At 36.3% G+C, this 107,654-nt stretch overlaps 14 protein-coding genes, 2 long non-coding RNA genes and 1 pseudogene across 34 annotated transcripts; 9 read left to right on the top strand and 8 right to left on the bottom strand.

Annotated features, from left to right (window-relative positions):
- Positions 1-4,736: 4,736 nt before the first annotated feature.
- On the top strand, positions 4,737-5,846 carry LOC147919775 (uncharacterized). Its single transcript, XM_087503361.1, has 3 exons — positions 4,737-5,029; positions 5,110-5,327; positions 5,425-5,846. Exons 1-3 carry the CDS (start codon positions 4,804-4,806, stop codon positions 5,755-5,757), a joined length of 777 nt encoding a protein of 258 aa, XP_087359487.1. The 5' UTR covers positions 4,737-4,803; the 3' UTR covers positions 5,758-5,846.
- Positions 5,847-15,652: 9,806 nt separating this feature from the next.
- Positions 15,653-16,045, bottom strand: LOC147919774 (uncharacterized). Its single transcript, XM_087504102.1, has one exon. The coding sequence runs from the start codon at positions 16,043-16,045 to the stop codon at positions 15,653-15,655; it is 393 nt and encodes a 130-aa protein (XP_087360228.1).
- A 2,906-nt stretch (positions 16,046-18,951) lies between these two features.
- Positions 18,952-21,222, bottom strand: LOC147919773 (uncharacterized). Its single transcript, XM_087504101.1, has one exon. The coding sequence runs from the start codon at positions 21,220-21,222 to the stop codon at positions 18,952-18,954; it is 2,271 nt and encodes a 756-aa protein (XP_087360227.1).
- A 6,613-nt stretch (positions 21,223-27,835) lies between these two features.
- On the top strand, positions 27,836-33,149 carry LOC104771798 (subtilisin-like protease SBT5.6). Its single transcript, XM_010496380.3, is given in 11 exon segments — positions 27,836-27,956; positions 28,059-28,186; positions 28,390-28,582; positions 28,686-28,807; positions 28,810-28,903; positions 29,455-29,566; positions 30,852-31,419; positions 31,511-31,605; positions 31,697-32,054; positions 32,152-32,365; positions 32,476-33,149. Coding segments are annotated over 10 exon segments (2,376 nt in total). The 5' UTR covers positions 27,836-27,956; positions 28,059-28,111; the 3' UTR covers positions 33,021-33,149.
- Positions 33,150-34,800: 1,651 nt separating this feature from the next.
- LOC104771797 (subtilisin-like protease SBT5.5) lies at positions 34,801-39,686 on the top strand. Of its 2 annotated transcripts, XM_010496379.3 has the most exons (9): positions 34,801-35,102; positions 35,306-35,498; positions 35,592-35,822; positions 36,516-36,627; positions 37,077-37,644; positions 37,964-38,058; positions 38,150-38,540; positions 38,616-38,829; positions 38,984-39,686. In XM_010496379.3, exons 1-9 carry the CDS (start codon positions 35,016-35,018, stop codon positions 39,529-39,531), a joined length of 2,439 nt encoding a protein of 812 aa, XP_010494681.1. In that variant the 5' UTR covers positions 34,801-35,015; the 3' UTR covers positions 39,532-39,686. The 2 variants fall into 2 exon arrangements, with proteins under 2 accessions (XP_010494681.1, XP_087360467.1); XM_087504341.1 differs by having other exon boundaries at positions 34,929-35,102; positions 38,150-38,829.
- A 1,097-nt stretch (positions 39,687-40,783) lies between these two features.
- On the top strand, positions 40,784-41,510 carry LOC104771796 (protein S40-2). The gene has a single exon (XM_010496377.3). It carries the CDS (start codon positions 40,957-40,959, stop codon positions 41,299-41,301), a length of 345 nt encoding a protein of 114 aa, XP_010494679.1. The 5' UTR covers positions 40,784-40,956; the 3' UTR covers positions 41,302-41,510.
- Positions 41,511-43,432: 1,922 nt separating this feature from the next.
- LOC104771795 (F-box/kelch-repeat protein At4g38940 pseudogene) lies at positions 43,433-45,011 on the bottom strand (annotated as a pseudogene). Its single transcript, XR_015593336.1, has one exon. The product of XR_015593336.1 is annotated as an F-box/kelch-repeat protein At4g38940 pseudogene (transcript).
- A 70-nt stretch (positions 45,012-45,081) lies between these two features.
- LOC104771793 (26S proteasome non-ATPase regulatory subunit 13 homolog A) lies at positions 45,082-47,573 on the bottom strand. Of its 4 annotated transcripts, none has more exons than XM_087505725.1 (6): positions 47,272-47,573; positions 46,543-46,989; positions 46,283-46,363; positions 45,874-46,070; positions 45,712-45,743; positions 45,082-45,432 (listed from the first exon to the last, which is right to left on the bottom strand). In XM_087505725.1, the coding sequence occupies exons 1-5, from the start codon at positions 47,419-47,421 to the stop codon at positions 45,737-45,739; spliced, it is 882 nt and encodes a 293-aa protein (XP_087361851.1). In that variant the 5' UTR covers positions 47,422-47,573; the 3' UTR covers positions 45,082-45,432; positions 45,712-45,736. The 4 variants fall into 4 exon arrangements, with proteins under 4 accessions (XP_087361851.1, XP_087361849.1, XP_010494676.1 ...); XM_087505723.1 differs by having other exon boundaries at positions 45,712-45,787; positions 47,272-47,551; XM_010496374.3 differs by having other exon boundaries at positions 45,712-45,778; positions 47,272-47,551.
- Positions 47,574-47,832: 259 nt separating this feature from the next.
- LOC104771792 (protein SENSITIVE TO UV 2-like) lies at positions 47,833-51,342 on the top strand. 5 transcript variants are annotated; one of them, XR_015593695.1, is made up of 12 exons: positions 47,833-48,309; positions 48,418-48,456; positions 48,539-48,663; positions 48,922-48,995; positions 49,121-49,407; positions 49,485-49,553; positions 49,639-49,721; positions 49,898-50,068; positions 50,161-50,250; positions 50,377-50,534; positions 50,622-50,818; positions 50,904-51,342. XR_015593695.1 is itself a non-coding variant. In XM_010496373.3 (12 exons), exons 1-12 carry the CDS (start codon positions 47,905-47,907, stop codon positions 51,175-51,177), a joined length of 1,989 nt encoding a protein of 662 aa, XP_010494675.1. In that variant the 5' UTR covers positions 47,833-47,904; the 3' UTR covers positions 51,178-51,342. The 5 variants fall into 5 exon arrangements, 1 of the variants encoding a protein (XP_010494675.1); XR_015593697.1 differs by having other exon boundaries at positions 49,898-50,072; XR_015593698.1 differs by having other exon boundaries at positions 49,898-50,072; positions 50,157-50,250.
- A 5,632-nt stretch (positions 51,343-56,974) lies between these two features.
- Positions 56,975-59,206, bottom strand: LOC104771791 (transcription initiation factor TFIID subunit 14b). Of its 2 annotated transcripts, none has more exons than XM_010496371.3 (6): positions 58,672-59,206; positions 58,414-58,496; positions 57,865-58,086; positions 57,578-57,765; positions 57,366-57,487; positions 56,975-57,254 (listed from the first exon to the last, which is right to left on the bottom strand). In XM_010496371.3, the coding sequence occupies exons 1-6, from the start codon at positions 58,774-58,776 to the stop codon at positions 57,168-57,170; spliced, it is 807 nt and encodes a 268-aa protein (XP_010494673.2). In that variant the 5' UTR covers positions 58,777-59,206; the 3' UTR covers positions 56,975-57,167. The 2 variants fall into 2 exon arrangements, with proteins under 2 accessions (XP_010494673.2, XP_010494674.2); XM_010496372.3 differs by having other exon boundaries at positions 58,414-58,493; positions 58,672-59,011.
- Positions 59,207-59,908: 702 nt separating this feature from the next.
- On the top strand, positions 59,909-61,165 carry LOC147919772 (uncharacterized). The gene is made up of 3 exons (XR_015592102.1): positions 59,909-60,268; positions 60,568-60,640; positions 60,791-61,165. It is a non-coding gene; the product is annotated as an uncharacterized LOC147919772 (long non-coding RNA).
- Positions 61,166-61,596: 431 nt separating this feature from the next.
- On the bottom strand, positions 61,597-62,495 carry LOC104771790 (uncharacterized). The gene is made up of 2 exons (XR_764924.2): positions 62,219-62,495; positions 61,597-62,098 (listed from the first exon to the last, which is right to left on the bottom strand). It is a non-coding gene; the product is annotated as an uncharacterized LOC104771790 (long non-coding RNA).
- Positions 62,496-62,627: 132 nt separating this feature from the next.
- Positions 62,628-64,785, top strand: LOC104771789 (uncharacterized). Its single transcript, XM_010496370.3, has 4 exons — positions 62,628-62,955; positions 63,805-63,920; positions 64,018-64,102; positions 64,442-64,785. Exons 1-4 carry the CDS (start codon positions 62,725-62,727, stop codon positions 64,529-64,531), a joined length of 522 nt encoding a protein of 173 aa, XP_010494672.1. The 5' UTR covers positions 62,628-62,724; the 3' UTR covers positions 64,532-64,785.
- Positions 64,786-66,484: 1,699 nt separating this feature from the next.
- Positions 66,485-68,507, top strand: LOC104771788 (myb family transcription factor PHL11-like). The gene is made up of 6 exons (XM_010496369.3): positions 66,485-67,052; positions 67,207-67,283; positions 67,404-67,470; positions 67,626-67,704; positions 67,787-67,865; positions 67,950-68,507. Exons 1-6 carry the CDS (start codon positions 66,908-66,910, stop codon positions 68,343-68,345), a joined length of 843 nt encoding a protein of 280 aa, XP_010494671.1. The 5' UTR covers positions 66,485-66,907; the 3' UTR covers positions 68,346-68,507.
- Positions 68,508-68,804: 297 nt separating this feature from the next.
- LOC104771787 (protein ENHANCED DISEASE RESISTANCE 2-like) lies at positions 68,805-77,415 on the bottom strand. Of its 9 annotated transcripts, XR_015593693.1 has the most exons (24): positions 76,870-77,415; positions 76,645-76,719; positions 76,182-76,235; positions 76,013-76,078; positions 75,783-75,886; positions 75,276-75,343; positions 75,075-75,191; positions 74,985-75,025; positions 74,778-74,878; positions 74,383-74,478; positions 74,038-74,102; positions 73,842-73,913; positions 73,599-73,754; positions 73,256-73,482; positions 73,134-73,179; positions 72,889-73,037; positions 72,684-72,785; positions 72,508-72,552; positions 72,280-72,420; positions 72,090-72,185; positions 71,906-72,007; positions 71,654-71,809; positions 71,019-71,291; positions 68,805-68,935 (listed from the first exon to the last, which is right to left on the bottom strand). XR_015593693.1 is itself a non-coding variant. In XM_010496365.3 (22 exons), exons 1-22 carry the CDS (start codon positions 77,005-77,007, stop codon positions 71,699-71,701), a joined length of 2,172 nt encoding a protein of 723 aa, XP_010494667.1. In that variant the 5' UTR covers positions 77,008-77,415; the 3' UTR covers positions 71,493-71,698. The 9 variants fall into 9 exon arrangements, 7 of the variants coding, with proteins under 7 accessions (XP_010494667.1, XP_010494670.1, XP_087362221.1 ...); XR_015593694.1 differs by lacking the exons at positions 68,805-68,935; positions 71,019-71,291 and having other exon boundaries at positions 71,493-71,809; positions 73,256-73,325; positions 73,447-73,482; XM_010496365.3 differs by lacking the exons at positions 68,805-68,935; positions 71,019-71,291 and having other exon boundaries at positions 71,493-71,809.
- A 128-nt stretch (positions 77,416-77,543) lies between these two features.
- On the bottom strand, positions 77,544-80,474 carry LOC104771786 (MOB kinase activator-like 1A). The gene is made up of 7 exons (XM_010496364.3): positions 80,230-80,474; positions 79,268-79,316; positions 79,016-79,124; positions 78,773-78,866; positions 78,159-78,292; positions 77,911-78,074; positions 77,544-77,821 (listed from the first exon to the last, which is right to left on the bottom strand). The coding sequence occupies exons 1-7, from the start codon at positions 80,250-80,252 to the stop codon at positions 77,747-77,749; spliced, it is 648 nt and encodes a 215-aa protein (XP_010494666.1). The 5' UTR covers positions 80,253-80,474; the 3' UTR covers positions 77,544-77,746.
- A 12,528-nt stretch (positions 80,475-93,002) lies between these two features.
- On the top strand, positions 93,003-95,683 carry LOC104771784 (uncharacterized). The gene has a single exon (XM_010496363.3). The coding sequence runs from the start codon at positions 93,164-93,166 to the stop codon at positions 95,540-95,542; it is 2,379 nt and encodes a 792-aa protein (XP_010494665.2). The 5' UTR covers positions 93,003-93,163; the 3' UTR covers positions 95,543-95,683.
- The last annotated feature ends 11,971 nt before the right edge of the window (positions 95,684-107,654 follow it).

Raw genomic sequence — 107,654 nt, 5'->3', positions numbered from 1 at the left:
ACCAATTTGCAACGCTCATATAGCCACAATAGAAAATGTGTCTCAATTTTATTGCATTTTCAAATTTGCAACAAAATATGGAGTTATTGCAACAAATTTTAGTGTAGCTATGACTCTATTTTCTTGTAGTGATAGAATCTATTGAAGACATCTTCACCCTTCTCATTCGGATACGTATCAATGAAGGCAACAAAATCTGGATTTCGAGCATGAATCTCCTCAACATATCCTTGGAGATGCGCAAACTGTTCAGCATACCCTTCCTTCAACTTTTTAAGACCAAGAAGTCTACCTCTTTGGCATTGCGGTTGCGTCGAGACCAACTTCCAATGGTCTTTGATATACCGCTGAATAGCCATAGGCATAAACTTCTCATTTAACCTCAGCTTGTCCATAAATAACTTAGCAATTACCATACTCTTCAAGATCTTACTTTTCCATTAGGTTTGCAACTATACCACATACATGAAGTCTTTGTCACAAACAGTTGCTTGTCTGGATCACAGGAACAGTACACCCTCCACTTATATTTGCCACCCATGCCGCACTTGAACCCAATCTTCTCCTTCTTCCACCTATTTTAAACCACATTATGACCATGCTTTATAATGCCAACTCCAAAACAGTTTCTTTGAACTCAACACTTGTGAAGAAAGTACTTCCAACCACAAATATGTCACCCAACTCGTCTGATTCTTCTATCCTCAACACAATGGGATCCTCATCCTCATCTGAACTATCTGATATTACATTTCGCTCAATTTCCAGCTCATAAGAAGAAAAAAGAGGTTGTTGAAGAATCTGAAAATGAAGAGGAGCTGGAGAAATCTAAGAAGGAAAAAGATGATGAAGATCGACTTAAGCTCTTTGCCTTTGAAGTAGATGATGGAGTAGCCAATTTTGGCAAAGACTAATTGCTATATTGTCGTATAAATATTATATCTTTTTTTAATATTAAAAAAATAAGAAATAGCAAATTTTTTTTCTTTTATATTAAATCTTCATCATCTTTGGTCGGATGTAATATTTAATATAAAAGAAAAAAAATTTGCCATTTCTTATTTTTTTTCTTCTCTCTCTCGCAACGAAGAGTTGCGAAATTGATTGAGATTTCTCTCAATGAAGGAAGTGGAGTAGATCGATTCGATATTTGGTGACTTTCATCTGTTCTTGGCCGTTAAGCTCATCCTCTCCACCGATGGCAGATCTCAGCAGCAATTCTCGGTGAGTTAAATGACAAGTTGGTTGGATGAAATTGGAGCCTTTTCTTCACCAAATCGGAGCACCAATCCCTTTATCATGGTACATTTGTCTTTTTTTTGTATCAATTTTTGTTTAGTAAGATTTAGAATTCAGGGTTCTTTAATTTTCGAAAATTAGGATTCTATGATTTTCAGACTTTGGGTATTTTTATTCGGGTTTATATGTTTATGTTTTTGGCTCTGGTCTTGCAGGTTGTGTGAATGGATACCTCCGCTGTGTTGAATACGAGAGAATCCCATCCAAAATTCTCACATACCAAGCCTCAGAGGCTCCAATTTACAAGGGTTGCTATCATTTGAATCAACAAACCAAGAAGATAGTCCAGAAGATTGATTTGACACTTGCGACAGACTTAGTTAAGGGTGTGAAGAGATAGTCCAGAAGATAAGTTTAACAAAGCTCTAAACAAGTTGTTTGTTTTCAATAATTTGGTAAACCCAATTGATGGTGCGGTTGATAAATTAGGTGTTGCGAGTTTGAGAGCTGTTGTGAAGTGCATTGGGACTTTGCTTATTGGTCTATGTGATTTGGATGATTGGGAATCTCTTCAAATTGGGTTTGGTTTACTTCTCAAGTTCGCCATTGATAAACGTCCAAAGGTATTCACTTTTGGGTTTCCCACTTCCTAGAATTGCTGAATGAATCACTATTGTCTATAGATTGACCATTTTCATGATCAATTCTGTTAAAGTGTGCATCTTTGCAGTTGTATTGCTATCTTGTATCATATTTTTGATGACAATCTTGGTTTGTGTGTTTGCTATGTTAGGTTAGAAGATTCGCACAAGAGTGTTTGGAGAAGTTTTTTGGTTCTCTACAATCATCTACTGTTATAAAGGAAGCAAGTAATACAATTTATGCTTTACTTAAAGAAGTGCTTTGGAGAAAGCCAACTCAGTCGAACCGACATTATGTTTAAGGAAACTTCTGATAGTTTGTGAGTCATTAGCAGGTTTTTTCCCTCCCTAGCTTTCAGCATATATCTCTTTTATTCTTCATTGTGGGCTTTGATTTCTTTATATATGTTATGATGAATTCCAACGTTCAATTCCTCTGCTTTGATTTCTATATATATGTTATGATGAATTCGTGGGCTTGGCACAAATCAAGATTACAACTAATCTTTTTTCGATTTGTAATTTATACTTCTATTTTAATATGCTTTTGTGTTTTGTATGTTTAAAAGATAATTGAAATGCAATAATAAAATTCTTCATTGTTTAAACATTAATTTTTTTTTCAAAACTAAGAACCTCACTTTTAAGAGTTTACCATTGGAGAAGTACAATTTTAATTAACAAACAAAAGGTTCTTATTTGGGAATTTAATGGATTCTACCACATTCTCTTTAAAACTTTTCTATTTTACCACATTAGAAATCATTTTTTCCATTCTACCACAAAATGTATTTAAAAAGACAAAAATATCCTCACATTTATGAACGAGAATTTGAAAGTAACTGTGTCCTTTTATGACACAACTAAAACTAACTCTGTGGAACAGTAGAGAGAGAAAAGAAAAAAAATTATGCCAAATGATGTGACGTTGAAGGGTTTTGAGAGAAGTGGTGCATTAATGATGAACTATCATAAAATAGTTTTTTAAAATAAATTAAATTGAATTTATCAAAAAGATACGTAACTCTGTAAATTAAACTTATAAGGACATCTCCAACCTCACTATATTTTAGAGTCAAAACTCTATTATAGAACAATATTTGCTTCAGATTGCTCTATATATAGAGCAACTCTATTCTCACCTCTATTTTTTTACACTAACTCTTGCTCTATTATAGAGTTACTCTATTTTAGAGGAAAAAATAGAGATATACATTGGAGATGGTCTAAGGTGGATAAAATTGGACTTGTGGACAAGATGTGTACACTACAAGAAAACATGGAATTAATTACTGCAATTTGCGACTAAAAACACAGTCGCTAAATTTAGCGACTGAATTGCGATTGTTTAGCTACTGAATGACTACTAAAATAATTCAGTCGCTTAGTAGACGCTAATTGGAGACTGATGCATATTGTCGTAGTGTAGTCGCTAATTTGCGACTAATTTGGAGACCAGTTTGATAGTCGCTAAAAGATTGTGACTAAAGAGCTACTATTTAGCGACTGCTTTAATAAATTTGGGCCTTAACAAAATTTGGACCGTAACAAAACACGAAAACCCATTATTTTCGTTTTCTTCCCCGAACAAACCCTAATCTAACATTTCTTTTCTCATTTCTTCTTCTTTTTCTTCTTCGAGACGAAACGGCGAAACCTCAAAACCCTAGATCTAAATTCCTCTCACTCGACAAAACCGTAAACCCTTGATGGCTGGACTAAAGAAAAGAGGCGGTGGAAGAAGAAACCCCTCTAATCGAACCTCTGGAACCTCACAAACGGCGAATCACAGACCTGCCAATCTTCCTCCCCAGTATACCTTCATGCCGACGAACCATCGAGTTCCAGAGACTGATTCTTAGGGAACTCCTGTCCCAAACCTCCAGCCTCCAGCGAGACCTACACCTTCTTACCGAGACTATTCACCTCCAACAAATCTGTTCCAGCACTCGAGGACCTTTCCCGGAACATCCCCTTCCGGCGAAGATCCAACCAGGCGTCCTTTTCCTCAACCTCTGGCCTCCGCGACGAATCCACCAGAATTCTCGAGTCAACTTCGAGAGTCTCCTCAACCGTCAGTCACGAATCATCGTCGACAGTCTCCTTAAGTCTCGAATCTACCACGAGAGTCTCCTCTACCTCAACAGTCTCATCGACCACCCTCTTCTCAACCTGTTCAACCTCGAGCAGCTTCTGCATCGCTTCACAGTTCTCAAGCGCAAAACTCACATGAGGAATAAGCTGATTCGGAGGATGACGGTGCAAGGGAATCAAATCTCCCAGCTGATGTACTCGCTTCTTTACATGACATGCTTGTCCAACCAGGCCGTGAGAAGTATACCTCTGTCCTCTCTCCCTCATTAGAGCGTGGAACCACTTGGTAAAAATTTGGATTAGAATTTTGTATTTTGGATTAGAATTTGATTGTGAATGTTTGTTTGGATTAGAATTTGATTGTGTTTGTTTGTTTGTGACTAGAATTTGGATTAGAATTTTATATTTTGGATTGTTTGTGATTAGAATTATTAGAATTTTGGATTGTTTGTGTTTGTTTGTGATTAGAATTTTACTTGGATTGATCGATTTGTTTGTGTTTGATTAGAATTTGACTACTGATTTGTTTGTGTTTGAAGGTTTGGTAAAGACAAGTCATCACTTACCCGACAGATTACAAAAGTGTTTACAAACAAGTTTGATGGTCCATTTTACAGTTGGGGTTGTGTTCCGAATGCAAGAAGAGAAGGTTACTTCTTGGAATTCGCGGTGAACTTCTACTCCTTTCAATTTGATTTATGTATTTATAGCTTTTTTCTTGGTTTTTTTTATCACTAACACTAGTCTTCTTTTATAGAAAACACACACCTGGGATCCCTCTCTAACCGGTGTGGTTCAAGCAAAGTTCTATAGCATTTGTCAAAACCGTATGAAAGACATGGTTTCCAAGGCAGCAGCTCAGCGAGAGGAAGTGAAACCGAGGTGGATTGAGAGAACTCTTTGGAAAGAAATGTGTGACTATTGGGACACCGAAGAAGCCATGGCAAAGAGTGCAACCACTTCAGCAGCTCGAATGTCTGACCGTAATGGTCTTGGCCCTCACAAACATGTATCAGGGCCGAAGTCTTACTTACAAATCGAACAAGAGATGATGAGTTACATCATAACTTTTTCATTGTTTAATTACTTGACATCAAATGGTTCCTAACCTTTCATTGTCTAACATTTCAGGAAGTAGAATTGGGAAGACCGCCAACTATTCCTGAAGTTTTTGTCAGGACTCATACCAAAAAAGATGGTACTTTTGTGGATAAGAAAGCGCAAGCAGTTCATGAGGCATATAAGAAAAGAAGGGAAGCTAAGTTGGCTGCTGAGGATAATGATGAGTCTTTAGATGGTACTTCACGTCGATCAGAGCTATCTCACGAGGAGGATGATGAGCTCTTTCTTCAGGTAATTTGCTTCTTTCTAATAAGCTATTAAGTTTTTCATTGTTAAGTAATTATAATACTTTCTTTCTAATAAGCTTCTTTCTGTTTTGTGTATGGAGTCTACTTACATAAATGATAAAGGAACATACTTTGGAGTTGGAAGCCTAGGAAGTTACATCAACGAGAAGCGGAAGTACCCTGGAAGCTCTTCTACTTTCACAACCCTGCAACAACAGCTTGAAGACGCTAACCGCAAGATAGAGGAACAAGCAGCTCTACAAGCAGAGCATGACGCAGAGGCTTCACGGGTTGCAGCTGAGGCTTTGCGGGTTGCATCTGAGCAACAAGCAGAGATCTCACGCTTGGTGAGCTTCCTCAAGACTAACCCAAACTATGTCGCCTTCCTTGAGTCTCAAACCAATGACCCAAACCCTGCTGATTTTCAAAGTTAGGTTCCCTCATGTAATATTTGCAACACTCTTGGATATTTGGATGTTTTTTGGAACTTTTGCAACTTTTGTAAAAACATGGTACTTATGTCGTTGTTTAATTTCATGTTTGTTATGTTTTAGTACATGTTTTCTTAATCAGTTTTGGTATTACAAAATCAAATAATGCATTTTTACCATAATTTTTTAAAAAACATGATAATTAAACAGTCGCAAAACAGTCACCAAAACGTAAACAAAACAGTACCCCAACAGTCGCAAATGAGTAACCATATCAGTCGCTAAAGCGTTGCAATTCAGTCGCAGCTTTAGCGACTGTTTGGCGAGGGAAGAGCGACCCCAATTATCAGTCGCCAATTAGTAGCTCCATAGCGACTTTTTAGCGACTGATTTTTTTAGCGACGCACTGTTTAGCGACTACGTATGTCAGTCGCCAAGCAGTCGTGACTAAGTAGTTAGCAACTGTATAGTTACTGTTTTTGCAGTCGGTAAATCCATGTTTTCTTGTAGTGGTATCAACATGTCCACTAGTAAAACTTTTTCATTTGTCAAGTATGTTGATTAGTGGACAAATTATAAACGAAACTTGTCCATTAATTGGAGTATTAATTCGATATTGGGGACAACTTTTGGTATATATTACGGACAAGTTATGCATGAAGGGATCATTTATAATGGACAATTAAGTTGGTCTACTGATTTGATACTGAATCTAGTTCATCGAAGAATATGGACAACTTCTGTAAAGGAGTGGAAGAGTAGATGAACATAATATGTTTACAAGGTAACGGAAGAGAAGGCAAACATAATAAGTTTCCTACCGTAAAAGATTTGTGGACAATAATATATATGTGGACAAGTTGACAAATTTAGAAATGGAGTCTTTTGATATTGGGCCACAATATATATGTGGACTACAGATGTAACATGGAAAAAAAATTTATGTGTTTCGTTTTTCTGACTTTAAGAAGAAGTTTAGACAATTATTAGAAGAAGAAAGAGTGAATATTCTTTGTTGTCTACTTTTTGTTGATTTGACAATCAAAAGTTAGAAAAGACAAGATATAGAAAACAATGTAATAGAGAAATCAGTTAAAATAAAAGATTTGAGAAAGAAAATAAAGAAGAATGATATAGTCTTTTTAGTTATGCATGTGGTATTTCTCAAAAACATTATTGGAATGTGGTAGATCCAATAAGAAAAGTTTTTGAATGTGGTAGAATTGTTAAAAAAAAACTCTTCTAATTTTATAAAAGTACATTTTTAATACTAAAAAATGTAAGAGCCCCAAGATACAAACCTACCAATAAAGATGTTCTTACTCTTCACATTATTAATCTTTTTGATAGATGCATCTCCACTGGATTATGATTCAAACCGATTGAATTCTCATGGAAACCATGAATCTTCTAAATATGTTGTCGTCTTCGATTTGACATTTGTCAAATGTTCTAACCTTACCTCTGATTTTTTTTTTGGCAAACACCTTTCCTCTGATTATTCATTATTTTGCTTTGATTCTTCTTCTTTTCTGTTTTAATCACTCGTTTTAGAGGTTTATCAATGGCGTAACTAATAAATAACAATGATAAGAGTAGGGTTGTACGACGGTGAATAGATGAAGAAGATGTAGTGTTTTTGTTTTTGTTTTGTTATTTTTAATCGTTAATAAATAATAATATTAAACTAATTAAAATTTTAATTAAACAAATATTCAAATCAAATTAACCAACATAATTTAACTATTTCACATTGATGGATATTACTGTTCTCTCATCTTTTAATAGCAGTGCAAACAAGAAAGTTAATTTTTTTTTGAACAAAACAAGAAAGTTAGTTTTAAAGTTTAAAGTGTTAGTGAAATCATTTTAAAGGTTTATAGTGTTAGTGAAATTATCTCAAAGTTTAAAGTGCTACTCGGTGACACTTTAAAGGTTAAAAATATGATTTTCCCTTTATAAAAATAATGTCTAAAAAAAGTATGTAAACATTATTTTATATTTATAATATTGTATCAAAGTCAACATTATATTCTTATTGTGAGGTAATTATATTATTAAGATGGGTAATATCAATAAATTGGACCAATATAAAGATTTGCAATTTGCAACCTTTTGGGAAGTCATAACCTAAATTGGGCTATCCCTATATTTTGTCATTATTAAACAACTTGGCCCAAAAAAAACGTTGTTATCGTTTACTTATATCCAATCCAATTTTAAGCCTCGTTTTCACATTGTTACTAACTTTAGACAAGTGTTGAATGAAATTTTTGATCAAACAAAGAAAATATCGTTGCGTAAGATGTATCTAAATGAACGAAATATCGTTTACTCTATAAGTCTTTTGGTTACTGGTTTGTGTTAATGTTATCACTAAATAATCACCCATATGTATATTTGGTTTGTTGTTGATAAAACCAATATAAGTTCTAATCCCCTTAAACACAAAAGATAATATCGATGTTATTCAAATACCGTTTTCAATTTTAATGGTGATTCCGCTGTTAAAATGTTTTCAGTTTGCTATCTAATATTTTACGCTTTTGTATATATATTATCAAGTAGAAAGTCTATCTAAATTGTTATTTTCTGAAATTGCATTTGTAAGCTTTTTTCCTTTAAATTGGTTTCTTATGATATATAGTCATGCAAAAATTTCATATAGCTCAAATGTCTGTGTTGTTCAAAATTTTTATAATCTATGTGAGTGTTGCAAGTAATTTATTAGATATCCAACCTTTATAACAAAGTAAAAAAGAGGTGATCAGATTTTGTATTTTTGGTTAGAAACAAAAGGTTGATGTAATTAAAAAAGAGGTGATCAGATTTTGTATTTTTGGTTAGAAACAAAAGGTTGATGTATAACAAAGTAAATAGTTGCAAAACTAGATCAGCCATACAAAGTGGCTGTTCTTATCATGAGGGCATCCAAAAATCTCTTCAAACGTAACATGCATGCCCAAGTCTTAACGAAAAAGGAACTATATTATTTACATATCGCATTATTAGTTTCTGAAATAGAAGAAACTTCAAATTATGCTTTAAAGATATAAAGGTTTTCTCTTACTAATTATTTTGAAAAACCATCCAACGCAGACCACATAACTTTTCTTCTTGTGCAAGATGATCTCTTGTCTCTTGACTTCACCTTCTCTCGGTCGGTAAATCCTATATTCGTTTGATGACCGCTTACTATTTTCGAAAACTAAAAAAACTTGACGATTGATTTTGTAAATTACCACAAAACAATATTCATTTTTTTCTTTTTTTTTTGGGTTCTAAAAATCACTTCTAGCTACACATTTTTTAACAGCTCTAGTTCTATCACTCATGACAAAGTATTTTATGATGTTTTTAAAAAGATAAATAATGCATTAGGTTGATATATAATCTAATCCATTCCTTTAAGCATATATACGTGCATACCATTTTATTTAAAAATCGAGAGATCACAATAATTTAAATGATTTAGAAACTTCAATAGAAAATCATATTGTAACAAAAACAAAATTACTATTCAAAAACTTAATTTAGTAATTTTATTGTTTTCAAAAATAGATATTATATTTGTTTGTAAACTAAGTTCCATGTAATAAGGAATGACATGCTCGAGCATGGGGCGTAGGCTTTGGTTGGGACCTTGGCGTATAGCAGTATAGGTTTCGGCAAGTCCTATTACAATACAAACATCTATATAAACACAAAATATGTCAATTATATTCTATTGGTGTAATTTAACGAAAATTCCTTTTTTTCACATCACTAAGATTACAATCAAGTTCATATAAAGTCTTCCACCTCTCAAATTTTTATTGGTTATTACTTAATTATTATTAGCATCGGGTTAAAACATTCAAGGTCACATAAAAGAAAAGACTTCACTTAATTTCCGTAACATAAAATTAAGTTAGTGACTTAGTGTGTCTTCACAACCATCACTCAACAAATATAAGATTGCCGACTCTTATTTTGACAACTTATTGCAGTGGAATCATTCAGACATGGTTTACAAAGCCACGCATGTGAAAATCTCTTAATTACTGGACGTCAATAATATAAACTATTAAATTTCGAATTCCACCCAAATTAACTAATATTTGTTATAAGATCTAACATATTTGGATATATACATCAAGTTACACACCAACACAGAACGTAAAGATGTATCCATATATATTAATGGTAATAATCTTATATATCAGGCAAGAACTAAGAAATTATTTTTCCAATCTGTTGAAGGGTTGCTAGCTAGCTCAACCCAAGAAAAAAAAATAAAAGATAATAAATTAGAGAGATACAAATATGATAGGATAAGGACAATTGAGTATGGTCGAATGAAATCTCTTGTACTCCAAGAATAACGTGCAAACTAATATTAAAAAGAGAAAACTCTTTACCCATAGTTTTTTCGAAGTTCAAAAAACCTTATTTGCACATTATCTTTTTTCTTAAGTTTACAAATTTAAGCAGATTAATCAACTATAGCAGCACCAAAACATATAGGTGATGAATATAAATATCATTTGTTCACGTTTATATATTTTTAAAAGATGATTTTAGTTTTTTATACCAATATATTAGTTATGAAGTTCTCACTTTTGCATGTCTTTACAATTAAAAAGTAATTGAAAAAAACTTTAAAAAAAAAACTTGATTAATAGTAATGCAATGAAAACTTAATTTAATTTAGTTTTTTTATATAACAATTATTCGGTTATTTTGCTAGTTCAACATGCAATCTAGTTTTAGTTAGTGGTTTATTCTAGTATATATGGTAGATGTGTTATTATCCAACAAAATCCATACATCCTACATGCATGCATGCTGACATTTGAAAAATTAATATATACAAAACATTCATTATTAAGTGTTGATGTCCTTTTCGGTCACAATTAGTATGTTTAGTTCGGTCAAAGATGGTCGAACTTCTCTTCTATTATATTGATGTCGAAACACAAAAGACGGGCTACAACGCGACTTAAACGGGTTACAAAAATAGACGAGGATGGTAGACGAGCTGATATCTCGTCGATTCTCCGAGCTATGAGCTTAGAACCGTTGTCTTTTGCTTGGACGAGCTAGGCTCTTGTACTTGCTGTACGAATTCTCCTGCTTTTTCTCTGATCCCTTTTCTAAAGGCCGTACGCCCGTATTTATAGGGAATCGTGTCGGTTCGTCTAGAAAAAATACCATAATACCCTTTTCTCTCGAAAGGGATATTTATGGGCTTTTTCCTGGGCCGGGCCCTTTTGTTGGAGTTGGATCTACCCCTAACAATAGTCCCCCCCCCCCTCGCCTCTAGTTCGTAGTCTTTAGGCGAAGGACTGCGCGTGGGATGATACAGGGTTACTTTTCTGATTGGGCAAACGAAAAGTAGCGCGTGAAGGTGCGGTTTCCAACGTTGAGGGTCGAATCGTCGCGTTCGGTGCTTGAAGCGCGTGAAATCCGGAAGTTGTATCTTCATTGAGCGCGTGCTGCAATGATGACGTTTCTGGATTCTTCTTTCCTCCCCTATAAATATCACTTCCTCTCTAATCTTGTTATCTTCTTCTCGTGTTTTTGGTGCTCCCGTCGTTCAGGTATTTTCCCTTTCTTCTATCTCGTCGTTATATTGCTTTTAGTGTGTCGTCGCTTTTTCATTATGAATTCTCCTCGACCTGCGTCATCCAATCCCTCTGCCGGAAGTCACCTTCGACGAGCGACGACTTCTGAATCTAGCGGCTCTACCAGATCTGTTCGCCGTCGAACTCGTTCTCTAAGATCCTCTGACTCGTCTTCGACGGATTCGGATGCGGCTCGATTCGAAGAGATAAAGCGTCGTCTTGCTCCTGGATCTGCAGTCCCTAGCTCCTCAGGGCTTACTTTCAAGACTCCCTCCTTGATAGACGAGCCATTGAACGATGGCCCGTCTTCTCCTAATTTGGACGACGTTCCTTTGCCAACCGTGAATCTCTTCAATCATATGCCGGCGACGTCGATAAAAATTGATGCGGCAGTTGACGCAGTTCGTATCGGGAAATTAAGAGTTGACGTGACAGTTGTTGCGGATTGTCTCAGGAAACTGAACACGAAGCCGAAGATTTTGATTCCGAACGCCTTTCAACGTCCCTGGGATGCACCTTCCGGCTTTATTTGTCTTTCAGAGAAATACTTCACCGAGTGCGGACTCACCTTTCCTCTTCCGTCTTTTTTGATGACGTATTTTGCTCGTCGAAAGGCGGCTGTTTCCCAATTTGCCCCGGCGACCTTTCGAAATGCTGTCGGTCTTTCGATCATGGCCGAGGCTGCAAGGGTCAAGCTTACTTGTGATCACTTTGAAGAGTTGACGTGTCTGAATCCGTCGAGTCGGGAGAAGACTCCCGGGCTTTATTACATAGCCTCGGGAAAGAAGACGACGCTCGTCGAGGGTGCCAAGGGTAAAACGTACAACTGGAAAGGCTCGTATTTCTTTTTGGAAGTTGCCGCGGGGGTTATGGAGGATCCGTCGATCCCTTGGTTTTCTGGGTGGAACCCTTCACCCGGTAGCCGACCCTTCTTGCTTAGTTATCTTCACTTGCTTCCTTTGGTTTTTCTTAACCCCCCCCCCCTCCTTTTTTTTTTAAATTTGCAGTTGTTATTCCGAGGTGTTTGCTTCCATACCCTTCTTCTTTCCGAGCCGAAATAGACGCGATTAAGCTCCGTTGCCCCTTCGTTTGGCCGGGAACCGAGGGTAGAAAAGATCGTCCACGGAAGTTAGCATCCAACCGAAGACCAAGAGGTACTATTTCTATTTTTTTTGGTAGTCCGTGTTGATAGCGAGCTTTGTTTTGATATTGTCCCCATCTTATTATTTTTTTTTTCTTTTTTTTTTTTTAGCTGAGACTATGGGGAAACTGAACTTGAACGTCCCTAATGCATCCGCTCGCTATCGCCAAGCTCCAGAGCCGCCGTCTCGGTCGGCTCCCCGTCAGGATGTTCGTCGAGGTTCCGATCCCCCTGCTGCAGGGTCGTCCAAAAAGGTCCCCCCTTCCCCTCGTCGAGCTGTGGATGATCCTTCACGGATGCATCAAAGGTCTCCCCCGCCTAACCGCCACACCGGCCCTAAAGAGACGCTTCCAAGGAGGAAGGTGGACGGAACTCCTGGTCGCATTGCCGACCCTCCAAAAAGGTCGCAGAAAAGGAAGGATGGCCCTGAACAAGAGCCGCCTGTCCCACTGAAGAAGTCAAAACCGGTCGACTTCAGCTGGGATTTTGCTCATTCATCTGGAGCTCGTCCTTTTCCATCTGACTCGCAGTCTTGTGCCGAGTTGTTTCGGAAGATCCATTATGGCGAAGGTCGTCTCCCTTCTGTTGAAAGGATGAAAGAGGCCGACGCTGTCACCGAAGTTGCTCAAGCGTCTTTTGAGGTTCGTCGGTTAAATTAATTCGCTTCGCAGATCTTCCTTGAATGTATTTTAATCTTTCTTTTTTTAACAGTTTATTGCGTGTATTAATCGTATGGCCACCCGCTATGAACGTCGTGTTCGAGACATGGAACGTTCGGGGGCGTCAAATGAGAGGATTGAGCGCCTTGAGGCTCAATTGGGGGAGGCAGTTCGGTCCAACCAGAGGCTTAGCGACCTTGTGGCCAAACTCGAACATCACCGGAGTGGGCTTATCAAAGAGCGGGATTCTCTCTCGACGAAGCTTAAGGAGTCCGAAGCTTCCTGCAATGGTATGAAGCTCACCCTTAGCTCGGAGACGAGAAGGCTCAGGGATTGGCGTGATGAATATGGGCACCATGAGCGAATCAATGCCTTTCACGAGGTGGCCGGTCGCGTGCAGAGGCTCCTATCGAAGCACAAAAGCCACGCCGAAGCGGTTGAAGCGTCGCGGGAGAAATTCCTCGAATACAACCAAGCTGTTGGGAACGTTCAAATGCTTGAAACGCTCGTCGCCGAGGGTCGAATTTCTTTGCTTGATGAGGAGCTTAAGGGCCAGGTTGTGGCCGTGATGAATCAGCTGAAGGGCGAGGTTGGAGAGTTTGATCTGCCAGATATCTCCGAGGCTGATTTTGACTTGTCTCAGATTTTCGCCGGGCCTCTCCCCCCAATTCCGACTTGGATCGCTTCCCCAATCAGCGGGAATACGGAGGGTCATACTGATGAGGGTGGGGATGAAGGGTCGGAGAGTGGGGAGATCGAGGGTGAAGAACTGGACGAGCAGGAGCAGGTTGACGATCGTCCTTCAGACGGAGTTGAGGCGCAAGTCACAGACCAACCTTCTAATGGAGTCGAGGAGCAGGTTCCGGACTGTTCTGCCAAAGGGTTACCTCGTCCTTCCACTCCTGGGCGCGAGTCTCCGGTTGCTGGCCTAGTCTCGTGAGCAGTGTTGTCGCCGTGTTGAGGGGTTGGCTCCGTCGTACTATCTTTCTTTTGCCGTGTTTTGGGGTCGGCTCCCTCGTACTTTATGCGCCGTGTATAGGGGTCGGCTCCCTTGAAAACTTTATTCGTCCTTTTGGGGGCATTAATTGAGGGTCTCATTTAATGCCTTAATTTTCGAAGCGTTGCTTATTGGATTCATTGAATGCCTTTTCCGTTTGGGAACTTGCGCCTGTTAGGACTTGTGCTCCCCGTCCTATAAATAACCTTTGTGTTTCCCTTCAATCCTGTCTTGGTGAGTTTGTTGTTTTTGTAGGAAGAAGAGAGTTGCTCTGATGCTGGTGACGACAAGATCGGCGTGGTTGCGCAGGGCGCGGGAACAGCTTGGCGTTAGATCCGACGAGGTGATTCAATCAGAACTTAACTACTATAACGCTCGCATTCAACGATTAAGGGCTTACATCATTGCCACCCGTCGTTCGTTCGAACGTTACTACGACTTCTGTCGTGTTGACGGGGTTGTGGAATGTCTTGAACCGCTGATCGACGAAGGGTTTTTCTTCCCGAAGTGGCGATGGAATCGTTTGGTGGAAGAACGCACCCGGCGCGAAGATTTATGTGCGGAAGTGGTAATTCCCGCACTGGAGCAGGGCGACCTTGATACCCTTGGTCGGAGGCCGTTTGAGGAACGAGAGGAGATCGAAGCCTGTCGTGATCGTATCGACGTGCTTCGCCGCTACGTGACGCAGTTGGAGAGCACAAACCACTATTTTAGCGAAAGTAGTCGCGTCGAAAGAATTTGTGCGTACCTCGAGGACATGGTTGGGCGAGGCATGGCTGTTCCGATGGATCTGCTGAAGGATGTGAAAGAATCATGCCGCTATTGGCAGACAGCAATTGGCGGGTTGGAATTTAACGAGCCTTCCAATGCTGATCTAGGAATTGAATGACTTGTTTTCCGTTGTTGTAGTTCTTTCCTCTCCTTTTATTTTTCGTTTGTGCCGTAATGGGGTCGGCGCCCACATCAGACTTGCATCCTCCCCTTTAAATAAATCAAATTTCGTACTCCTGAGAGTTCTAATTTTTACTTGACCCCAATATTTTTTAAATGTCGCTTTTTTTTTTTTTTTTTAAAAGTGCGACTCGTGATGGTCGGCTTATCTCTTTTATGCGAGTTAGACTCGGCTTAATATAACCGGGGGCGACCGTTAATAGTCGGCTTATCCTTTAGTGCGAGTTGCGACTCGGCTTAATATACCCAGGGGCGACCGTTAACAGTCGGCTTACCCTTTTGTGCGAGTTGCGACTCGGCTTAGAATAATACGTCGGAACGTCGGGTCATTACCGGGCCAGGGTAATGACTAAAATAATTCGCAAACGATGATTCATTCTTTTGAAAAAGAAATTTTATATTATTGGCGGCTGTGTCCCGTAGAATGGGACTGCCTACGTACCCTCCGATCAGGAGGGATCAAGCCGTTCGTAGTGCACATTTACATGTTTATTTAAACTATAGAAAGGACGAGCTGGATATAGCCGAGCTCGCCTGGTGATTTTCAGTAGTAGTAGCGCTTGAGATGCATCGAATTCCAAGATCTCGGCACTGGTTTGCCGCCCATTGTTAAGAGTTCGTACACGCCGGGATGGACGACCTTAGACACTATATACGGTCCTTCCCAATTAGCCCCCATTTTTCCGGCGTCCGGTTCGGCGGTATTTTCAAAGACCTTACGAAGGACGAGATCGCCTTCGTCGAAATGCCGATTGTGGACTTTCTTGTTGTAGTACTTGGCTGCGGCGAGCTGATAGTTCTGGATTCGTAGGAGTGCTTTGTCTCGTTCTTCTTCTAACTCATCGAGTCTATCCAAGAGCATCTGACTGTTGAGCGCGGTATTTTGAACGAGCATTGTTCGCCGGAGGCTCGAACTGCCGACCTCAGCTGGTGCCATCGCTTCCATCCCGTAGGCTAAGGAAAATGGGGTTTGGTTAGTGGACGTCTTGGGGGTTGTTCGGTAGGACCAAAGTACTCCATCAAGTTCGTCGGCCCAGGCACCCTTCTTGGCGTCTAGTCTTTTCTTAAGTCCATCGAGTATGGTTTTGTTGGTAGCTTCGGCCTGGCCGTTGCCTTGTGGGTATCGCGGCGTCGACTTGCTTAGTTTGATCCGCCATTTTGCACAAAAATTTTCGAATTACAGGGAGATGAACTGTGATCCGTTGTCAGTGACTATTTCATATGGGAGACCGTGGCGACAGATTACGTATTTCCAGACGAAGAGTTGGACGTCCCTAGCTTTGATATTTGCGTAAGACTCGGCCTCGACCCATTTGGTGAAATAATCGGTTAGGACGAGTATATATCGCTTTTGTCTGGAAGTTGGTAGTGGGCCAATGATGTCCATCGCCCAGCGCATGAAAGGGTAAGGAGCTATTCCGGCTCGTAGGAGTTCAGTCGGCTGATGAATAATGGGGGCGTGTCGCTGGCATTTTTCACACTTGGCGACGAACTTTTCGCAGTCAGATATCATAGTTGGCCAGTAATGGCCGTGCTTCTTGATTCGTAGTGCTAAGGCTCGGCCACCTGAGTGATTTCCCCCAGCTCCTTCATGTGTCTCCATCATCACGCGTTCAGTGTCGTCGCCGTGTATATAAAGCAAAAGGGCTCCTGACACCGTCCATCGGCACGTCGCCGTCAGCTAGGTATGCTCGGATTTCAACTCGCCAATCTGTCGCGTCGCTGCCGGACGCAGGTTCGCACCCTCGGTGCATCCTCATCGTTCGATAGGTGGTTCTGATTTCATTGGCCTGATGGAGTGCGAGACAAGTCTCGGCATGCGTTTCACCTATGCTCGGCGTATCAATGCTTTCTACCGGGATGATTCGTCGCAGATCAGGGTCCGATGTCGAAGCGAGTGCTGCCAAAGCATCGGCCGGAGCGTTGTCCCCTCTGGGAATTTTGACGAGCTCGAATTCGTCAAAACGTTTTGACAGAATCTTGACGACACCGAGGTAGGCTGCCATGGGCTCGCTTTTAGTGTCGTACTCGCTGCTGAACTGGTTGGTGACAAGCTGAGAATCGCAAAAAGCTCGTATCCGTTTGATCTGCATTCCGTTAGCGAGCTTAAGCCCGGCGATGAGTGCTTCGTACTCGGCGACGTTGTTGGTTGCTTGGAACCGGAGACGGAAGGATTGCTCCAAAATTTCTCCGGTCGGCGAAGTTAGTCGAATCCCTATCCCTGACCCAAGATGAGAGGATGCCCCGTCCACATGTAGGGTCCACCGGTCATCTGACGGGTCAATGGGTGTTGGTTTGGCTTCCCCGAACGGTAGTTCAATCAGAAAGTCAGCGAGTACTTGGGACTTTGCAGCTGGACGAGTTCGATACTCAATGTCGTACTCGCAAAGTTTGATTGCCCATTTTGTTAGTCGGCCCGATTGACTCGGGCTGTGCAGTATAGATCGTAAAGGTTGGTTGGATAGGACAGCGACAGTGTGCGACTGGAAATACGGTCGGAGCTTTCTTGCGGACGTGACGACCGTCAGGGCAACCTTCTCGACTGTCGGGTAACGAGTTTCCGCGTCGTCGAGTGATTTGCTTATATAAAAGATGGGTCGTTGCTCTCCTCAATCGTCTTTAACGAGTACACCGCTGACGGCCGACTCTGAGACCGCAGATATAAAGAAATAAGATTTCGCCGAGCTCCGGTTTTGCTAAGATCGGTGGGGTCGATAAATAGTTCTTTAGCTCGTTGAACGCGCTGTGACAGGCCTCGGTCCATTCGAACTTGCCCTTTGTTTTGAGAAGCTGGTAAAATGGTAGACACTTGTCGGTTAATCTGGATATAAAACGATTTAGAGCAGCGATCCGTCCAGTTAATCGTTGTACTTCTCTGGCGTTCTTTGGTTGTGGTAGATCAATGATCGCCTTAATTTGCTTCGGGTTCACCTCGATGCCTCGTCTGGTTACCAAGTACCCAAGGAATTCGCCGGATTTGACTGCAAATGTGCATTTGGCCGGGTTAAGCTTCATCCCATACTTATTAAGGGTATCGAAGCATTGTCGCAGATGAGTGATATGATCCTTTGCGTGCTGCGACTTGACGAGCATATCGTCGATGTAGACCTCCATAGTCCGGCCGAGTTGCTCGGCAAACATCTTATTGACTATTCGTTGATACGTTGCTCCCGCATTTTTTAGGCCGAAAGGCATGACCTTGTAGCAGTACGTCCCTCTATCTGTGATAAATGATGTTTTTTCCTGGTCGTCCTTGTGCATTAGAATCTGGTTGTAACCAGAGAAGGCGTCCATGAAGGTTAACAGCTCGTTGCCTGCAGTCGCTTCGACGAGCTGATCGATTCTTGGCAATGGGAAACTATCTTTTGGGCAAGCCTTATTAAGGTCGGTAAAATCGACGCAAATTCGCCACTTTCCATTCTTCTTTTTGACGACCACCGGATTAGCTAGCCACTCTGGATATTTTACTTCCACGATTGACCCGGCGCCGAGGAGTTTGTCAACTTCGTCGTTTACTGCTTGTGATCATTCGGGGCCTAACTTGCGCCGTTTCTGTTTGACCGGCTTATGCGTTGGGTCGGCATTGAGCTCATGGGTCGTGACACTTGGGTCGATTCCTTTCATGTCAGCCATGCTCCATGCGAACGTTGAGATGTTGGTTTTGAGGAAGAGTATCAACTCGTTCCTCATGGTGGGTGTTATCTCTGTGCCGATATTTACGCATCGTTTCTTGTCGTTCTCGTCTAGGCTCACCTCCTCGACCGTGGCAACGCCCTGTTGGACGGCAGTCGGCTTTCCGTCTGTCGGTGACGTGCTACTGTCGCCGACCCGTTGCTTTGATTGCTATAAATTCTTTCCGGTGCGAAGCTTGTGCTCGATCAGGAAACAGGCCCGTGCGATTTGCTGATTGCCACGCAGTGTGTATATTCCTTTCGAAGTTGGGAACTTAACGCACTGATGATATGTTGACGGGACGGCTTTCATCTTGTGGAGCCATGGGGTTCCGAGGATGATGTTGTAGATCGTTGGCTTGTCGATGATCGCGAACCGGAAGTATCTGGCTATCCCCCCAACGAAGATTGGTAAGGTGATGGTGCCGACGGACATAAGATGATCCCCGTCGAAGCCCGTTAAAGAGTGACATTCTGGCATAATGTCCCGTTCGCCGACTTCCATTTTGGCCAACACGTCTCTGAAGATGACGTTGACTGAGCTTCCAGTGTCGATCAATATTCTCGTCACCTCACTTTCTCCGATCAAGAGTTCGACGACCAATGGATCGTTATGCGGTAAGTCCAAACCTTCTAGATCTTTTCCGTCGAAGGTGATTGGCATGCCTTCAGCCTCGAACCTTGTCGGCCAAGATTTCGTCATTTCAGCTTTCTTAGTATAATCTCTGATCGCTCTGACCGAATCGTTGCATCCGGCTAGCCCGCCCATTATCATGTTTATTCGTCGTATCGTCGGAGGGCGTTGGTCGGGCTTGCGGTCTGTATGCAGTCGTTTTTCGTTACCGCTGTCTTCGCGCCGTTCGGTGAGTAGGTTCTGAATTTCCATTTCGTCTTCGCTTTGGTCGGCTAGTACCTTTGAATCCTTGACGAATTTTCGAGCGATATATTCGGTGCGCTTGGCGTCACTTCGTCCAGGTCGGGTTGTCTTGCTTCTGTCGGGCTCGACGACTATTGGCCCTTTCTTGTATCGCTCCATCAAGACGTTCTGGAGGTAGTGACACTCGTCAGTTGCGTGGGTGGTACTCTGATGGTAGTCGCAGTACGGGGTTGCACTATTTTCACCTCCCTCTTTCCGTATGTACTTGTTTTCGCCGATCGCAAAGGTTCGGCGAGTTCGATCTTGGTTTTTGATGAAATGTTGTCGAGGCTCGACGTAGTCAACCTTTGGAGCCGCGGCTACTGGCTGTTTGGGTATCGCACTTGCCTCCGAAGAATGCTTCTTAGCATTGATAGCTTTCTCTTCCTCGAGCCCAATGTGTTTTGCAGCTCGGAGTAATGCCTCGGCTACGGTCTCGATGTGCGTTAAAGACAGCTCTTCCTTGAACCGAGATTCATACCAGAGCGCATTTCGAAGTGCGACAATTGCGGCAGCGTCCGGAATTGAAATGTTGACGTAAACTTCCTTGAATCGCCCTATAAAGGACCGAAGCGATTCTCCCTTGTGCTGAGTTAAGGCGTATAAGTCGGCATGGGAATTCTTATCCTCGAACAAAACAGAAAACTGCTTCAAAAATTCGGTTATCAATTCCCTGATACTATCAATTGATCCGGGTGGGCGTCTCGAGAACCAGCTCAATGCGGTTCCTGTTAGATGCTCGGCGAAAACTTGACAACCTCCAGCGTCGTATTCCGCCGGGCTGAACTGTAAAGGGCCGAGGGCTACGCCAAAGGTGAGTAAGAAATCTCGCGGGTCGACCGTTCCGTCATAGTGACCCAACCGTGGCTTGACTGCCCGTCTGACCGTCGTCGTAGCGAGTCTTCGAGAGAACGGAGTTCGCTGTGTTGCTTCGAGCATAAGTCCGACTTGGGGTGCCTTATCCGTTGCTTTTTGAATCATTGCGGCCATTTCTTTCATTTGCTCTTTGATTTCTTTTAGCTCGGCGTCCTTCGTTAGATCGGTTATGTCGTTATTTCGCTCGATAGGGTGCTGGGCAAGATTACGTCCTAACCCGCTGGTTTGCACATACGGCCCTGGCGTTGTTCTTACCGAGGTGAAGTTCACTGGGTTGAGCCGAGCGTTGTTGAGATGGTTGATTTCATCTTGCGAGTTAAACTGTGCCGCAGTGAGTGCATCCAAACGGTTATTTGTTCGCTCTTCCTGCTGGTCAAGGCGTGTTAAGATTCCTCGGAACAGCTTGTCGATGCTAGAGACGGGCTGGTTGTCGAGCAAAGAAAGTTGTGTCGGCGCCTGTGGTGCCTCTACGGTCGCAGGGGTCGTCAAATTTGTAGCTATGACGAAGGTCTCCGGACTTTCTACTGTCACGGTCTTTCTTGGAGCGTCCGGCGTGGGAAGGACTGTCTGCTCCGCTTGATCCGTTGCCGGGGTGATCGTTCCCCCCGACGAGCTTGCTTCTTTGCTTCTTTCCTTGTCAATTACTGTCATCTCGTCCAGTCGGTGTAGGTCCGTTCTTCAATTCTTTAGAAAACTTTGACTTGGCTCCCCCCTACCTGGCGCGCCAAATTGTTGATGTCCCTTTCGGTCACAATTAGTATGTTTAGTTCGGTCAAAGAGGGTCGAAGTTCTCTTCTATTATATTGATGTCGAAACACAAAAGACGGGCTACAACGCGACTTAAACGGGTTACAAAAATAGACGAGGATGATAGACGAGCTGATATCTCGTCGATTCTCCGAGCTATGAGCTTAGAACCGTTGTCTTTTGCTTGGACGAGCAAGGCTCTTGTACTTGTTGTACGAATTCTCCTGCTTTTTCTCCGATCCCTTTTCTAAAGGCCGTACGCCCGTATTTATAGGAAATCGTGTCGGTTCGTCTAGGAAAAATACTATAATACCCTTTTCTCTCGAAAGGGATATTTATGAGTTTTTTCCTGGGCCGGACCCTTTTGTTGGGGTTAGATCTACCCCTAACATTAAGGTATTCATTATTCACAACATTCAATTACGTTTAAACATTGAGAGGTTAAAAGCACAACTTGTACATATATATTCTCTGCCGGAAAAAAAATAATCTGAAATATTCTCTGATTGAGGATTACCTGTCGGCTAACTCTAATTCTTGTTATATCTTATTCTCACCTCCCAAAGTGCAACAGGATAATATATAAAGAAGAAAATTATATTTTCCACTAGAAATATTAGAATTCTGTTATGAGAGTTGTCATTTGCAACACAAAAACGGCCAGAAGAGCTTTCCCCAAGAAAACAGAAGCCATATGATGAAACTCAATCTGCCAATCAAGTCCCTAGCTACTTTTTCGCACCCAATAGGCCAATTGTAATACGTCGATACCCTCGATTATAATTATTATTTTTTTCTATTTTTTTCTTATTCTTTTCTCTCAATTTATTCGACCAAATTGGAACTTGCAATATTCTTTTTACTTTAATCTACTCTGAAACACATATATATCACAACTAAAACGAATTTGAAAAAATATACTCTCTGATAGTTTCATGTTTTAAAAGTTTTTTAAGTCCTTAAAAGATTGATTATGTAAATATTTTTAACAATTATCCTACCATATTAATTGAGAAGTATAATATTAAAAGTGTAAACATTTACATTGGAATGCCAATAGAAAATAGTATAAGAAAAATAGAGGATCATTAAAGATAATTAAGACAATTTAACTAGGGTAGATAAAAAAATAGTGTATTAAAAATAAGATAATTAGAAATTTCCATTCGGTTAAACAACTAAGAATCGTACAGATATTATCCAGTTTTATACAGATTTTTTTGGAAATAATCTCTGAACAAATAATATTGTCGAAACAAAAAAATCTCTAAACAAATAATATGATTGTAAGTAGACTGGATGAATTGCTAATAATAAAAATAATAAAAAAAATATTTCAAATTTAATTCAAAGAAAACGTCAGCCCACGATTTAACGTAGGTTAGTACCTAGTTATGAGTAATAATAATCAATAGGGTATATTTTAGGCAAAGAAACTGAAATGTTTCAATGACTCTATAATTATTTTATTTTGTTAATTTTTCAGTAGAGAAAAAGTAACAAAAGTAGATTTAAAAAAAAAAGAGAAATAGAAACGCTCCAAGGCACGGTAATGAAGACTCCTTTTCTAACCATGCCTTCCGGCGCCGGTGAGACCTATGATCGTCAGCGTCGGGCGGTGACAAATCTTTCTAATCTTTCTCGAATCTTCTTAAGCTTTGCTCTTCTAGTTTGTTCTAGTTCCACTTCCCTTTCCCTTAAAAATCCAACTGAAACTTTGAAAGGAGTTTGCTTCTCAAAGGTCCCTCTACACGACGGAAGGGTATTTTGTTGCCCTACAAGCACCAATCTGAATAAGATCTTGTGTGCGACCCGCTCTTGAACCCGACAGTAACAACTCCTCACCAGTCCAGCTGCTCCTTATCGCATACATCTGGGCAAGGTCCTACTGCTTCACCATTTGGCTCAAGATCTGGACTAGCACCGATATCATCTTTGTTCCCTTCCCACTGGATCTCGTTAATGGCGGGAATTTTTCTTGGACCATCAGATGTGCCCCTTCCAGTGAGAATACCGACGGCACACAGTGAGCTCAACAGCTGGCGGATGGTCCTTCTAGGTATTTCACCGTCGAATGTCATTCCGACCGTACAGAACGGCGGCGACCCCTTTTCTCATCACTCAACAACAACAACCCTAGACTTTGCCAAGATGGGCTTCAATTACCCTCTTGGTCCATCTACCTCCCTATGGCCCATATCCATGTTTAAACCCTTAAAAGTCCTGTTTAGTTTATCTAAGAAACGTGCTTGCGTGATAGTGGAGAGAGTCTCCCATTCGGTGATAGGAGCATTGTTTTTAGAGAAGACTAGATTATTCAACTCTCGAAACTTTATGTATATTGGATTTTACTTGTCACCGGATGGAACCTTTTTGATATATTCTTGTGGAGTCGTAATTTTCTCGACCATGGGACGTGATGCGCAGGAAGTTTCCCTGTTATATGGTCCTGTATCAAGTCTAAATCTTCCAAGATCCGCTGTTGATAGGTTTATACCCTGGTTAGTGATGCAAGTTTTGTAACCTTCCTGGCTCCTACCCGACATTGGAACTCTAGCTGTAGAACTCCTCTACCTAGGTCTGGTTGTAGTAGATTAACATCAAGACCAATTTCTCTAGTTCCGGTCTCAGCTTGGTCAAGTCAAGGTTTCCTCGGTAGAGGAACTGTGATGTCTTTGGAATTGCTTGATATATATGTTTGTCGAGGCCGGTTGATTAAGGTTCCTTGGAAGTATGCTATGTGTAATGCTAAATCTGAACATGTACCACCAGTTTGGTTGCATCTGTTGCTTATCCACATTGATCCCTTTGATCACATACCACCACTAGATCGCAAGCTTGGGTTTGATTTCATACCTCAGGACCAAACAGGCTACAAGATTTGTGTGGAATTCCTTAACCTCCATGGTCATGAGCTTCATGTGAGGGAGATGGTTTGATACCCATCACACAAGAATCCCGATTGTAGCAGCCTCTAGAAATAAGAGGTTTGATCCTAAAAGCTGGAAGGACTCTGTCCCTATTCTCTTGAGCCCTCTAAAGTTGGCGAGAAGCGCCTTAAGTGTTCCCCCTGTGGAGCACCCTTCTTCAAGCTCGATTGCGTTATCCGCTAGAGCCACTTGTGACCACTCGCTGGTCAAGGATCTCGTGAAACTCAGCTTCAAAGACGAATCCGTGGCCCCAACAGATTTTTCAACTATTGCTAAGCTTGGTAAAATTGGAAAACTCATGGAGCTCTTACCCTTATCTTCCCTTGATTATCTTGTATCTTGTTATTGTGTACTTTGCTGTATGAACTCACCTCTTTTGAGGATTTAAGTTTAATGGAAGATGTTTGACAACAAAAAAAGTATATTTTAAAAATATGATTTTACTTTTTTTTACCAGAAAAATGAATCATCACACATACATGAGATGATCATAAATAAAGAGAAATAAACCATCAGAAAAATATATAATTAATTAATCATAAATTTTTTATATTAATATGGATAATCCTAAACATTAAACTATAAGAGACATATAGAGTATTAAGATAGACGAGTAAAATAGTTTAATACTTTACAAGAAGGAGATCTTAAAATAAATATAACATCATTATTATCTATGACAGTGTAGTAATCTCACCATCTAACGTATCTGTAAGTCTTCTTTCTTTAACATTTTGTAATCCTACCAATTTTTAATCCTGTAAAGCTTTTTGAACCAAACCCAACTTGGAAGAATCCCTTCCCTGCTAAACCGTACAACACCTAAGAATTTCTCTCCCCCACCTGTTTTACTCCGCTACGCTCAACTATAGATAAGAGAATCCCATACCATCAGAAAGGAAAGGGTCTTGAAAGAGGTTACTCTCCACCCCCAGAAAGCGAATATGAGATACTGAACTTGATACATATGAACTGATTCAACCAAACTCCTTAACCCTTATTGGACACCTCACAAACCCTTCGGTCCAAAGACTCTGGTCTTTATTCCCTTTTCTCTCCAACAGATAGAACCTTAGAGAATAAGCAACTGAAGCAGATCTAGACAGAGGATGTTTTCAGTTTAGCTTCGAGTTTGAAGAAGATATGCAAAAAGTGCATGATAACAGGCCATGCCATCATGACCAGTGGATGGTCATCCTGCAGAAGTGGGAGCCCATTATCTATGACTCCTTCCCATCCATGATTCCCTTCTAGATAGAGCTCCAACGTCTCCCAAAGCATTACTGGCAACTTGACATGTTAAAAACAATTAGTAAGGAACTTGGAGAGTACCTAGATATTAAAACAATTGGTAAGGTACTTGGTGGTCTCCTCCAGACCAAGAAGACCACCACTAGAGAAAGAATCGTCAAATCCAGATCCCCAAACTCCTCCTCCTCCTCCTCCTCTAAATCTATTACCTATCCTACCACTCAATGTGGGATCTCTCCCACCTGTTATAACTACAAAAGACTAATTACTAGGTGAGCTATGAGAAGTAACTGTCCATTATTGTTATGTGATTGTTCTGTTGGCCAACTAAGAGTGCAGCCAAACGAGAAAGAGTTATCCAAGGCAAAGCTAGACAACTTATGAGTACTACGGCTGATAGAATCATCGCCTTTGCGGTCTCCTTTGTCCAAAATGCTTCCCCACCAATTGTTCCCCAGGGGATCTAGCCTCAGATTTAGGGAAAAAGACACCTCTAGAGGATCCTTCACAAGCAAAAGAAACTGAAATTATCACCAAAGAGAAAGGGGAAGACCTCCACTGGCAAAACCACCAACAAAAACTCCCCTCAGACTTAATGAAGTCAAGCGCCAAAAGAGGAACCTCATATAGAACTCCCCAAAGAAGATTAATGGCGCAAAGCAGAACCAAAAGCAACCTACCTCAAAAGCCGGAACAAGTAAAGGCAGAGCCCTAAGTGATCCATCCTCTTACCTAGGGGAGGCTTTCGCATCAAACCCTACTAAATCAAAGAGCCAAAACTCGTCAAACCCTAAGATCACTATAATAACGTCCTCAAAGAAAAGAAGGGGTGGATTTTCAGAATCCACCAACCACTCTTCCTAAGGTTTGTGAGCTAGAACTGTTGTGGGTTGGAGAACCCAATGACAGTCCAGAGGCTGAAGGACATAAAGAAGAAAGTATGTCCTAACCTTATTCTACTCAAGGAGACAAAAAACCAGTCGGATAGCGTCCTCCAATCACTCCAATGGATAGATTACCGCTCTCACCGCCTGGTTCCCCCCTCTCTCCAGGGGCGTGTGGTTTAGCATTTTTCTGGTAACGAATTATTGAGGTTGAGATACTAAGCTCTTGCCAAAGTATTATAGATACCAGAATAAAAGCCAAAGTAAGGTATTTTTACTCAAACGTTGTGTATGGTGAACCTAATAGATCCAAAAGGGTTGCGGTGTGGGAAAAGCTTACAGCACAAATGGATTCTGGATCGGCGCCTTGGTTTCTCACATGAGACTTTAATGATATTATCAATAGTAATGAGAAATATGGAGGCCATTCCAGACCAGAAGGATCTTTCTATGACTTGAGATCCCTCATGTTCACCTGTGACTTGTATGATCTTCAACATAGAGTAAATATTTTTATCATGGAGAGGAAAGAGATAGATATACATATCTGGTCAGATGCAGACTTGACAGAGCTATGGCAAATAGTGAATGGACTATTGCTTACCCTTCAGAATGTAGCGAGTACCTGTGGTTTGAAGGTTCTGATCACCGCCCCCTAGTATCCTCCTTTTATCCTGTTAAAAAGAAAAAAGTATCCAAAATCTCTCAAAATCATTGTTATGGATTTTTTAAATAAATATAACGTTATTAGATTAGGACCCGTGCTAGAGCACGGGTTGAAATTTATTTTATTTATATTGTAGTTTTTATATAAAATATAATTTATGTGATTGTTTTTAGAAGTTGTTGTAAATAAAAGTTAGGACCCGGGTTGAAATTTAGGACCCGGGTTAAAAGTGATTGTTTTTAAAAATTGATGTGGATAATATTAATTTTTGAGATTTTGTTGCCTATGTATGGTTAATTAAATATTCTGTGGAGATTTTTTTTTATAGAATATCCTTTCTAAAAGGATCTGAAATCGAGATTTAACTGATGGTTACAATCCATATAACCTATAATCTATCAAATAATCAAATAATTAATTTTATAACCCATATTATATAGTCTACAAAAAAGGTTGTGTACTTCTGTTTTATTATATAGGGGATGTTTTCAATAACAATTGATTTCATATGATTTTTAAAAATTGATGTTTGAATAACAAGAGATTTTAAGTGATCTCGATTAATTTTATAAAAATCTCATTTTTAATAACAGGAGATTTAGAAAGAGATTTTAATAATATATGGGGATATATTATCTAGAGTATTGCAAATCTTTATAAGGTATGTTATATAATTTTAAAGGTTTATAAATTTTTATTAAATATGTATATTGCAAATCTTTATTAAGGTATGTTATATAAGGTATTGTTAATCTTTGTAATTAAGGCATGTTATATAAGGTTATCTAAATCTTTATAAGGCATTGTATAGAGCCATAGAGGGTAAGACTCATCCAGTCATCGTTGACTTCGACTAATATAACGAATCTTCATTCTTCAACCATTAGATCACCACGATTAGTTAAGGTCTTAAGGATAGTCTTTTCCTATATTTTTGTGTTTTTGTTTTTCTTTATTTAACTTTCTTAAAAGGGTTTGAATTTGTTGCACTTTGTCTATTATAAATAGCCAGCCCATCAAACCCCTACAGAGCATTAGGGCTATAACATTCCATCAAGGCCATGAACAAGCTAACTTGTCTCTTCCCTCTCCTCTTTCTCATCCCCCTCTTAGCCTCATGTGCCGAAAAAAAACAGGTTCCTATTATTATTACTTGATTCTTTTCAGATTCAGAATAATCATTTCTACACTTTAATGTTCACTGATTCTCAATTCCAACTATGCCTTGATTTTCATACCCAAAAAAAAACGCTATGCCTTGATTTGTTAACATATGGGGTCATAATTCTTAGTCAATTCCTCACATTTTCATGTTTTCATCTTTTTTATTTTTTCGTAGGTGTATATAGTCTATTTTGGAGAACATAAAGGTGATAAAGCCTTACATGAAATAGAAGAACATCATCATTCTTATCTTCACTCGGTTAAAGAATCCGAAGAAGAGGCTAGAGCATCGCTCTTGTATAGCTACAAACATAGCATCAATGGCTTCGCGGCTGAGCTAACCCCGGACGAAGCCTCTAAACTAGAAAGTAAGTAAATAAATAAAAATAAAACCCGTCTGATATTTTGTTACGGCTAAAAAAGAGTATTAAGTAATAACTAAAACCCAATTCTGTTTTTTTTTGTAAACAGAATTGGCAGACGTTGTTTCGGTATTCAAGAGCCATCCAAGAAAATATGAAGCGCATACTACACGGTCATGGGAGTTTGTAGGATTGGAGGAGGAGGAAACCGATGACATTGATGCACGACCTCTAAAAACGATGTAGATGATCGGTTTCGTGTCGGGAGAAAGTTTTTAAGGAAGGCCAAACATGGTGATGGTATCATCGTCGGTGTTCTCGACAGTGGTAAGTTAAGCTGTCTCTAGCTACTAATTTATTTAGAATATGATTGTTTCCTGTTAGTTATAAAATGAGAAAATAGATTTTCATTAACTAATTGATTTATTTTTGGGTAAGTGCAAGACTAAAAATTTGGATAACATGAGTGGAAAGAATAAAATTGTGGTTATTCATGTGAACCTTTGTGTTATCCTTACTTTGTATTTTCCTTTGTCTTCTGCTTCCTCACGCACGTCACATATAAGCGCCGCGATAAGAGCCATAAAATTAGTTTTCACAAATAAGATAATACTATTATTGTTTTGGATTCTGAGAATAATCACTGTTTTCTTTGATGAGAACGTACACCAAAACTTAAATGGACCTAACTCCAACGTTGATAGTTGAATTATTACGTGACTAGAGAAAAATGAATTGCGTTACGGTCAAGAATTCAAGATTCAAGGAAAATTTTGTAATTTATCTTTTTAGAATCGTTAGTTGCATCTCATTATTATATTAATCCATCATTATTGAGAGAATGGATTTTTTTTTTTTTTTGGGGAAATAAAAAAAAGGTGTGTGGCCAGAATCAAGGAGTTTCAGTGACAAAGGAATGGGACCTATTCCAAAGTCATGGAAAGGAATCTGCCAAACCGGAGTTGCTTTTAACTCTTCTCACTGTAACCGGTAAGAGATATTTTTCCTATCTTTTTTTTTCTCTTAGAAAATCATAGTAAATCTTCATTGATTTACTAAATATGTTGATTTTTAAGCTGCATAGCATATCTATAATTTCTATGTTTTGATTATCAAACAAATATGTAGAGATTCTTTTGATATATAGGATGTTGGCATCTGCATATCTACATATTCTATAACTTAAATCACGATATTTAAATCTAAAAAAAGCCAAATACATAAAACCAGAAAATTACAAATTTTAGCCAAAAAACACAGACACCATAACTAGAACATGTATGTATGAATTATAGGTCGGAAATAGATTAAAAGTAAACTATACGTCCACCAATTGGTTCTTTAGCAAAGATCCAAAGAACCTCATGCTTGCTGCAAGAATCTTCTTTTTATATATGATGATGTGATATGTTGTTCTATATTGATCATTAAATCCCTTTACATATATAGTTAAAAATTGTATAATTATGTAGAATAAAAGTCTTAAGTTTTGACTGGTACAATGACAGAATTCTGAAAATTGTATCACGACTTTAATTTGTAGTAGAAACTCATACTATTTTTAGTATAACATAGATTTTTATTTTTTATTTTTCAAGATTTAGCAACATTTCCCACATACGGGTATAGTTTTGAGTTCCACTGTCCGAAACATTAGGTCACAGTCTCAATGTTTTGTTGGGTTGCGATAATTGATCACCAACTTTTAAGCTTGCGTATCATCATCATTCACGAGAGCCACCTTTAATTATTATTCTATTCTCTGTTAGCAATATAAAACTATTTATATACAATGAATTATTTTCCCTGGCAGACCCTGTAACTGTTCACTTATGTAAGCCTGCCATCAAAACCATACAAATAAAACTGATTTGAGAAAAGATATTTATATTGGCTATTTTCATGCATGAAACCGAAACTTTGATAATTAATTGTTATATGCTGCAAGCTTTGGTATTATATGTAAGGGACAAAAACTTATTTGCTTCTTTCTAGATAAAAATTGTACACCCGTGACTTCTCACCCTTGTTTGTTTTATCATCAATTCTTATGTTTGTAATATCAATGTGTGCCCGAGTTTACGTGTCTGCATATTTAGCTTATATTTTTGTTGGAGGCATCTCAAATGTTTAGAATAAATAGAGAACTAAATTTTATAAAACACTATTGAAAGTATATTACGTTCTCAAAATTATTATTGTGAGTCATTTGTATGAGTGATTATTCCATGCACTAATCATAATTAACGTAATGGATTTTTTCCACTAATTACAGGAAAATAATTGGAGCGAGGTATTACGTGAAAGGATACGAAAAATATTTCGGAGCGTTCAACGTTACAGCAAACAAAGACTTCTTGTCGCCACGCGATCCCGACGGACATGGATCCCACACAGCCTCTACTGCCGTTGGTCGTCGGGTCTACGGTGCATCAGCACTCGGCGGTTTTGCAATGGGCTCGGCCTCGGGTGGGGCACCGTTATCTCGTCTAGCTGTTTACAAAGCTTGTTGGGCCAAGCCCAACGAGGAAAAAGTTGGCGGAAATGTCTGTTTACAAGAAGACATGCTTGCCGCGATCGATGACGCGATCGCTGATGGCGTTCACGTAATCAGCATTTCGATCGGAACGACCGATCCTTTGCCGTTTCAACAAGATGGAATTGCGATTGGAGCGTTGCATGCAATTAAAAGGAATATTGTGGTTGCGGCTAGCGCTGGGAATTCAGGGCCAAAGCCTGGGACTTTGTCGAATCCGGCACCGTGGATTATTACCGTTGGAGCTAGTACTCTTGATCGGGCTTTTGTTGGCGGCCTTGCTCTTGGTAATGGCTACACAATCAAGGTAATTAGACAACAACTAAAGATTTTAAAAAAGAGAGACAATTATGTGTTACATTTTTTGTATAATATATAGTTTATTTTTTGTTATGTAGACGGAGTCGATAACGGCATTTAAAATGGACAAATTTGCGCCTCTTGTTTACGCTGCTAACGTGGTTGTTCCCGGCATTGCATTGAACGATTCATCGTAAGATTTGCTCTCTTATTAATTTCGATCTTTGATCTTATTTAATTATATATTTGACTTAATTAACGATTTTATTTTTTCTTTGGTGAAGGCAATGTTTACCGAATTCACTAAGACCGGAGCTTGTGGCTGGTAAAGTGGTATTATGTTTAAGAGGAGCCGGTTCAAGAATCGGTAAAGGTATAGAGGTAAAACGAGCCGGAGGAGCCGGTATGATTCTTGGAAACGCCCCGGCTAACGGCAATGAAATTCCGTCGGACTCTCACTTTGTTGCGACTGCCGCTGTTACCCCAACCGTGGTCGAGAAAATTCTAGATTACATCAAAACCGATAAAAACCCGATGGCTTTTATTAAACCGGGGAAAACGGTTTACAAATACACAGCAGCTCCTTTGATGACCGGGTTTTCTAGCCGCGGTCCAAACGTGGTAGATCCCAACATTTTAAAGGTAAACTTCTTCTTGTTTTGTCTAATTCAAACAAAACCGAAATGAATCATAACCGGAATTAACCGGTTTGATAATTCTTTTTTTGCGGATGTAACAGCCGGATATTACCGCACCTGGACTGAACATACTGGCTGCATGGAGCGGAGCAGATTCACCAAGCAAAGTTTCAGTAGATCAAAGAGTTGCAGATTTTAATATTTACACAGGAACTTCAATGTCTTGTCCTCATGTTTCTGGTGCGATTGCTCTTCTCAAAGCTATTCATCCTAAATGGAGTAGTGCTGCTATAAGATCTGCTCTTATGACCACTGGTAAACAAAAAACTCATCGTTAATTGCGTTGGTTCGGTTTAGCTAAACCGAAATCTTTTAAATTGTATTTTGGATTTATCTAAATTTTTGTAAATTTTTTTCTTTGTTAGCTTGGATGACTAACGACGAGAAGAAACCAATCCAAGACGTTGATGGTTTACCCGCAAACCCATTTGCACTTGGGTCAGGACATTTCAGACCAACCAAAGCTGCAGACCCCGGTTTAGTCTATGATGCATCATACCGAGCTTACCTTCTCTATGGCTGCTCAGTTAATTTCACCGATATTGACCCGACATTCAAATGTCCTAGTAAAATCCCTCCCGGTTACAATCTCAACTATCCGTCCGTCGCGATCCCGAATCTAAACAGGATGGTGACCGTTAAAAGAACGGTTACAAATGTTGGAATTGGTAACTCGACAAGCACATACTTATTCAACGCTAACCCACCATCAAGTGTTTCGGTTGAGGCTATACCGAATGTGTTGGTCTTTAACCGGATTGGTCAGAAGCAGCGGTTTAAAATCGTGATTAAACCACGGACGGACCTGGTGTTGAATGCGACTGAAAAGGGTCAATACCAATTTGGATGGTTTAGTTGGACAGATAGTGACCATGTTGTGAGGAGTCCAATTGCTGTTTCCTTAGCTTGATTGTTGTTTGCTTAATTGGTATTTTTGGTTTGGATTTTATAGCGGTCAAAAGTGAAAGAAATAGAAACTCTTTTTTCTAATCACTCTATAGACTCCATTTGTTTAATAAATCAAAGAAGCATTGTCATCGTTGTTACTTGTGAAGCTGGTAGAAGAAGAAACCACGTATCGTTGTTACTCACGAGTTAAACAAGAAGCTTAACCAATAACCACTATGGTTACTTGTAATATATTAACAAACTAATAAAAATAAAAATATTTAGAAATGCCAAAAATTATGTGATGCCAAACACGGTGTGGTCTCTTGACAAAATTTCATAAGTGATGCAAGATAAGTTCTTCATAACTAAAATTCATTTTACACTTTTAATTTTTGGGTTTATAGTTGATATACTAAGCTCAATTAAATGTATTAACATAGTGCTTTTAGTTTTTTTTTTTCCGTGACAGTGCTTTTAGTTTAGTACGTAGAAATATGAATATGTATATATTTTCTTAAAACTAAAAACGAATTATTAATTATGAATTAAATTAAAAACTAAGGCTAAATAAAGAAAATATATTACATGTTCAAATTATTCATCATCTTCTCATGTACTAACGAATTATGATTTAAATTAAAAACTACGACTAAAAATAAATAAAATTTAGTACATATTCAATTACTCATCTTTTCATGTCATACAAACGGATGATGTTTATTTAAAGTTTTTTGTAATATAGGACCATAATAATGTTTATTTAAAGTTTTGATATTTATCGATATTTGAAAGTTTTATTTATGGTTTGGATTGGATTCGGGATGACCTGTAAGAATTAGACTTCAGAATCTTAGAGACATAATTTTTTTGGAATCATGGCTCTTTCAAAATATATTGTCTTTGAGTTTTTTGCGTTTCTTGAATAATACACAATAAAATTATGGCTGAATTCAAAAACAATGACACACTTATAAAATGTTTTATTAGTGTGGAGGGATTCCCAAAACGAATATGTTTAATGATACTATATTTTTCCACTTTTTGAACTTAAATTGAACCAGAATTAGATCAAAGGCCAACTGAATCCAACCGTACATACATCGAATCGAACTGTTATTAAATAAACTCCCATTTACTTTTGTGCCCATATAGTTACCATTATGAAGTTGAAATTTTTTATATACAAGTACTTTAAGATAAAATAATATAAATTTTTAAGTATTTATTTTTTATTTTTTTGTAAATTAGCATGAAGTATGGTTATTTTTGGAAAATGATATAAAGTTTAAGATCCAAGTATTTAATGAAAAATTAGAATATTTCTAATTTTTGAAATATTCAAGTTTTCTAATTTACAAGTAATTATCTTTGTTCAAGTTTTCTAATCTAAGAGGAATTATCTTTACTCAAATGAATTATCTTTCCTCAAAAACACATAGTCACATATCTTTACTCAAAGGTTAGCAAACCTTTTTTTAATGTCTTTTATACTCAAACCCCCAGATACTAGGGAATGGTATATGAAAGTGATATATATTTAAAACCTTACTAAGAAAAATACCCAATCAAATTTGTATCTAGATTCTCGGTTTTCTCTTCCTTAATTTAAGTTTTTTTTTTTTAACAAATTGTTACAAATTATGTAAGATTGTCGATTTTCTTTTTCTTTTTCTTTATTGAATAATACTGAAATGCCTAGAATATTCCATACTTATATCCCACCCAATCTTAGGTAAATGGATTTTCAGAAGATCATGTAGTATCGTAAAATAATACAAAATTTCAAGAAGAACTAACTCAGTATATATAAGATTTGATAAATTAATTTATTATCTAGCTAGCATTTATCTTATGAAAAAACGATCGATCGAACCTCCATAATTTGGTTGCACCATTTTAATTCATTTTTTTTTGTCGTCACATTTTGTTGTTCTTTGCTTGTCTACTATAAATAACCCATCAAATACCTAGTAAAGCTAGGGCAGTAATAACATTTCACCGGAAAACAAAAAGAATGAATATTAAGGCCATGAGACTAATTTTTCTCTCCCTTCTCCTACTTCTCATTCCTCTGTTAGCTTCATGCACTAAAGAGAAACAGGTTAATTTTTGGTGTTCACATTTATTCTATCCTTTGATCTCTTCAACACTTTAATATGCAGAGAATATCAATTCCAAATATGCATTGAGTTTGTTACGTAGGCTGTTCAAATCCCATATCATTTCCAATTTAAATATTCAAATTCATTATTTCTTAAGTTATCTTCTGATCACATCTCCATTTTTTTGGTGTTTAATATGTAGGTGTATATTGTTTATTTTGGAGAACATAAAGGTGATAAAGCATTTGATGAAATTGAAGCTCATCATCACTCTTATCTTCAATCCGTTAAAGAATCCGAAGAAGATGCCAAATCTTCGCTATTGTATAGCTACAAACATAGCATCAATGGCTTCGCGGCTGAGCTAACAGCGGACCAAGCCTCTAGACTCAAAGGTACGTAAATGCTAAAACAAACTCAAATTATATATTTTAATATATGCCTCAAAACTCAATATCATACATAGTTTTTTCTGTTCTTATATAAAGGACTGAGAGGAGTTTTATCGGTATTCAAGAGCAATCCAAGAAAGTATAAGCTCCATACGACAAGATCATGGGAATTTGTAGGGTTAAAGGAGGATGAAGGCGAAGATTATCGTGGTGATGGTAATGGTCGACGTCACAAATATGATATGAATGACCGGTTTCGTGTTGGGAGAAAGTTTTTGAACAAGGCAAAACACGGCGATGGGGTCATAGTTGGTCTTATCGATAGTGGTAAGTTTCTCCACAAATTAGATTATTTTTTCATGATCTTTGTTATTTTCATAAATTTTCATTTTTAAATTTTGAAACTAAAGCTTTCTAAGAAGTTTATTTTCCATATCTTTCACCAAATATTTTCTGCTAACAAAAATATCTTAACCATAAAAATAGATAAATTCGGTTACCAAGTATTTAGTTTGTTGGTGGGTTTTCATATACATTTTAATTTCTTTTTTTTCTCATTATTTTCCATATATATTTTATGTTCGTTAACCATTTTGAATAAGTAGTTCATACTTTGTCGTTATCTCTTAAACCATGCATGCAAAATAGAAAAACTCGGTTACCAAAATCTTTAAAGTATTTAGTTTGTTGGTGGGTTTCCATATCTAAATAGTACGTAGAGTAATGTACACCTGAGAATAATCAAAATGTTCTTTTGAATGAAAAACATATACATACTATACCCCACTCTATCTCTTTGGACTTCACACCTCACTTAATAGTTCGTTTATGAACGTAACTATAAAAAAGGGATTGTGTTTATCGTTTACGAGATCATGTTTCAATGAAAAGATTGGTTTGATATTGTTGTAGTATTAATTTACCATTCCTAACTTGTTGTTATATAAATTAATAAATATATAATATGGTATAATTAATTGGGATAACGACAATTTGATTATTCCGTGGGGGAGATAATAGGGGTGTGGCCAGAATCAAGGAGTTTCGATGACAAAGGAATGGGACCAATTCCAGAATCTTGGAATGGAATCTGCCAAACCGGAGTTGCCTTCAATTCTTCCCATTGTAATCGGTAAGAAAACTTATTTATTTCTTTTGTAAAGAAATATCTTCATTAATTTACTTAAGTATAATAATGAAAACTTTCTTACCTTCAACATGAACAATTTCACCAAAAATCTCAAGAAGCCATTTGATCAAATAAACTTACAAATTTCTGATTGACATTAGTCTAATTGTATAAATATATATGCACACTAGTACATGTATGATATGACGGCCAAAAAAAAAAAAAAAAGAGTACATGTATGATATATGTGCTGAGGAATTAACTTATGACTCATCATTTGACCAAAAGTTTTTCTTAAAAAATAAATAGTCTCCTAATATGTGCACTAGTTTAGTTTGATACCACAAAATAACCAGTTACGGTTATCACTTTTAGACTATCAAATGGAGTATTTTAGAAAGCGTTATTATTACAAATGATGCTCATCAGATTTTATCGTCATTAAATCACAGGAAAATTATCGGAGCAAGGTACTATGCAAGAGGGTACGAGAGATATTACGGACCGTTCAATGCCGAAGCTAACAACGACTTCTTGTCTCCACGCGACGCCGATGGACATGGTTCCCACACAGCTTCAACCGCTGTTGGTCGCCGAGTAAAGGGTGTTTCTGCCCTCGGCGGTATCGCAATGGGCACTGCTTCAGGCGGCGCTTCACTAGCTCGTCTCGCCGTTTACAAAGCTTGTTGGGCGATTCCAAACGCTGAAAAATACGTCACAAACACTTGTTTTGATGAAGATATGTTGGCTGCGTTTGACGATGCGATTGCTGATGGCGTCAATGTTATTAGTATTTCGATTGGAGCGGTTGAGCCGCAAACGTATTTAGAGGATGGAATCGCGATAGGAGCGTTACATGCTGTTAAGAGAGATATTGTTGTTGCGGCAAGTGCAGGAAATGATGGACCCGCGGGGGAAACTCTGTCGAATCCAGCTCCGTGGATTATTACCGTCGGAGCTAGTAGTCTTGATCGGTTTTTTGTCGGTGGTCTTGAACTTGGTGATGGCTATAAATTCGAGGTAATAAACTCAACATTAAAATATGTTACAAGTTACAACTTATTATTCTTATCCCGATAAATTATTGTGAATTATGACTATCTGAAATTTGGTACGTAAATAGGGTACTATATATATATATATATATATGCATTTTGGGTTATGGTTCAGTTTGAGGGTTTTGAGGTTTAGTTTTAGAGTTAACTAGGATTTATACGTTAGAGTTTCGGATTTATATATTATTATTCTATTTTTGATATAACTTTATATTATTTTTTCGATTAGTTAAAAGTTTTTATAAACTATATATGAAGTTAACATGAAGTTTTTAATTTTCTAGTCGGACTCATTAACGACACTAAAGATGGACAATTTTGCTCCTCTAGTCTATGCTCCTGACGTGGTTGTTCCCTGGGGTTCAAGGAACGAAGCATCGTAAGTTTTTTTTTTTCCTTTTTATTATTATAAGAAGTTTAAGATTTATTTGGACTAATTCATTTATTTTTTATTTTTTTGTGTGGTGAAGGCTATGTTTACCCAATTCACTTTCACCGGATCTTGTAAAAGGTAAAGTGGTATTATGTTTGAGAGGTTTCGGTTCAGGTTCAACGATTGGTAAAGGTCTTGAGGTAAAACGAGCCGGAGGAGTCGGTATGATATTAGCAAATTCTCGGGATAACGATGCGTTCGACGTTGTGTCTCATTTCGTACCGACTGCTTTGGTTTTCTCATCCACGGTCGATAGGATTCTCGATTACATCTACAATGACTATGAACCCGTGGCTTTCATCAAACCAGCAGAAACAATACTTTACCGTAACCAACCAAAAGATTCGTTTTACCCATACAAACCGGCTCCTTTTATGACTAGTTTCTCTAGTAGAGGCCCAAATTGGGTAGATGCTAACATTCTAAAGGTAAAACTCTTTTGTTCTTATGACTTCAATTTTTTTCTAACTCTAATACATAACCCTTTTTATGGGGTTTTACAGCCGGATATTATCGCGCCAGGATTGAATATATTGGCCGCATGGAGCGGGGCAGATTCGGCGAGCAAAGATTCGATAGACCAACGTGTTTCAGATTATAGTCTTGACTCAGGAACTTCTATGGCTTGTCCTCATGTTGCTGGTGCAATTGCCCTTCTCAAAAGCATGCATCCCACATGGAGTAGTGCTGCTATAAGATCTGCCCTCATGACCACTGGTAACAAAATTTTCTGGTTCAAAATAACTAAACCGAACTGATGATTAGAAGTATCCAATCCGGTTTTCGATTCATTTTCAGTTTGAAACCGTTGGTTTAATACTTTTTGGTCCGGCCAAATATACAACTAAACTGATGAATTGTTTTATTGTAGCTTCGATGACCAACCAGGACAACGAACCAATCCAAGACTATGACGGCTCTCCCGCGAACCCATTTGCGCTTGGGTCAGGACATTTTCGACCAACAAAAGCTGCGTCTCCCGGTTTAGTCTACGATGCATCATACGGATCTTACCTTCTCTATTGCTGCTCGGTTGGTTTAACCAATATTGATCCGACGTTCAAATGTCCTAGTGAAATCCCTCCCGGTTATAACCTAAATTACCCTTCAATCTCAATTCCATACCTCATTGGGACAGTGACCGTCACGAGGACGGTCACATGTGTTGGACGATCAGCTAATTCAACAAGCGTATATGTCTTTAAAGCTCAACCACCGTTTGGTGTCAATGTTAAGGCTGAACCGAATGTTTTGGTTTTCGATCGTATTGGTCAGAAGAAGCAGTTTAACATCATTTTCACGACAAATCCATACGAGTTTACAGGTGAGGCTAGGAGGGATCGATATCGGTTTGGATGGTTTAGTTGGAGCGATGGACATCATGTTGTGAGGAGTCCAATTGCTGTTTCATTAGTTTGATTACTGCATGCTTTGTTTGCTTGTTTAGGGTATTTTAATTAGTTGTTTAGACTCTTTTTTTGTGTGGCTTTAGTTGTTTCAAAATTATATTATGGTTGATTTTATTGGTTTTTATTCATTATTGGGATAATTGAAAGAGATAAATTTTCTGATAATTTATCTAGCTCTCATTTTAATTTCTCAATACAAATTGTTCTTTTTTTGTGTGCTACAAAATACTAAACCTGCCAAAGATGATCCGATCCATGTACATGTTTCAAAGGCATCCATATATCTAGTTCTACAACATTCCAAGAATTAAAAAAAATTTCAATCTTCAAGATGATATATATCGTGTTACCTCGTTTCATGAGTTTGTATTAGCACGACTTGCCTCGCACAATTCGTCTGTTAACTAACGACGCCACGCAATCGCAGCAGAAAGGGACTGTTGTGTTGTGTTGTGTTGGACCAAAAACAAAAACGTGGCACTAAAGAACCCTAAAGCTTGTAATGTGACACGTGGATGGATATGAGTGGTTAAAACTGGATTTAAGCGTGTAACCGCGTACACGCGTGACGTTAAGGTTGAAAACGCGTAGTGCGTTTCCTCCGGACGCGGCGCTCTGGTTGTGTTTTATGGCTTTACACCGACTTCAGCTTGTATTTTCCTAATCATTGTGTTATTTTGTTGTTGGAGATACTCAATAAATTAGATGATCAGATCTTCATTAATAATTAAGATTCTCAATTGATAATTGAAAAAAAAAAGGTTGACAGAAAAGTTTCATGCAATATTTATAAAACAATAATTCATAGTCAAGTCAACAATTTTATATATAGAGTGCATTCAGTTAATGACTATAGATTAAATATCAAAATAGTTGTTTATTTTTTAAAATCTTTTTAACAAAAAAAAAAGTTAAAATATTTTTGTTAATAAAAATACCTATATATGATGATTAAGTAATAATTACTTAATATGAATTCAAAGCATTCTTGTAACATTTTGAAGATTATGGTAAAAGAAAGTGTAAACTTATGTTATTCTTCCTTTTTAAAATTTGTAAACAATGAAAATCATAATTACACAACGATACTTAATGAATAAAATCAAAATAATTAATTATACACGGCAATGAAATTTTGAGTGATGATGAAGAATCAGATGAAGCTACCACGTATTCACCCAAAGATATCTTAATGACGACATCACATTTGAAATACTAGATTTGCTTATACGTACACGTATTCAAACAAAAACACATGTACATTTACATTTCTATACGTAGAGCTTACGTGTGTATATAAGACATAAGATTCTCTATTCCAACATATGTGTCTCAATCGGTCTATAAATTTCATTTTCTCTCATTGTTATCTTTTCTTCTCCATCCTCATCGATCATAATATCTCTCTTAACATTCTTTTCTTTTTCATATTACGATGATGTCCGAAGAATATCAAGAATCAGACATTATATTTTCCGACCAAACCGTATTCCCAAACTATAACCAAGAAACTAAACTCTCTAACACTAGAAACGTCGAGAAGAGTAGAAGACGACGGGAGAGGGTGGAGAAAACGTCTCCGGTGAGAATCCCGACGAATAATTTCCGGTTTATGGAATGGGACACGGCGGAGGAAGATGAGGACAAGACTCCTCCACACGTTATAATCGAAAGAAGAATGAAAGAGCAAATAGCGTTTTCGGTTTGTACTCTTAAAGGAAGAGACTTGAGCCGTCACCGGAACTCCGTTCTTAGGATGACCGGATTTTTAGAAGCTTGATTTTTACTTAACCGTCACCGGAACTCCGTTCAATTTGTTTTATTTTCCATTAATTGAACGGTTTAGTGTTGGGAGATTTTTTTTTTCCCGGTTGGGTTTTGTATTGGATAAATCCCCAACATGTCTTTGTACTATCTTATTGAGTTATATTATTTGGTTACTTGAGAAGAGGAGAACCTAAAATATAATGTCAAGGTTAACTACTTAAATTTGGTTTTGAGTTTGTTTGCGAAGTAATTGGTTTCTTGGCTTATGGACTTTGTCTTTGGTCGCGTCCATTTGATTATGCAACTTGCTTGCTAACGTGAGCTGGATGTTAAATATATTTTTATGGTCTCACTTGGTAATACAAAAGTAAATAGGTAACCCTAAGAATAAAAATGTTTGATTCGTATTTGTTTGGCAATGCATATGTGTTAGATATATTTTACATATATCATGTGATGAAATCGATCCATTGGTAAATATTGTTTCGAGTGTATAAATTTATAATTCGAGTTTGTAACGAGTTAGTTGTCTATTAGTAGTTTTAGAAAACATTGTAACGTAGTCATTGTAAAATAATTTTCCGGAAATGTATATACTAGCAAGTTCTATATATCAAGTCATCTCAATGAAAGTTGAATAGTAGTAGTCAGCATTCAACAGTAGCTATGAGTTGGTCGTTCTAAATAAACAAAAGAAGGAATAATTAGTAAACAAAATGAATTGTAGAGTAATTAATTAATAAGTCTAAACTAATTAATAATTTCTTACTGTAAAGTTCGACATGTATTTGTTCTGCCAAGTTGAATCCATATGTGTGTACGTTGGACATATTTATTAAAGAAGGTTTGCATGTTTTAAATTCAGTTCATCGTCATTAATCATTTAGGCCAAAAACTTAAGGGACAATAATGTTCATCGAAATTTTATAAGAAAATAGTGAATCATCGTACAGACAAGACGATTCATGGCCATGTGGTTTCTGCCATTTTGATCACAATTGTTCTTTTTGGGATTCCTATAATTATAAGTTCTGTTGAATAAACAAATGGGTTATACATATTAGTACAACTTTTTTTATTTAATTAAAACATATATATATATATATATAATTCATAATTCGACTTTGAATTTATAAAGTTATAAACACAATAATGGTTAGTATTTTTTTATTTCTTTTTCATATACTAAGAGAGTGTATTCAAACAATGATTTTGGAGGATTTGATAAGATTTAGAAAATTTGGAATTTTGATAGATTTCCGGAAAGTTAATACAGTAAAACCTCTATAAATTAATACTCTATAAATTAATAAACACTATAAATTAATAAATTTTACTGGTCCCAAGTCGGGCCAATGTAAAAAATAATAAAATTCGATAAGATAATAAGATAATAATTTTTTTGAAATCTCCTTGTAAAATATGGTCCAAATAATATCATAAATTAATAATCATGTAAATTTACACACATATATATATATATATACTGATATAATAATATATGTTTTTCCTAAAGCTCATTTCTATAGAACAATTGTAATGTAGTATTTTCAAACTATAATGATATCTCTAAAATATTTTATAACATATCATAAAAATAGTTAAATTTTAAAGTTTCAATTTTTAGATATGCATCATTTACAATTTGATAATTTGACAGATTATTAAAATAGAAGAATTGATATTATTATTCATAAATTATGTATGTCATGTATAAGTCAATTTGTCTATAATACTTGTAATTTATTGTCAATAATGTTTTCTAAATATTATTTATGAATATTATTTTCTAAATATCAACTGCAAACACCTTGCTTTCTCTACAATATTATTTATTTCTAAATATTAATCCATGATTGAATAGATTTATAACTTTTACATAAATCACTTAAAATATCGTACATTCCCTAAAATGTCGTAAATGTTATTATTACTTACGAGATATGTCATGAGGTGGCTGTATGGTTTGCCCACATCAGCAGATGTTAGACACGTGGATTTGTAAGGCACAGCAAATGGTGTTTAGTGTAAGGCTTGGGGTTGATTGGTAACTTGTCATAAGCTTGGGCTTGCAGTTTATCTAACTTATAATCTGACCTATGATATCCGGAAACATTGGACCTGGGTGATGATGTTCGTACATATTAAAAACCCATGTTTCTTGTCTCTTATCAGTTTAGCTGTCTGAAATTGTCACACCACTAATCATATCTCGCAATTACATGTTTCTAAATCGCTCTGCTAATGATAAACTCCCAATGCACAACCAAGAATCAAGTAAATACTTGATTGTACTTCTAACTTTTACATCCAATAAAATCAACTAGCTCCCAACCACAACATGAAATTTCTCCTCCTTTGGTTGAATGCAATTCCCACACAAACCAAATCCACTCCTTTAGGAAAGAGCACATTTCAGTTTTGTGCATCAAACCATAACAGCTAAACATCTCACAAAGAAAAAATCACCATTAATCACAGCAGCACACCGCTCAACTTTACCCCAAACCTCTCCACCTTGGCGTCTTTCGAGTGCGATCTCGGCGCACCAAATCCCTGTTGTCTTCGTCCTGTCTTTCTCTTTAGGCAAGAACACAACCAGCTTCTCACCGCAACTCATGGTATACGACCACCACGAAGATTTTGGCAGACTCAGACGACTCGGCTCAGGCTCAGCCGACGTTCTCTCCACACCTTTCACCACTCCCCAACATTTGTGCTTTGTATCATACACTCTTAACTTGTTCTTGCGACAGTCGTAGTAATACAACATATCATCAACAACACACGCATACTCCCACTTCTTAGAATTCAACATCTCCTCCATTTCCCATTTCCTCTCCTTTGGGTCGTAAACAAAGCTATTCACCGAATCCCTCATGTAAATCTTACCCTCCATTACCACACAACCAGACCACAACTGACCTATATTCACACCTGGATTCATCATCATCTCAGGCTCCCACATTTGTTTCTCTCTATTCAACACCATAACACTCTTTGAAACCACACCTTTAGACAATTCAAACTCACCAATCACGTAAATCTTCCCGTTGATGGTGCCAGCGACCGTATCAGCCATCGGCTTGGGAATGCTAGAGACAGGCTGCACCGTGTGAGACGCACAATCGATGATTAAGACACTCGAAGTCGCACTGGAATCGTAAACACCACCCAAAACGTATATCTTTGAACCAACCGCAACAAAGATTCCATGAGCAGGCATAGGAGGAAGACAAGGGATAAGGACAAAGCCGTTGCGGCGGAGGATGTACCAACGGTAATCACAGGTTTTAGGGTTGTAGAGGAGAGCATAGAGACAGTGTTCGGCACAACGTAACAAGGATCGTCTCATGTACAGCTCAGACGACGTTATGATTGATCGGAAACGTCTGGAAACGAGAGAGATTGTTGGGTAATAGGATCTTGATACACGCGCTATTATATCCACCACGATTTCATCTGGAAGTGACGCAATCGGAGATGGTCGTTTCGAGAGAGGAACGCCGCACAAATCCATACGAGAGAGAAATAGAGAAACACTCAAATCTCTAATTTTAGCTCAAATTATGAACAATTTACCTACTCACCTAAATCGAATCTGGAAGATGACTTGTGAGTCTCAGTCCAATAGTCAATACCGATCTGCTCTGGTTTTGGTGAAGGAGAAGAACCAGAGCGATGCCATAAATCGAAGGTAATGGGCCTTAATGAAGCCCAAAAGAACCCAACTAAAGTTTCGATCAGAGGACTTATTAATATAGATTAAGGAAAATTTCATGGCATCTTGAAATGGAACTAGAAAGAAAATCAAATCCTTATGGGAGCCAAAAGGTTCAAAAGTAATTGTAATTTCTACCACTGAAATATTAAAAAACGAACTTGCATTTTAATTCCAGAGGAGAAGATGGTATTACATTTAGTAGCTTCAAAAGGAAGAAGTGAAGAAGGGTTTTTCTTATGCTGCAACAAGATCTGGTGTCTCGGCTTCAACAGATAGCAAAGTGGTGTGAACTTTGTCGACCCAGCTGTCCAATTGATCTCTCAAAGCCTTGATCTGTGGAATCCCTAGTACTCTCGGTTGTGCCCATGAGACGTAAACTGTTCCATTCACTTGGTCTATGATTCCCTCAATAAGATGCACCTGAATCATTCATTTTTCCACTTTCATAAGCATACAAAATCATTCTATTTCTATGTATATAATAAGTAGGGAACGAAACTAGCCACCAACATTTGAGTTCTCTGACAAAATTACCCAATATGAAGACAAATGCAGATACATAAACCTAGTGACACTACGAGAGCAAACAATGCATACACCTATTCTGTTCTTAATCGAGTGACAAGTAAGTATCGTTATATTGGACACTTGACCACAACAGCTTTTAAAAGATAGATGCAAGGAGATACTAATACTTACAGAAAGGCTCTTCATGAGAAGGTGCTCAACATCTTCAATGGAAAGTTTAGTTCGCTCAGCAATGATACTCAAAGGAATGATGTTGAAAAGTAACAGAATTAGCACAAGATGTTTTATCTAAATGATGTGGTGTGAGATACTACTACCTAGAGAAGAAGTTACCTGAAGATGATCTCGATAAGGCAGAGAATGTTAATCTTTTCCAATAGCTTCTTCTCGTTCTCAACCAGTGCTGGTTGGGCAATCAAGGAGGCGTTGTGCACACGGCATAGCTCTTGATACTGAACTAAATCACCATGGTTGAACGCCTGGAGAATGTGGTAAAGCCATTCCACATTTGTTCCAAGGAGACTTTTCAACTGTCATCACAGTAATTTACTACAAGTAAGAGAGCCATTTACAATTCTAAGCAGAACTATAGCATGAGAGGTAATACTACATGTAAGAGAGCCTTTCAACTGTCTCTGTGTTCACAAACACTTTGGCCCGAGTAAAGAAAGATAATAAGAAACCTATTATCTACACAGGAAAAGTTTGCAATAGCTTATATCACGGATGAAGGATAGCTTACAATGGGATGGGCTAACAGCTCCCCAAAGTTGTAGATGTTTTCTCCAAGTAGAGCTGAAAGTGACAAATCAAAAGCCAAATCCTGATATAAACAAAATGATCTGATATTAGCAATTTGATTAGTGAATACAGCTACCGGAGTTAACACCTTTTCCCCCAGTTTCGTCTAATTCTCACCAATTTTTTGGTATCCACTGGCTAAAAGGAAACTTCGTAACCCAAAAAACTAGAACAAGGTACGTTAAATTGAAGGGGGCATACCAGCTTAAACGATTCTGAGAGGTCCTCCACAGACGTATAAGCAAGATAAAGTAGAGCACTTTTGTAGAAATCAGAAAACTCTTGACGGAACTTGTGGTACTGAGAAGACACCCAATAGAAGTTGGCATAGACCGATGGGTCAATGTCAGTCATACTATCAAGAGAGCTCTTTCCATCGTCCAAGATTTTCTTACACTCCTTCTGATCACCTTGCTCAAGCTTGAATAGAGCTTTCTGTGTTTCTATGTAAATGATTGGCTCAGTAATCCGAGGCTCTTTAGTAGCTCTAAGTTTCTCAATCACGCTTTCAAGGTAGCTAACTGCAGCTTCTTTCTCAGAGTACTGTCGGGAGACCACCACAGCAAAATGTGCAAGCTTCAGAAGATTGATCTTCGTCTCAAAGTCAGTGATGAAATTGTGATAGAACTGAATTAAAGCATCACCAGCCTGAAATCAAAACTTAAAATCAACACACGAACTTGGAAGCAATTAAAACTGATGAAAAACTTGAAAACTCACGAAGTTCAGCAAAACTATAAACCCTAAATCATAAATTCAAAAACCCTATCATCGTCCAAATCAAATCTCTAACTCATGTTACTCCGAAGTAAACACACAGATTCTACCAAATTTGTCGAGATCTATGAACCCTAAAATCCCCAAGGACCAATATGAAACCCGGATAGACATGGAAACCAATCACTACTACGGAAGAGAAGCAAAACAGACCTGGAAGACGGCGAGAGCGATGAACTGCTCGAGCTTAATGGTGAGTTGATGCCAGAGCTTTTTCTGATACAGATCTGCTAGGGAATTGTACCATTCACCGAGCTCTGGATGCGCATTTTTCAGAGATTCCAAGTATTGTAGAGCAGCCATGTCGGAAACAGCAGAGAACAAAGACGACGATGGAGAGGAAGAAACGAGTTTTGCGAATTCTCTCGATCTCCCTTCCTATAATATATTCAGCTCTGTTGTAAACAAATCCTAAAAACCCTTTGTGCTCCTCTTTTGCTTAATCCTTTTAATTTAAAAAGAAAAGAAAACTACCGGGACCAAAGTGTAAATATATGATTTTAACGAAAGATTTATGTAATTAAAAAAACTACAATACTGTCGATTTCTAATTTAGGGTTCGGTATGACCGGCCAATATTTCGAAAACCAGAACAAAACCGGACCGTTATGTTTTTTTTTTTCTGGTTTAAGTCGGGTTTATGGCTAACCGGATCCAAATGACTGAACCCGGGTTTTAAATCTGGGTCGGGTCATTCCTCCTACAACAACTAGTGGGGTTTTTCGATTTCTTCTCTTTCCCCAGTACTCTCACTCGCTTTGAGAGAGAGAGAGAGAGAGAAAAGCGATGGATGAGCCATTCTTGGATGATGACGAGTTACTGGAATGCGTGGAGTTGATCGAAGCCACCATGAATGCCGATGGTTTTGGCGGCCTACCTCCTCCGCCTGTTCCAGTGTCTATACCGGCTCCGGAGATGACTACGACGACGATTTCATCGTCTGTATATCATCACCCTATGCAATTACAATCCTATACGGGACAAAGGAAACAAATTCCAGTTCGTGATCCTTTCTCTAGTTATTCTCCACCTAGAGAACTCTCTCAAAGAGTAGGAGGAAGAGGAGGGGGTTTCAATGACGCGTTAATGGATTACTCTACGGTTACTACTGCTCGTAAACCAATCTCTCCTCCGACTTCTTCTATTCGTCGCTTTGATAGTGAGAAAGATCTCGAAATTGATCGCTTAAAGGTTAGGGTTTCGTTTTTTTCTTCTTTACTGCGTCCCCTGCGATTACTTAAAGATGGAGAATGTAGTTTTCTCATATTATTATTCTTGTGCTGGTTATATGATAAACAGAAGGAGCTAGGGCGTGTCTCGAAGCAATTGCTTGATTTGGTTTGTTCATATCTTTGAGTTTTTTTTTTTTTAATTACACTATTTCATTCTATAGTGTTGAAAGTTTCTATGATTGTTCCAGGAACAAGAATGTTCTCAGCTTAAAAAGGGGAAAAACAAAGAAACAGAATCGAGAAACTTGTGTGCTGATAAAAATGGCCAATGTGCTATAACAGTTCATGCTTCTTCTTCTAAGGGAACAAACTTGTAAGTGAATATTGTTCTCTCATGATATAGTGTTGTTAGAATATATCATGATAGGTTTCAACCATTTTCAGTGTTTTGCATTCTCAACTAAAGGTGAAACTCTTTGTCATGTTGAGTAACTGGGGTGCAGGCGGTTACTAACACTTTTTACAATCCCCTCTTTGGAGAATCGGAATTTACTGTTCATTAGCTTGCGGGTACTTTTATCTCTGTTGCAAATTACCAATAATAGTCTAATGAAGTAGTCTTGTGAATCAGGGAACCAGATGTTGCAACTGCTTCAGTACATCATCGAGAAATCGACTCTACAACAGGGTTGGATGATAAAAGAAGTATGTGAATGTTGATATTGGAAATAAAAAGTTTGAAGCTTTAGAAGTTTTGTTTGTGTGAAATAATTTTTCCTCTAAATTTCTTGGGTTTTCTACTCATTATTTTTGCTTTGGCCATAAGTCAGGTTTCAAGACCACTGGTGTTCAGGCGGATCTGGCTAATCATGCTGACCTTTCAAAGAAACTGCTAGATATCTGGTGCACCTCAAACTATCAAGATCCAAGGAAAAATCTAATCTCAGAGTTGCTACTGGCTTGTTCAACAGATCTCCAGATACTCTTTAGTTTTATGAAGATCAGTACGCCTAGCCAAGATATTGACAAACAGGAAGCCAAAACCTCGTCAAACATGCAATCTTCTGAAGCCTTAGAATCTGAAAAAGTTTATCATTTGTACTCTGCAATAACAAAGGTGTGTTCAAACACTATACTAGTCGGTATATAAGTTATTGGTCACACTATCTAATTAACCCCCTATGTCTGCTGCAGATCAGCTATGGGTTTGTAAATTTGAAGACCTTGGTTGAACCACTACTTGATCTTTGTAAAGTGGAGAATGTAAGTCAATTTAGATTCGAATATCTGCAAGTTGTAGCTTTCTGGATATTTTTATTGTGAGTTTATTTATTCATCTGTTGCGCAGGCTGTTCTTGTTCATAGATCTCTGCATGTACTACATGTGCTGTTGGAACATATATCTGGTGTTGAAAAGAGATATGAAGCCAGGTATCTACTCTGTCTGTCTGGAATTAGTTTTCCTATTTTCTCCAATTTATATTAGCTCTAAATGCTTACATTTGCGATAAATCGTCACTGTAATGATTTACTTCATATTCCCTTATTACTTATTAGTTGAAGTTACTATATACCTTAATCTCGTATGCTCATCCTTTTATGAATAGTCAAGGAAATACTGATAACGCTCAGCCAAGTTGGGATGCAAACTGGCATTCTCTGTTTGAATTGATGATTCAAATTGCCAGTAAAAGAACCGAAAAGGATGTCAAACTGGAAGCATTGTCGATAATGAACATAATCGTGATGAGCACTAATGCTTATACCGAGAGGGAAACGTAAGTAAGCACTCAAAACCATTTTCTTTTTCTGGTTTTACTAACATCTGCATTCATATAACTTTAATTGACCAGTTTTGTCTCCAAGGAAGTGTTTGGGAGCATTTCATTACTTTTACGAAAAGAAGGGGGTGTACATGTACGGAAAGAAGCTACTCTTCTTTTTTACTTGCTGCTCAACTGTAAGTAGTCAGTTCAATCACTTTATTAACTGCCGAAGTGTGTTTGTCTATGATGAAACCATTTTCGCAAAAGTTGTTCGTCTTTCTTCTCTTAACTTTGTTTCTTTATTTATTTTCTGCTCAAAGGCCCCAAACTGCTCGACAGCTTTGATTCTCTCCATGTGGGAAGGAACTCCTCAGATACTGAAAACGACAGTGAAGGGAATCTCTTTGCTTTGGAAGCATTTGGTAAAATCTTTGAAGGTTTAGCAGATTGTTTGACTTCTCCTAGAAAGACATCAGAGGTACAAAAAAACCAAAGAAAACTCCAATTTGTCAAGTAGTTTACTGCAGTTTGGACTAAGACATCATTTCGGTTGATTTGACTTCAGGATCTGGAACTTTGTCGGAGTGTAATAATGATCTTGGCTTTAGCAGCTTCTTCAGGAAACTCGGGCTATGAACTACTTTCAGAGCACAAACTACCTCAAGATACCAACTTTTTAATGTTGATACTTCAGCTTTTAGCTGCGGAAATAGACTCGGAAGAAACAGAGTTTCATCCAAAAGCAGAAATTTTCAAAGAGAGGTTTATTCTTAACCTGGGTGATTTATAACTAAATATTCAATCTAACTGGCTTATTAACATCGATGTATTTGTTTTACTGGAGCAGGACACTATTGATGAGAGAGATACTGATATTACTAGACAGACTCGTCTCCGGCTCGTCAAGCTCTGCTACAATTCTAAGGGAACTAACAAAAAGCAGAGACATGGCGAGCCTGACGGTTGATGTAGCCACACGATTATCCCGTAAAAGAAACTTACTTGGACAACCTGAAAGCAGTGTTGAGAGAATTAGGAATACCGAAATCATGGATTTAGCCCGCATTTTCAAGAAACGGGTTTTTGCCTTCTTAGAATCTTTAGGTGACAATATTACATAAGCACAAACATTATTGGTGTTGTTAACTTCTTTGTGTTCCCCTTTACGAGCATGGAGAACTGGCAATTTTGATTGAAAAAACATAGTAGATGTGAGACTGTCTGCAGATTAACCCGCTAATACAGTATAATGAGTAAATGATACTTTTTTTTTTTTTTTTTCATTATAACTGGTTGTTTTATGTTCTGTCTTAAATTCATAAAATGGTGATTTTTACAGTCGATGTATATAGTCAAATGTTTGTTTAGGATCAAATCATATATATAAAAGTAGAGTTTCAGTCTCTCCTTATTGGTCCACTTGGCAATACAATTTTAACAAAAAAAAATTATATTAAAACACAAATTTAAAACAATTAATTTTCACATTTAACTCACATAATATAAAACTGAAATCTTTATAGCTTCTCCCTATAAATTATGCATCAATTTTATTTCTCCACTAAGTTGTATTAAAAAAATTATATTAAAACACAAATTTAAAACAATTAATTTTCACATTTAACTCACATAATATAAAACTGAAATCTTTATAGCTTCTCCCTATAAATTATGCATCAACTTTATTTCTCCACTAAGTTGTATTAATCAATTGTATTAAAACAAAACAATAATTTAGAATTGTAACTCTCATTTTTCTAAATGTAATTTTTCATCATTTCTCTTCCTAGTCTATCACTCTTTCATTCTCTCATCTTCTTCCACTACTTTCAAATCTCTTTTTTGTTTTGTTTTGTTTTGTTTTGTATTTTTTTTTGTTATTGTTGTTGTATGGGTTATAAAAAATCAAATCAAATATCATTGTAAAAGCTTAGTTTTAGAGTTTGTATGATATGTATATCTTATATATTTATTTTAATCTTTTAAAATGTTTATCTCCATTTTCTATTTTATATTAACATCTTATAAGTCATTATTTTCATACTTTCTTACAATATTCACCACACAATAAGATCATAAAGTTGAAATGATGCATATGTAATTATCTATTATGTCTCTGGTTATCTCACATATTCATGTATCATTTTTAATAATTTATAAAGATCAATATAATATTTAAAGATCAATATAACTATCCATTTATCCATTTATAAAGACTATTTTGTTTTGTGATCCAATTGTTAAATCTGCAGAGATCAATGTAATATATATATATTTTTTTTTATGATTTGAGGTTTTTGAAAACAAAAAGAACATAATTAAACAATTGGTTATTTGTGTCTTTAATAAAAATAAAAAATGATCCAAAAAACAAAACATATTCAACTGGAACTTAAATATAAAAATAAAATATAATTTTAAAATATCATTTCACTAAATTCTCTAAAGATGAAAAACCATTAGTATGAAATCTAACACTATAAAATTAAATTGATGAGTGAAAACCAAAAAAATAGAAGTTATCCTTGGGATTTTAAAAATTAGTGAGATTGAAGAATTCATATAATTTTATAAGAAAACTAATTTAGTTTGTCACTTAAAAAGTAATATTTTTTATTTTGAAATATTATGTGTAAGTGTTGAGTTTATATCAACAAACAACCAAATAATGTGAATTTTGATTCAGCCACTTGGTATTCCTTTTATTTTAGGTTATAAAAATTAAAATATTTATTTATAATTAAAGACATGTAACTCCATTTAACTCAAATGTAACTCCTATCCAATAATTGTACATTAATTCATTCCTCCTACTAACTTATTATCTTTCAAGAGAAATTATTTTTGGTTCCTTATTGGTCCACTTGGCAATGCAATTTTATCAAAAAAAAAATTATATTAAAACACAAATTTAAAATAATTAATTTTCACATTTAACTCACATAATATAAAACTGAAATTTTTATAGCTTCTCCCTATAAATTATGCATCAACTTTATTTCTCCACTAAGTTGTATTAAAAAGTTATATTAAAACACAAATGTAAAACAATTAATTTTCACATTTAACTCACATAATATAAAACTGAAATCTTTATAGCTTCTCCCTATAAATTATGCATCAACTTTATTTCTCCACTAAGTTGTATTAATCAATTGTATTAAAACAAAACAATAAATTAGAATTGTAACTCTCATTTTTCTAAATGTAAATTTTCATCATTTCTCTTCCTATAAATACTCATTATCTTATTCTCTTAGTCTATCACTCTTTCATTCTCTCATCTTCTTCCACTACTCTCAAATCTCTTTTTTGTTTTGTTTTGTTTTGTTTTGTTTTGTATTTTTTTTGTTATTGTTGTTGTATGGGTTATATAAAAAATCAAATCAAATATCATTGTAAAAGCTTAGTTTTAGAGTTTGTATGATATGTATATCTTATATATTTATTTTAATCTTTTAAAATGTTTATCTCCATTTTCTATTTTATATTAACATCTTATAAAGTCATTATTTTCATACTTCCTTACAATATTCACCACACAATAAGATCATAAAGTTGAAATGATCAATATGTAATTATCTATTATGTCTCTGGTTATCTCACATATTCATGTATCATTTTTAATAATTTATAAAGATCAATATAACTATCCATTTATCCATTTATAAAGACTATTTTGTTTTGTGATCCAAATGTTAAATCCGCAGAGATCAATATAATATATATATATATATATATTTTTTTTATGATTTGAGGTTTTTCAAAACAAAAAGAACATAATTAAAAAATTGGTTATTTGTGTCTTTAATCAAAATAAAAAATGATCCAAAAAACAAAACATATTCAACTGGAACTTAAATATAAAAATAAAATATAATTTTAAAAATATCATTTCACTAAGTTCTCTAAAGATGAAACCATTAGTATGAAATCTAGCACTATAAAATTAAATTGATGTGAAAACCAAAAAAATATAATTTATCCTTGGGATTTTAAAAATTATTGAGATTGAAGAATTCATATAATTTTATAAGAAAACTAATTTAGTTTGTCACTTAAAAAGTAATATTTTTTATTTTGAAATATTATATGTAAGTGTTGAGTTTATATCAACAAACAACCAAATAATGTGAATTTTGATTCAGCCACTTGGTATTCCTTTTATTTTAGATTATAAAAATTAAAATATTTATTTATAATTAAAGACATGTAACTCTATTTAACTCAAATGTAACTCATATCCAATAATTGTACATTAATTCATTCCTCCTACTAACTTATTATCTTTCAAGATAAATTATTTTTGGTTAAATTTTAATATTTTTTATTTATTTTGGTTGGCTAAACTTATATTCATATTTTGATTAGCTAATTTAATATATTTCTCATGTAAAATTATTGTTTATAATATATTTCTCATTTCAAAGTTTAAAGCAATATATCATATATATAAAAGTAAGGTTTTGGTCTCTCCTTATTGGTTGATTTTCATTTAATGTTTTCTATTTTTTTTATTTTTTTTTTTTGCTTTCTAATTGCTTTAAACAATATTTAAGATCCAATAAACACAATACATTTAACTCACACATTAAAATAAAATTATAACTGAAAATAAAATAAATTATGCATTAATCATATTCTACCACTCAATTTTATTCAAACACAATAAATTACTATTGTAACTTCATAGTTCTAAATGTAACTTCCATCATTTCTTATCATATAAATAAGCATTCTCTTAATCTATCATTCTCTCATATTGACATTCTTTTACTATCTCATTTTCACATTCTCTCATTCTCTTCTACAATACCTCAAATCATTTTTCGTTTTTTTTTTTGTTATTTTTGATTTCTTATTTTTGTTGTATGGGTTGTAAAAAAAAAATGAAATATCATTGTAAATTGTTAATGCTAAATTTTAATTTTAGAGACTACATGATATATATTTTACATTGTTCTTATTTTAAAAGATTTATCTCCTTTATCAAATTTGGATTATTATCTTATAAGTACTCATTCTCTCTTCCTCTCCCACCAATATCAAATGTTGTTATATCTCATATGTGTTGTAAGAGTTTGATTATATATTTTAATTTAGAAAGTATTATATATATATATAGATATTACATTGTTCTATTTTTTAAAGATTCATCTCCATTATCTAATTTGGATTACCATCTTATAGTAAACATTCTCTCATCCTCTCCTACCAATATCAAATGTTGTTATATCTCATATGTGTTGTAACTTGTAAGAGTTTGATTCTATATTTTAATGTAGAAAGTATTATATATATTTAACATTGTTTTCAATTTTTATTTTATTTATATAAAAAAATATTTCTTTTATATTTCTTGCCTTTCTAATCTATTCATATTTATTTTTTAAATTTGCATAGTTAAATTTAAATTCACATATGTTGGTTTTAACAAAACAATCAACTTTATTTGAGAATTAGATGTTCCTATTCATTTTTAAACGATCAATGTGTAACATATAAGCATTTTGTCTTGCAATCACAAGTTCCATTTCCATTGCTTAACTCCATGGTTAAATTATAATATATGTTGTCCTATTTGTAGGAATAACAACATACTTATTTAATTTATTTAAAAGAGCAGATGATTAAACGTAATAAACATTTCTCCAAATTTTATAATTCAATCAGTGAGTGTACTTATTACTTTGAAAAACTTTTACATTAAAGTTCATAAAATCATATAAGAAAACTAAAATACTATATCACTTCAAATTTGGAAGGAAACACTTGGTATTCCTTTTTAAAAAAGTCAAGACACATATAAAAATTTATTAATATTTAACTCACTTTAAAAACATTAAAGGTCATTTAACTCAAAAATAACTTCTATCCAATAATTTCATACATTCCTCCCACAAATATATATATATATATATATATATATATATATATATATATATATATATATATATGTTCAAGACTGTATTTAAATATTACATAATTTTTTAGTTAGCTAAATTTATAGTCACATATATACAATATATATATACATAAGAATTTATATTACTTATTAACACCATAATTTGACCCATTATTTGCTTAAATATTGGTTTCAAAGCCAACTAAAGAAAAACAGAAACGACCTTATTGATATTAGACCAAAACATGGGCATACAAACATAATCACTTATACAGAAGATATTTTAAAAAAATAACTTATTATTGCAACATCAACGTATGAAGGGTTTACATAAGTAGTTAATTAGAAAATATATAATATAATAAATGTATTGGAAACAATATCAGTCAATGATAAGATTGGATGCTCAAAAGCAAGAAACAACATCTTCATAATTCATAAAAAATAAACGCCACAATTATACACATCTGAACGAAATGGTATAAACATATAGTGTATAAATAAAAGTGACGGCAAATCCCGTATATGCCTAATTAAACCGAAATAATACAAAAGAGAAAACGAAAAAGACCAAAAAAAAAACAAGAAAATGCCAACTACACCACAACCCACGCGTTGCGTGGGGAAGCACCTAGTCAACCGATAAACTAGACTTGTAACGGTGGCTCATGAAGTTATGATGTATCTATAAACCAACAATGGTTCAGAAGAGAAATTGGGGTTGACGACACAGGGACTAGTGTCCCCTTCCGCTGATGACTCAGATGAATTAAGCTGTGTTGATCAGCTTCGGTTGAACGCTCGTGCTCTCCTGAAGTTCTTTACGAAGGGGACTTTAAAGTCATTGTGAAGGCACTCTCTCCTATTGGTACTATGAAAGCTCTCTCAGCCATCCAAGTTGTTGTGGAAGATCGATCGGATTGCATTTTGCCCCCTCTATGTTTTCACTATCTTAAATTTAGCCTATGACTTCCAATCTATTACTTCGCATTTTGCCCCCTCTATATTTCTCATTATTTTAATTTAGCCCCATTTTTCACTTTGAAATTATGAAACTGGAACAAAGACCCCCTAAAGAGAGAAATTTCAACTTCTCTCTTTGTTCTGTGTTTATTAATACAAGAAAATGGAAATCTAAGCTAATACACAATTATGTTACAACAAGCCAACCTCCCCACTCCAAGGAAAATGGCTACAGAATCAGATTCACAGGTCTGACCCTGTTTTAATAGTCTGATTCTGTCCCTCCAGCACACTTATTTGTCGCCTCAGTTTCGCAATATGTGCTTGAACCTATTCCACCAAAGAACAAATTCAAAATCATCAACACATCATACACCGAACAAAATGTCTAAAACTCTTATCAAATTAAGATAATGCAGTGAAATGTTTTCATGTGTTTACCTGTTGACGAGCAGCAGCGAGCTGTAATAACTCATCTGCTTCAGAGAAACTCGTGAACCATTGTCCCAAACTATGATCTTTCGTATCACCTCTCTTCTTTTTCCCGGTATCATCAACTTGCACTAAGCATAGAATTTGTTGCGTGAGAAGACATTTAAAGGCAATGATTAATTAAAAAAATGCAAGAAGCTTTAGATAAGAGAAGATCATACTAGGAGCAGGCAAGTTGTAACCAGAGGGTAATCTAGGAAATGTCAAAGCCGGATGATTCTGAACCCTAGCTAGAAAACTTTCTGAAGGATCAGGAAACACAATCTCGTCATAAGATTCCACAACCACAGGCTTCTTCATTGTCAAAGGACCTGATTCATCTTCCGGGTATAACTTTAAATGATGATATCTGTTGTGTTGAGTACCCCAAAAAAGACAACCATAACTCTCATAAGTAACTTGCATTTTGCTACTTACAAAAAGAGTATGCTATTTAATGTGGACTTACAAACTCAATGGCTTGTCGCAGACATCGCTGTGGAAATGCAAAGTCATTGCAATCTCGAATTCTCCCCAACCAGACTCTGATACCTCGAATGGAGGCTCCTCGATAACTCTCGTCGGGTTGTTGAAACTAGAATGAAGCTGAAAAACCACTTTCTTTACTACAACACTGATATCTTCATTTGTTGCTCCACGGACATATACAGCCCACTTGTGAGATTGATACCTGCAGAAACAAACATTAACAAAGGGCAAAAAATTTCAAGGGAAATCATATGAAAACAAACACTTTTGTTTAAGGCTATTGTCAATGTATAACCTTTTTCGTCACTCTACAAAAGAAGTAAAACGCTAACAACAAACCAATAAAGCCTTCATAGAAAATTTTATGTAAACTTCTTTTGTTTTTTTAACTGTATTGTAAAAATAGGAACTTTTTAACTTTTTTTTTTTTACCAAAATTAAACATTTGCGCCACTATATTTCTAAAGAACTAAACTCCAAACTGTTAAATTACAAAATTTGCAATTGTGAAATTGTGAGAGGTACTTACTCGCTAGCCTTCTTGCCAAGCCAAAATGCAACGTTACCATACACAATTGGAACGCTTATTTCAATGTCTTTAAGCTTCTTCTGCTGCGCAAACCAAAAAACAAAAAAAAAAAAAAAAAAAAAAGGGGGGATTTTGTAAGTAATTTAAAGCTTTTGATCATAGCCAAAATTCAAAAATTCAAGAGCTTACAGAACAAAAGAAGTGAAATATATCTACTGGGTCTATGTTGAATTCGAATGAATAAAGAAAAAAAGGAACCTTTTCGTCGGATTTAGTCATCTTGGTTTTGAGAGACTTGAGAGTGGGTTCGCTAGTCTCAGGCTGATCCTGAGCCTGTTTCTTTGATGACGAGCTGCTCGTCATTCTTTCTGGGTGGGGGAAGGAATTAAAGATTTTTCATTGAGACAAAAAAGTAAGGCTCCAAGATTGAATTGGTCTTGTTCTTCTTCTTCTTCCTTAATAACACGAATTAATGAAGCTTTGGCTTATCTCGACAGATCTGTCTTTAGGTTTTTCCGATGGCTGGTTTGGTAAAAAAAAAACAGATCCAAACGGCGCGATTTCAACTAGACGATTTCTTTTTTAGGGTTTGAAAAACAAAAAAAAAAAACAAAAAATATATTATAAAATTATGGGTTAAAGCCCAATTCTATACTTACATGGCCCAAATTTTTAATTTACTTTTTTTTTTTTTACCGTTGTTCAATTTTGTTTGATCACCTAAATGTAGATGTAAATATATTTTGTTGGATAATATTAATAATCTTTGTTTGAAAGGATTGTAAGTTAAGTTATTTACTACTTTTAAATTCTCTGAAATTCTAAAACCTGAAAAGGATTGAATGATTGATCGAAACGGTTTTTTAGTGGTTTTATCCAAAAAGCGCATATATTCATATTATGATGTTTATTTTCGTGTGCTATTTAACAGAAACTAATTCTATATTTTCATTTTCATATTCCTTCCGTTTTTTTCTACTTGTTATTTTAGAGTTAAAATTTTGTTTCATATTACTTGTCGTTTTATGTTTACGATGCAACTTTATCAATCAAATTTTCAGTTTTATCCTTCATTTTTATCTTATTAATTACTCAAAACAAATGAAATAATGTAGTTGTGAAAGGTAAAACAGAAAATTAAATTATTTTCTTAATATGTATGAAATTACCTAAAATAACAAATAATATAAAACGGAGTGAATATTGGTATGTGGTCATTGAACTTCCCCACTAGATCAAATCATCTTCCACCAACAAAGAGCTATCCTAATTTTTGTTTTATTAATTAGGCTAATTTAGCTACATATTACGCCACATTACATATTTATAAGGGCAATTCTCAAAAATAGCTTAAATTTAAGTTTTTCTTCCAAACTTAGCACACATTCTTTTATTTTCCAAAATTAGCACAAATACTCTAATTAAATACTAATGATTTTAAATATTAATTAAAATATTTAATAAAAATCTCAATCATTATCTCTCCAGAAATCGTAACTGTAAGTTTGAGATTTTATTTCACCGGTGATGAGCTCTAATCGGAACGATGAAGCAGTTTCACAAACAAATCATGACGAAGAAACAATTCCGCCGATAGAATCCTTACTCTACAAGACCTTGAAGCATCCTAGATCTCTCACCAATCGATTTTTATCGATGATCAATCGCCGTATTCTCGCACGATGTGTTCGCCTTGCCGTATTCCCATCGCCGATCTGTCCTCGCCGGTCTTGTCATCTCGCTGTATTCATCTTATGTGAATTGGATCAGATATGATGGAGTCTGTGAAACGAGTGAAAGAGGAGCGAACAAAGTCTGGATCAGATATTCATCTCGCTCTATTTGACCTACGAAGGTATGTGTCCTACTCACCTTCTCTCGCTTAAAGCTCCAATTACATGTTCTAGTGAGTGATTGATTTTGCTTGAATTAATCTTATATGAAGAACCTTATTTATTGATTATGTTTGGTTTGTTTGTTCTCTAATGATGTTTGATTTTTGAAACTGTGATTATAGTTGGAGATTTTGTTCATCTTTTTTTTTGGGCAAAGTTTGGCTCTTAAACAAAAGATGATTTTGTTATTTTGTGTTTGTATTAATTTAGTTATAATATTCTGTTGATGGAATAATTGAATTTCTGTAAGCTTTTTCAGGATTGCTCTAATGCTTTGTTTCCTCCTGGGAATGTCTCACCTTGGTAGGCTTACTAGGCTTGAAAACAATAGTGTAATTCTCAACCTTATTTGTTATGTTATCTTCGGAGTATTGGATTTGTTTGAATTGCTCTTTACAAGGATCTTTACTCTGTTTTTCCTTTTGTTTAAGTTCTCTGCTTTTAAAAATCTTTTCTCGTGTTCTTGCAACTTGAAAAACCAGCTCCCAACACCCAACATCCAACACTTCTTGAAAAAATCAGGAAAGATTCCACACAATTCAGGAAGGATTCCACACAATTCAGGAAAGCTGTCTTGAACTTCAGGATGATCTTCATCAAAAGTTTGGATTCTGGATGAAATTAAGGCTGGATAATCAGAGAACACTAAAAGAATTTTGCTTCATGGTTTTTTTCTTCTTTTGTTGTATGTTGGTAATTAGTTTGCTACTAGTTTTAGGACTGAGTAAAAATCTTCATGATTTCTCAGTTTTTGATCGTTTTTCAACATGGTGTCGAGAAAGGGGTAGTTCAGATGTTGCATCAGACTGATCAGTTAAATAAGTTAATAGTAAAGCACCACAATGACTTTGTTTCAAGAGATTTTAGCTTAGACAACAAGTAAATAAAGTTGAAAGATGAGATGATGAAGCAATTACAGTTGTGCAACCACATATACTATCTTTCAAATTTATTTTCATAAAATCATTATTCATAGATGCTTCCTTAGTCAATACAAACTTTTGTTGATAGCACCCAACACACTCTTTGAAAATTCAGGAAAGATTTCATGAATTTCATGAATTTCATGAAAGCTTCATTGAACTTCAGGATGACCTTCATAAGAAGTTTGGATTTCAAGATGAACTTAGACATGCACAAAAATGATATCATTACTCCTCACTAATGGAGTAACTTCAACATATTAAGACAAAACACCAAAAAGAGATTTAGAAACATATTTATTTAAACTTAGAAAGGAAACTTTAAACTTCATGATAACCTTCATAAGATATTTAGGAAGACACAAAATCAAATTATTACTCTTATACATATATAGATAAAATATTAGGATGTGCACAAAATAAAATCATGTATGCCTCACCAATAGAGTAATATGTGATACATGAAGGCAAAACATTAACTAAATTATTAAAAATCTCTTCTTTTTTTTTTTTAAATTTAGGAAAGATTTCATAATGTTTAGGTAAATGTGCTTCAAATTGAGGAAGATTTTCCTAAATATTCAGAAATCCCAAAATTGGTGAAGAAAAGAACCAGAAGATCTTCCCCCACTATATTCTGCATCATCATCAACACTGAGTGGTGAGATCGATGGTGTTCGTTGTCCTCCTTCTTCTTCTCCTCCTCCTCCTCCTCCTCCTCCTCCAATAATCATCATGATCAGATTTTGTTTTGATTGGTGTAGTTCTTTCCCCACCTTCTCCGTAGCTATAAACCCATACCATAGAAGCTCATCCGATTACACCATAGCTACAAATCTAATTGTGAATTCGATTGGTGAAGAGAAGCTGTTAACAACAAAAGAGCTTCATTATAATTGGCTTAATTCCTCAATTAAAATCCATATATAAGAATCACGATTAAAAGCCATATATAAGAATCACAATTTTATTGAGAATCAAAAAAACCTGAGATCTGAATTGATTCACAAAAAAGAAGAAGAAGAAGAAGATGAAGAAAAAAAAGAAGAAGCGTCATCTGAAACTTTGACTGAAACTATGAAAATCATAAGTTTAATAATTGATAATTTAATATAAAAAACTTAATAATTAATTTGTATATATATTCACAAATGCTAGTTTTGGAAAATTTGGGAAGGTGTGCTAGGTTTTGGAAAATAGTGCTATTCAAGGGTATTTCTCTATTTATAAACATATTTAAAGCTTTTTTTTTTAACATAAAATTAATTAAAAAATGATTAAAAAAAAAAAAATTGTATAGCTTGTTTTGAGTAGATTAATTTTGGATGAAAATGAACCAAAGACAAGAAAAAAGGGATAATTATAAAACGTAAAGAGAATAGAGTTATCCTAGCGCCCAAACACTCGATATCATTTCACAAAAACCCCAAAGCTTTCGTTCACTTTGCAATCGAGATTTATCTGAAAAATTGTCATTCCCCTTGGAGACGACAATGCAGAGGTTTTGCACAAAGCTGCGTTCCATTTCTCTCCAATCTAATCGGAATCTATCTTTTGCCACTTCTCCTCACCGTCTGATTCACCCTTCTCCTTCTCCTTCTCTGTGTCGTCACTTAACAACCCTAGGTTTCGCCAATACGACCAAATGGAGCTTCCTTCCCGCCGCCGGAGTCTCTCCTCCGTTGAATGTTAGCTCGATGGGTTCTCCCTTTGCTCCTCATCACGTACGTTTCCGCAATTTTTCATTACATTTTTGTTGAACTTTTTTTTTCGATTCGCGAGATTAGTGCGACTCAGGTGAGAAAGTGAAGTCGTTTCGATTAGGTTATGATTTTAGCTTCGAGTGGAGATGGAGATGATCTGAGCAGCTAGATGGTTTGAATTAGTATATAGTTTTAGTTGCATCTGTAGAATCTGCACTTTGTTCTGTGAAGCTCTCGACTTGTTTTGATCATTGGAAACAGAATCATCTAGGCTCTCTGGTTGTGAGTTGAATTTACGAAAGGAAAGGGATTGATATATTCACAGAATGTTAAAGTTGCTTCTTGGACTTTGATATAATGTGGATTTGAACCCAGCTGATACAAGTGGGTGCTTGTGTTTATATCACCAACTTGCAAGTTTAAGCTTGCTCTATCTCATACCATACATATATATGTGTACTTTTCGAATATATGGTGTATGGCTCTTGAAGTTTGTGTCCCTTGTTTGATCATGGGAAATAAGAACCGTCCTGGCTCTGATTATGGGTTATCTGAAAAATAGGGAAGAGATTCTTTTTTCTTTTCATAAAATGTTGAGTATCTCTTGCATTTTTGATATCATGTTCTTGTAAGCCAGCTGATAAAAACCAGTGTATCATTACTAACTGTGCAAGTTTAGTATCACTCAAACGCTTATGTACACTCATGTTTTAGACAAACTGTAGATATGCTGTAACCAGTTTCGGGTTTATAAGTGTTGCATAATCTTAAATAGCCATCAACAAAACAATCTATATTTCGTCCTAGTTTGCAAAATCAATTCACATCTCATGGCTTATCTTATTTACGTTGATTCTCTCTGCATTTCAGTTTGTTCAAGTACGGACTATCACTTCCAAGGAAAAAATGGCAAAATGGAAGAAGAAGTGGAGACCTAGGACTCCAATCACATCAAAAGTCAAGAAAGTCAAGATTAAGTTTTATTCGTACGTTTTGATTCCAAGATTATCAACAAATCTTTTTAAGTAATTGTTTGTGCGTTTTTCTCAGTATGTTTTTGTTTTGGTTGAATCTATATCTCAGGTCATTCAAAGACAGGTTTAAACCACTAAATGATGGTACCATCCGTCGCTGGAAAGAAGGCAAGCGTCACAACGCCCACTTGAAGGTAACAACACCTGATTCCTTATTCCATGATATAAATTTCTGGTTTTAATAATTCTTTGGCCAACACATCTGGAAGAACAAGTACGATAGTAACTAGGATTCTAAACTGATGAGAAATTACCAACAGCTGATTTCTGGTGATAGTGATAGTGAAATTGTGATTGAAGTAGTTTTAACGTTGAGTTTTCCTTTGCTTCCTAGTTTAGCTCGATAGATAAAGGGGTAGGCTTAGGTTGTATTTACAATACCATGTCTGTTGTTTGATCTCTTCCGGGTTTCACCATTCCTGTGTCAGGTTGGTAAATGTTGAGAATAATGAATATGTTGTTCTTTGATGCAGTCAAAGAAATCGAAGCGTAGATTGAGACAGCCTGGATTAGTACCACCAGCATATGCTAAAGTAATGAAGAAACTCAATTTCTGCAACTGAGGAGATAGAGAAAGAATCAGTATGATTACGATGAAAGGCAGTCTCTTCCCTTTTCTTTTTTTACCAGATAATTTTGCTCACTGGTACCAGAAATTTAATCATACTCATTAGTTCTTTATGCTTCAAATCACCAAAGGAATAAATTAGCATTTTGGTCCTTTTCCTAAGAGGGTTGGTATTTGAAATCTGGTGAAATTGGCATTAAAGACTTTGATCAATATCGTTGAATTGAAAAGAGAAACAAGTTTATGCTTTCTCCTTTTGGTTTTGTTACTTTTGTAGTCTCGAAGTGTTTTTTTTTTTTTTGTTAAAGTACGCTTGTTTCTTGTCTCGACTCGGTTTGGTTATATGATATTCCCGGATCAGTCGAACTGTACCGGATTTGTAAACCGAGCTGTAAATTGAGAAGCCCACCACCACCCATTTTCATTTTGGTTAGGACTTATTAGGACAAAACGGAGAGAACACAGTATATTGCGGTCGGATCGGCTGTAATGACATGTGTACCATGCGTGGGTCCCGATTAAAAACGTAAAGACAAAAGAGTAAATAAACCGTCCACGTGTTCATTGTAATTTACTGTTATACCCCCACCGTCGGACATGTGAGTTTTGAGATTATTGTATTCTCCTTGTCCGACGGCGAATATTCCACGCTGGCAAGTCTTACGTGACATGCTCGCCCCATGCACTCTCTTTTTCTGTCATAATTCCCATTTTTAATCATTATTATGTTTTCTTAATAACCAATTAAGAAAAGCTTTTATGTCGCGCTCGCCGGAGTCTTAACGCCGTGCATCGCTCATCATGTATCTTTCTCAATTCCGTATAAAAACGAAATTTAATTCAACAATAAAAATAAAAATAAATCTATGTAAAAAACAATACTTAATTAATAATCTATCATCAAGAAATAATTTGACTTGACTTATTATTAGGGATGGATTAATGTGTAAATTATACTACTATCCGACAACACATATATAGTTTAGCTAAACAATGCAACAACACAACCATTGGAGTAAGGAGATTTTTCACCAATAATAATAATGCTCTATATCATAAAAAATAATTTGATTTGACTTATTATTATGAATAATTGGTGTCTAAATTATACTAATATGGTCTAAACCATTTTCTATTTGCTATCTTTCTCAAAGTTAAGACTATCCGACAACAGATGAATCATATATCTATGACACCTAAATGAAGGACCAACATGGAGAGAGATTTGGATTCATGGATTGTGTGAGAATGAGACAAAACCTTTAGTCATAAGTTATGTTATATAAAAAAAACTTTTCTAACAATATAGTGATAATTCCTAGAAACTTAAGTATATTCTTTGGACATTTATAATCTAGGTAGTAAACAAATATCCATGATGCGGGCCATGTTCCTCTCTCCCATGTTACGTTTCTGAATATAAAACTATTGTACTATTATTTGATAAAAAGTACGCAATCATCTATTTTTAGTTTTTTTACTCCACAACAAGACAACTATCTCTACGCGGTTTAAAAATCATTTGACATAAAATTTTAAAACGCAAGTAAAATATGCGTTTGTGCCGCGATAAATATCACAATTGACGTTCTAAAAATTGGCTATTGTTGTATCGCAATTATAGACTGCAAAAAAAAAAGCCTGAAGATTTTAGTTTGTAATATATATATATATATATATATATTTATAATTTGGATTACTTCTACTTTGTAGTCCGATTTACCGCTTTAATAATTAGCAATTACAAAATCGGTATTCGTTATTAAAAAAAATCAGGTTCTTTTTTCTTTTACCATTTTTTCCATTTTAACAATTTCAACATCACTAAAAAATTTTACACCACTTTTTAAATTTATAGATACATTATATTTTAAACTAAACTATATTTAAAAAAATTAAAAAAAAAAAATAGACAGAGAAAAACGAAGGTTGACGTTAAGTGATGAATAATGTCACCACTTCTTCTCCTCCTCCATCTCTATCATCATCATCATCACCCCGAGGACTTTTTTTTTTCACTTCTCTTCTCTCTCTCTTTCAGATTTTATTTTTCCTTTTTCTTTATGATCTCTCTTTCTTCATCATCTTTAATACATCTTCTTCTTTATCGCATCCTCTACTAACCCTAGTTCCACTCACATTTCCCACTGAGATTGACTAAATTTGCATCGCCATTATTATTATTATCTTTTCATACAAGGTGACGATTTTTTTTTTCATAAATTTGCATCGCCTCTGATCTCACATCCACCGGAAGAGGAAAAGTTCAACGAAGTTAAAAAAATATTCCTTCGTTAATTTGCTTCCGCGGATTTTTTTTTTCCCGCCATTATTATTTATATTTTTATTAATCGGAAAATTAATCAAGAAAATGGAGAGAGTGAATCTGGGAGGTTTGGGTTACGATAATGGCGGAGGAGTCATGATGACTAGAGATCCTAAACCCAGATTGAGATGGACCGCCGATCTTCACGATCGCTTCGTCGACGCCGTCGCTAAGCTCGGTGGCGCTGACAGTAAGGCCTCCTCTTCTTCTTCTTCTTCTTCTTCTTCTTCAATTTTTTTAGATAACCGGTTTTACATTATGATTCCGGTTTTATCCGGTTTATTTTGTTAATTGGTTAAATTTTAAGTTAATTATGTAATTGGTTCCTTAATGACATTGTACAGAAGCAACTCCCAAATCGGTTCTGAAGCTGATGGGATTAAAAGGCTTAACACTGTACCATCTCAAGAGCCATTTACAGGTCTATATTTATACGAATTTGAAATAATATAACAATAATGTATAGTTTCAAGTTTTCAACTGTGGTTTTATTTTTACTTTTATACTCAAAAATGTTCATGTGTGTTTGTATGTTGTGCAGAAGTATAGACTTGGTCAACAACAAGGGAAAAAACAAAATCGATCAGACCAAAACAAGGAAAATGCTGGTATGTGTGTATTATGATCATAACAATAACAAAAATATTTTATGTATAACTTTATAATGTGTTAAGGCGTTGTACAAAATGGATTATAGGGATTATACATATATTGATGAAATTTCAGAAATTTTAAGATTTGTATATATATATATTTTAAACAGGAAGTTCATATGTGCATTTCGACAATTGTTCTCAAGGCGGAATCTCGAATGAATCAAGATTTGATAATGGTCATCACAGGTATTATATAAATAGATGAATCACTACAATGGATTTGTATACTTTTGGTTTTGACAATAATGTTTTAATGAACGTTACGCAGACAAAGCGGGAATGTACCTTTTGCTGAGGCAATGAGACATCAGGTTGATGCACAACAGCGGTTTCAAGAACAGCTCGAGGTAACAAGAAATGAATATTGTTTTCTTTGTTCTCTTTTAAACAATGAAACAAGCAATTTTGAATCTGAGTTAGCGGTGTTATAGGTGCAGAAAAGACTGCAGATGAGAATGGAGGCACAAGGAAAGTATTTGTTGACGTTACTAGAGAAAGCACAGAAGAGCATACCTTGTGGTAATAATGCAACAGAAACAGATTTCAATCTCGCACTTTCGGGACTTGTAGGAGATGATCATAAGAGCCACAAGGCGGTTGGTTTGGTTACCGATAATATCTCACACCTTAATGGTGATTCCTCTGATGATTTTCGGTTATGTGGAGAGCAAGAGAAAATAGAAACCGGAGGAGATGCAGGTGTTATTAAACCGGAATCCGGGTTTGTGCATTTCGATTTGAACTCCAAAAGTGGGTTTGATCTCTTGAATTCTGGCAACTATGGGATTGAAATGAAGCCAAATGTGATTGCAGATAGACATCCGTAGGTATAAGAGACATTTTCTTTTAATTTTTAATGTTTTCTTCTTCCTTTATCCTTATAGAATGTTTCAAAAATTGGCTTCATGTTTTCTTCACAGTCAAAAAAAGGAAAAATGATTATAAACCTCTCTCTTTTTTTAAAGTCCACTGATAGATTTTCTGTAAAATTTTTTCTGTAAAATTCTCTCCAGAATTTTGATAGTCAACTGATATAGTCCTCTCTCTTTATTTAAAGTCCTCTCTTCAGAATTTTAATAGATTTTAGGGAAGTTCATATGATTTTCTGTAAAATTCTTTCAAATCCCACCTAAAACCATGAGATTTGGATTTATGTACTTTTAACTAAACAAATCCTCCAGAATCCTAAAAATTATTAAAATCTTAATCCACAAAACTGTTTTGAATAACAGTGGTTTTTAAAGTAGATTTTTAAATCATCAGTTCAATAACAAAGGATTTTAATAGATTTTAAAGTAGATTTTTAAATAATCAGTTCAATAACAGTGGATTTTAATAGACTTTTTAAAATCCATGATTGAATAACATAGAATTTGTAAATTTCACACAAATAACTTAAAATGTTAAGTTGAATACACTACAAGAAAATGATTGATTTCCTACCGTAGAAATCGAAGGAAATTAGTAAGAAACAACGATTTCTTACCATTTTCCTATGAAAAACGAAAGAGGAAATAGCCCGAAGGAAATCAAAATTAATGAGAATTTGGAAGGAAATATCTTTCAAAATTCCTACGAAACTACTTTCGAAGGAAATCTCATAGGAGAAAAGAAAGAACACTGAAAGACAGTTTCGTCAATTTTCCTTCGAAATATTCAAAAGAAACTGTTTCCTTCGATTTTCCTTCTAATTATTTCCTTCCGTTTTCCTTCGAAATATTTCACTCCAGATTCCTTCAAAAATTTAATTCTATTTTCCTACCACAACTTCATTCTTTTTTTCTACCAAAACTTTATTCTATTTTTCTAGATCAAACCCCCCAATTAATTTTCCTCGTTTCCAATAAGTTTTGCATTTTTATAAATTCAAAATTGATTAACAATTGAAGGAATACATAATCCCAAATACAGTTTTATCTTTTAAGATCCATACAATTTTAACTATATATATATATATATATTAAAATTAATACCCCTTAATGGGCTAGGGCTGGACCGATTACAATGAAGACACAGTTATAAAATGGAAGCAATCGGAAATAATCCCCGGAATCATATCGGAGGCTCGGATCTTGCTGTATAACCAGAAGCAGAGAGTCAGGGCATTAGCTCCAGCGGATTCAAGGACCAAAGCTTTGCGGCAGACACAGCGGCTTGGAAAGACCCGGCGAGAGAATCGGTTCCCACCGTTGAGATCTCACCGCCGACCCACCAAACCTGCTACAGTATGAAACGATCTTATCTGCCACCGTCTCTAGCAATAGACCGCTCTCGTATTCCACCAAACACCAAATATTCAATACTTCAATAGACCCTCAATCAGTCATTTTTTTATCAGAACCAAACAAAACTAAGGTAATAGATTGAAATCGTGGCATCGAGCGAACCCACAGCTGTAGAGGATCGAAATAAGGTGGTGAACGGCAGCGGAAGCTTCGAGATATGATGGTGGTGAACGACAGCTAGAAAGATACTGGTGAATTCTTTGTTCATCATCATCTCGTTTGTCACAAGACTGAAATTGACGACATGAGTCTGTGTTTCAAAAAAAAAAAGTAAAGAACTTGTGTTTCATCGGTGGAGTAGAAGAGACATAGGAGAAGAAGAGAAAAGGAAGAAGAAGATATAGGCCGTTGGATTTAAAATATCAACGGTGGACAGTGCAATCCTTGTTTCAGTATATTAGCCAATAAGAAGCTTTCACTAATTACTATATTAATGTGTAAGAAAGCCATAATTATAGGAATTTTAATGGAAACCAGTATATTTGTTCTAAAATTTTATTTTGAAAATAATCTTCTAATATCTGACTAAAATAAATAAATTCTTGGGTTAGTGTTTTAGGATTAAGAAAATGACTTTATTTAAAACTTTAAGGGTTAAGTTTGAAAAAATTTATTGATTTATTTTGTAATTTATAGGTAGTAGAGATTTAAATTTATAAGTAAATAGATAAAAAATATTTTGTAAATGTAAAGTCAATATATATATATATATATATATATATATATATATATAAATGATTTTAAATTTATAAGTAAATGAATTAAATAAATAAAACTTACAATTTTCCTACGACTAACTATTTTGAAGTAAGTTGGTTGAAAGCATTTCTTCAATTAGTAGGAATTTGGTAGAAAACATATTTCGTAAAAAATTGGAAGGAAAACGTTTCTACGAGTTTCCTACTAAATATCTTCAGTATATTTTTCGTAGGAAATTAGAAAGAAATATTCCTACCAAATTCCTAACCCCTCTTTTCCTATTTAATTCGTTCTATTTTCCTTCAAAATTTTCTACGATGTTATGTTTTGAAAGAATTTTGTAGGAAATTTCCTACGAATTTCTTATGATTAAATTTCGTAGGAATTTTCCTCTCAATTTCCTTCGACAACTGTTTTTCGTAAAATAATTGTAAGTTTTTGGTAGGAAATTTGTTTTACCAAAATTTTGGTAGGAAATTTAGTAGGATTTCAGCATGTTTTCTTGTAGTGATATACCCCCCTAAATATCCTAAATCCCATCAAATTTTACAAAATCATGGTTTGAATACACCCCTGAAGCAGTGTTAATAATAATATCAGCTAAATACGAAATTACTGGATTTTTAACGAAGAAAGTTATTTAGCTTAGCAGTGTTAATATACCTTTTATTTATATCAGTGCCTTTCTGATATTGCTTACCGTTCATTCTTCTCGTTATAAACTTTTATTGCTTTGTGTATCCAAAATAACCGTCGTCTTCACCATCATCATGGCTTTAGCTTGTATCTCTGCCAGTAAAGAGAGGAGTCTTGAAGTTTTATCTCTGCCGGTGAAAAAAGAATCGAGAAGAAAAAGATCACAGTAAACAAAAAATAATGGCGGTATTGTTTCACTAATTTAGACGATGATATAATTCAACTTTTTTTTTTTTCTTTAACTAAAATGAGGATCAAACAAAAGATGAAATGGGGACTATAGATGAGATTTGATTTTCATTACTGATTTTCTCAGATCAATAGAAAATAATTATAATTTAGTAATAGCATACGTGTTATATTTTACAAAAATAATCGTTGTCTAAGTCTTTTACTTTACGACACCTATAATGATGCAATAATAAAATAAAAAAGGGAGAAAAATAGAGACAGACCAAAACACGAAGTTGATGTTTAGTTTTTGAGTTAGGATAAAGAGCTTAGGGACTACTCTCTGAATCCAGATTGGGAACTATAGCAGATGATAGCTCTATATGAGAAACCCTCACTGCCCCGATTAGCCTCTCAGGCAATTCTTCTGGTGTGTTCGCCTATATAAACGTAATCTCCGGATCATCCAAAAAATTTCAAGAGGAGAAACAATCTTAAAAGATCAAAGTCTTATTAGTTTTGTTAGATTGATTTACCTGTACAAGGAAAGCCATTTCGACAACCAAAGATGTAATTACGCCGATGACAAGACCGAGAACTCCATTTGCAACTGTTGATGAGCCGATATCTACATCTATCTGCATGGGAATTAAAATTGTTTCCTTGAGTTTACTGTTACGAGTATAGATCTTTTAAGAAGTTAGCAAAATGTGGACTCACTTCCAAGTATGTTGGACCGCGGATATAGTTACAGTCCACTGCTTTCCCGAGTAGACACGGAGTGCTTCCCACACTTTGCCTTACTATCCATGAACCCTGCATAAGATTGGATATCATGTGAATTTATTTGTTCAAAGATTTTACATAGAGAAAAAGAGAGAGAAAAACAGAGAGAGAGAGAGAGAGATACCTTGGGGACTAAAGGTATAAGCTTGAGCCTACTATTCCGAAATTCGTCATCACCATCAACAAAACGTTGGAAGAGGGATCCAGGTACGAGTTCTTTGGTCACGAAATAAAATACCATACTGTAGTGTGTTGATCCAGGAACCTGTTATAATAGAGGGGTTTACACATCAATCATGATAACTCATTTTATAGTTTGTACATTCTGTTGTAGTTCACAGGCAAAACTTACTTGAACATTTACCACCATTGAGAAAAGACCCTTCTCCGCAGCAACCTGAAACGATCAATAACATTTCAATTGGAAATTCCAAGTGACGACGAAGAGACATAAAAAAGGATAATAACATCTCCCTTTAGCTAACGAGGAACACAAGCAACAAGAATTAGTGTGCTTGTATCTCTTACTTGTGCTGCACAGCCCTTGCGTCTAACCACATGATCAATTCTTTTGGTGTCTTTGAACCAATCGACGGCGACGAGATCCATAAGATGCTTCCCAGCAGGAATCTTCAGTAAAAAGGTTGAGTGAGTACCGAAGAGGTAGTTTTGATGTAGAAGAATGTGCATCTTTCTAGTGCGTTCTAAATTAATTAGGGTAGATATTACGAACCTTCCTTTTATCTTCACAGAAACTCTTGCCACGGACTTTGAAGTTATTCCCATCAGAAATCCTCCAGCAGTTACGGGCATTTTCATTATCATCATGTCGCAGATTACCCGAAAAACAGGAGAGATCAATATCGAGAGCAGGTTCTTCTTCTGCGGTTTCAAATGGCACGAGAAATTTATAGAGATTGGATACTTTTGTCACCAACTCTGTAAGCATTAATGATAATATATAGACTATCAATTCACCTGTTTTCTTGGCATCAGTCTCCTGCTCCTGCTTACTCGCTTCAGGCTGAAATATAGCAAATGTGAAGAAAGACTCAACTTGATCAAATCTTAAGTTCAAAGAGAATGCTTGATAGTCCAACCTCTGGTTCTGAATCAGGTATCTGAAACTCGTCATCGTCATCCGAGTCTTCATCCATCAGCACCGAGTTTCTGCTGGCGCCATTTGTTTGATCAATAGAAAGGGAAGACTTATGCTGAGGCTTTCCACCTTTACTCAAAGCTAGGGAAGAAGATGCCATATTAACCATAACAGGGATCCTGATTGGCTGACCTCTATCATCTGTCTGTGAGAACCACTCGCGCAAACCTGCGATGAACATGAGTCCATGACTTAGAATGGCAGATGCATAAGTGCGGTTTCAAGAAGAGTAGAAGTCATTTTTCCACAGGGATCTTAATGGAAATGAGCACAAAAGAACTTACCACAAACACTGTTCAGCATTTGAAGAAGACAATGTTGTTGAAATGCTGGAAGATAACCTGAACCCCACCCTTTCAAATCGATTTGTATTAGATGTTGCACCTGTGTCCTAGGCCTTCCATTCCGGGGCTTTAGTGGGGCGATGTTAAATCCTCCACCTAAACAAGGGAGCATAATCTGCGTTAGATTGTAATACATAATATATTAGAATACTTTGGTGGTAGAAGACTTAGCATTAAACTTACTCTCAAGATGAGCCCGAACAAATCCAGGTTGTGGACCACAATTTTCATGCTCCCTAGAACGAAACAATACCACTTCACAGAAAGGGCAAGATAACTAATTAAAACTAGGTATATAATAGAGGCTGTCACTTCGGTAACATCCAATAAAAGAGAGGCTGTCAAGCACTAATATGAGTAGAAAGGGAAGGGAACATACCATAACTTCCATCGTCATTACGACGCCAATAGCGTACATAGCAGAGATCACGAGGCCACACAACCCTACAGACATCTTGATAACATGAGTATGACTAAACAGAGTTCCTGGAAACAACCAAGTAATATTCTGACTGAAAACGGGAGGATCACAAATGCTAATAGTATGGGATTATGTTAAACAAAATAAATCTGATAACCCTTGAGCTCCCCCAGGATAACTGGTCTATTTCGTTATGGACGCGACAAAGAGTTTAGTTGATTTTTTTGAATCAAATCTCTACATAGCAATTAAACGCGGATGTGTGATTATTACTAAATGATAATATTTCAGGTGCAATATTACATTGGAAACCAGTCGAGCAGAAGTCTGTGATAGAGTATTGCTGTGTGACCATCAACCTCTTCCACTAATCTCCCATTGTGAAAACTGCAGTCCCACCTGCCAAACCATAAGAAAAGAGGGAAAACAAAGAGCCTCAGATACAGACCAGAACACTCAAGAAGGAAACACTTTTGCTAACATAGAATTGATAAAAAATTTGGCCGAGACATAACTGTAGGATGTAGAAACAGAAGAGATAAAGACCCAACACTAGTGACAAAATATTTTACTGGTATAAAATATATCCAGTAAAATTTGCCAAATAGGATAGCATATGACTACAAGAAAATGAGGGGAAAGAAAAACCAAAAAAGATGGTCTCTTATGACCAGAATATAAATGAGAATGTTTCCTACTCATATCGAGTGCCATCCATGCTCATAACAAGCTCGAATATTTCCTCACATGTGGCCTCCACTACACCAACAGCCTTCATTGCCCTGCTGCAGCTTCTTGGCTGCATTCTTAGCACTGTAAATGATGGTTCTTGACTAAATAAAACGACTATGTAATAAGCAGGAAATTTTGCCATAAAAATGACAAACTAGTAGGCACTTCCATACAAGATAATCAACTTCAAGTAGCTCTTCAAAAATCCGTAGACCTGCAAAATGTAACTTTAATGCTTGCAAACACCATGCATAACCACTAACCATTTTGGCACTGAAGGAGACGCCAGTGTTTTCTCGAAAATGCTTGGTTGCTGGAACTCTGGTTTGACAACTCAGCATCAAACTCCTTAGTCCAGTCAAGTATAGCTTCTGGAGGGCCTGCATGTTTGTTTGAGGTGGTCAGATTGCATTGAGGATTGCAGCTGACTAAATTAGTACGCGTAGAAATGAATTAGGTAAAACCATTTCCAATAGTTGTCCTCCTCAATAAATCACGTCGAGAGTCATCTTCATCCTCCAGCGCACTGAACCTGAAGAAAATTGCATAGATTGTTTCACATAAATATAGGTATATAAAATCCAGCACAGTGTCCAACATCAACATTAATAATATATCAAATGATAATGGTCACTTTCCGCATGTCATTCTTAGAAAAGATCAGAGCTAACACAACCAAATTGAAAAGTCATAGTAATAATAGGACTGATGATTAAATCTTTCGTTAGTATCTAATATGATTATGATCCCGTTTTTTCAAGTTTATTTTGTGATTATGATCGCCACAAACCATACCATTCTCAACACAGGTCAGATATACTCTCTGTAAAGGAAGAACATAGGACTCTATGACCAGAACTTATGAATAAGGCAAAAGTCATATGATCAAGCAAACATAAGCAAGTGAGTTGTTGTAAGATAAATTCACGATGCCTGGAGAAATGAAGAAATGATGTTGATTATGCACTCACGGGCTTTCATGGTCTGAAGATGAAGCAGTCCTTCCAGCATCCATCCCAGGCTTATATTCAAAAGAAACATATTGCTGACCACTTGGTACTAGAGACTCTTGATGCTGAAACAGTGTAAGAACGGTAATCAGATAAGCATCAATCCTCAGATTTCAAGCGGCTACAGATAAATAAGACAGACAAGGCAGAAAATTTTGTGATTGAGGTATTGCTAGATAGAATTTACAGACCTGATCTATGACACACTCAATTTTTTCCTTCCACATTAAAGCTTCCTGGATGTTGAACGCTGCCATCTAGCAAGAACATACTCCACATGAACTAACAAAAAGCATTAAAATGCAGACTAACAAGATAAAAAACTATTACTATTACTATGAGAAAGAAAAGACAAGATACCGTGATTCTGTGGTGCTTTTCTTTCTTGTTATAGACAGACAACACGTAAACCATCTGCAAAGACAAGTCAAGAAAATAAGAAAACGCAAATCCATAACTGACATTACAGTTAGCCGGAACGAAAATGACATTACAGCCAAAGATATTCACAACAGTTATTATTTAGATGAACTGTTCCTAATCAGTTATACTATTCCCAAGTCAAGAGAGATAAACAGACAATGGTAAAACTTCACAGTATCACAAGAGTGAGAATCAGTAGGATCACATATACATCACGCAGAGAATGTTTTACTTTGCAAAAACCCACATTCTACTGGTAAACAACCCACATTACAACACATAATAACTTATATAGTAACTTCACAGGATCACAACACATAAGCACTTAATCGTAACTTCACATTATCAAAAGACTTAAGAATCAGTAGGTAAGCAAGCGACATTACAACACAAAACTCACATGTCCATGATGTGTCTTCAATCCTCGATCCTCAACTCTACAGTTTCCATCAATGACCATCGTCTTGATAGGCAGCTACATTCAACATGTACAATATCATCATTATCTATTAAAGTATTAAGTAAACCTTCTCTTTCTCTAAAGTCTCTATCTCATAACCACACTCTTAATTTGGGAAAATTCTAAATCCAGACTAGATTAATATGGGGATGTAATCAATGTTACCTGATTATCTTGAGGCTTCTTCTTGTAATAAGCTAAAAGACGAGGCTCCAACACGAAATACCTCATATGAATATACGATCTTCCGATCTTTCTTCTTCCATACCTCACCATCCATCCTTCATACACTACCTTCGACATTTCCTTTTTCTTTTTTTCCCACCCACCAAGACGATGAAATCGGAATCTTAGATCCAAAACCGAATCAATGTAATTCCGCCGGGGAGATCAATGACTTGGTTTGATGATCATCGGCGCCGGAATCTGGATTGGTGTTTGGATTCTCAGATTCTTATCGATTCCAAAAACCGGAAGATTTATGAGTCCCAAAAGTTTTGAAATTCCCATATAGAGAAATAAAATAAAATATAATTAAATTAAAGTAGAGAGAGAGAGAGAGAGAGAGACGCAGTGAAAAGATTCCTGAAAAGTAAATTTAAGAGGTAATTAAGGATTTTAAAATGGTTTAATTAATTGAGTAAAGTCATAGCAGCTCTGTTACATTACATGTCACGTTCCATTTACAGGCAAAAAAGCTCCTGTATTAATAATGATAGTTTTGTTTTGTTGACGAATGTTTTATAGATTCGAGATGCTTAACGGTAAATATAATTCATCATTAATATAATGTAAAGTTCCTTTTGCTTTTCACATGAACACACATGAATAAAGGCGGGGGTGTCAAGATCGATTTTTTTTACATAGTAAAATATTTAAATTTTACACAGGATTAAGAAAAAACAAAAAACCTTGAAAAAAACAAACAGGAAGATTTTATCATTTAAAAATTAAAATTATTATTACCCTTACTTTATTTTTTGAGGGGTTTTTAATCTGAAAAAAAAAAAAAAAAAAAAAAAAACTGAAATTGTTTTTTTGCTCAATAAGGTGCAATGATAGATTCTATGAGTTCTTGTAGAGGTGCGAGTTCTTTCTTGTCAATCAGTCCAAACTCCTGCCAATACCAAAAAGACAAGAGAGTTTACTGAAATGGCCAAATTGTAAAGCTTTTATTGCAGAGTAATTTAAAACGAGAGAACTCACATGAGTAAAGAGGATGAAATGTTTGAAGCAAGTGTTGAGATGAGCTTCTTCTTTGAGGCTAACGATTTTCTGGAAATGAGAATGGTATATATGTGCATACACACGGAATAGCCGTTTAAAGATCGTTTTCACCACATCCTTGAAGTTCTGAGGAAACGGTGCTCCTGCAACAAAACCGAAAAATTAGCACTAGGATATCAATATAGAACCTTCTTATGCTGATTGATCTCATTGACATTATAGTTTACCAAGCCTTTGAGGAAACAGGGTTTCATCATCGAGTTGAGTCTCGATCCAATCCATCAAGTACTCGACATATTTTGGAGCAGAAACCTCGATTGGCTTCTTGATCTGTACACCATCTGCCCATCTATATTCATACCTGTAAAGAGAATTTGACTGTGTTAACAAAAAGAAACATGTAAAGAAAGGTTCTATAGCAACAGTAACATAAGTCACATTACTGGTTTCACTGGTCAAATACACAACAGATAATGATCAAGCGGTAGGTTCACAGTTGACACTCTACTTAGAATTGAAGTCTATCTTTCGAAAATAAATTTGAGTGCAATAAAAATTTCCAAAAGAGAAGACTACAGAGATCCGAAAACATAGCCTACACTCTTTCTAATCTTCACAGTTGTAAGGACATCATAAGTTATTGAGCAAGCTTAATCGCACATCAGACCACTTGAAGACCCAAAATCTAATCACAGCAAGGAGAAAATATCTGATATGAGGTTTTGTTAACGAGTTTGTATCTTTTCAAACAAATGGGACGATCCTCTAATGAGTAAATTAGTCTCGAAGCTTGAAGCTAACTATGTACAAATAACATATAGTAAAAGAAGTGAGGCTATACTTGGGGCCAGCAGTCATTGTAGGACAGTTATCTGGTGTGCAGAACTCGGTAAGGGTACCATATAGCAAATTCACCTGATTGAAGAAATCCACAGCTGAAAAGAAAAAACAATATATCAAAAAAGCTATTGCAAATCGTAAAAAAGAAAGAGAAATCAGTAACTTTTCAACCCCTCCATAAAATCCCAAAGACTAAGTATACTCTAGAGGTAACCATGAGACTGCAAGCAGAAGTGGTACTCACTGTTTACAGCAAGCCATTCATTTGCATCCTCTCCTGGAGGAAGTCTTACAGCTTCTCTCAAGTTCCCACTTCCTAGGGTGGCATCTATATGCTTTCGTAGCTGTGCACCCTATATTTCCGAAAGAAACAAAACACTCAACACGGATCAAACACTAGATTTCATGTCAACTAATGAACGACTGCAAAACTCGAAAATAACAGAGGTTCAAAGACATAAATCATAGAAAGAAGACGGTCAGATAGTTTACAAACCTTGCTTCCAGAAGGTGCACTCTTTTTAGGACGGAAAGTCTTCTGATTCCTATTAAAAAAAGTAAAGAACATATGTTATCATCGATGCCAAATAAAAAGCAGTCTGGATAACCTGTTAAAGTAGACCTATACATTATAACATGATCGAGTCAAAACGGCTATAAGTGCAACAAGAAACAAAAATCCAGTCTTTATCCTAAAACAATTTTTTGAGAACAATCACTGCATATGACAGGGATGTATTACTCTCTAGTTTTGGTTTCAATCATGAGTTCTGAGGAACGAAACAATTCTGATCAATCATTGAATGCATAGCTAGTAATATGTTTTCCAAATCTGGGGAGCATAAATATGAACCATCATAATTATCACTAAGATTTGAAGCACTGGTGACAAATTTACAGCACCAGTGATTTTAAATCCAATCACGCAAACTCTAACCTGTGTTAAACTCGTCCATGAACACCTTCCAAAACACACTACTTGTATACATGACACGATATCAAGTTCACAAGATCCGGTAAACGGATCCAATTGCTCAATTCATAAAATCAGATCAAAAACTTATTAAGATATGTAAACACACACACACACACACAGACCCTCAAATCATCAATTCAAATCTTAACTGTATTAAAAACGAATCAGCAATCGATAAAGTAAGGTTGATACTTAGAGATCACAAGTTCTGATTAGCAAATCACAAAAACGAAACATAGAAAACCAAAATTAATCCGAGAAAAATTCAGAATAAAGCCACACGAATCCATGATCCAACACAATTACAATGCACAGGAGATCCTAAGAAGCAAGAGATTGAATCACAGAAGAAATCAAGATCACTAGTTTTTGTGATTGTGACAAACAGATCTGAGATTGCAAAACAATCAATCCAAAAGATTAATTCAACAAAATTGAACACAAAATTACGCAGAGAGAAACGAAGAAGAAGATTCTCTCACCTCCCAAGCCCAAAGAGACTCATGGCGACAAAAAGGCAAAGCGAGAGAGAAAGAGATTCGAATTAGCCTTTTTTTTTTTCCTCAGGTGGAAAAATGAATGAGAAAAAGAGAAGTCTCTCTGTAAAGACAGACGGGGAATAAAAGTGAGATGAGTATTATTTATATGGTGAAGACGAAAGACTCGTTGATTCTCTTTCTCTCTCCTTATTAGCTGGCATATTTTCTAAATACCCCTTCACTTTTATAATGTTTAGATTTATACCCTCAACTAATAAATTTTCTTTAAGAATCAATTATTAGCTGAAAGAATTTAATGTGACCCATTTTTTTGGGACGGGTTATCCGATTCACGGGCTTCGGATATCTGTCCAAACATTATGATAGCTTCATAATTCATAAATAAGAAAACAAATTAAAATTTATTAATTGAAAAATAAAATATAGGGAGATTGACACTATGGCACACTTTTGATAAAAGTGTTCTCATTCTAGCATACTATCTATCTATGAGGCACTGTTTAACAACTTTTTACACTATTCACATAATTTCTTGACTATTTTGTCTTCTAAATATAACAAGAATATGAGAGATTGTTAATATCAAGAAAAAATTGCATTCTAGCACACTTTTGAAACTTTAATAGCACTCTAGCACATTTTTTGTCCATAACACACTTTCTTATATTGAATTGTCAAAAACACCCTTTAACTAAAGCATCTCTCTCTCAATTAATTTTTTTTTATGCACACAATAATGCTTAATAAAAAGGAAGATTTGCATAGAGACACACTTTTTGTCAAAATTTTTGCAAAAGACACACTTTCTAACCATGACACACTTTTTGGCCAATTTTACATTGTTCAATTGATTTTTTGACATTTTTACCCCTAAATATAAAACATAAGTCTTAACTAATAAATGGGAAGAGTAGATTTGATAGGATTTGTCACAAAATAATAAGAACCATTTGATTGAAACTATGTACTTACAATTCAATGGATAAGATTTTCTGTCACATTTCTTTTTTTATTCTTCACTTTTTTTTCTTTCTCTCTTTATAATTAATTTATTTAGTTATTATGACATATATTTTCCATCTTGTTTTTATGATTCATTATAATTTTATTTTTTTCTACATTTTAAGATCCATTTTATTATTTTTAAAGTGAATAATTATAATACATATTATCCAATTATAGTTGAATATTTGTTAATTGTGTGGATACGTATTTGTGGATATCAATGTCTTATTATGTGGATACGTATTTGTGGATATCAATGTCTTATTATGTGGATACGTATTTGTGGATATCAATGTCTTAATTGTGGATACTTATTTTAAAATCAAGTCCACATGGATGATGAATGTATGGACATGCTTTGTATTTGGCTGATAAACCGATGATTTATCATGGCTGACCATATGGATCATAAGATCTGAAAATTGTTGTCCACGAGACAATGACCATATGGTCAGTTTATTTGTGGCATCAACAACTAATTCCCCTATGTTGCAAGTCTATAACACACAAAAAAATCCAACTAGTCCATAAGCGTTTTGTTTCGAATCCACATGTATTATGCGCACTTAGTTATGCTTATAAACTATTAAAGAAAATCAGCAATAACAGTTTTTAGTAATGTCTAGTAACATATCTAAGTACGTTTACACGACAAACATATTTCACAACAATTTTTACTCCTCTTTGCTCTGCAAAACACAACCAATTGTGGGAGTGTGAGAGAATCTGCAATATCAAATACATGAATAGACGATGTGAAAATAAATTATTTGAACTGTTGGATCATAAGAGAAACGAGTATGTTCAGTCATACAACCATCCACATAAAACAATCCAGGTTTATTCATATAAGTATACGACCATCCACACAAAACCTATCCACTCATCCATATCCATTAAGTTAGGTTCATATATCCTTCTATACCACTTTATAGACAAATAACCATCTATATTATGCTGAAAATCATATTGTTTTCAATAGAACTTATCTTCTTTTCGTTAGAAAAACTTATGTAAATAAAACCAAGCTTATTTACTTTAGTGGCATTATGTGTAATCTTAAATAAAACAAACGTAAAGCTACAAACAAAGTACATATATAGAGAGAGACACATGGGATGAGAGATGACATTTGTTCTCAGTTCAGATATGAGTGTGAGAAAATAAAGCGTAAGATGAGAAAACTACTAATGGGGATCGTGAACTGTCCATTATTGGTTGACCATTTGTTCACTATTAAATGGACACAAGAATGTTTAACAAAACCATTGTTTTTGGTATATTGCTACCAATGTTTAACAAAACCATTGTTTTTGGTATGTTTAACAGTGACTTAGTTTCTTTGTACCATCAACAACCAATTCTCCTATATTACCTTTCTTAAAAGTTTTTGTGGAGAGAACGAAGCAAGTGAGAACGATAACAATAGAAGATGAATTGGAGATCTATGGTTTTTTCTTATTTCTCCTTTTATTTTGTAGTGAAATATTTTCTTTTTAATATTTGGATTGAATGTTTTATTAGGATTAAAAAAACAAATTGGATTTCAAAATAATTTGGTATTTATCCAAGTCAAAGCTTTGTATCTAGATAATGAAAATAAATTAGAGATATGAAAAAGAAGGTAAGACAGCATGTGTGAGAATGAAATCATGGAGGGAGGGAGATGAATTGAGTATTTAGAGTTTCCCTATTTTTTGGTAGTGAAGATGTTCATTGGAAAGAGAGAGAAAGAGAGATGAAGATGATGGATCTGAAAAATTAGAAAATTATAAAAAAATAAGAAAAAAATAAGAAAAAAATAAGAAGATAATGCTGTTAATAAAAAATATTGTGAGGTTTGTTGAACAAGAGATGTGGCTAATATGATATTTTGTTTTTTAAAATTGAGTATTATTGTATGCATAAAAAGAATTGGTTGAGAGAGAAGTGGTATAGATAAAGGGTGTTTTTGACAATTCAATCTAAAAAAGTGTGTTGTGGACAAAAAGTGTGCTATTGTGATATTAAAGTTTCAAAAAGTGTGTTAGAGTGCAATTTTTCTAACTACATCTTTAGTTCAACAACCCTCACAATATCTTTTTTTTTTTTTAATTTACAGCAATATCTTCTTGTTTTTTCTTTTCTTTTATAATTTCTTAATTTTCAGATCCACCATTTTCATTACTCTCTTTCTCTCTCCAATGAACATCTTCACCACAAAAAAATAGGAAAACTCTAGATACTCAATTCATCTCACTCCCTCCATGATATCATTCTCACACATATTGTGTTACCTCCTTTTTCATATCTCTAATTTATTTTCAGACTCCAAATACCAAGCTTTGACTTGGATAAATGCCAAATCAATATGAAATCCAGTTTTTTATTTTTCTTTTCTTTTATTCTTAATAAAACATTCAATCCAAATATTTTTAAAAAAAATTTCACTAGAAAATAAAAGGAGAAATAAGAAAAAATTATAGATCTCCAATTCATATTATATTGTTATCATTCTCACTTGCTTCGTTCTCTCCACGAGGATTTTTAAGAAAGGTAACATATGAAAATTGGTTGTTGATGACACAAATAAAATAATCATATGGTCATTGTCTCGTGGACATCACGTGGTCAGTTTACATGTAAACTAACCATATGGTCATTGTCTCGTGGACAACCCTTAAAAAAACAACATATGGAAATTGATTGTTGATGCCACAAAGAAACTAACCATATGGTCACTGTCTCGTGGATATCACGTGGTTAATTTACATGTAAATTAATCATATGGTTAGTATTTTGTGGACACCACCGTATTTTGTGGACCACATGTAGATTGGCACTATGGCACACTTTTGATAAAAGTGTTTTCATTCTAGCACACTTTCTATCTATGAGACACTTTTTAACAACTTTTTACACTATTCACATAATTTCTTGACTATTTTGCCCTCTAAATATAACAAGAATATGAGAGAGTGTTAATATCAAACTAGAGTTTAAACAAAACAAAATATGGGGACCATTTTTACTATCAACTAAAACAAATAAAAATGTTTTTTTTTTTATCTCAAACACTTTTATGTCATATTTTTCTATTCTTCTCTTTACTTTTTTTGTTTATCCTCTTTTTCTTCTCTCTTTGTAAGCATTTTATTTAATTATTATGACATATATGGTTGATTTTATTTTTGTGATTCATTATAATTATATTTTTCCTATATTTTAAGATCCATTTTACTATGTTTAAAATGAATAATATGTGGATACTTAAAGTATTCATTTATAGTTATTCATTTATGAATAATATGAATAATTATTCATTTATAGTTGAATATTTGTTCATTATTATGTGGATACTTAAAGTATCTTATTATGTGGATACTTATTTTGGATGATCATATAAAAACATAAGAATACATGTAAACTGACCACATGATATCCACGAGACAGTAACCACATGGTTAGTTTCTTTGTGGCATCAACAATCAATTCTCATATGTTGTTTTTTTAAGAGTGTGCCATAGTGACAACAACCATATGGTGTCCACCAAATAATAACCATATGGTTAATTTACATGTAAATTAACCACGTGATATCCACGAGACAGTGACCATATGGTTAGTTTCTTTGTGGCATCAACAATCAATTTCCATATGTTGTTTTTTTTAAGGGTTGTCTACGAGACAATGACCATATGGTTAGTTTACATGTAAATTGACCACGTGATGTCCACGAGACAATGACCATATGATTATTTTATTTGTGTTGATATGCTCAAATTTACCCTAGAGCTACTCTCTCAAATTAAGAGGTCAATGCAGTACTTAGGGGTCGAATTCCACAAGGACTCAAGACTACACAATAAATTATAGAGTTTTATAATTATGCTAAACAAATTGATTTAAATAAAGAAAAGCAATGCAAAATATTAAATAAAGCTGTTGTAAATTCAGAAGATCAAAAAGCTAGGTCTAGGGAATTTCTCAGGAAATTATGAAATATTAAATCAATCAATTAATTAGGATTCAAGCAATTAAGAACAAATCTAGAACTCTAAACACTTTTGTAAATTAAATCAGTTCTCACTGCAAATAATATCTAAATTTAAAACCAGAAAATCCAAATCTCTTTGCAAAATTCTAGGTAATAAATCAGCTTTAAAAACAAGTTTAGATTTTTCACAAAATTATTAAATCAAATCTCTTTGCAAGAAATAATTTTGCTCATCAAAAGGTTTTACCAGGAAAACAATTATATTCTCATATCAATTTATTTTCCTAAAGTATTAATTCTAGATGGCCAATCAAGGATTAATATGAAGAACAACCTAAGATGAAGATCTAGATAGATAATGAATCCTAAATAAACAGATCTAATAATTCATAAAATCCCTGTGAAAAACCCTGAACCTAACAAGCAAACTACTCAGACATAATCAATGAAGAACAAGACATGATTCTGAATAATAAGCAATAGAGATTAAAAAGAGTGAGAAGGAGTTCAAGAATTCTTCTCTACAAAGCAGATCTCTCTCTCTCCCAAAAGCTCTCAAAATCTCACAGGGTTGCAGAAAAATAAAACTTGCTAGAATAAAACTTAAGGGTTTGGAAAACCTAAAAACTATATATATATGTCCTAAAACACGTCAGGGACTAGTCTTGCAAATATGGAAAACTTCGGGCAACTTTGTAAAACTTCCAAATTTGGCTCTCTCGTCGGTTTGGACTGGGTGTCGATCGATGCTAAGGCAGTGTCGATCGACACCATCTCCTCTGATCGATTCCAAGTTGATTTTTTTGCGGATTATTGCTCCAAACTGATCCAAATTGCTCCATTTCGCTCCTTTCATGCTAAAAACCTGTAAAGACTCAAAAACAATCTAGAAACAAATGAAAAGACACTAAAAGACTCCTTGTATCATGGTTAAAAACCACAAAAACTATGATATATCAACTCCCCCAGACTTAGCCTTTGCTTGCCCTCAAGCAAAACAGAAACTTAGACCTGTGAAAGAGGTTTGAAAACTGGGAACTCACTCAACTGCATAATGATTCTTATTTGCACTCTTCATTTACCTGACTCAAGAACTTACTACTTATACTTAACCATGATTAGCATCAACATTCCTTACTCAAATCCCACAATCCCTTGGAATCTCTGAAATCTCCATTGTCATCTCATTAGTCAATATTAAAGCATAAATAAGGTGAATTCTTACCTTGGGTGTATTGATCAGTGGCATGTGGACTTTCTTCAGGCCAAGACATTCTTCTTACATCTCCTTTCCTCTCCCTTTTCTCACTTCCATTATTTTTTCTTTTTTTTTTTTTTAAATCAAAGGTGTAAGCAAATACCGGGGTCATCGGTAATTTACCTACCCCTCGCTTCCAAGCTTTGTGTGATCATTTGACTCAAGAGTAGAATAATGAGGTCACTGGTAATTTACCTACCTCTCTAAACTGATCAAAATCATCTCATCTTTTATTCTCTCTTTTTCTGATTTTTTTTTTTTTTAAAAAGCACTGAAGGGAAGAGAGAGGGGAGACATACTTTGAAAAATTGCATTGTCTTGTATGGTCTGAAGAAGAAGTCTAGTCCACTGATTTCCAACCCCAAAGTAAGAGATTAAGTCCGGTTAAAATCCTGATAAAAGTTGAGACAACGTTAGATCAATCAGATATCCATTGAATAAGGGCTTTCAGGATTGTTGATAAGGCTCATAGTCTTTCTAAGCTTCAGTTCTGAGATCAAGCATAAACAAGTAATCATTAGAGTGTTAGCCAAATAAGAGAAATCATTAGCCAAGATCATAATTCCCAAAGATAAAAAGAAAAATTTGAAAAATTTGACTCAAACTTTATGGTTTTGACTGACACAACTGAAACTCAAAAACAGAAAACATAGTTAGTAACTAACCTCCCCCAGACTTAAACAACACTGTCCGCAGTGTTATCAAGTAAGAGGAAAACAAAAATAAAAATAAAATAAATAAAAATCAAAAGAAAAACCTACCAGTGGGTTGCCTCCCACTAAGCGCTTGTTTTCAGTCATTAGCTTGACTGTATTGGAGCTCAGGCATCCGGTGGATCAGAACGTGGCAGTGAAGTCCTCTTCATCCAAGGTGGTGTATAAGCTTTAGGTGCATGAGGCTTGCCAAGGATGTGAGGAACAGGACCATGGTAGGATTTAGGTATGGGAGGATATCTTTTCTGTCCTGCAAAATCATCAACAGAAGAAACAAGCGCTCTACGATAATCTCGTGGCTTGGTTAACTGCAAAACAGTTTTTATCTCTTTGAAATTCTTATTGATGATAGGAGGAAGTTTAGGAGAAGGAGAGGTGTACCTTTGCCTTACCTGAGGACTCTGGAGGGTGGAATGGGAGACTTTCTGTTTGGGAACAGGTTTCTGTCTTGGAGCTTCAACTTTGGACAAGCTTTGTCTCAGATGTGGAGGGGTGTCGATCGACACTGAGCCTGATGCCCGTGTTGCAGAAACTTTTTCAACAGAAAAAGTCTGTCCATCAATAGTAGGAGCCCTCCTCAGCTTATCCATCTCAAAATGCATACTCAATCCATCCACATTCAGTGTTATGTGTCCCTTCTGCACATCAATGACTGCACCAGCTGTAGCCAAGAAAGATCTTCCTAAGATGAGAGGATCTTTAGGCTCTGTATCATACTTCAGCACCACAAAGTCAGTGGGAATCATGAAGTTGCCAACCTTAACTAGAATATCCTCTAAAACACCTTCAGGAGTTCTTCTGGATCGATCAGCTAGGATTAGAGAAATCTGAGTTGGCTTGAATTTTGTCATCCCAAGTCTCACAGCAACAGAATGTGGCATCAAGTTGATGCTAGAGCCAAGGTCACAAAGTGAGTGTGAAAACCTTCCTGTGAAAATAGAGCAATCAAGTACAAAGCTTCCAGGATCTGGTAACTTCTCTGCAGTCCTACATTGAATGATTGCACTCACTTCCTTAGAGACAACCACTTCCTGCTTTCTTTCCTTCTTCCTCTGAACAGGCTGGTTCAACAGAATTGCACTAACATCCTTAGTTAGAAGTGCTCCTTCTTCAGGGCTCAAACCATTAGATACCATTCTCTTCACATACCGCTTAAGAGGTGGTGAAAGCTTTACTGCATCAATTAAAGGCATCTCAATCATCACCTTGTCCATCATTTCCTTGCATCTAGCTTCCTCCATCTCTTGCTTGGACTTTCTTGGCTTGGGAAAAGGAACCTTAGGCTTGTAGACCCTTTCAACTGTTGGAACCTGAGATTTCGCAGCTTTTGGTTTCGTCTGAGATGAGTGTCGATCGATACCCAGGTGGTGTCGATCGACACCATCATCTGAAACCGAGAATTTTGTCGATTTTTCACCCAGTTCGGCATAAGCAATTTCAACAGCATCTTCATCCCTCACAGATATGGCATTGCAAGCATGTTTAGGGGTTGACTCAGTTCTTCCAAGAAGAAAACCCTCTTGTCGTTTGACAGATCCAGCAGTCTGAATAACCTGATTCTCCAACTTCTTGACATGAATGTTCAATGCTTCTATCTTCCCATTCAGCTCAGTGTAGACATTGTCAATCTTTCCATGGAATGTCACTGTCAAATTCTCTTGACCTTGTAAAAGCTGCTCAAGCATGGCTTCCATTCTACTCTCTGAAGAATTCTTAGGAGGTGGAGACTTATAAGATGAGTTCCCATATGTCCTTGTATAGCCATTGTTCTGTTGTTGCTGCTGATACTCTGGCTTGGAAGTGTAGCCTGAAGAGTTCCCACTGTAAGACCTATTGCCTTGCTGATTTCCAAACCGCTGTCCCTGATTCCCATACACATAGTTCACATCTTCCTCTTGGTGTCCTTGATCAGGTTCTGGCTCATATGTCTCAACCTCCGCAGCAAAATGAACAGATTTCTTACCCATAAGGAGATTATGCACTGAATCCAGCTTAGCATTAACAGAAGCTAACTGGTTTGAATCAAATCCTCCATGCAATCTCTTTCTTTCAGCATCTGCTCCCTTAGTGCTATTGCTAGAAGCCAAATTCTCAATCAAAACTTCAGCATCTTCTGGAAATCTTGTTTTGAAATTCCCATGACTTGCAGCATCTAAAGCTAACTGATACTCCCAGTCGCACCCTCTGAAGAAGATACTTAGCAAGTGAACCTTTGAAAAACCATGGTGTGGATAATCCCTCTGATAAGCTTTGAATCTCACCCAAGCTGCCTTGAAAGCTTCATCTGGTCTTTGCTTGAAAGTGGATAGCTTGACTCTCAACTCATCTGACATTGCATCATCATAGAAATGGTTAAGGAAAGCCACTTTGACATCACGCCAGCTTGTCAATGATCCAGCTGGCAACTGCTTCAACCACTGAGATGCCTCTCCTGCAAGTGAGTATGGGAAGAGCTTGCAGAATATGAAGTCCTCAGTCACTCCATTAGCCTTGATGCTAGTCACCAGATCCTCAAAATGCTCAATGTGATTCAAGGGCTTCTCATTGGGCAAAGCAGAGAAAGGTCTTTGCCCAACTAGTTGAAAGTACGCAGGTTTCAACTCAAAATCATTCCTCTGAAAAGGGGGAGGAACAATAGCAGACCGGTTCTCATACACCAGATCAGCCCGATTATAGTCAGCAATGGTCCTGATCAGATCCCGGTTGTTCTCCTGTCGTCGAACGGGGTTCTGTACGTGGTTGGCAGCTCCACGTCCGTCTGCTGCAGGTGGGTGTCGATCGATGCCACCTAGTTGGTGTCGATCGACACCAAGGTTTGGCTCATCAACGACACCAGCTTGCTGGTTCACAACAGCCTGCTCGTTGACAACAGGTTCAGGAATCACGTTTCCTTCTGCATCAAGCTTTTGGCCCTGCTCATTGCGCAAATGGCCCTCTTGATCCCTCAAAACACCAGCCTCACTGCTAGCCCGCTAGCCTCACTGCTAGCCGCCCAAACGGACCCCAAGCTGGCCCTGCAGGGCATCGATCCTAACCCCTCACTGGGCAAATGGAACTATTCATCCAAATCCACAGTAGGTTATTGGTGCACCAGGCGTTCCTCGAACCCTGGTCCCCACCCTTTAACAACCTTCCCACAGGACAAGTTGCCACCAATTGAGATCAAAATCTCACTCTCCCAAAAGCTCTCAAAATCTCACAGGGTTGCAGAAAAATAAAACTTGCTAGAATAAAACTTAAGGGTTTTGAAAACCTAAAAACTATATATATATGTCCTAAAACACGTTAGGGACTAGTCTTGCAAATATGGAAAACTTCGGGCAACTTTGTAAAACTTCCAAATTTGGCTCTCTCGTCGGTTTGGACTGGGTGTTGATCGATGCTAAGGCAGTGTCGATCGACACCATCTCCTCTGATCGATTCCAAGTTGATTTCTTGCGGATTATTGCTCCAAACTGATCCAAATTGCTCCATTTCGCTCCTTTCATGCCAAAAACCTGTAAAGACTCAAAAACAATCTAGAAACAAATGAAAAGACACTAAAAGACTCCTTGTATCATGGTTAAAAACCACAAAAACCATGATATATCATGTGTCATCAACAACCAATTTTCATATGTTACCTTTCTTAAAAATCCTCGTGGAGAGAACGAAGCAAGTGAGAATGATAAAAATATAAGATGAATTGGAGATCTATAATTTTTTCTTATTTCTCCTTTTATTTTATAGTGAATTTTTTTTTTTAAATATTTGGATTGAATATTTTATTAAGAATAAAAGAAAAGAAAAATAAAAAACTGGATTTCATATTGATTTGGCATTTATCCAAGTCAAAGCTTGGTATTTGGAGTCTGAAAATAAATTAGAGATATGAAAAAGGAGGTAAGACAATATGTGTGAAAATGATATCATGGAGGGAGTGAGATGAATTGAGTATCTAGAGTTTTCCTATTTTTTTTTGTGGTGAAGATGTTCATTGGAGAGAGAAAGAGAATAATGAAAATGGTGGATCTGAAAATTAAGAAATTATAAAATAAAAGAAAAAACAAGAAGATATTGCTGTAAATTAAAAAAAAAAGATATTGTGAGGGTTGTTGAACTAAAGATGTAGTTAGAAAGATATTTTTGTTTTTTTATTAAGCATTATTGTGTGCATAAAAAAAATGGGTTGAGAGAGAGATGCTTTAGTTAAAGGGTGTTTTTGACAATTCAATATAAGAAAGTGTGCTATGGACAAAAAGTGTGTTAGAGTATTATTAAAGTTTCAAAAGTGTGCTAGAATGCAATTTTTTCTAAAATATACTCCCTCCGTTTCAAAATATAAGATGTTTTAGAGAAATTTGTTGTTTCATAATATAGGATGTTTTCAAGTTTCTATGCAACTTTAAGATTACTTTAGTATTTTATATTATGTAGTATTGTTTCTGATTGGTTGAATTTGTTAAAAGTAAATACTTCTTAATATGCGTGTTTTAGTTAAAACATCCTATATTTTGAAACGGAGGGAGTATTATTTAGATCAGTTATGAACTTTTACTATTTGGATCTGTATATGATTCTTCCAAGTTTTTAAAATAGATGAGAGCAGATTTTAGATTCTAAATAATATTTCACTTTGATTACATAGAAATTAAAAAAAACTGGAATTTTGTCTTTATAGGGAAAGGGAAAGCAATACAAAAATTGAGAAATTGCTTCCACCATGACATTTTTAAATATGTTTTCATTATAAAAAAAACTTTTACATAATCCTTTTTTTCAACGTTAACACAATTTGTTTTTTTTTGTGTGTGGTCAACTTACTTCATTAACCAAAGAACCTGTCATAGAGTTGTAAAGCAAAAGATTACATAATTTTGAGAATTACATCTCGCTTGCTTGGCCAATCTATTAGCTACACTATTTGTTTCATTGCTTGCTTGCTTATATGCTTACAAGTAAAGTAATATAGACGATCTTATAATGTCAGCAAGATACTTTGCGATTGGAGAGTGTTTCCATAGAAAGACATATTGCGATCAGGCAGTGTTTCCATCTTGGACTGATGTAGTGTAGAGAATTATGTTAAGAATTCAGATCTCCACGTAATGTTAGGTTCGTATATCCCACCCAATCTTCAAAGATCAATGACTGCCAAGCTAAAGAGGTTTATAGCACATGTTCGAAGTTGTGTGTGTACCTTCTTCGTTATATAAGGAACCTTAAAACATTTTAATCCGGAAAAAAAAAATGGAGTTGGGATTAAATGTGCAACACACGAGTGACAAGGCTACTAAAAAATATACATTTTTTTTTTCATCTTTATATCAACTTTCAACTTGGAAAATAATATTACTGGATGAGTAGGGCAACTTTTGTTTACCTCTCAACATCTCAGGTTTTAGGTTCACTCCACGCCCAAAAAATCACCATGCATGTCCGATTACATAGGTATTCATGTCCGGATGCTTTAAGGAAATAAGACAGCTTCTAGTGTCAGAACTCAGAAACAGGATAACAGAGAAAGTGTAGACAAGCTTCCAGCATAAGCTTTTAACTTTAACTTTAAAGAAGCTTAAAAACCTTCAAGTTCTAAGGCTCTAAGCAGTTGGGAGGTGATTTAATACCTATGTGTACATACGTTTTATACCATGTTATACACTAGAATTTTGTCTTTTTTAGAAGTTTACTAAGGTTCAGAAGGAACGAACAAAGACTAGGAATAAAGAAAAACAAAAAACGAAAAGCAAAAGGGATTAAGATATTATTTCATTATAGGCAAGGTATAAAGTTACCTCTAGTGTGACAATAACACTTTAATGGTCTGTGTTTCTATTTCAAGTCTCAAAACAATAGAAAACAAAGAAACCCATAGACAGAAACATAAAACTTTATGTGAACGAAACGTTCGCTAACCTTTGACCCAACTGTAAAAACATCCAAGAGTGTGAAACCAAGTGTGGTTTCGTTAGAGAAGAAGTCAACATGACTGACATGATTCCACCACATTTGAAGAAACTTTGGGATAAATGGAACATACGTGTAATCATAATACTCAGTCTCTTCCTCCAAACGATCCTTATTTTCTTTGCACCGTTCCGAAGACGCACCGCAAAGAAGCTCCTACTTGTGCTCATATGGTCAGCATATCTTCTTGCTGACTCGGCAGCAGATTACGCGGTTGGGCAAATCTCGGACAGTCAAGAAGAAGAAGCTGAGTCAGAAAAGCATTCCAAGAACAGTGAGCTGCTAGCGTTCTGGTCACCGTTCCTTCTCGTGCACCTTGGAGGTCCAGATACCATAACAGCACTTGCCCTGGAGGACAATGAGCTTTGGAACAGACACTTGTTTGGTCTTGTCTGCCAAGCCTTCGCAACTGTGTATGTGATATTATTGTCTATACCAAACGGGCTTCTGACTCCAACAATAATCATGCTTGTAGGCGGAGTGATCAAGTATGTCGAGAGAACAGCTGCCTTGTTCTCAGCGAGTCTTGACAAGTTCAAAGAATCTCTTCTCAAGGATCCTGATCCTGGTGCTAATTACGCCAAGCTCATGGAGGAGTATGAAGCTAAGAGGAATATGAATATGCCAACGGAGGTCATTATGGTGGAGGATCCAGAGGAAGGAAGAGAAGGCAAGACTCTAGTTAGGCCCCTTAATGATATTTTGACACCACTTCAAGTTGTTCAGTATGCTTACAAGTACTTCAACATCTTCAAGGGTGTTCTTGTTGATCTAATCTTCACAATTCAAGAACGCGACGAGAGCAGGGAATTCTTCGACTCGCTGACCGCAGAAGATGCTTTAAGAATCATCGAAGTCGAGCTTGGCCTCATCTATGATTCTATGTTCACCAAAGCAGAGATTCTTCATAACAAGACTGGAGTTGTGTTCCGTTTTATAGCTTTGGGGTGCCTTGTTGCGTCTCTCTGCTTCTTCAAGATGACTAAGAAAAACCAATATGATGGATTCGATGTTGCTCTTACTTACGCGTTGCTCATATGTGGAATAGCTCTTGATTCCATTGCTCTTCTCATGTTCTGTGTATCTGACTGGACCATCGCTAGATTGAGGAATCTAAAGGAGGACTTGTACGAGATGGACACTTGGGTAGACGGAGTTCTCAATTGGATCCTCGATTTCAAGACGGTGAGGTGGAGAAGATCCAAATGTTTTGGGGACGGAGGACATGAAGTGCTCAACAGAAACTTTATGATCCGTAGATGGTCTGAGTATGTTCATGCTTACAACTTGATTGGATTCTGCCTGGGGATACGTCCCGAGAGAATCCATCATACCAAGGGTATTATACACATTTTCTTTGACAAGACCATTCACATTTTGTGCATAGATGTTATCATCAACAATGTCACGAGAGGAACTCGCCAGTTTGGTCGATTTCTCACTGATTTGTCCGAAAAAGACAATCAGGTAATGCGTACAATTCTCCTTTTTCCTCGTCTCCTCGGACTATTGATCTACGATTTCCTAGACTTTTTCGGTGTCAAAGATTTGGTTGAGGAGATAAGATTCACGGTCAGTGATCGCCTCACCAAAGAACTATGGGAGTTCATATTCACAGAGGTGCAACAAAAACGCAGATTTGCTGAAGACCAAGAAAGTGCAAAGGCTATATCTTCAGCTAGAGGAAACTGGACTCTAGTTGAAACATCAAGCAAAAAAACCGAAAACGGATTAGACCATGCGGTACTTCTGCAGTATGTAACCGAAAAGGATTACGATCAGAGCATTCTACTATGGCACATCGCCACAGAACTCTTCTACCAAGACCAGATAAAAAAGATTCAAGCCGTAGAGAAACAAGAATACAGTAACCGAGAGTTCAGCAAAATCCTTTCTGACTACATGATGTACCTCATCATAGTGCAGCCAACTCTGATGTCAGCTGTTTCTGGAATCGCAAAGATACGTTTCGTAGACACATGTGAAGAGGCAAATGACTTTTTCAAGAGGAGGAACATCTACAAATCAAAAAATGAAGGTAGTGAACTTGTGAACGAAGCCAGTCGAGTTATTCTCTCTGTCAACACAGATGTTGAGCCTATGGCTGTGAAAGGAGACAGAAGCAAATCCGTGTTTTTTGATGCAAGCATGCTTGCAAAGGAGCTGAGGCGGTTAAAAGATGAAGGCGAAAACATGTGGGAAGTAGTGAGCAAAGTGTGGGTTGAGATGCTTTGCTATGCAGCGATTCATTGTAGCTCTCAAGAACATGCTTCTCAACTCAGCAAAGGCGGCGAACTCATCGACTTTGTCTGGTTACTAATGACTCATTTTGGACTTGGAGATCAGTTCCAAATCAACAGGGATGATGCAAGAGCCAAACTGATAGTGGCCAAGTGATTATACCAAACACAAACTCAGTTTCTTCATCTGCTTCATTTTTTCCTATGTTTTACTTTCTTGAATAATTTGCGCCACTTGTAGTGTAATAAACTTCATCTATCAGTTTCATTCAAGTCTAAGTATCATCTTTCTCAGTAATCACACAAGTCATCAGACCCTAAATCCCCAAATCTCAATTACTTGTAAGAAATCTCAGCGTTAAAAAAAAAACCTAAATTCCCAAACCTACGTTAAATTCTTCACTACAAAAACCTACTTACAATACCGAAGCTTCGTGATAAGTGATTGACATTGATAATGTCTTTTCTCTCTTCCCTGTTCGTCCGCTCTCTACTTGCGTGATTTTGCCTTAGCTTTATTAGCATGAACAAGGATCCTCCAATTGTTCCAGAGCAAAACCGGTCCAAGCCCAACATCGGTTATGGATCTTGCGAAACCCAACAAGATTTCAATATTGGCTCCAAAACACTGCAACAAGACCACACACACAAATGGTGTGTTCTCTGACCAAAGGATCTCTACCATGAAAGTAGAAACACTGTCAATTCAGTCCAACAACCATAAGTTGGGCCTTGGAGAAACGCTCAAGCCCACTTTGGTGTGTTTATTCACTATGCTCTCCAACAGTAACAAAGGAGATAAGCTTCTCCCATGTGCAGTGCAAGGTACGGATATAACGCCAAGAACAGCTCACACTATGGTCCAAACAGAAAACAATTTCTCTGCTCTTACCTCACCGATCCTATGTTACTGACTGAGACACTTGTCAGTCATCTATCAACCTTTGTAATTAGGTCATAAGGTCTCCTAATATATAAAGACAATAGTTGTAATCTGTGAGATTGATCAATGAAGAAATATCTTTGAGCCTCCTTCTCTTTGTCTCTAACCTAGAGCTATAGCTCTTGCTTTCATGGTATCAGAGCATCAGTAGTACGATCTATGGCTCCTGATGACTCTTTCTCTTCCGCTATGTCTATCTCTCAAGTTGTGACTCTCAAACTTACAGAGTCAAACTATCTTCTATGGAAAACTCAATTTGAGTCTTTCCTCTCACCTCAGATGCTTTTCGGCTATGTCAATGGCTCTATTACTCGTCCTTCAGAAACTCGTTCTGTCAGCACTACTGAAGGTCCGTCTGAAGAACCGAATCCTGACTTTGCAAAGTGGGTTCGAAATGACCATCTCGTCATGGCCTGGATCTTTGGTTCCTTGTCTGAACCAGCTCTCCGAGTAGTCTACGGCATGCACTCTGCTCACGAGGTATGGATGGCTCTTGCTAAGAAATTTAATCTAGTCTCTACCACTAGGAAGTTCGAACTGCAGAACCGCTTACGTGCTTGTGTTAAGTTAGGTAGAATTATGGAAGAGTATCTTAGTGAGCTTAAGCAAATATTTGATCAGCTAGATTCCATTGGTTTTCCTATGACTGATTTGGAGAAAATTCATGGTCTGTTGTGGGGTTTGGGAAAAGACTACGAATCTGTTACGACTGTGATAGAACACTCCATGGACTCTGTTCCTGGACCTTGTTATGAGGATGTGGTGTTTAAAGTCATTGCTTTTGACGACAAGCTCAAGACCTATTCCTCTGCTTCAGCTGTTACTCCACATCTAGCTTTTCAGGCTGAGAAAAGTTACTTTGATAGAGGAGGTTCAGGCAACAGAGGTGGTCGATCTGGTGGAGGTTACTGAGGTCGAGGTAATTACTCTACTCGTGGCCGTGGTTTTCAACAGCATGGCCGTGGTACACAAGGACAAGACAATCAGAATAAATCATCAGGATCTGCTAAACCAACTTGTCAAATCTGCAACAAGTATGGTCATAGTGCCTATGATTGCTACAATCGGTTTAATGAAGAGTATGTTCAGCAACAGACTACCGCTTTAGCTGCTATGCGTGTCTCTGATGGTGACTGTCACAACAACGGAACTGAGTGGTTACCTGACAGTGGATCCACAGCTCACATCACCAACTCCACTGCAAACCTGCAACATTCTCAATCTTATCGTGGTAACGATACTGTCATGGTTGGAAATGGTGAGTTCTTGCCAATCACACACATTGGTACGGTTCCTCTGCAGACACTTTCAGGTAAATATCTACCTCTGAATGATGTTCTTGTCTGTCCAAATGTGACAAAATCTTTGCTTTCAGTCTCTAAGCTCTGTACAGATTATCCTTGTACTATTAAGTTTGACTCTGATAGTGTGCGTGTAAAGGACAAGCATACCAAGCAGCTCCTCACAACCGAAAATAGGAGTAGTGATCACTATGTGTTGAAAAGTCCTGCATTCCAAGCCCACTACTCTACGAGACAACTTGCAGCAAGTGATGATGTCTGGCACAAGCGGTTGGGTCATCCTAGTGCAGAGATTCTTCAACACCTTTTTTCTACTGCAGCGATATCAGTCAATAAACGCACCAACAAGCTTTGTGAGTCATGCAAGCTTGGCAAGAGTGCTCAACCCCCTTTCTCTTCCTCTACTTTTGTAGCTAGTAAACCGCTTGAGAGGTTGCACTGTGATTTTTGGGGTACTGCTCTTGTCACTTCTCCTCAGGGTTTTAGATATTATGTGATCTTTGTTGACAATTATTCTCGTTATTGTTGGTTCTATCCACTAAAGAATAAATCCGATTTCTACTCAGTCTTCTTACTTTTCCAAAGACTCGTTGAGAATCAGTTTAATCAGAAAATCAAGATGTTTCAGTGTAATGGAGGGGTGAATTCATTAGTACTCAATTTGTTACACATCTTGTGAATAATGGTATAAAACAACTTATATCGTGTCCACACACACCACAACAAAACGGTCTGGCTGAAAGAAAGCATAGACATATCTCGGAGCTTGGTCTTAGCATGAAGTTCAACAGTACAGTGCCACAATGCTACTGGGTTGAGGCTTTCTTCACTGCCAATCATGTCATTAATCTCCTTCCAACCTCTGTTCATTCAAATTCTGCAAGTCCGTATGAAGTTTTGTTTACTGCTAAACCGAACTACTCGTATCTCCGGATATTTGGCAGTGCGTGCTATCCCACACTCCGAGCCTATGGAGCCAACAAGTTTGATCCTAAGTCTTTAAAGTGTGTGTTTCTTGGGTACAATGACAAATACAAGGGATATAGGTGTGTGTATCCTCCTACAGTACGTGTTTACATCAGCTGACATGTTCTTTTTGATGAAAATGTCTATCCGTTTGAATCAGACTATACTTATCTTCTTCCGGCTGCAACTACACCAATACTATCAGCCTGGCAAAAGAGTTTTTACCTTCTCCCACAGCTCCCACTGATCCACTCTCTCAGAACTCAGTCTCGAGTGTCACTAAAATCACTGGAATCGCTGTTAATTCAGTTCCAACAACTCCGGTCTTACCAATGTCTGCAGAATCCTCAAGCTCTATTTCTGCCACAAGTGATGATGAAAATGATGATATCACTGATGATTCTCAGGATGCTCCTTTATTTGCAGAGGATGACTTTCCTCCTCTTCCACAACCAGTTGTCAATGACCATAACATGGTCACAAGAGGAAAAGAGGGTGTTCGCAAACCAAATCCGAAATACGCACTACATGCGACTCACACCACTGAAAAAGCACCAAAGACAGTGGCCTCTGCTCTGAAGCATCCTGGTTGGACGGCTGCTATGGGTGATGAAGTTGAGTCATTTGTTGATACAAACACAATCGCTCTGGTTCCGTACCAACCGAATATGAATGTTCTAGGCTGTAGATGGGTCTTTACTCCAAAACTCAAAGCTGATCGGAGTTTAGACAGACTAAAGGCGCGTCTCGTTGCCAAAGGATATGATCAGGAAGAAGGTGTGGACTTCCTCGAAACCTATAGCCCTGTGGTTCGAACTGCAACAGTTCGCTTAGTCCTTCATGTTGCAACTGTCTATAACTGGGAGGTAAAACAATTAGATGTCAAAAGCGCTTTTCTTCATGGTGATCTAACCGAGACAGTGTATATGCAACAACCTCCTGGTTTTAAAGACAGTAACTATCCTTCGCATGTTTGGAAGCTTAATAAAGCAGTATATGGGTTGAAGCAGGCCCCTCGAGCATGGTTTGATAAATTTAGCTCTTTCCTTCTGAAATTTGGCTTCGACTGCAGTTTCAAGGATCCATCTCTCTTCGTCTATCTCAAAAACAACAATATCATCATCTTATTACTGTATGTTGATGATATGGCTCTTACTGGTAACAATCCAAAGTTGATTGATGAGTTACTACAGTTGATGAATGAGGAATTTCGCATGAAAGACCTTGGAAGACTCAGTTATTTCCTTGGTTTACAAGCTCACTATCACCCTGCTGGTTTGTTTCTCAACCAACATAAGTATGCTGAGGACTTACTTTTGGCGGCTGGCATGGCTGATTGTGCTCCGGCATCCACACCGTTGCCTCTCGAACTTCAAAAGGTCAAAGGGCAGGAAGAACTATTCGATCAACCTACTCACTTTCGTAGTCTGGCTGGTAAGTTACAATATCTCACACTTACTCGACCAGATATACAATTTGCGGTCAACCTTGTTTGTCAGCGTATGCGCGCACCCACGGTTGCTGATTTCAATCTTCTCAAGAGGATAATCTGTTACATCAAAGGAACTGTTGACTATGGTATCTCGTTCTCGAAGAATGCTGACTTCACATTACGAGCTTATAGTGACAGCGGCTACGCAGGTTGTCAAACTACTAGTCGGTCTACCGGTGGCTTCTGTACTTTTCTAGGCCACAACCTTATTTCCTGGTCTGCAAAACGCCAAAATTCAGTTTCTCGCAGTTCCACTGAAGCAGAGTATCGTTGTCTGTCAGATACGGCAGCAGAGGTGAACTGGTTAAAGGATGTGCTGGAAAACATTGGTATGCCTCTCACACATGCCCCTGAATTATATTGTGACAACCTGTCTGCAGTCTACCTCTCTGCAAATCCGACTCTACACAAGAAAACCAAACACTTTAAAGTTCACTATCATTACGTGCGGGAACAGGTTGCAGATGGATCTATGGTCGTTTATCACATTCCTGCTACTTATCAGCTTGCGGACATATTCACAAAGTCCTTGCCACTTTAAGTCTTCACTGACCTGCGATTCAAACTTGGTGTGTTTTGTCCACCCACTCCAAGTTTGCGGGGGGATGAAAGTAGAAACACTGTCAATTCAGTCCAACAACCAAAGTTGGGCCTTGGAGAAACGCTCAAGCCCACTTTGGTGTGTTTATTCACTATGCTCTCCAACGGTAACAAAGGAGATAAGCTTCTCCCATGTGCACTACAAGGTACGGATATAACGCCAAGAACAGCTCACACTATGGTCCAAACAGAGAACAATTTCTCTGCTCTTACCTCACTGATCCTATGTCATTGACTGAGACACTTGTCAGTCATCTATCAACCTTTGTAATCATTAGGTCATAAGGTCTCCTAATATATAAAGACAATAGTTGTAATCTGTGAGATTGATCAATGAAGAAATATCTTTGAGCCTCCTTCTCTTTGTCTCTAACCTAGAGCTATAGCTCTTGCTTTCATGCCACACAGCTTTCTCAACAATAAATTTGGGGTTTTTGGATCTAGTGTTATCATGTGCCAATAGGACACATGTCTAGGGCATCAGTCCAAGTTCCCCTCATATAAATATGAAATGTCTCTTTTGTAAAGACTTTGAGTTGTCAAGATTAAAAGTAAAGTTCTTCTTCTCCAAGTTTAACATATTTTCTCTTTAAGCTTTCATGGTATCAGAGCCATGGAAAACTTAACTTCAGTTTCTAAGTTTTCACAACCGGTTTCAGCTGCTGCAGTCATGATATCTCAAGCTGCAGCTGAACCTTCTCAATCCATGACATCTCAAATCTCTTGTGACAACCCGTCCCGCGGACCCCACTAGCCCACCGCTAGCTGCCCTAACAGACCGTCCGTGGACCCTACTAGCCCACCGCTAGCCGGCCCAACAGACCCCAAGCTGGCCCTGCAGGGCATCGATCCTAACCCATCAATGTGGATATCCACATCCACCAGTAGGTTATTGGTGCGCCAGGCGTTCCTCGAACCCTGGTCCTCACCCTTTAACAACCTTCCCACAGGACAAGTTGCCACCAATTGATCAATTGGTGACAGCTTGTCCTGTGGGAAGGTTGTTAAAGGGTGGAGACCAGGGTTCAAGGAACGCCTGGCGCACCAATAACCTACTGGTGGATGTGGATTTCCACAGTGATGGGTTAGGATCGATGCCCTGCAGGGCCAGCTTGGGGTCCGTTTGGGCGGCTAGCAGTGAGGCTAGTGGGGTCCACGGGACGGGTTGTCACATCTCTGCTCCTCTAAATCTGTCAGCTTCTTCACCGATTCCTCAACCCACCATCTCACCACTGATTCCTCAACCTACTATACCGCCTTTCACAGTTCCTTCTGTAGCAACATTTATTCCACCGACAGTGACTATTTCTCAGTGTGTTACCCTGAAGCTAACTGACAACAACTACTTGCTCTGGAAAATGCAGTTTGAGCAATTTTCATCTAGTCAAATGCTTCTTGGTTTCGTTACTGGTGCCACACCTCGTCCTTCTCCAACAATGATGGTTTAGACTGGAGATCGAGTTGCAGAGGTTAGCAATCCAGAGTTCATGAGGTGGATGCACGCAGATCAGCTCGTTATGGCCTGGCTAGTTGGATCTCTCTCTGAGTCAGCTCTTAAAAGTGTCTATGGTCTTCGTTCTTCCTCTGAGGTATGGTTTTCTCTTGCTAAACGGTACAACCGTGTTTTTACCACTAGGAAGCTGGATCTGCAGAAGAAATTTTATGCAACAGATAAGTTGGAAAAGTCTATGGCTGTGTATCTTGCTGAAATAAAATCCATGTGTGATCAACTTGATTCTATTGGATCTCCTCTGTCAGAACATGAGAAGATTTCTGGGGTTTTGACTGGTCTAGGTCGTGAATACGAGTCTATCTGCACTGTGATTGAAGAGTCTATGGAAACCTATCCAGGTCCATGTTTTGATGATGTTGTTTTCAAGCTAACAAACTTTGAAGATAAGATTCAAGCATATGAAGCTGCAACTGCAGTCACACCTCATCAAGCTTTTTATACCGATAAGAATGAAAACTCACACTCTTACTCAAGCAACAACAATGGTAGTTACAGCAATCGAGGTGGTCATTCTCGAGGAGGTCGTTCAAACAGAGGCAGAGGGGTTTTCAGAACTAAGCTCAACGCTGATGGTAGTCTTGACAAGTTAAAAGAAAGATTAGTTGCTAAGGGGTATAATCAAGAAGAAGTAGTTGATTTCATTGAAACCTTTAGTCCGGTAATCAGAACAGCTACTGTTCGCTCTGTTCTTCACACTCCAGTTGCTAAGAACTGGCACATTAAGCAGCTAGATGTGAAAAATGCATTCTTGCATGGAGATCTTAAAGAAAAAGTTTATATGCAGCAACCTCCTGGTTTTGAAGATCCTTTAAGACCAGATTATGTGTGCAAACTTAAAAAGACTATCTATGGACTTAAAAAAGCCCCTCGTGCCTGGTTTGATAAGTTTAGCAACTATCTGCTAAAGTTTGGTTTCTTCTGCAGTATCTCGGATCCCTCGTTGTTTATCTACAGACAATGCAAGGATATCATGTATCTATTATTATATGTTGATGATATGATCTTGGCTGGCAGTAACTATCAGCTGATTCAAGGATTTTTGGAATGTCTGAACAAGGAATTTAGAATGAAAGACTTAGGTCCTCTTCATTATTTTCTGGAAATACAAGCATATTTTCATGAAGGTGGTCTGTTCTTGAATCAAGAAAAGTATGCTAAAGATCTTTCACTTGATTGTGAACTGCTGTCATGCTTGATTGTGCTCCGATGCCAACCCATTTACCTCTACAGCTTGATCGAGTTGAAGAACAGGACAAAGCTTTCCCTGATCCTACTTATTTTCGAAGTTTAGCAGGAAAACTGTAGTACTTAACACTTACTCGACCAGATCTTCAGTTTGCGGTTAATTTCTTGTGCCAGAAGATGCATGCTCCAACTGTAGCTGATTTTCATCTCTTGAAACGTATTCTACGGTACTTAAAAGGCACAGTTCATATGGGAGTTAACATTAGTTCAAGAACAGACTCTGCTCTGCGTGCGTACAATGATAGTGACTGGGCAGGTTGCAAAGCAACTAGATGATCTACAGAAGGCTTTTGCACTTTTCTTGGAACAAACATCATATCCTGGTCTGCAAAACGTCATCCTACTGTCTTGAAGTCCTCAACCGAGGCTGAATATCTCGAACCATGTCCTTTGCTGCTTCTGATCTTAAATGGATCACTGCATTGCTTGATTCCCTTGGTGTTTCTCAGCCTGATACTCCAGAATTATATTGTGACAATCTTTCAGCGGTTTATCTCACGGCTAACCCAGCTTTACATACCAGGTCTAAACATTTTGATGTGGATTTTCACTATGTTCGTGAAAGGGTTGCACAAGATGCTTTGGTGGTAAAACACATCCCTGCAGAGTATCAGATTGCTGACATCTTCACCAAATCTCTACCTCAAGAACCATTCTATGATTTGAGATACAAACTCGGCGTCTCCGATCCTCCGACACCAACTTTGAGGGGGTGTATTAGCATGAACAAGGATCCTCCAATTGTTCCAGAGGTTTTGCTCTGCAAAACCGGTCCAAGCCCAACATCGGTTATAGATCTTGCGAATCCCAACAAGACTTCAATATTGGCGCCAAAACACTGCAACAGGACCACATACACAAATGGTGTGTTCTCTACAAAAGGAACTCTGCTACACAGCTTTCTCAACAATAAATTTGAGATTTTTGGATCTAGTGTTATCATGTGCCAATAGGACACATGTCTAGGGCATCAGTCCAAGTTCTCCTCATATAAATATGAAATGTTTCTCTTGTAAAGACTTTGAGTTGTCAAGATTAAAAGTAAAGTTCTTCTTCTCCAAATTTAACCTATTTTCTCTTTAAGCTTTCAAGCTTGGGGGTGAGATATTAAAATGAGTCTTAAATGGGCTTCAACTTGACTATCTCAATAATAGTTTTTCTTTTGTCAATATCTCAATAATAGTTGTATATTAATTTTATATATTTACTTTAATGCTTTTGTTTATTTTATTTACTTTAATATTTATTTTGTTGGGCAGAATTTACTTTAATATTTAACCTGATTTTTACAAACCATATGGTTTTCTTACAGATACCAAAACCAAGGTTGCTTAGAGCATGTCCATCGGTCATATATGATGGTCATATATTAGTGAATGTCAAGACAATAAAAAACAAAAATATAATAAAAAGTTGGAAAGAGAAGAGACCCAAAGTCTCTGCCGAGACTTTTGTAGATACTCTGAGACTTTCTTTACATTATATGTCTTCATTTGATTGGTTGATTTTTTGAAAACAAACAAAAAATAAATTAAATAATACTATTACATTAAAATCTAATTTGAAAGCTCATTTTCAGAGTATTACCGATGGTAATGCTCTTAGAAATACCATTATATGTATGTTATATTAATAAATATCGTATAAATACCTTGTAAAACTGTATAAATACTTTATAAACCCTTTTAAATATTTTGTGAAAACTTATAAAATCTTATTATATAAAACTTGGTTTCAAAGTTAGTAACTCACCAGATCGTGACACGTGTTAGTTTTAACGATCAGAGATCAAAGTTAAAAACTCACTAGATCGTGATATATGTTAGTTTTAACGATTAAATATTCAAGTTAGTAACTCATCAGATCGTGACACGTGTTAGTTTTAAAGATCAGATATCAAAGTTAAAAACTCACTAAATCGTGACATGTGTTAGTTTTAACGATTAAATATTCAAGTAAGTAACTCATCAGATCGTGACACGTGTCAATTTTAACGATCAGAAATCACATATCAAAGTTAGTAACTCATCAGATCGTGACACGTGTCAATTTTAACGGTCAGAAATTACAGTTTTCAAGCTTGGTAAAACGATATAATTTATATGATTAGTCATACATTATTGTGATATGATTTATTTTTTATTCAAAATATATTTAAAGCCAACAATTTTTGTGATTAAAGAAATTATGAAAAAGTGAAAGTAAAATAGAAATATAATAGTTGGCTTAATTTGTTCATATAGATATTTTCTAGGTGGTGGTAAATAATATATTTGTAACATACAATATACTTAGATGTAAAAAATACACTTTTAATGGTAACATACATAAAAGATTCGTATATGGATATAAATCAGTATATTATAGCAAAAACTTTTTTGTAAATAATGTACAATAAATTTTAATATATTTTTATTAAATTTTATTTTATTTACAAAACTTTAAACCCGCACATCGGCGGGTCATTATGTCAAAGTTATTCATTAACAAGATCGTGACACGTGTCAATTGTATCATTCAGATGTTGACACATGTCAATTCTAAATTTATTAAAGATTTTGAAAATAAAAATGTAAAAATTCAAAACCTATTATAAAAAAGTTTTATATAAAAGTAAAATATAGATAAAATAAAACCTAATTTTATTTAAAATCTAATTATAAAATAAATTATATATATATATATATATATATCATAAAATTCAAACTTATAATATTGTTTACTTATTTTAATTTTAAGTTTCTAATTTTACAAGAGAAAGATTACTTTTTATATAAGATAAAAAATGATTGTGAAAATTATACAATTAATTATTGTATTTTAAAAAATGTAAATGCTCACCTTTACATAAAGAAAAAGATTGTTGAAGTAAAAAAAACTAGAAACAAAAAAAAGTGGTCTTATTTTTTTTTCACCAATCAAATAATTTATTCAAAAAGAGTGTCATTGTAATATATAAGATCTGAGTATGTAAAATTAACGTATGCGACTTTGTAACTATAAAAATGTTAAAGTGAAAAGACATAATATGTTATTTAATGTGTTCATAAACAATTTGTTGGTAGTAGTAAAAACTAAAGAGTATATTTTAACAGTAAAATATATTTGTGTCTACAAATACACTTTTAGTGGTAATATAGACAGTAGATTTGTAAATGGATATACATTAGTGTATTATAGCAAAAAAAAGAAAAATATTTATTTTCTATAACTAAATATTTATCTCTTTACTTTTATACATTGTTTTTACTTACGAAAAAATTAAATATATATTATTTGTTAAATTTAATTTAGTTTTAATAACTTTGAACTGATCTACAACTATTTCTTTAACTAAAAGTGTATCTATTTTTTTTCAACCAAACAATAAATTAAAAGGAAACTCCTCGGTTTGTTGCCCAAGTCGGAGGGAAGGAGTTTACAAAAGAAACTTGAGAGATAAGAGAATGCAAAGCACGGGCAAGACAATCCGCCTTCGAATTTGAAGCACGCGGGATCCAAGAGATGAAGAATAGTGGGAAAGACTCCAACGCGTTAAACTTATCAAGCAAGTTGGAGAAGGACGGCCAATATTCAAGAGACTGCATCATAGTGAGTAACTCAGTACGTATCCACTCCATGGCCCACAACAACGCTTCTAACTCTGGATGCAGGGGGAGAGGCTCTGTATTAGAAACTTGGCCCCCAACAAAAAGGTTTAGTCCTCACCAACGAAACACCACCAACCCAATCCTGAATGCACATTGGTTGCTTTCCAAGAACTATCAATCTGACAACAAGGTGAAGAAACATGGATTTCCGAGGACGAAGATGGAGCTGACATGACCGCCGTAAAAGAGAGCGCCTCTTTCGAGGCTAACTTATCACCCAAAACCTGAGAAATTATATCATTCATCTCGATCTCTAAAACTTGACAAACTTTTTTATTTATGGCCTTCCAGATTGCCCATAAAATTCATAGTAATTGAAGAAGTTGATCAGGATCACCCTGTTGAGAGACATCCTTCCAGAAAACAAAATCCAAATTCGAGTACACCGACTCATATGGAAAATCCTCTGATGAGACTGGAGTCGGAGATAAATCCCAAACTTCACACGAGTGAGGGCATTAAAAATAAAAAATGATTAATAGTCTCAACCGCAGAGTTGCAACTTTTACACTAAATATCACATTGAATACCTCGGTATATCTATTTACTTTTATAGATA

The sequence above is a fragment of the Camelina sativa genome, chromosome 20 (genome assembly GCF_030686135.1).
Source record: "Camelina sativa cultivar CO46 ecotype springtype chromosome 20, ASM3068613v1".
NCBI lineage: Eukaryota > Viridiplantae > Streptophyta > Magnoliopsida > Brassicales > Brassicaceae > Camelina > Camelina sativa.
Note: the sequence above shows the minus strand (reverse complement) of the source record. Positions and strands in the feature narration are given on the sequence as shown.

What these genes read in the sequence shown, in the direction of transcription:
- LOC104771797 (XM_087504341.1), top strand. Translation starts at nt 35,016, where the DNA reads ATGAATATTAAGGCCATGAGACTAATTTTTCTCTCCCTTCTCCTACTT. An exon ending in CATGCACTAAAGAGAAACAG is followed by an intron (nt 35,103 to 35,305) that starts GTTAATTTTTGG and finishes TTTAATATGTAG; the next exon opens with GTGTATATTGTTTATTTTGG. An exon ending in ATCTGCCCTCATGACCACTG is followed by an intron (nt 38,830 to 38,983) that starts GTAACAAAATTT and finishes GTTTTATTGTAG; the next exon opens with CTTCGATGACCAACCAGGAC.
- LOC104771788 (XM_010496369.3), top strand. Translation starts at nt 66,908, where the DNA reads ATGGAGAGAGTGAATCTGGGAGGTTTGGGTTACGATAATGGCGGAGGA. An exon ending in TAAGCTCGGTGGCGCTGACA is followed by an intron (nt 67,053 to 67,206) that starts GTAAGGCCTCCT and finishes GACATTGTACAG; the next exon opens with AAGCAACTCCCAAATCGGTT. An exon ending in TTTGATAATGGTCATCACAG is followed by an intron (nt 67,705 to 67,786) that starts GTATTATATAAA and finishes AACGTTACGCAG; the next exon opens with ACAAAGCGGGAATGTACCTT.
- LOC147919774 (XM_087504102.1), bottom strand. Translation starts at nt 16,045, where the DNA reads ATGGCACCAGCTGAGGTCGGCAGTTCGAGCCTCCGGCGAACAATGCTC.
- LOC104771784 (XM_010496363.3), top strand. Translation starts at nt 93,164, where the DNA reads ATGACTGACATGATTCCACCACATTTGAAGAAACTTTGGGATAAATGG.
- LOC147919773 (XM_087504101.1), bottom strand. Translation starts at nt 21,222, where the DNA reads ATGACAGTAATTGACAAGGAAAGAAGCAAAGAAGCAAGCTCGTCGGGG.
- LOC104771796 (XM_010496377.3), top strand. Translation starts at nt 40,957, where the DNA reads ATGATGTCCGAAGAATATCAAGAATCAGACATTATATTTTCCGACCAA.
- LOC147919775 (XM_087503361.1), top strand. Translation starts at nt 4,804, where the DNA reads ATGAAAGACATGGTTTCCAAGGCAGCAGCTCAGCGAGAGGAAGTGAAA. An exon ending in AATCGAACAAGAGATGATGA is followed by an intron (nt 5,030 to 5,109) that starts GTTACATCATAA and finishes CATTTCAGGAAG; the next exon opens with TAGAATTGGGAAGACCGCCA. An exon ending in ATGATGAGCTCTTTCTTCAG is followed by an intron (nt 5,328 to 5,424) that starts GTAATTTGCTTC and finishes TTGTGTATGGAG; the next exon opens with TCTACTTACATAAATGATAA.
- LOC104771792 (XM_010496373.3), top strand. Translation starts at nt 47,905, where the DNA reads ATGGATGAGCCATTCTTGGATGATGACGAGTTACTGGAATGCGTGGAG. An exon ending in TCTTCTAAGGGAACAAACTT is followed by an intron (nt 48,664 to 48,921) that starts GTAAGTGAATAT and finishes CTTGTGAATCAG; the next exon opens with GGAACCAGATGTTGCAACTG. An exon ending in GAAAAGAGATATGAAGCCAG is followed by an intron (nt 49,722 to 49,897) that starts GTATCTACTCTG and finishes TTTTATGAATAG; the next exon opens with TCAAGGAAATACTGATAACG.
- LOC104771791 (XM_010496371.3), bottom strand. Translation starts at nt 58,776, where the DNA reads ATGACGAGCAGCTCGTCATCAAAGAAACAGGCTCAGGATCAGCCTGAG. An exon ending in CTTGGCAAGAAGGCTAGCGA is followed by an intron (nt 58,087 to 58,413) that starts GTAAGTACCTCT and finishes TTGTTTCTGCAG; the next exon opens with GTATCAATCTCACAAGTGGG. An exon ending in TCGCTGCTGCTCGTCAACAG is followed by an intron (nt 57,255 to 57,365) that starts GTAAACACATGA and finishes TTGGTGGAATAG; the next exon opens with GTTCAAGCACATATTGCGAA.
- LOC104771786 (XM_010496364.3), bottom strand. Translation starts at nt 80,252, where the DNA reads ATGAGTCTCTTTGGGCTTGGGAG. An exon ending in TGAATGGCTTGCTGTAAACA is followed by an intron (nt 78,867 to 79,015) that starts GTGAGTACCACT and finishes TTTTCTTTTCAG; the next exon opens with CTGTGGATTTCTTCAATCAG. An exon ending in ATTTCATCCTCTTTACTCAT is followed by an intron (nt 77,822 to 77,910) that starts GTGAGTTCTCTC and finishes TGGTATTGGCAG; the next exon opens with GAGTTTGGACTGATTGACAA.
- LOC104771787 (XM_010496365.3), bottom strand. Translation starts at nt 77,007, where the DNA reads ATGTCGAAGGTAGTGTATGAAGGATGGATGGTGAGGTATGGAAGAAGA. An exon ending in CAATGGTGGTAAATGTTCAA is followed by an intron (nt 72,421 to 72,507) that starts GTAAGTTTTGCC and finishes CTATTATAACAG; the next exon opens with GTTCCTGGATCAACACACTA. An exon ending in GCGGTCCAACATACTTGGAA is followed by an intron (nt 72,008 to 72,089) that starts GTGAGTCCACAT and finishes ATTCCCATGCAG; the next exon opens with ATAGATGTAGATATCGGCTC.
- LOC104771793 (XM_087505723.1), bottom strand. Translation starts at nt 47,421, where the DNA reads ATGGCTGCTCTACAATACTTGGAATCTCTGAAAAATGCGCATCCAGAG. An exon ending in TCTCAGAATCGTTTAAGCTG is followed by an intron (nt 46,364 to 46,542) that starts GTATGCCCCCTT and finishes TGTTTATATCAG; the next exon opens with GATTTGGCTTTTGATTTGTC. An exon ending in CTTATCGAGATCATCTTCAG is followed by an intron (nt 45,788 to 45,873) that starts GTAACTTCTTCT and finishes TTTCAACATCAT; the next exon opens with TCCTTTGAGTATCATTGCTG.
- LOC104771789 (XM_010496370.3), top strand. Translation starts at nt 62,725, where the DNA reads ATGCAGAGGTTTTGCACAAAGCTGCGTTCCATTTCTCTCCAATCTAAT. An exon ending in GTCAAGATTAAGTTTTATTC is followed by an intron (nt 63,921 to 64,017) that starts GTACGTTTTGAT and finishes TCTATATCTCAG; the next exon opens with GTCATTCAAAGACAGGTTTA. An exon ending in GTCACAACGCCCACTTGAAG is followed by an intron (nt 64,103 to 64,441) that starts GTAACAACACCT and finishes TCTTTGATGCAG; the next exon opens with TCAAAGAAATCGAAGCGTAG.